We start from the raw sequence: 144,179 nt of genomic DNA on the forward strand, positions 1-144,179 counted from the left end.
TATTCAATCCCCCTCGCTATGAAGGTTTTGATGCCGTCTCAGCAAAACTGCATCTCAAAACGTGGGTTCAGTCCAGGCCTTGGGTCACTGGAGTTTGCATGTTCTCCTCGTGTCTGGGTGGGTTTCCTCCGGGTGCTCTGGTTTCCTCCCACAGTCCAAAGATGTGCGGGTTAGGTTGATTGGCCATGATGAATTGTCCCCTAGTGCTAACCACCCATTGGTGAGAGTCGTGGCGGACATGCCAAATTTCCCCAGTCTCCTGAGAAAGTAGAGGCGTTGGTGGGACTTTCTTAACTATAGTGTCAGTGTGGAGGGACCAGAACAGATTGTTGGTGATCTGGACACCTAAAAATGTGAAGCTCTCGACCATTTGTACTTCATCCCCGTTGCGAAACGCAACACAGTACACATGATTTTTACACTGTCTATCCTTTTAAAATCCCCTGCACCCTGAGGTGTGTCACCAATCTGCTTTCAGCTTTTGAATTATTCAGAAGTTGTTCTGAAGTCAGCCTCGTGTAATGAAGCCCCTTCACCTGCCCACCTCAATAGACCCACAGACCACCCCCCCCCCACACCCGACTCCCTCCCCTGCCGCCCCCACCACCCCCTCCCCTCCTCCACCCTGGCACGGTAGCACAGTGGGTTAGCACTGCTGCTTCACAGCTCCAGGGTCCTGGGTTCGACCCCCGGCTCGGGTCACCGTCTGTGTGGCGTTTGCACATTCTCCTCGTGTCTGGGTGGGTTTCCTCCGGGTGCTCCGGTTTCCTCCCACAGTCCAAAGATGTGTGGGTTAGGGTTGATTGGCCGTGCTAAGAAATTGCCCCTTAGTGTCCAGGGATACGTGGGTTAGAGGGATTAGTGGGTATGATATGTAGGGATCTGGGGGTAGGGCCTGGGTGGGATTGTGTTTGGTGCAGACTTGATGGGCCGAAGGGCCTCTTTCTGCACTGTAGGGTTTCTATGAGTTCTATGAGTTCTACCCTCCCACCCCACCTCCACCCCTCCACTCCCCTCTCCTCACCTCCACCCACCACTCCCCCACACTCCCACCCCCTCCCTCTTTGCCCACTCACAAGCACTAACCCCACCCCCACCCTCCCCCTCCCTCTCCCCACCCCACCCTTCCTTTCCCCCACCCACCATCCCTTCTCCCCCCCCCATCCCCCACCTCCACTCACTCCCTTTCCCCCCACCCACATTCCCAGCCTCTTCACCCACCTCCACCCCTCCCTCTGCCCCCACCCCCTCTCTCCCCTCCACCCTCTCCTCTCATCCGCCCCCACCCCCTCCCTCTCCCCCCACCTCCACCCCTCCCTCTGCCTCCACCTACACTCCCTCCTTTCCCTCTCCCCCCACCCCTTCCCCTCCCACTACTTTTACCCCCCTCCCCCCCCACCTCCACTCACTCCCTCTCCCCCCACCCCCTCCTCTCCCCCACTTCCACCCCCCCCCATCCACCCCTCCCCCACCTCCACCCCCTTCCCCTCCCCCATCTCCAGCCCCTCTCCTCCCCCTCCACCCCCTTCCCCTCCCCCTCCCACCACCCATTAACCCAGGAGCTTGAAATCCCAGGGAAATATTTGAATTTGCGTTGCCTCGTTGAAGTTAATTAGTTGGCAATGCTCTTTAATTGCTGGAGGGAAAACAAGGAGAAGCTGAATACGGAAATGATTGCAGGTCCCCGAGGCTGTCCCAAACACAAAGGACCATTCATTCTCTGTTAGCTCACCTAACCAGTAACGAGCTCATTGCTGCTCCTAAATGATTCCAGGAATAGTTAGAATCACCAAATAGAATCCCGAGCATGCAGAAGGAGGCCATTCGGCCCATCGCGGTGGTACAGCTGTTAGCACAGCTACCTCAGTGCCAGGGACTCGGGTTCAATTCCGATCTCGGGTCACTGTCTGTGCGGAGTCTGCACATTCTCCCCGTGTCTGCTTGGGTTTCCTCTCGGTGCTCCGGTTTCCTCCCACAGTCTGGTTCGGTTTATTGACCCAAACAGGTGCCAGACTGTGGCGACTAGGGGAATTTCACAGTAACTTCATTGCAGTGTTAATGTAAGCCTTATTTGTGACATGAATAAATAAACTTTACTTTTTAGACCTGCTGAGATTTTCCAGCATTTCCTGCTTCTGTTTCGGATTCCAGCATCCGCAGTATTTTGCTTTTACTGGACGATTCATAATCTGGGTGGCTTATTTGACTTGACTTGAGTTTCCAATCACACACCAACACCAAGATTGGCTGCTTCCACTTCTGTAACATCACCTGTCACGGCCGCTGCCTCCGCTCACCTGTGACTGAAACCTTTATCCATGCCTTTATCTAAATGCACTCCTGCCCCCCCCCCCACCCCCTCATCTTCCACTCTCCAAACAACTTAAACTCACGCAAAGCTCCGCTGCCTGTATCCGAATTAATACTGAGTGTCCTTTCCCTATCACCCCTCTCCTTGCTGACCTACACTGGCTCCCTGTCCACTAACAGCTCCATTTCCAAGTTCTCATTCCCCCCATGGCCTCGCTCCTCCCTGTCTCTGTCATCTCCTCCAGCCCCGTAAACCTCCGAGATCTCTGAGCTCCTCCAGTCCGAGCCTCCAGAGTAACTCTGATTTTGTTCACTCATTGGCTACACCTTCAGATGTCTGGGTTAAAGTTCCCAGTGTCAACCTCTCCGGTTCTCTAACTTTCTCTCCCCCTTTAGAACGGAGTTGAGGAGGAACTTCTTCACTCAAAGGGTGGTGAATCTCTGGAATTCTCTGCCCGTTGAGGTGGTGGAGGCTGCCTCGCTAAATATTTTTAAGACGCGGGTTGATGGGTTTTTGATAAGCGAGGGGATTAAGGGTTATGGGGAGAGGGCGGGAATGTGGAACTGAGCCACGACAGATCAGCCATGATCTTATTGAATGGCGGGGCAGGCTCGAAGGGCTAGATGGCCGACTCCTGCTCCTACTTCTTATGTTCTTAAGACATTTATTCAAAGGTGATATGGTAGCACAGTGGTTAGCGCTGCTACTTCACATTCCCACTGCTCCGCACATAGACCTTAGTTCTGAACTCTCTGATTTATTAGCGACTATTGTGTATTTATGTTAGTTTCGGTCTTGCCCGTGAATGAAAACATCTTGTCTACATCCACCCCATCAAACCCTTTCAATATCTCAAAAGATGCGCTCATTCACCTTTTCACTTTTGGCCGGTTCAGCTTTTGCCGTCTTTCGTTCCAATTTTGTGGCTTTCCTCCGGGTGCCCCAGTTTCCTCCCGCAGCCCAAAAGATGTGCGGGTTAGGTGGATTGGCCATCTGACCCGCACATCTTCAGCAGGGCAAATATGTGGGATTAGGGGGATAGGTGGGATTGTGGTCGGTGCAGCCTCGATGGGCTGAATGGCCTCCTGCTGTACCGTAGGGATTCTATGAAGTGGCCTGTTTTTGTGCTGTAGACCCCATGTCATAGAGTTTTACAGCACGGAAAGAGCCCACCATGGCCTCCCGTAGGGATTCTGAGATTCTGATAGGGTCCAACTGTGGCACCATCCCTGTAAATCTGTGCTTTGGTCTCTGTCCGTGTAGTCCTGGTGAAACGAATAAAGTGGCTCGTCCCGTTCTGCCAGAGGACAAAATAATAAAAGCAACCAAGTCTCATGAGAATCGGTCACTTGCATGTAGGAAAATTCCACGCGACCAAAAACTTTCGACAGTGTTTGCATATTGCACATAGGGGAGATGATTTGCAAAAGCTTGTTAAGCAAAGACCAATATTTTTTATAAACAAGCTGATTAGGAGCCAGTCTGATAGGGCTGGAATGTAGCAAGACTTGGTGAATTGTTACATTCTGGAGGCAAAGGTCACAGAGTTGCAACAAAAAAAAACTCCATAAGGTCCAAGCGCTTAAATGGGCAGTCCACTCTGCAGGGTCAGTTTTGTAGAGAAGCCGCAGACGCCAGGAGGATTAGTTGCGGAGACAGGGGGGATTGGATAGTGTGCCTCGTCGCCTAGCGGGGGCTGAGACCATGTCCAGGCTCGCCCAGGCGGGGGTCCAGTCAATGGTCAGAGTTTCACCTGACGCAATTTTTCAAAGCATCAGATCAAATCCAGGAATGGGTGCAATGCCTAATCTCAGCCTAGAATCCCTACCGTGTAGAAGGAGGCCATTCGGCCCATCGAGCCTGCACCGACCACAGCCCCACCCAGGTCCTTGCCCCGTAACCCCGTGCATTTACTCTGCTAATCCACCTGACACTAGGGTCAATTCAGCACGGCCAATCCGCCTAACCCGCACATCTTTGAACTGAAACCCACGCAGACACGGGGAGAATGTGCAGACCCCACACAGGCAGTGACCCGAGGCTGGAATTGAACCCATTACTGTTACTAGAGAGGTGGTGCGCGACAGACTGGAGGGGCTGATTGTGGACAAGTCCCCAGGACCGGATGGAATGCATCCGAGGGTTCTGAAAGAAATGGCGGAGGTGATAGTGGATGCCTTGGTGGTTATTTTCCAGACGTCGCTGGATTCCGGGGAAGTGCCGGAGGATTGGAAAACGGCTAATGTTACGCCGTTGTTTAAGAAGGGTGCCAGGCAAAAGGCGGGGAATTACAGGCCGGTTAGTTTAACGTCTGTGGTAGGTAAAATGTTAGAATCCGTCATTAAGGAGGAAATTGCGAGGCATCTTGAAGGGAATTGCTTGATAGGGCAGACGCAACACGGTTTCATTAAAGGGAAGTCGTGTCTGACAAATTTACTGGAGTTCTATGAGGATGTGTCTAGGGCGGTGGATAGAGGAGAGCCGGTGGATGTGGTCTTTCTGGATTTTCAGAAGGCGTTTGATAAGGTACCTCACAAGAGGTTACTGCAGAAGGTCAGAGGACATGGAGTTGGGGGTAGGGTGTTAGCGTGGATAGAGGATTGGTTGTCAAATAGGAGGCAGAGAGTGGGGGTCAATGGGTGCTATTCGGATTGGCGGTTGGTGACTAGTGGGGTGCCCCAGGGGTCGGTGCTGGGGCCTCAGCTATTTACCATTTATATAGATGATCTGGAGGAGGGAACCGAGTGTAGGGTGTCGAAATTTGCTGATGACACCAAGATTGGGGGAAAGGCAAATTGTGCGGAGGGTGTGGAGAGTCTGCAGAAGGATCTAGATAGGCTGGGCGAATGGGCCAGGAAATGGCAAATGGAATTTAATGTTGGCAAGTGTGAGGTGGTCCACTTTGGTAGGAAGAATGGTAGGAAGGACTATTACTTACGGGGCGAAAAACTGCAGCAGGCGACGGTGCAGAGGGACCTCGGGGTCCTTGTGCATGAGTTGCAAAAACCCAGCCTGCAGGTGCAGCAGGTGGTCAGGAAGGCGAATGGGATGCTGGCCTTCATAGCGAGGGGGATTGAATATAAAAGTAGGGAGGTCTTGCTGCAGCTGTATAGGGCATTGGTGAGGCCGCAGCTGGAGTACTGTGTGCAGTTTTGGGCGCCGCACCTGCGCAAGGATATTTTGGCCTTGGAGGGAGTGCAGAGGAGGTTTACTAGGCTGATACCGGAGTTGAGGGGGTTGAGCTATGAGGAGAGGCTGAATAAACTAGGCTTGTACTCGTTAGAGTTTAGAAGAATGAGGGGAGATCTCATTGAGACGTATAAGATGATGAATGGGATGGATAGGATAGAGGTGGAAAGACTCTTCCCGCTCAAAAAAGACAGTAGGACTAGGGGGCACAGCCTCAAGATAAAGGGGGGGCGGTTCAGAACGGAGTTGAGGAGGAACTTCTTCACTCAAAGGGTGGTGAATCTCTGGAATTCTCTGCCCGTTGAAGTGGTGGAGGCTGCCTCGCTAAATATTTTTAAGAAGCGGGTTGATGGGTTTTTGATAAGAGAGGGGATTAAGGGTTATGGGGAGAGGGCGGGAAAGTGGAACTGAGCCACGACAGATCAGCCATGATCTTATTGAATGGCGGGGCAGGCTCGAAGGGCCAGGTGGCCTACTCCTGCTCCTATTTCTTATGTTCTTATGTTCTTATGTCCCTGGCGCTGTGAGGCAGCAGTGCTAAACACTGTGCCACCGCGCTACCCCTTGTCAGCTTGGATCTTGTCTGTCTCTCTTGTGGGGGCCATGAATTGGATTTATTTTATAGAATAAAAATGATTTATAAAAGTGCACTTCTTTATGGCGAGACCCTTCAGCCCCAATTTGTGTGCTTTCAATAACACCGTTCAAAGACAAACAGGAGCAGATTTGTGCTCTCCCCTTCCCCCCTTTTAAAAGAATCTCAAGTCACATGAAAGAAAATACTTGCATTTATATAGCACCTTCTTTTATTCATTCATGGATAAGGGTGTCACTGGCTGGGCCAGCATTTATTGCCAATGTTTAGTTGCCCAAGGACAGTTGAGAGTCAACCACATTGCTGAGCTCTGGAATTACATGTGGGCCAGATCAGATAAGGTCAGCAGATTTCCTTCCCTAAAGGCCATCAGTCAATCGATTCACAGTCATCAGTAGATTCTTAATTCCAGATTTTTTTTTAAATTCAAATTGCACCATCTGCCATGGCAGGATTCGAACCCAGGTCTCCAGAATAATTAGTTGAGTTTCTGGATTAGTAGTCTAGCTATAATACCACTAGGCCATCACCTTCCTATTCACCACAGGATGACCCTGTATTTTTGAAGTGCGGTCACTGCTGTAATGCAGAAAAGGTGGGCAACAAATTTGATAGAATCCCTACAGTGCAGAAGAGGCCATTTGGTCCATCAAGTCTGCACTGACCACAACCCCACCCAGGCCCCATTCCTGTAACCCCTCATATTTACCCTGCTAATCCCGAGGACATTAGAGTTAATTTAGCATGGCCAATCAACCTAACCCGCACATCTTTGAACTGTGGGAGGAAACCCATGCAGACACGGAGAGTAAACAGACAGTGAGTTAAACACTGGATAACACTGGAGCTTTGACCAAGGGCCATCTGGACTCGAAACATCAGCTCTCTTCTCTCATAGAGTCATAGAGGTTTACAGCATGGAAACAGGCCCTTCGGCCCAACTTGCCCACGCCGCCTTTTTTTTAAGCCACTAAACTAATCCCAATTGCCCGCATTTGGCCCATGTCCCTCTATATCCATCTTACCCATGTAACTGTCTAAATGCTTTTTAAAAGACAAAATTGTACCCACCTCTACTACTACCTCTGGCAGCTCGTTCCAGACACTCACCACCCTCTGTGTGAAAAAACTGCCCCTCTGAACACTTCTGAATCTCTCCCCTCTCACCTTAAACCTATGCCCTCTAGTTTTAGACTGCCCTGTCTTTGGAAAAGATATTGACTATCTAACTGATCTGTGCCCCTCATTATTTTATAGACCTCTGTAGGATCACCCCTCAGCCTCCTACGCTCCAGAGAAAAAAGTCCCAGTCTATCCAGCCTCTCATAGCTCAATCCCAGTAGCATCCTAGTAAATCTCTTCTGCGCTCTTTCTAGTTTAATAATATTCTTTCTATAATAGGGTGACCAGAATGTGCACAGTATTCCAAGTGTGGCCTTACCAATGTCTTGTACAACTTCAACAAGACGTCCCAACTCCTGTATTCAGTGTTCTGACCGATGAAACCAAGCATGCCGAATGCCTTCTCCACCACTTTGTCCACTTTCAAGGAGCTATGAACATCGTATCCCTAGATCTCTTTGTACTCCTTACAGAGGCTGCCAGACCAGCTGAGATTTTCCAGTGTTTTCTCTATTGGTTCCACAGACAGTGACTCTGGCACTGTGAGGCAACAGTGCTACCCACTGTGCCACCATGCTGCCCTTCCACTTTACATTCCCCAAAAAGCAGCAACATAAGACCCTTTATAAGACCCTTGTCAGGCCTCATTTGGAGTATTGTGCGCAGTTCTGGTCGCCTCACTATAGGAAAGATGTAGAAGCTATTGAAAGGGTGCAGAGGAGATTTACAAGGATGTTGCCTGGACTGGGAGGCATGCCTTATGAAGTTAGGTTGAGGGAGCTGGGACTCTTTTCCCTGGAGAGACGAAGGTTGAGAGGCGACCTGATAGAAGTTTACAAAATGTTGAGAGGAATAGATAGGGTGGACTCTCAGAGGCTATTTCCCCGGTTTGAAATGGTCGCTACGAGAGGACACAGATTTAAGGTGCGGGGAGGGAGGTTCAGAAGTGATGTTAGGGGTAAGTTTTTCACTCAGAGGGTGGTGAGTGAATGGAATCGGCTGCCGTCAGTGGTGGTGGAGGCGAACTCGCTGGGGTCTTTTAAAAGTCTTCTGGATGAGTATATGGGGTTTAATGAGATTGAGGGTTATAGATAGGTCTGTAGGTTGGTAGGTGATGTGGTCGGCGCAACTTGTGGGCCGAAGGGCCTGTTTGTGCTGTAGTGTTCTATGTTCTATGTTCTATGTTCTATAACAAAAGCCAGATAATGTGGTTGAGTGATGTTGCGTGGGGGATTAACACTGGCCAGAACTCCAGGGATTTCTCTTCTGAGAGCGATTGGATCTTTTACATCATGAGGGCTGACAGGGCATTGGTTTATCAATTCATCCAGATGACCCCACCTCTGACAGAGCAGCACCTCCTCAGTACTGCACTGGAGGGTCAGCCTGTCCAGGTCTCTGGAGTCAGACTTGAATGCTACCCAGCTGAGCTGATGGGGGAGCGGGGTTAATGCTAGATTTGTATTGAATATTAGACCACGCTTAGAATACTTCAAACAGTTCAGCTCTCCCTGTAATAAGGGAGATACAGAAGCATTGGAGAGCGCGCAAGAAATGTTTTACAAAAATTATATCAGAAGTGAGAGTTGGAGTTATCAGGAAAGACTGAACAGGTTGCAGCTCTTGTCTGTAAAGACTAGAAGATTTTGATTTGGTTTGATTTGATTTATTATTGTCACATGTATCAGTATACGGTGAAAAGTATTGTTTCTTGCGTGCTATACAGACAAAGCATACCGTTCATAGAGAAGGAAAGGAGAGAGTGCAGAATGTAGTGTTACAGTCATAGCTAGGGTGTAGAGAAAGATCAACTTAATGCATGGTAAGTCCATTCAGAAGTCTGATGGCAGCAGGGAAGAAGCTGTTTTTGAGTCAATTAATATATGACCTCGGACTTTTGTATCTTTTTCTCAACTGAAGAAGGTGGAAGAGAGAATGTCCGGGGTGCGTGGGGTCCTTAATTATGTTGGCTGCTTTGCTGAGACAGCAGGAAGTGTTGACAGAGTCAATGGATGGGAGGTTGGTTTGCGTGATGGATAGGGCTACATTCGTAATCTTTTGTAGTTCCTTGCGATCTTGGGCAGAGCAGGAACCCATACCAAGCTGTGACATAACCAGAAAGAATGCTTTCTATGGCGCATCTGTAAAAGTTGGTGAGAGTCGTAGTGGACATGCCAAATTTCCTTAGTCTCCTGAGAAAGACAGAGGTCTGAACTAATAAAATTATACAGTGCTCGACAGGAGTACTGTGTACAGTTTTGGTCTCCTTACTTGAGAAAGGATGCACTGGCACTGGAGGGGGTGCAGAGGAGATTCACTAGGTTGATTCTGGAGTTGGGAGGGTTGGCTTAGGAGGAGAGACTGAGTAGACTGGGGCTATACTCATTGGAACTTAGAAGAATGAGGGGAGATCTTATAGAAACATATAAGATTATGAAGGACTAGATAAGATTGAAGCAGGGGGATTGTTTCCACTGATGGGTGAAAATAGAACTAGGGGGAATAGCCTCAAAGTAAGGGGGGAGCAGATTTAGGACTGAGTTGAGGAGGAACCTCTTCACCCAAAGGGTTGTGAATCTGTGGAATTCTCTGCCCAGTGAAGCAGTTGAGGTTCCTTCATTGAATGTTTTTAAGGCAAGGATAGTTAAATTCTTGAACAGTAAAGGAATTAAGAGTTATAGTGAGTTGGTGGGTAAGTGGAGCTGAGTCCATGAAAAGATCAGCCATGATCTCATTGAATGGGGGAGCAGACTCGAGGGGCCAGATGGCCCACTCCTGCTCCTAGTTTTACATTCTTGTAACAGGGTAAATGTAGAGACAATGATTTCACTCACAGGGGAGGCTAGAATGAGGAGTCATAATTTTTAGATAGTGACTAGTAATTCCTATAAGAATTTCAGGAGAAACCTTTTGACCCAGAGAGTTGTTGGAATGTGGAACTCACTCCCACAAGGAATAGTTGAAGTGGGCAGCGTTGAAGCGTTTAAGAGTTCCGAAGAAGACTCAAACCATTAACCTTGAACCTTTTGCCTCTTCCCAGATATGTTGAGTTTTTCCAGCACTTTCTGTTTTTTATTTCAGATCTCTGTCACCCGCAGCACTTTGCTTTCATTTTGGGTTTAAGGGGAAGTTAGATGAACACACAAGGGAGAGAGAAATAGAATGGTATGTTGATGAGATTCAAGGGGGTAGAGTGGAGAATTGGCATAGACCAGCGAGAGTGCTTTGGGAAATTGTGAAAGGCGCTATTGAAATGTAAATCTTTTCTTTCTTTTAGCTCAGGGAAATTGAAACTTCTTTTTCCATCTGCGCTCCAGGATTTGATTCTTTCCCCCACAACTTTGGGCTTTCAGCAACCTGTAAGAGTCTAGTTCCTGTTTGTTGCCTCTGGCTATACACTTAGTTTCCCCTCGCGTCTCTTCGAAGCAACTTACTTTCTCCACATTATTGTTAGCTGTGTGGATCAGGTGGGAACAACAAAGGCATGATGTGGAGATGCCGGCGTTGGACTGGGGTAAACACAGTAAAAAGTCTGACAACACCAGGTTTAAGTCCAACCGATTTATTTGATAGTAAACTCACTAGCTTTCGAGGTTTCCCTCTTCATCAGGTGAATGGCCATAGACCTTTATTGATTTGATTTGATTTATTATTGTCGCCTGTATTAGTAGAACATAAAACATTACAGCGCAGTACAGGCCCTTTGGCCCTCAATGTTACGCCGACCAGTGGAACCAATCTAATGACCCTCTAACCTAAACCAATCCAATGTTATCCATATGCCTATCCACTGACCATTTGAACGCCCTTAAAGTTGGCGAGTCCACAACTGCGGCAGGCAGGGCATTCCACGCCCTTACTACCCTCTGAGTACAGGAATTGTTTCTTGCACGCTATATAGACAAAGCATACCATTCATAGAAAAGGAAAGGAGACAGTGCAGAATGTAGTGTTAAAGTCATGATGTGGAGTTGCCTCTGATTCAACCTCTGATCTTTGGGTAAGGGTCGTTCTCCAAGGCGGCCTTCACGAATCACAAAACACAGAATTGCTGAGCAGAAACTGATAGCCAAATTCCGCATAGATGAGGACGACCTCAACCAGGATCCTGGGTTCATGTCACACTATCTGTAACCCCCATGACTTGCCTGGGTTTGCAAAATCTCATTAACTGTCCTGTCTGGAAACAATTCACACCCTTTAACCTGTGCTTAACCCTCTCTCCACTCCCATTGTCTGCACCTGTAAAGACTTGATTACCTGTTAAGAGTCACATTCCAACCATTATCTTGCAATTGATTTTCGTGTATGCCCTGTTTGTGAATAAAACTCTTCACTCACCTGATGAAGGGACAGTGCTCTGAGAGCTCATGCTACCAAATTAACCTGTTGGACTTTAACCTGTTACAGTCATAGCTTGGCTGCAGAGAAGGATCAACTTAATGCAAGATAGGTATATTCAAAAGTCTGATGGCAGCAGGGGAGAGTTCTTGAGTCGGTTGGTATGTGACCTCAGACTTTTGTATCTTTTTCCTGTCACAAGAAGGTGGAAGAGAGAATGTCCGGGGTGTGTGATGTCCTTAATTATGCTGGCTGCTTTGCCAAGGCAGCAGGAAGTGTAGACAGAGTCAATGGATGGGAGGCTGGTTTGTGTTAGATTGGGCTACATTCACGACCCTTTGCGGTTTCTTGCCATCTTGGACAGAGCAGGAGCCCAGACCAAGCTGTGATACAACCAGAAAGAATGCTTTCTATGGGGCATCTGTAAAAGTTGGTGAGAGTCGTAGCTGACATGCCAAATTTCCTTAGTCTTCTGAGAAAGTAGAGGCATTGGTGGGGCTTTCTTAACTATAGTGTCGGCATGGCGGGGGGGGACCAGGACAGGTTGTTGGTGATCTGGACACCTAAAAACCTGAAGCTCTCAACCCTTTCTACTTTATCCCCGTTGATGTAGACAGGGATATGTTCTCCTCTACGCTTCCAGAAGTCGATGGCAACCTCTTTCGTTTTGTTGACGTTGAGGGAGAGATTATTGTCGCCACACCAGTTCACCAGATTCTCTCTCTCATCCCTGTACTCTGTCTCGTCATTGTTTGAGATCCGACCCGCTATGTTGGCCTCGCCAGCAAACTTGAAGATCGAGTTGGAGGGGAATTTGGCCGCACGGTCATAGATCTAAAACATTGGGCGGGATTTTTCTGGCTGCGCTCGCCCTGAAACCGGAAAATCCCGCCCGAGCCCAATGGACCTTCCCAATGGTCTGCCCCTCACCCGCTACGCTTCCCTCGGCAGGCGGAAGGGGAAGGTTTGTCCCGTTAACTCTGTTTCTCTCCCCGAGGACGCTGCCAGACCCTCTGAGTATTTTCTGTTTGTATTTTGACAGCCTGTGTAGCCTGAGACGCAACTTTGTAACCCAGCAAAGCGAAATAGGACACGCAGTGTCTACAAGAGGATTAACCCAGCCGCAAATCTATTTCTGCTAATCTATTTCTGAACTAGTCCCCAACGAGAGCTCTGCCACGAGGAACTTAACTTTATCCTTTTGCTGCTTAAGGGCTCCAAATAGGTACCACAAGAGGGACATTGACAACAGGCAGCTCAACCTCAGGAGCTGTGTATCACTATTACCCCTGGCCAGCTTGCTGGTGTCACATGCATGTATGAGTTTGAAAGGTTATAATTCAAGGGATTCTCCGTGCCAGTAAAATATAGTACTGAATGTTTTGGGGGGGGCGGTCAGTTTGCAATAAAGTAATTTATCGCTGAACGTTTTAGTGGCTTTGAACTTTACATCACCAGCACCTCAGCTGAGCTAAACTTTACATTAAAGTACTAAGCTAACACTGCATTCTTAAAGTTTGTGGACAGCAAACACGGCCCCTAATGCACAGCAAACATCCTTGTTCTTTTTTAAATACTTTACTGAAGGCACCCGGCAGGTTGCAAAAGAGAAAGGAAAAGAAATATCAACAACGATAACAATTGCTGAGCTCTGGGCTTTTGGAACTGAATTGTCTTTAGCTTAGCTTGCGTTACAAAGTGCGCAAAACAAAGATAATGTGTACTGGACACACAGGCGGTCGTGAGGCAGAACCCTTTGTCAACCACTTTTGTGGTTCTCTATTTCAAACACAACCTGCCACTGCTGTGCATGTACGGACTTGAGACTGGGCTCGGTTTATACGGTTCAGTGCCATTGTCTGGTTAAATGGAGGGACCCACTGCATGGCAAATATCATTCCTGCCTCTACGTGTTTCCCTTCCATTCACACGCCAAGAACACAATGTCCAACAAAGATCCGAAAAGACGGGAACCCAGGCCTCTGGAGGAGGCCCCTCGGAGATCTCCGCCGTCTGATAAGCTCATGCCTGATCTGATTGCTCTCAACTCCACTTTCCTGTCAGCTCCCCATAACCAGTTGATTTCCCCACCCGTCAAAAGTCTGCATATCTCGGCCTTGAGTAAATTCAATGACCCACGGCCCCCACTGATCCCTGGGGAAGAGGATCCCAAAGAGAAAACAATTCTCCTCATCTCCATCTTAACACTGGATGGCAGCTACGTCCGCAAGGGCGTTTCACCTCACTCATTTAACAGACATCTCAGCATCGACCTAGACACCGGAAATGAGAACAGCAAACCCAAAAAGGACGGAGGATGCTGGAAAATCACAGCGGGTCTTCCAGCGTCTCTTAGTAGAGAAACAGAATTAACGTTTCGGGTCCTCAGAGTATTTGTCAGAACATCAAACCCAACCCTGTTGACCCTGCAAAGTCCTCCTTACTAACATGTGGGGGCTTCTGCTGTCTCACAGACCAGTCAAGCAACAGCCTGACATAGTCAAAATCACCTTACTGATAATGTACTAACACCACCATCACCATTCCTTGGTATGTCCTGTGCCACCAGTGGTGGCCAGAGTGGTATCAGTGGAGAGGGAGTTGGCCTGGGAATTAATCATTTTTGGCAGAACAATTAAACTAAATGAAATTAACAGAGGGATAAACCAAAAAGAGGCAGTCCCCAAAAAGGAAAGTGCCCAAAACAAAAAGCAAAGTAGAAAGGAAACTTACAACATCAAATTAAAATGTGATTAAGGGAGTCGATAATGCATCTCAGCCCCTGCGGTGCCCAGTGGGCACGGAAGGCAATCACAGTGCCCACAGACACCCTATCTTCAGGGACACCCAGCCATGAACGTAGCTGCATTAGAGGGGCAAACAGTTGGGTCATTTTGCCAGGCCCAGGAGTAGGTCCTCTGTCCCTTCCGTCAGCCCCTGGAGTCATAGCATCATAGAATCCCTACAGCACAGAAAGAGGCCAGTCAGCCCATCAAGTCTGCACCAACCACAATCCCACCCAGGCCCTACCCCCATATCCACCCACTAATCTACACATCTCAGGGCACTAAGGGGCAAATTTTAGCACGGCCAATCAACCTAACCTGCACATCTTTGGACTGTGGGAGGAAACTGGTGTACCTGGAGGAAATCCACACAGACACGAGGAGAATGTGCAAACTCCACACAGACAGTGACCCGAGCCGGGAATCGAACCCAGACTCCTGGAGCTGTGAAGCGGCAGTGCTAACCACTGTGCCACCGTGCCGCCACGCGTCCTCAGCATCGACTCTGGACTCCAAGTCTCATGCTGCCAAGTCAAGCATGGGTGTCAATATACTACTAATCACAGCCTGTGGCAATTATCTTTTTAAGAGAATTGCTAATTAAACATGTGACATTGATTGTACTATAAATACAGATTGCATCCCTTGAAGGCTGGGAGCTTCTTGTTGGACAGTAACACTGAGGGAGTGTTGTACAAGAGCCAGCTTCAACCTGAAAGACCTGACTGTGTTGATTCTTCCACCGTCGCCCTTTATACTGGGTAATAATGGTAACAGTGGATGAGCTTTAAGATAAGTGACTGACTGCTGTATGTGAAGTCTATTGTCTCAGTCCTCTGAGCAAAACAAGTGCACTGTTGCTGACAAATTAAGTTGTGGAATGGAAGAAGAATGGTGCAACGTTGCAAGTTTTAACCGTTCACTCTCTGGCTCTGAATCACATCAGAATTGGAAAGCTGAAGGTGAAATATGAACCTGGTTACTTCCATACCCCGAAAGAAACAAGGTGTGGCATTATCGGAACCACCCAAAAGTGAAATTAAGAGTAAGGTCTCTACAGAGTGGAAAGTGGTTGATTTGGATTGACAAAGCAGCCGGCATAATCAAGGAGCCTGGACATTCTCTCTTCCATCTTCTTCCTTCGGGAAAAAGATACAAAAGTCTGAGATCATGTACCAACCGACTTGAGAACAGCTTCTTACATAAGAACATAAGGAATAGGAGCAGGAGTAGGCCATCTAGCCCTTTGAGCCTGCCCCGCCATTCAATAAGATCATGGCTGATCTGTCGTGGCTCAGTTCCACTTTCCCGCCCTCTCCCCATAACCCTTAATCCCCTCTCTTATCAAGAACCCATCAACCCGCTTCTTAAAAATATTTAGCGAGGCAGCCTCCACCACTTCAACGGGCAGAGAATTCCAGAGATTCACCACCCTTTGAGTGAAGAAATTCCTTCTCAACTCCGTTCTAAACTGCACCCCCCTTATCTTGAGGCTGTGTCCTCTAGTCCTGCTGTCCTTTCTAAGCGGGAAGAATCTCTCTACCTCTACCCTATCCATCCCCTTCATTATCTTATACGTCTCTATAAGATCCCCCCTCATCCTTCTAAACTCCAACGAGTACAGATCCAGTCTATTTAGTCTCTCTTCTTCCCTGCTGCCATCAGACTTTTGAATGGATCTACCTCGCATTAAGTTGATCTTTCTCTATACCCTAGCTACGACTGTAACACTACATTCTGCACTATCTCCTTTCCTTCTGTATGAGCGGTATGCTATAGCATTCAAGAAACAATATTTTTCACTGTATGTTAATACATGTGAATAATAAATCAAATCAAATCAAAGAAAGGGGTTTGGACCTTCTGTTACAACTTTGGGATAATTTTTACAAGAAGGATGAGTTATTGGAAGCGTTTGAAGGTTGAGCAATCTTTAATAGGTTTAGAAAATCAGACGGTCAGTCCATATATCATGGACTGCAATAGGCAAAGGAGGTTTGCACTTGAAATTCCAGAACGCGTATTGGTGTTGATGTTCCTCGTCTGTGTTGGTATTTCCCATGACGATGGTCTTTTGGTAATTACAGGGGTTCAATTCCAGGAGAAAGATTCTCCTGGGTTAATTGGCTGCACTCTGTAAAAGATTTCTGGGAAAACTGTCATTCTCAGCCAAACTTTTGGCACATGCACACACTATGCCAAAAGATAGAGGATTCAATGGTGACTCAGTTTCAAGGGCCACCAAACATTAGATGAAAATTCCAATACAGAAATGGGGTAAATGACAGGAGCTCTGTAAATGGCCCTAGCCAGTGTGAAAGTTGGGACAACAGGTGTGGCTGGGGACAGTGTACCTGTAACCAAAAGAGAAAATGCTGGAAAATCCCAGCAGGTCTGGCAGTATGTGTGAGAAAGGAACAGAGCTGATGTTTCAGATGACTCTTTGTCAAAGCTAAAAGGTGCAGAAAGTGGGAGATATTTATACTGCAGGGGGAGGGAATGAAAGATGAGTCACAGCCACAAAAACAAGGTGAAGAGGCTGCTAAGAGGCAGTCCTTAGCAAGAATAAAAGGTGTGAATGGCTAAACGGCAGAGAAGCTGGAATCAGAGAGTAAGTTCTGACAGTTGAAGACGGGGGGGGGGGGGGGGGGGTGCAGGGTGAGGGGATGGGTGGGACAGAGGTAGAATTGAGAAAAAGGGGGAGAAAAGGTTAAAAAAGGGGTATAAAATAGGGGGGAAAGAGTGGGGGAGGGAAAGAAAAATAAAGAAAGGCAATAAAGAAATGTTTAAACTCAAAAAATGTACAGGGCATGGTTAATCAGTGTTTCCGTGATGATTCCCAGTATCATTATGGGATGAAGTTTTACAGTGAAGGAATAGTGCTTTCGAATTAATCCATAAGATGGATTTATCTGAGACTAAAAATGAAAATGGTGTCTGCACGATGGGATTGTATTAGTGACTGAGAGTTTGAATCCAGTGATGAGCATAGTAATGGGTTGGTGATTCCTTCAACTGTGCCGTTTTGATAGTGGGTAGGCTTCAATGAGGCAGCGTGTGGCGTGGGCTGGCTTAACTGTTATCTGGGGGTCTCTCGATGAGACAGACTGGCAGAGGGTCAGGGATTATAAAAACAACACCGGCGGCACAGTAGCACAGTGGTTAGCACTGCTGCTTCACAGCTCCAGGGACCCGGGTTCGATTCCTGGCTCGGGTCACTGTCTGTGTGGAGTTTGCACATTCTCCTCGTGTCTGCGTGGGTTTCCTCCGGGTGCTCGGGTTTCCTCCCACAATCCAAAGATGTGTGGGTTAGGTTGATTAGCCATGCTAAAATTGCCCCTTAGTGTCCCGGGATTCGTAGGTTAGAGGGATTAGCAGGTAAAATATGTCGAGACATGGGGGTAGGGCCTGGATGGGATTGTGGTCGGTGCAGACTCGATGGGCCGAAGGGCCTCTTTCTGCACTGTAGGGCTCTATGTTCTATGTTAACACCTGCTTGGGTTCAGAGATGACTATACATTAACATCCTCCAAACAGGCTGGAAGGTTGCACGGATATCTCTTTTTTTTGTTTATTTAACAGCGTCACAAATAGGCTTACATTCACACTGCAATGAAGTTACTGTGAAAATCCCCTAGTCGCCACACTCCGGCACCTGTTCGGGTACACTGAGGGAGAATTTAGCATGGCCAGTGCACCCTAACAGCACGTCTTTCAGACTCTGGGAGGAAACCCACACAGACCGAGGAGAATGTGCAGACTCCACACAGACAGTGTGTGTAACCCAAGTCGGGAGTCGAATCTGCATCCCTGGTGCTGTGGAGCAGCAGTGCTGACCAATGTGCCACTGTGCCACCTGATACGGTTTCTAGCGAAATACAGCAATTAAGTTGGTCTGCGATGAAGAAGGCTCAGCTGACACTCGACATAAAGAACTATCAAGCTATTGTGTTTGGAAAACATGTGGATCTGTATTTTACTCAATCTGGCCATGAGTGTTTAATCACAAATGGAACCAGAGATTTCTCATCCAAAATTCATTTATCCTTGTTAACCCCGGAGTATAAGAATTTGGTGGACAAAAAGAAGATAATTTGGAAGTTGTGCAGACAATTTGCACATCCACACCACAGAAACTGAAGGCTCTGCTTTGAGATGCAGGAGTGCTTGATAAAGAATATGAGGACCTTATTGAACAAGTCGCTGCTCAGAGCAAAATCTGTATTATATATTACAAGACACCACTGTGTCCTGTCACGAGCTTGTCTCCAACCAGGGAGTTTAACAATGCAGTAGTAATGGATTTGCAAATTTGGGATAAGTGCAGGGCTATTTATATACAACATTTCATAGATACAGCAACCAGAATTAGCTTATCCACTGTGATACATAATAAGGAACGATGATATGATCATGGGGAAACGGGTAGGAACAGGATTGGGAACACCAACCAAGTTTCTGACAGATCATGATGAGGAATTTGCCAATGAGGAGTTTCAAGATATGTGATAAAATCTAACCATTGCAGACATGCACTCTGCAGCTGAGAGACCGCCTTTGTAAAAGAAACCATACAGTAATAGACAACATATTACATAAAGTATTGGCTGACCCACTGGATTATAAATCATAAACAGCATTGGCATGGACAGTGTACATAAATAACTCTTCGCAAATGGTTGGGAGGAGAGGACACAGTCCATACCAGTTGGTGTACAGAAGAATCCAAAGCTGCCTTCCAGCTGTCAGATGCTCCACCTGCTCGAGGGGGACTAGCATTAGCTCTGCTTTTGCTGCTCGTCTGCATACAAACAGAAAGGCTTCCATCAAAGTTGAGGTTTCAGAGATTTCGGTGGGCACTGCATAAGGCTTTTGGGGAGACAATTTTGGCAAGGAGATATGGTATATTGTATAAGGGATGGCTGAAAAGAATGGGAAGGGCCTGGCAAGGTAATGCAAAAGTAGTAATTATACAACATGGAAATCAAATTGTTTGGATACATTTGTTGTGGTTGATTAGGACTGACTTTACATTCACAGATCCGGACAGCACGTAGAGAGTGAGGACGCACTGCACTTCACACACGCACACATTCACAAACACACACATGCATGCACACACACACACACACACACACACAGGATAGCTATGAGGTGCAGATGATGGGGGATGGACTATGAACTAAGTAATACTATGGCACAAGATGATTCTATTTGTTCAAAAGTGGCACAGTGGGTTAGCACGGCTGCCTCCAGGGACCCGGGTTCAATTCCTGGCTTGGGTCACTGTCTGTGCGCAGTCTACATGTTCTCCCCGTGACTGCATGGGTTTCCCCCGAGTGCTCCAGTTTCCTTCTACAGTCCGAAAGATGTGCTACTTAGGTGCATTGGCAATGCTAAATTTTCCCTCAGTGTACCCGAACAGGTGCTGGAGTGTGATGACTGAGGGATTTTCACAATAACTTCATTGCAGTGTTAATGTAAACCTACATGTGACACTAATAAATAAATAAGCTTTTGGACTGTGGGAGGAAACCGGAACTTCCGGAGGAAACCCACGCAGACACGGAGAGAATCCACACGGACAGCGATCCAAAGCCAGGACTGAACCTGGGTCCCTGCCGCTGTGAGACAGCAGTACTAACCACTGTGCCGCCCCAAATAACATGGGGCTACAGGGAGAGGACCTGGGTAAGATACTCTCTCAGTGAGTGGATGCAGACTAGATGGGCTGAATGGTCTCTTCTGCCCTGTAGGGATTCTGTGATCCCATATGTAAAGTGGGCACAAGGGTAACATAGATGCTGGAGGAGGAGTGGTGGCAGAGTGTGCGGTGGGAGGGGGGGAGGCAGGATGTGCAGGGGAGCAGGGTCTGGGGGGGCAGGATGTGGAAGGGGGATAGGGTGTGGTGTGGGGTGGGGGGCAGGGTGTGGAGGGGGGAGAGGGTGTAGGTGGCAGGGTGCGGGGTGGGGGCAGGGTGTGGAGGTGGATAGGGGCAGGGTGTGGAGGGGGAATAGGGTGTGGGGTGGGAGGCAGGGTGTGGAGGGGGATAGGGTGTGGGTGGCAGTGTGGGGTGGGGGCAGGGTGTGGGGTGGAGGGCAGGGTGTGGAGGGGGATAGGGTGTGGGGTGGGGGGCAGGGTGTGGAGGGGGAATAGGGTGTGGAGGGGGATAGGGTGTGGGTGGCAGAGTGTGGGGTGGGGGGCAGGGTGTGGGGTGGAGGGCAGGGTGTGGAGGGGGATAGGGTGTGGGGTGGGAATAGGGTGTGGAGGGGGATAGGGTGTGGGTGGCAGAGTGTGGGGTGGAGGGGGATAGGCTGTGGAAGGGGGGGCAGGGTATGGAGGGGGAATAGGGTGTGGGGTGTGGGGTGGGGGGCAGGGTGTGGAGGGGGATGGGGCAGGGTGTGGAAGGGGAATAGGGTGTGGGGTGGGAGGCAGGGTGTGGAGGGGGATAGGCTGTGGAAGGGGGGGCAGGGTATGGAGGGGGATAGGGTGTGGGGTGTGGGGTGGGGGGCAGGGTGTGGAGGGGGATAGGGTGTGGGGTGTGGGGCAGGGTGTGGAGGGGGATAGGGTGTGGGGTGTGGGGGGCAGGGTGTGGAGGGGGATAGGGTGTGGGTGGCAGAGTGTGGGGTGGGGGCAGGGTGTGGAGGGGGATAGGCTGTGGAAGGGGGGGCAGGGTTTGGAGGGGGGAGACCACTGCACTGGGCAAAGCAGGAAAGGGATGTTGGGCGGCCACGTCATTCATTCATTCTCTTCTCCGCTCCCTTCGCTTCCCTGTGATCTGATAGGCCAGTTTCCCTGACCAACCCCTCCACAGCGTGAACCCTATTGGTGAGTGTTGCTGGCAATCTCGCTCCCTCGTCCGCGTCCCACAGTTTACTGCACTATTATTGGCTGAGCCATTGCACACGCCCACCACGGTCTGCAATGTGATTGGTGAATTGCCCTGTCATTCAGAACCTCGCCCACGCCCCGCCCTCCGGCCCGCCGACTGGGAGATGTCATTGGTTGAATCTCCCGAGCACGAGCGCGCGCCGCCACCACGAGGCGGGCTGCTGCTGTCAATCAACACTACCCCGCTCCCGCCCTCTGGTTGGGTGTAATACCAGTGGCTGAACACGCTGTCAATCTACATCAACCCGCCCACCTCCTCTCACTGCGTGCGAAGTTATTGGCTGGTTGGGCGCACACGAGCCGCAGTCGATTGGTGAACGTTACCGTCAATCTGGGCTTCTCCCGCCTACTCTCCCCAGGTGAGTGGCTGTCCTTACTGTCAATCAGTATTACCCCGCTCAAGCCTCTGGCTGATTGTGATACCATTGGCTGTACAGACTGTCAATCAGCACTACCCCGCCCACGCCCGCTGGCGATGTGTGAAACCACGGGCAGCCGCAGCGATCTGAAGTTTGATTGGTGAATGCCGTTGTCAATCTGGGTACCTCCACCCGCCCTCCCATAAGTACTAATATGATTGGCTAAAACTGCCGCCAATCAAACCACTGACGTCACGCACCTGGCCCGCCCTCTTGAGCGTCGGATATTATTGGCTGACGGGCCGCGAGCGGCCGCAGAGCTCTCCGTTCCGATTGGTGGATGGAGCTGTCAATCTGAGTCCCGGGCCTGCCTCGCGCTACCTCAGGAGAGTGGACAACCCGGCTCGAGCGCGCTTCCCGCTCGAGTGTCGGCTCGGTCCCCTCAGCATCCCCGGCGGTCCATCAGCATCCCCGCTCCGCCCGGTCCGGCTCTGCCCGGCCCGGCGGCCCCTCAGCATCTTTCGCCTCGCCAACTCCCCGGGCATGAAAGCAGCACCTGGCGACCTGTGGTGCGAGTGCGAGCCGGCCGGCAGCCCAGGCCAGCAGCAGCAGCAGGCGGCGGGCCGGATGGAGCAGGAGCAGCGGTTGCACCTCCTGTTCCAGCAGCTGGATGTGAACCAGGACGGTGGGCTGTGCGTGGACGACTTGGCAGCCGGACTGGAGCGGCTCGGGGTCTACCGGACACGCTCCGAGCTGAGGGTGAGTGTCCCCGGGGGCTGAGGGTGAGGAGGATGGAGGGTTCGAGGATGGATGATCAGAGACTGCAGGATGGAGGGTCTGAGGATGGAGGATGGAGGGTCTGAGGATGGAGGATCTGAGGCTGCAGGATGGAGGGTCTGAGGATGGAGGATCTGAGGCTGCAGGTTGGAGGGTCTGAGGATGGAGGATCTGAGGCTGCAGGTTGGAGGGTCTGAGGCTGCAGGATGGAGGGTCTGAGGCTGCAGGATGGAGGGTCTGAGGATGGAGGATCTGAGGCTGCAGGATGGAGGGTCTGAGGATGGAGGGTCTGAGGCTGCAGGATGGAGGGTCTGAGGCTGCAGGATGGAGGGTCTGAGGCTGCAGGATGGAGGGTCTGAGGCTGCAGGATGGAGGGTCTGAGACTGCAGGATGGAGGGTCTGAGACTGCAGGATGGAGGGTCTGAGACTGCAGGATGGAGGGTCTGAGGATGGAGGATGGAGGGTCTGAGGATGGAGGATGGAGGGTCTGAGGCTGCAGGTTGGAGGGTCTGAGGATGGAGGATCTGAGGCTGCAGGATGGAGGGTCTGAGGATGGAGGATCTGAGGCTGCAGGATGGAGGGTCTGAGGATGGAGGATCTGAGGCTGCAGGATGGAGGGTCTGAGGATGGAGGATCTGAGGCTGCAGGATGGAGGGTCTGAGGATGGAGGATCTGAGGCTGCAGGATGGAGGGTCTGAATCTGAGGCTGGAGGATGGAGGGTCTGAGGCTGGAGGATGGATGTTCCGAGGACGGAGGATTGGAGGCTGGAGGATGGGGGTCTGAGGATGGAGGATTGGAGGTTGGAGGATCTGAGGACGGCGGTACTGATGCTGGAGGGGGCTCTGAGGACGGAGACTCGGAGGCTCTGAGGCTGGAGGGGGCTCTGAGGCTAGAGGTTGTGGAAAGGGGTGGCTCTGAGTCTGGAGTGTGCAGAAGGTGGGGGCTCTGAGGCTGGAGGGTGCGGAAGGGGTGGATGTGAGGCTGGAGAGTGTGGAAGGGATTAATTTATTACCGTTACATGTATTAGTATATGGTGAAATGTATTGTTTCTTGTGCGCTACCCAGACAAAGCATACCATTCATAGAAGGAAATGATAGAGTGCAGAATGTAGTGTTACAGTCGTAGCTCGGGTGCAGAGAAAGATCAACTTAGTGCGAAATAGTTCCATTCAATATGAAGCAGCAGGGAAGAAGCTGTTCTTGAGTTAATTGGTACCTGACCTCAGACTTTTGTATCTTTTTTCCAATGGAAGAAGGTGGAAGAGAGAATGTCCAGGGTGCGTGGCGTTCTTGATTGTGCTGGCTGCTTTTCTGAGGCAGCAGGATGTGTTTACAGAGTCAATGGATGGGAGGCAGGAGACTGAGGGGGGGAGGGCGCTGGGCGTCAGGGGAGTGTGCTGGGCAGGCAGAAGTGCTGAGGCGGGGGTGCGGGGGGAGGATGCTGAGGCAGGGGTTGGGCGGGAAGGTGCTGAGGCGGGGGGGTGAGGGGAAGGTGCTGGGGCGGGGGGGAGTGTGCTGAGGCAGGGGCGTGGGGGTGCTGAGGTGTGGGGGAGGGAAGGGGTTGTTGAGGTGGGGGGTGTTGAGGCAGGAGGGGAGGGTTGTTGAGGTGGGGGTGTTAAGGCAGGAGTGGAGGGAGTGTTGAGGTGGGAGGGGCTGTGGGTGCAGGGAGGCTTGAGGATATCGGGGGTGGTTTGAGGTTGGAAGATACAGGAGGATGGTTTGAGGGCGTGGGGGTGTTTGAGGCTGGAGGGTGCAGAGGAAGTTGAGGCTGGAGGGTGATATTGAGGCAGGAGGGTGTGGGGGGGGTACTGGAGGGTGCGGGGGTTGGTTGACAGAGCGGGAGGGATTGAGACTAGAGGGTGTGGGAGGGATTAAAGCTGGAGGGTGCAGGAGGATTGAAGCTGGAGGTTAGGGTGGCAGGTTTTAAAACTTCACCAGATTGATTCCTTGGATGAGAGACTTCGGTTATGATAAATTGGAGAAGTTTGGGCTGGTCTCGTTGAAGAAGAGGAGGGTGTAGGAGATTTTACGGAGCTATTCAAAACCAACTGTGGTCTGGGCAGAGTGGTTAAAGAGAAACCGTTCCCATTGACGGGAAGTTCACAAACTAGATTGAGAGGAAATTTGTTGGAGGTGCCTTTCTTCAAAATTGTGCAGGGGCTTGCCTGGGTCGAATCTTTACCCATTGGCAGAATGATTAAAAGCGAGTTGAGGAAAAGCATTTTCCATGCAGTCAGTGGCTGGGTTGTGGAATGTGCTGCCTGATTGTGTGGTGGAGACAATTTGAATTGAGGCTTTTAAACAAGAATTGGATAGTTATTGGGAAAGGCAGTAGGTGGCTTCTTCAGGGGCCAGCACAGATACGACAGGTCAAATGGCATCCTGTGTGTTGTAACTATAGTTATGACTGAACTACACAAGATGATGTTGACCAAAAACTTAGCTTCTTTTGCAGACAGTTTAAAGCTGGAGATTTAACTCTTTCGGCAGAAAATTTCAGAATTGACACCAGAAAGCAGCGAACTTCTGGGATTTCCTTCCGAAATCTTCTCCCTCCTTTTCTGAAGATGTTCCTTAAGTTGAGTTGCCCATCCAAATAAGTGACTCAGATACAATTGGCTAACCTTACATCTAAATTTTAAATGTAAAACAAAATGGGTCAGTTTGCTTCATAATGCTTCAGTGAAGCAGTGTAGGATATTATCCTGCATTAAGGATGCCGTATAAATGCTGTCTATTGCCCTGAGTTCCTCAGCTCTTTGGATCTGCTGCATCTGCCCAAGAGGCTTTAATGTCTCATCCGAGAGATGGCACTCATGACGGTGCAGTACACCTTGGGGTAACGTCAGCAATTTTAGGCAGTACACCTTTGGCAAAATACTGAGAATCGGAAATATAAATAAGAATTGCTGCAAGTACTTAGCAGGTCAGGCAGCAGTTCGGCCAGAACTGAAAAGTACACACTCTGCTGGAACTGAAGGTTCAAGTCCCTGTGACTTAGGCACATAGTTCAGTTTAATAGCACTGTTAAGAAGAGAGTGAAACATTGGAACAGTAATTGACTGTTCAGCCCTTGAACCTGTTCCACCACTCGAGTTCATGGCTGATCTGAGACCTAACTTTATATATAAAAACGAGAAGCAGGAGTAGGCCATCTGGCCCTTCAAGCCTTCTCTGCCATTCATTTTGATCATGGCTGATCATAGAATTCAATATCCTGATCCCTCTCTTCCCCCATATCCCTTTAGCCTCAAGAGCTATATTTAATTTCTTCTTGAAATCACACAATGTTCTAGCCTCAACTACATCCTGTGGTACTGCATTCCACAGATTCAGCGCTCTCTGAGTGAAGAAATTTCTCCTCATCTCAGGTCTAAAGGTTTACCCTTATCCTCAAATATGAACCATAGTTCTCGACTCCCCCACCATTGGGAACATTCTTTCTGAATCTACCCTTTCTAGCCCTGTTAGAATTTTATAAGTTTCTATGAAATCTACCCATACTGTTCTAAACTCCAGTGAATATAATTTTAAATGACTTAATTTATTCTCATGATAGACCAGCCATCTCAGCAATCAGCCTGGTAAACGTTCTCTGTACTCCCTGTACAGCAAGGACATTCTTGCTCAGCTAAGGACACCAAAACTGCACATGCTACTCTAGATGTGGCCTCACTAACACCCTATAAAATTGCAGCAAAACATCTCTATCCCTACACTCAAATCCTCTTGCTATGAAGGCCAACATACCAGTTGCTGCCTTTATTGCCTACTGAACCTGCACACTTACTTTTAGTGACTGATGCACGAGAACTCCAAAGTGTCGTTGAGTATCCACCACTCTCAGTTTACACCCATTCAACTAATTTGTCTTCCTATTATTTCTACCAAAGTGGATAACCTCACATTTATCCTCATTATACTGTATCTGCCATGCAAATGCTCACACACACACTCAGCCTGTCCAAATCATGCTGAACATCTCTGCATTCTCCTCACAGCTCACCCTCCTATCCAACTTCGTATCATCTGCAAATTTGGAGATAATACATTCAGTTCCCTCTTCCAAGTCATTAATATATAATGTGAGCAGTTGAGGTCCTAGCACTGATCTCTGTGGAACCCCACCAGTCACTGACTGCCAATCAGAAAAAGACCTATTGTGCTAACTCTTTGCTTCCTGTCTGCTAACCAGCTTTCCATCCATCTTGAGATATTACGTGCAATTTCATGTACTTAGACTTTCAGAAGCTTTTGACAAGTCTCAGATAACAGACTACCATGTAAAGTTTAAGTAAACCACATCCAGTGATACTCCTCAGTCAACTCTACTAGTTACATCCTCAAAAAATTCCAGTAGATTGATCAAGCATGATTTCCTGCTCTGAATCCTTGTAAAGGTTCCTATTTCCCTGTCTTATTTGTTTAAACCCTCCCCAACCACTCTAGCAAGTACCCCATCCTCTTCCCAAGCACATCAGCCCCGATCCTGCCCAGGTGTAACCTGTCCAGTTTGTACAGGTCCCACCTCCACCAGAACTGGTCCCAATGCCCTAGGGATCTGAAGACGACGACCGACACACACACACACACACACACACACACACACACACACCGACACCATCTTTTTAGCCATGTGTCCATCCTTTATATCCTGCTACTCTGGGACCTTGCTTCATGTCCCTTAATACCGTTCATAGGCACAAATCTCTCAACCTCATATTTAAAATTAACATCTGAGCATCAATTGCCCTTTGTGTGTGAAAGTGTTTCCTAATTTCACGCTTGAAAGGTCTAGCTTTAATTTTAGCCTGTTGCTCTCTGTTTATCCTATTTGTTCCCCTTAATATCTTGAAAAGTGATCAGATCACCTCTTAACAGTCCCACTTTATTTAATCTTTCTTCGCTGCTTAAATCTTGTAATTTAGGTATGATTCTGGTAAATGTATGTTCCTTCAAACCCAATATACCCTTTGTAGGTCAGGTAGCATCTGTGGCAGGCAAGAGTTAACACTGTAAATCTGAAGGGTCATGGACCTGAAGGGTTAACTCTGTTTATCTCGCTGTGAATGTTGTTTGACCTGTTGAATCTTTCCAGTATTTTCTGCCTTTATTTCTGATTTTCAACATCGGCAGTATTTTGCTTTTGTACCAGTATGTCCCTGCTAAGAAGCGGTGCCCATACTGCTTGAAGTATTCCATGGTTTAATGCATTGTCATTTTTGGACACGATGTTAATGCCAACACTCCCCTGTGAACGATCCTGAAGTACCACTGCAGAAGAACTGGGATGTTAATGACAATAGATTGCATTTATATAGCATCGCCTTTTTATTATAGGATGATGTGTAGCGGCATTTTGCAGGAGCATTACCAAATATCTAACCACATATGGTTATTAGAATGTGTGAGGCAAAGTTTGGCTAACCAGGGGGATTTTAAGGAGCATCTTAAAATGAGAGGGAGAGATTGAGAGGAAATTCAGAGTCCGGCCTGGAATTTCCTCCTAAATCTTTAGGGTGCTCCTTAAAATAAACCCCTTTGTTCACACTTTGTTGGATTTGACATTAATATGAAATGTTCAGAACGTATTGTCCTAATGATGGTGCTTGATTTTTCAACAGTTGTGGTGTTACAATTGTTTGCCATGTACAATTTTTAATGGATACTGAATGTACTGTTAACTTGTGATTAGCAGGTAATCACGTGCATCTATTTTGTCTGCATTGGTGGAAAGGCATTGGTACTCAATGCCACAAACCAACTCCTAATTCTTAACAAGCAGCCCTTCAATTTCCAGGAGATCAAATAAATGGGTAGCCATTTAGCATCTCAAGCCTGTTCTAGTATTCAAATAGATTGTGACTTATCTGTGCCTCAACCTCGTTTACTCACTGTTGATGTATAATCACAGAATTGTTACAGCACAGAAAGAGGTCCTTCATGTGTGCACTGGCTCTGCAATTGGGCAGTTCATTAGTGACGTTCCTTGTCTTTTTGTAACCGTGACCAACCTTCCTTTTCAGATATGTCTCTTGCCAATGCAAGATGACCATTGACATGTGTTTATAAATATATAAAAAGGAAGAGGCTGGCTAGGGTGAACGTTGGTCCCTTAGCGGATGAGAAAGGGGACCTAGTGGTAGGGGATGGGGATATGGCTAAGGTCTTGAATAACTTTTTTGTTTCTGTCTTCACGGAGGAGGACGTGAATAATTTGCCGGGTGTTAGCGATGGAAAGGTGGTAGGACTGGAGGGTCTTAATGACATTACTGTTACTAGAGAGGTGGTGCGCGACAGACTGGAGGGGCTGATTGTGGACAAGTCCCCAGGACCGGATGGAATGCATCCGAGGGTTCTGAAAGAAATGGCGGAGGTGATAGTGGATGCCTTGGTGGTTATTTTCCAGACGTCGCTGGATTCCGGGGAAGTGCCGGAGGATTGGAAAACGGCTAATGTTACGCCGTTGTTTAAGAAGGGTGCCAGGCAAAAGGCGGGGAATTACAGGCCGGTTAGTTTAACGTCTGTGGTAGGTAAAATGTTAGAATCCGTCATTAAGGAGGAAATTGCGAGGCATCTTGAAGGGAATTGCTTGATAGGGCAGACGCAACACGGTTTCATTAAAGGGAAGTCGTGTCTGACAAATTTACTGGAATTCTATGAGGATGTGTCTAGGGCGGTGGATAGAGGAGAGCCGGTGGATGTGGTCTTTCTGGATTTTCAGAAGGCGTTTGATAAGGTACCTCACAAGAGGTTACTGCAGAAGGTCAGAGGACATGGAGTTGGGGGTAGGGTGTTAGCGTGGATAGAGGATTGATTGTCAAATAGGAGGCAGAGAGTGGGGGTCAATGGGTGCTATTCGGATTGGCGGTTGGTGACTAGTGGGGTGCCCCAGGGGTCGGTGCTGGGGCCTCAGCTATTTACCATTTATATAGATGATCTGGAGGAGGGAACCGAGTGTAGGGTGTCGAAATTTGCTGATGACACCAAGATTGGGGGAAAGGCAAATTGTGCGGAGGGTGTGGAGAGTCTGCAGAAGGATCTAGATAGGCTGGGTGAATGGGCCAGGAAATGGCAAATGGAATTTAATGTTGGCAAGTGTGAGGTGGTCCACTTTGGTAGGAAGAATGGTAGGAAGGACTATTACTTACGTGGCGAAAAACTGCAGCAGGCGACGGTGCAGAGGGACCTCGGGGTCCTTGTGCATGAGTCGCAAAAACCCAGCCTGCAGGTGCAGCAGGTGGTCAGGAAGGCGAATGGGATGCTGGCCTTCATAGCGAGGGGGATTGAATATAAAAGTAGGGAGGTCTTGCTGCAGCTGTATAGGGCATTGGTGAGGCCGCAGCTGGAGTACTGTGTGCAGTTTTGGGCGCCGCACCTGCGCAAGGATATTTTGGCCTTGGAGGGAGTGCAGAGGAGGTTTACTAGGCTGATACCGGAGTTGAGGGGGTTGAGCTATGAGGAGAGGCTGAATAAACTAGGCTTGTACTCGTTGGAGTTTAGAAGAATGAGGGGAGATCTCATTGAGACGTATAAGATGATGAATGGGATGGATAGGATAGAGGTGGAAAGACTCTTCCCGCTCAAAAAAGACAGTAGGACTAGGGGGCACAGCCTCAAGATAAAGGGGGGGCAGTTCAGAACGGAGTTGAGGAGGAACTTCTTCACTCAAAGGGTGGTGAATCTCTGGAATTCTCTGCCCGTTGAAGTGGTGGAGGCTGCCTCGCTAAATATTTTTAAGAAGCGGGTTGATGGGTTTTTGATAAGAGAGGGGATTAAGGGTTATGGGGAGAGGGCGGGAAAGTGGAACTGAGCCACGACAGATCAGCCATGATCTTATTGAATGGCGGGGCAGGCTCGAAGGGCCAGATGGCCTACTCCTGCTCCTATTTCTTATGTTCTTATGTTCTTATGTGTCTACACATGCACAGAAAACCAATGGTGTTGTTTCATAGAATCATGCAGTGCAGAAGAGGCCTTTGGCCCATCTGCACTGACACATGAGAAACACCGCCCCCCCCCCCCGCTTTAATCCCATTTACCAGTGTTATACAGCTTTAATTTAAACAGCTTCCAAGCATTCCAGTTTAATGAGACAAACAAGGACAGTAATTCAATTATTTCTTTATTTTAAACTTCTGATACCAACTCAAACGTAAACAGTTGTAACTTATTAACTTTAACTATTTAACTGAAAACAGATATTACCGAGTTGAGGGAAACCTTAGCCAAAAATATCTCTGGTGTAGAATCTATCTTTTTGTTCTCTGAAACATCCTTCAAGGCACAAGCCTTCTTGTGATGGTTAGTCTCTTCAAGTGCTAGACAAAGGATTGCAGTGTCCTTTTAGCCAACTGTATCACCAAAAAACAATCACATGGCTCGAACAGCCAGTGAAATTACTTTTGAACGACGCCCTGATGCTTAGTTCATTTGACATGTACCATACGTAGCAGCCATATAAGTCAAAGCCATGGTGTTTCAGTTAATGTAAACAACTTCCCTTATCTGGGAAGCTTCAGATCACAGCTCCCAGACCAGAGCCTCTTTATGACCTGCATTGGGTTTTAATCTATAAATTGACCAAAAATCCCAGCATGCTTAGCTCTCAGCCAGAATAGTCATTTTAAAGTTACTATTGCCATTATTGTTGCAGCTGTTCTTTCTCTGTCTACACCAGTCCTTGGCCCATAGCCTTGAATGTTATGACGTACCTTGTGTTCATCCAAATACTTTTTAAAGAATGTGAGGGAACCCACTTCTACCATCCTCCCAGCCAGCGCATTCCAGACTCTCACCACCCTCTGGATAAGAATGTTTTTTTCTCACCCTGTCCCAAGCCTCCTACCCCTCACCTTGAATATTGCATGAGTTGCACTTCTAGTTTGAACTTGCTTTGATACTGAAGCTGTTGACTTGGTTTCTGAGCCCCACTGTGAATGGGCAGCCAGGACACCACATTCCCGCACTTTCCAGGGTGAGGTCTTCTGATAAAACCTCTATATCCCATATTTGCAGCTCCAAGGATTCTTCCCCGCCACAGGCCAGGGTCCAGGAGATTCAGGAATTGAGGGAGGCTGTGGGGCAGCTTCAGAATCCAAATTATGTCGAACAAGAAGAATCCTTGGAATTGCAAAGACCAGATATGGAAAGAAATGTTCCTGTTGATGACTTATTTTCAATTCTTCTCATTTACAACTCTTCCTTATGACTCATCCTCCCTACAGGCTACTGACAGCTTAATTAAACAACCCTCGAACTTGTGCAAGTTCACACGCAATAAGTACTTGTAAACAGAATAGAACAAAGAAAAATGCAGCGCGCACAGGAACAGGCCCTTTTACCCTCTAAGCCTGTGTCGATCACGATGTCTGCCTAAAAACCATGTGCACTCTTTACTTACAGAATCCATTTCCTTCCATTCCCATCCTATTCATGTCTTTGTCTAGTTGCCCCTTAAATGCTGCTGTCGTACCTGTTTTCAATATACTTTTGCACGTTGCATAAATGTTATTTACAAAACTCAAATGAAGCCATTTGAAATTTCCTCTTTAAAAGAGTGTCCTCGATCTCTGCAATCTGTAGGGAAAGATGCAAAAACTTGAATTAGATCAGGTTGGCGCTCATGAAAAAAAATACTGGGGGCAGGGTAATCAACACAGCAAATATATATGGACACCAGAAATAAGATACCAAAAATAAACGCCAGGCAGGTCTGAACATTGAAGTCATTTTAAATCTGCTGGATTCTGGAGAGTTCACCAAATCAGACAAGATGAAACTTTTAAAATCACTGGTTCTAACAACCGTCTGAGAGACATCTTTGTTTCTGGTTGCCGTTTACTCTACTTCTCATATCACTTTTTTTTGCTTCTTTAACTAATTCATTTAAATCTGTGCCCTCTTGTTCTTGATCCTTTTACAAACAGGAATAGTTTTTCCACTTCCATGCTGTCCAGCCTTCTAATGGTCTTGAATACCTTTATTAAATCTCCCTTTATTAAAGCAGCCTTCTTGACTCCAAGGAAGACAGTCCCAACTTCTCCACTCTATCTTCATGACCGAAGTTCCTCATTCCTGGAACCATCCTCATGAATCTTTGCTGCTTTTGTATCCTTACTTAAACAAATTTTCAGTTGACCCGGGAAAAGACTTCCACGGGCTCCGACAAAGGGTCATCCAGACTCGAAACATCTCTTTCCACAGATGCTGTCAAACCTGCTGAGATTTTCCATCATTTTCTGTTTTTGTTCCAGATTTACGCTGCTCTTTGTATGGGAAAGGTGTTTAATTTTATTTTGACAGCATGTCTCATGATATTTGTCTTACGATCGGTGTTTTTGTTCCAGTTTCCATTGCCCTTTGTGTGAAAAAGGTGTTTAATTTCACCCCGAATAGCTAGCTTTAATTTTAAGACATTGCCCCCTTGTTCTGGATTAAATGTCAGTCTGTTTGCCTGGATAGAAATGGGCTTGCAGTAGTGAATTTATTTCAGCTGGTACTTGTCATTCTTGCCTTTTCTTTGCTCTGAGTTGATGTCAGTACCACTTTACATTGGGGTGGCATGGTAATACGGTGGTTAGCACTGCTGCTTCACAGTGCCAGGGACCCGGGTTCAATTTCCCAGCTTGGGTCACTGTCTGTGTGGAGTCTGCACATTCTCCTTGTGTCTGTATGGGTTTCCTCCGTGTGCTCCAGTTTCCTCCCATAGTCTGAAAGATGTGCTAGTTAGATGCATTGACCCAAATAGGTGCTGGCCTGTGGCGACTACGTGAATTTCACAGTAACTTCATTGTAGTGTTAATGTAAGCCTTACTTGTAATAAATAAACTTTACTTTATACTCTAACATAAAATTGTACAGCAGTTTTAAAGTGCATCAAAGTGTTTTGTTTTCTCGCTCAAAGCCCTACAGTGACACATTTCAGTTGGTTGGTAAGGGCTCCATAATTAAATGAGAAATGACTATTCATCAGGCCCAAAAACAGAGCCTAAGTACCATGGGATAGGTGGTATCATTTACAGTAAAATGACTTAAAATTATTGTAAACTTGAAACCTTAAAATGTGTAACCTTTATTAAGTTTTCTTTTGTAACATTAAGGCGACTGTAACCTTTTCTGTCCTCTGCGGGTTATAAGATAGCCCATGTCCCCAAATGTTTTAGTGGAAGGTGTCATGATTTCATCCCAGCTTTTGTTTCGACAGCAGGTTTCATGATTTTTCTCTTGTGATTGGTGGTTTTTTTGTTTAGTTGTGGCACTTTGGTTTTGGCAGGGAAGTTCCTAAAATGAAACACAACCACCTTGGAATGCGATCGTTGGATATAATTTCAAGTATGTAATTTCATTCCGGGAATCAAATGTTGGTTATGAAATGCTTCAGCTTTGCTCCATTGTTGTGCTGAACAATTGGATAAGATTACTTCGGTAGTGACTAACACACGTTTATACTTTATATGGAGTACTTGGAACAAGACTGAAGCTTTGTGCTGTTCATAGCTTATCTAAATACAGTCATCTTTCTCAATCTGCACATGTAAAGAGGAGTCCTGCTCTTTGCAAGGATGGTAGAAAGCACAATAAGCAGAATTCCTGTGGTTTGACTTGCAAACCACAAAGTCAGTTGGCTCATTTCGTTGTATGCTATGAAAAGTTGTATATAGCATTGCGTGATGCTCAGTTCATCACACTATTGATGCTTTGAATCATAGAATTCCTACAGTGCAGAAGGAGGCCATTCGGCCCACTGAGTCTTCACCGACCACAATCCCACCCAGGCCCTATTCTTGTAGCCCCACATGTTTAGCCTGACATTAAGGGGGAATTTAGCGTGGCCAGTCAACCTAACCCGCACATCTTTGGTTAGTGGGAGGAAACTGGAGCACCTGGAGAAAACCCATACAGACTCAGGGAGAATGTACAAACTCCACACAGACAGTGATCCTGGAATTGAACCTGGGTCCTTGGCGCTGTAAGGCAACAGTGCTAACTACTTTTCCACCTTACTACCAATACTTCACCCTAATATTCTCTACAAATGCAACTGAGGTTTTGTCCTTCCTAACTTGGCCTTTTGGCTAAGATCAAGTGTAGTATCAATATGCTGTGCTTGGTTGAAGTCATTAGGTTATGTCTCAGCTTCATTTGAAGCAGTTTTTTTAAAAGAGGCATCTCGGCCTTTTGGCTAAGATGCAAATGAGATCAAGCCTTGGAGGAGGAGCTATACCTACTCCAATCAGCTTGGATCATGTAGATCAAGCCCAAGACAGGAGGTCAAAGCCCTGTCTTGTCAGCTTGGTGTGGACAGTAGTCATGATGTGGAGATGCTGGCGTTGGACTGGGGTAAACACAGTAAGAAGTCTGACAACACCAGGTTAAGTCCAACCGACTTAAATTGGTTGGACTTCTTACGTTGTCAGCTTGGATCAGGAATGTCTCAACTTGTTGAGACTCTGAATTGAACTTGATTGGATTGAATTGGAATAAAAACAAAAAAAAACATGGTATTGTTGGATCAAGTTGTTCAAGTAGTCACAGGATGAAATTTACTCCTTGGAGAGATCTGAATTATACATGAACAACATTTGTGGTCATAGTGGATTTTACAAAATATAGGTTTAGATTCGTATAATTCAAAAGTTTAAAGAAAAACAAAACTGCTCACAAAATGAATATTAAAGAAAAAATAGCTGTGTGGCAGGACACATTGGCTGGGTTTATTTTGCTTCAGTCAGGTTGTTAATTTACCAATTGATGAACAGAGGCAATAATTTTGCATAAATCTTGTTATCCTAAGGTGTATGTCTTCCTAAATAACTCTTTGTATACGGTGCCTTGCTTTCTTCACTGAACTTGATAAGTTGTAAACCTGAATGTGATTAGTTTTGAAGTAACTTGTGACTTGGCACTTGCGATCTAGTGTCTCGTGTGCTTCTTATTAACTGCTGTACTTTTGTGTGGTCAGCTATTTTGTCGAAGGTGTTATTTCTGCTGCTGTTTATTAATTAATAAGGCTGTTTGTGTCAGCACTTGACTTGAATCGGCAGTGTTGATTTGTGCTATTTGTCCCAGTTCCAAGACTCCTTGCTATTTACACCTATTTTAAATTATAAAAAAAAGCTGAAGGAGAATGATACGGGGAGCGATGGTGGTACAGTGGTATTGTCACTGGACTAGTAATCCAGAGACCCAGTGTAAAGCTCCAGGGATCTGGGTTTGAAACCCACCATGCCCAATGGTGAAATCTAAATTTAATAATCTAAAATTAAAAGTCTAATGAGGACCATGAAGCAATTTGCTGTAAAAGAAAAAAAATCTGGCTCACTAATGTCCTTGAGGGAAGGAAATCTACCCCCATACCATGTCTTGTCTCCAGACCCACAGCAATGTCATTGACTCTGAATGATCTAGCAAACCACTTAGTTCAAGGGAAATTAGGGATGGCCAATAAATGTTGGCCCAACCAACGATGCCCACAACCCTTGAACAAATTTAAAAAAAAATGCATCTTCCTCTAGGTGCCCTGGGTTCCTTCCATTGTCCAAAGATATGTAGGTGGATTGGCCATGGTAAATTGTCTCTGGGCATTGCAGGATGTGTAGATTAAGGAAATTTTCGGGATAAATATGTGGGATTAAGAGGATGGGGCCTGGGTAGGATGCTCGTTCAGAGAGTCGGTGTGCACTTGATGGGCCAAATGGTCTCCTTCTGCACTGTAAGGATTTTATTCTAAGGCCACACTTGGAATACTGTGTGCAATTCTGGTCACCCTATTATAGAAAGGATATTATTAAACTAGAAAGAGTGCAGAAAAGATTTACTAAGATGCTACTGGGACTTGATGGATTGAGTTATAAGGAGAGGCTGGATAGACTGGGACTTTTTTTCTTGGAATGTAGAAGGCTGAGGGCTGATCTTATAGAGGTCTGTAAGATAATAACGGGCACAGATCAGCTAGATAGTCAATATCTTTTCCCAAAGGTAGGGGAGTATAAGACTAGAGGCCATAGGTTTAAGATGAGAGGGGAGAGATACAAACGTGTCCAGAGGGGCAATTTTTTCACACAGGGTGGTGAGTGTCTGAAACAAGTAGTAGTAGAGGTGGGTACAATTTTATCCTTTGAAAAGCATTTGGATAGTTACATGGGTAAGATAGGTATAGAGGGATATGGACCAAATGCGGGCAATTAGGATTAGCTTAGCGGCCTTAAAAAAAAGGGTGGCTTGGGCAAGTTGGACTGAAGGGCCTGTTTCCATGCTGTAAACATCTATGACTCTAAGTGAGCCATAGGAGTTTTTAATGCTAACTGCTGCATGTACACTGAAGAATAGAATAATAAGCATGCTTTGTAAAAGTTGTCTAACCTTGCAAATGCTACTGTTGCTATTATGGTTTTTAATTTATTCCTATGGCTCAAGCAGAGCTATGCTCCAGAAATGATGTAATAGACCTCGCGTAGGAGACGGAGAGAGAAGAAGCAGCCATGAAGAGATGGCACATCATCAGTAAAGTCCTGTCTGTTTTTACTCAAATTCTGCCCTGTGTATCACACCTCTAATGCAGAACAAAAACTGGCAACGAGGACTATAAACGTGAGCTTGCTAGCCACTCGGAAAGAAGAAATTAACTGAGGAAAAATCAGAATAAGAAAATAAAGAAAATTTTCACGTGCTACAGAGATGAATGGGCTTGGTGGATGTGAGTAAACAATACCAGCAAGCACATTATAGAGATGCTGTGATAAATAAGAGGCTGAAGCTCAGTTAAATACCTTGTGTGTAAGGAAATGGAGGGAGCTGCTGGAAATGCATTTGCAAAGCAGGCATGTGGGAAACCTGCCTGTGAAAAATGACAGGAGTTCAGCATCATTGGAGCTTTTAATGAAAATGTGGATGATGGAGCTCTTATACCATCATTTTCACTATTTTACACAAGCAAACAGAATAACTGAAGATATTATATACCCACTTCCCTGAGCGTGATGGGGAGGAAAACTTTTTTAACCTCTTCCACAGTCTAGTTCAACTTGATAAAACCAGGCTGTACAAACAAAATGTGGATATTTTGTCAAGCAAAGTTTTCACTGAAACACTTGGTGATTGCAGATCCCTTTAGATTCCATTGAAAGAAACAGAGGGTGGGGAGTCAATTATACAATTTGTGGCAGCGCTTAAAAGACATGCAGAATATTGAGTTTGGAGAAATATCCACTGAACTGAAACCCCATGTTGCTGGTGTGCAAAACCAGGGCATTCTGCTGCTGAATGTATACTGCAGAAAGAAGAAACAGGCTATAAGTAAAAATAAGAAACAAGGACAAACCAAGATGGCATTTAAACAAAATAAAAAGAAGAAACGTCCATGCTGTACAACAGGGTCAGAAAGAGTGAAGAGACCCACAGTCAGAGGAGGAGCTATCACTACATTGCTGGCACTATACACAGATACTGGATGGGTAGCCAGTAAGAAGTTGACGCTGGCAGCAGTGTAGCTGTTGCCAGAGACTACAATGAGAAACTCCAACATGTTTCCTTAAGGATAGTGCTGAAGACATACACAGGTGAAATGGTTCTTCTGAAGGCTTGCATTGAAGTGGCTGTGCAGCTCAATGGGCAGACGTAGTGAAGGGAACCTATCCAGTGTTGATGGGTTGTACGTGACTGGAGGAGCTTTGACTGAACTAGGCTGAAGTCAGCATGATGACCAATGGAGAATCTGGCCTCATGAAAATTTTGAAGAAACATTCCGTTTTTCATGGAGAATTAGGGAACATGAAGGACATTTACAATTCAAGTGGAAATATAAGAAGGAAGCCAAGTGAAATGCTTGAAGGCAAAGTGTCACTAAATGCCACTTGGCTGAAGATGGAGGCTGACTTGAAGTGACTGGTGAAGACTGAAGTTTTGGAACCTGCTAACATCAGTGAACGGGCCACGTCTATTGTTCCAGTCATTAGGAAAGATAGTTCTGTAAGGATTTGTGGCAAATACAAGGTCATGGTAAATCCAGTGTTATTTGCTGAACATTATCCATTACCTCGCATTGAAGACAGTTTGCAAGATTGGCAGGAGGCCAAAATTTTAGCAGAATGAATCGGTGTCAGGTCTACTTGCAGATGAATGTGGATAAGAAGTCACAGGAAGCTCTAACAAATGTGACACACAGGCCTGTCCTGATATTGAAGATTGCCATTTTGCCATCACATCTGCTCCCACATTGTTTCGAAGGGCAATGAATCAGATCCTGACTGAATTGAGCAGAGTCCAGTGCTATCTGCATTACCTCCTCATCACTGGAAGAGATGAAGAGGAAGACTTTCAAAACTTGGATGCCACTCTCCAGTGTTTGGAGGACAATGGTCTGAGAGTCTGCAAGGACAAATGTGAACTTTTCCTCCCTCAAGTAGCATTCTTGAAAATCCATCAGTCCCTGTACGGGAAAGAGTTGACAGACTATTTTCCAATTACTACCATTTTTGGACCACAAATGCAAATTCCAACACTTGCAGCAAAAAAAGTTGGGTGTTGATTTATCTGCACATACTTATACCATTAAGTACCGACAGTCAAGTTTAAAGTTTATTTATTCGTGTCACAAGAAAACTTACATTAACACTGCAATGAAGTTACTATGAAATCCCCTAGTCACCACACTCCAGCGCCTGTTTGGGTACACTGAGGGAGAATTTAGCATGGCCAATGCATCTAATCAGCACATCTTTCAGACTGTGGGAGGAAACCGGAGGAAGCCCACGCAGACACAAGGAGAATGTGTGGACTCTGCACAGACAGTGATCCAAGCTGGGAATTGAACCCAGGTCCCTGGCGCTGTAAGGCAGCAGTGCTAACCATTGTGCCATTTCTCATTGGGAATATTGTATTGTGTCTATATTGTAATGCAGATGGACTTTCAAGATTCTCACGACCAGGCAGCTTGTCAGACTGCTCGAAGGGGAATATCTTGTACTTTGAACAAGTAGACAGCATGCCTGTCACATTGAGGCAAGTGAGAAAATGTACTCAGAGCAATCCTGTGCTCTGAGGTGATGGATATGGCTTTACAATGAAAGACTTTGGAACTAACATCTTACCTGAAACTCTACTACTGCAGGAGGTTGGAGCTGTCAATACAGTCAGGACGTATTCTGTGGGGGCTCAGAGTGATTATTCCATCACCATTAAGGAAACATGTTGGAGAAAGCTACACAAGGGCAATTCAGAGTTTTACAGATGAAGGAAATAGCAAGATGTTTTTTCTAGTGGCTTGGACTGGATTGAGGAGAAAGCTAGAACATGTTCTTTTTGTGAAAAGATAAGAAACTTGCCACCCTTAACATGATTGTATCCATGGGAATGACCTGAAGAGGCTTGGCAACGTGCACATATGGATTTTGGAGTTGTCACTGCTTCTGCTGCTTTAGCTGGCCTTGGTGGCCCAGCACTCCCATGCTATCACCCTTCCCGGCCAGAACAATTGCCTCCCTCTTCCCACTGATCGCAGTACAGTGTGCACTGGTGCCTAGTGGCTACTGCCAGGGTGCCAGCTTGGCAGTGTGCAGGGGACATCCTTTCTTTGTCCCCCCGACCTCCTTGGGGGGGGTGTCTCAGTGGCCTGCGGCTCTACCGGCGAGGCCATCACATCTGCTCCTTGTTGAGGGACCAGCTGTGTTTCTCTCTGGAGAGAACTTTGCCTGGCGAGGCCACGTCGGCAAGTGAGCCTGGATAATTCAGTCCCGGCTCACTCATTCCATTTAAATAAGCATCAGAATAGATTTAAATACATTCAGCCTTGCTCCAGATATCCGGTGCTGGAAAGTTCGCAGAGGTGAGAAATCGGGCACGAACCTGATTTCTTGGCCCTTGTGATCTTACTGGCTCGCTCTGCCCATTGGCTGGTGAGTTGCATTGGTAAGATCACCCCCAAGGAGTTTTGGCTCGGAACTATTCCACCAGGAGAAATGGGTTCCAGCCACTGTCCCTGCACAGACTGGACCTGTCTCTTACACTGCACAGACCAGAGATGACATCGGAAGGAGACGTGCAGACCAGTTATTGGCTGGAAAAACAGATCCTGCCAAATCTGAAAATTCTGGATCACACAATGCCCTGACTGGAACCCTCCTACAACACCTACACCATTGAGAAAAGCAACACCTCACATTTTGCTTAGACAGAGTCAACCTGTAGGTCCAACGTCAATGCTGGTTAAACCAACCAACCACCAATGACGTCAGTGCAAAGACGAAGGCGCCAGAAGTTCCCATCAATATGAAGAAGATGCCAGAGGTTTGTTGTCAACTGTTCCAAGAACAACGACCTCCAGACCATCACTGACTGTTGTTCACATTAAACTTGTTTGGGGGAACAATCAATTTAATGGGGGAGGAAGTGTTATGTAATTGTGTTTGTTCTTACTGGCTCATGCAGAGTTGTGCTGTATTAATGTTGCATCGGAAATGATGTAATAGATCACAGTGCAGGAAACGGAGAGGAAGCAGCCGTGGAAAAGGTCACACTTCATCAATAAAGCTCCATAAGACATGGGAGTAGAATTAGGCCCATCGAGTCTGCTCTGCCATTCAATCATGGCTGATGTTATTCTCACCCCCATTCTCCTGCCTTTTCCCCATAATCCTGATCCCCTTATTAATCAAGAGCCAATCTGTCTCTGTCTTAGAGACACTCAGTGACCTGACCTCCACAACCTTCTGTGGCAAAGAGTTCCACAGATTCACCACTCTCTCTGGCTGAAGAAATTCCTCTTCATTTCTGGTTTAAAGGATCATTCCTTTAGCCTGAGGTTGTGCCCTCCGTTCATTTGTAATCAAAGCCTGTCCTGTGTGTTGTCTCCAAATCACAACTGTTGCAAAATCAGATGAACGGTACTGTTTATAGGCCGGTATGATTGCTCCTCATTTAAATTTTCCTCCCTTGTCACAAATTTTGGTTCGCGCAATTTGAGCATGTCATTTGTTCCTGCTGCATGGTGAGGCTACTCTCTTACACCAGGTCTAGCAGCTTGCATCTCGATCACTATGCTAATTCTGACTCCCTCCAATACACTCCTACTTATTGGAAGAATATAAGAACATAAGAAATAGGAGCAGGAGTAGGCCATCTAGCCCTTCGAGCCTGCCCCGCCCTTCAATAAGATCATGGCTGATCAAGGCAAGTCTTGCTATGCACAGTGACACACTGGTTAGCACTGCTGACTCACAGCTTTAGGGACCGAGTTCAATTCCTGGGTCACTGTCTGTGTGGAATTTGTACATTCTCTCCCGTTTCTGCGTTGGTTTCCTCTGGGTGCTCCGATTTCCTCCCACTCTCCAAAGATGTATGAGTTAGGTGGATTGACCATGCTAAATTGTCTCTTAGTGTCAGGGTGGTTAGCTAGACTAAATGCATGAGGTTATGGGGGTAGGGCCTGGGCAGGATTGTAGGCGATGCAGACTCAATGGACCAAATGGCCCCTTCTGTGCTGTAGGGATTGTATGATTCTAACTGATAAATGAAAAATAGTTTGATGCCTTTCAAATCGTGAACAAATAAGTTTAACATTTATGGCAAGATTTTTTTCTTAATAATCATGACACAGTTTGAGAGGTGATCCCATTCTATACATAGTTGTGGTTACTTTGCAGTGATACAGATTGTTAAAATGTGAAATACTGGATTCCAAATATAATCTTCCGTTTCCTCGTGATTGAAAAGGATTAATCTTGGTGAAGGTTAGAAATTACAGCTTCTTCCTGGATATCAGTGCTGTAACATGTTGTTTCCCCACAGTTGTTATTCTCAGATATCAGTTTTGGATATATACTAATTTATTTAAATTAATCCAATAATTTTTAAAATAACGACGGCAGCAGGTACACGGCAGCAACACCACCTCTAGTCAGGTGTTACTTCAATTTAAATGTTTATGGTGGAACATGGAACACGTTCAGTCAAAACCCTGGAATTCCGTATCTATCAGCATTATGGGAGAACCTTCCAATATTGATTGCAAGTGTTCAAAAAGGTAACTCACCACTAGTACCTCAAGGATGTCAGAGATGTGCAGTAAAGACTGGCTTTGTCAGTGATGCCCTCATTGCACAGTGATTTTAATACCTCAACCATAGTTACTCTCTTTTGATTTGATTTATTATTGTCACCTGTATTAGTATATAGTGAAAAGTATTGTATGCAGACAAAGCACAGAGAAGGAAACGAGGGTCAGAATGCAGTGCTACTGTAATAGCTAGGGTGTAGAGAAAGATCAATTCAAAAGTCTGACAGCAGCAGGGAAGAAGCTGTTCTTGAGTTGGTTAGTACAGGACCTCAGACTTTTGTATCTTTTATCTGATGGAAGAAGGTGGAAAAGAATGTCTGGGGTGCGTGGGACTCTTAATTATGCTGGCTGCTTTGCTGAGGCAGCGGGAAGTGTAGACAGTCAGTGGGGGGGGAGGCTGGTTTGCACAATGGATTGGGCTTTTAACACTTTGCTAGAAATATTTCCCCCTAATTGATGGGGCATTTCATTTTTTCATGATTTCTATTGCTTAATCTTGTTCAGCCTGAAATACTTGGATTGGGAATCCTAACATGTCTTGTATTGCTAATTTTTCATTTGTTCTATACAAAGTGAATTGCATTTTGATGCTGCTTTTACTGGAATGCACTGCAGTTGCCTACATAATATTTTGATTATCTTGGGTTTGATTTTATTAAAGAACTGTCTTTGATTTGTCCCAGTTTAAAGTGTTGAGTCAAATTATCCGGAAATGGACATTTGTGACAATATTTGTTTTTATGTTAATGTTACATAATTGCAGCCTGGTTATCTACATGTTCAAAGCAGAGGCAATTAAACTTGGATCTAGGGTAGGGGAGAGTGATGCTAAATGCCTCCTCCCAATTACTACTTTTGTACAGTTATGGGCTGAAAGGAGTGAACTCAGTCTACATATCCTGAATGGATCCCATTTAAACAAATGGTTCACATTATCTCCAGTGAGCCTGTGCGTATGTAAAGCGTAATATTCTGGTGTGACGTGAGAAATTGATGGATCAATGTGAACTGCTCAGCAGCTTTTCATCAACGGTGACCCCAAAGGTGCTTCAGCGTCCGATTCTATTATGTGATTGGCTGTAGGGTAGTACTCAGATAAAGCATGTTAGTATCTTGTTCTGTGAGTGGTTAGGAAAATACTGCATTGAGTCTGCAAGCTTTGCGACACTGCAGGGAGAATGAGGCTCCTCTGCATTACTTTCACATACCTTTTTGGCCTGTGGTTCAGTATATATACAGCAGAGTGTAGGGTGCTGCTGCATCTTCCCAATAGAAGTCATACAAATTTCTAGCTTTAGACTATTAAGATACAGGATGCTAACAGCTTTATATGAGTATTTATGTAAAATATTTCTGAAAGTGGCGTGTCAGGATGCAGGAATGGGGAGGGAACAAACCAATTGCTTGGACAATGCAACTAAAAGACAGGGGAACCCCAGTGACACAGAGGATGGGAGTGATGCTGACGGAAAGCAAGATGGGCAGAGAGAGAAATCTGTGCAAGAACCAGTAAAGGTAGTGTGTAAAGTGCCGTACGTACAGCATGACAGATGTTGCTTTAAAGTTTTTGTCAAGATCCCATTTTAGTTTCTTTAGGAAGTAACATTTTTGTGAAACAATCACAAAACTAATGTGTTCAAACATGTTAATAATAAAGGAATTAAAATGAGGGCTTTCAGAGTTTGTTCTATAGAAGAATGTCCTTGTTATTAATCCATTACTGCAGTTTGCAAAATGATGCCACCACACTTTTGTGTGGAAAAGGTTTAATTTAAGAGTAAATTTCAATTTATGGTTTTTGGAGCAAATTGTATACATGAGGCAATTAGCCTCATCCCTTTCCATAATAGATTGTCCCATCAAATACCTAGAGTGGGTTAATTTTTTCTGGTGAGGTGAACAAAGAATCTATTCATTTGATTGGTCAGGTAATGAGAAATGCTTGCTGGAAAACATTTTCCCTGGAACAGTGGACATAAAGTACTTGAGTAAAACAAAGGAGTTTGTCCCAGTGTAGTAGTCTTCTGTTTTACCCTTGGATACGTCTCCATTGCCGTTGGCTCGCAGTTTGAAACCTGCGTTATCTTGGAACAATTTCTGCATTATAGGGTTTTATTTTCATTGTCAGCAGTCCTCTTTATTCAGGGTGTAAGGTTTGATTTTTTTTTGCAGAATAGATAATATTGTGAACAGATTTCAGTGTTGAATGGAGGGTGCTCACTTTGCCTAAGACACCATTCAAAGATTCTTTGCGTAACTGGAAAAAGCTTAACCACCTCAGTGACATCAAAAGCTACCGTGTTGTATTTTAGTGGAAAGTGAGCCTCATTACCCATCCAGCTCTGTGATTTTGCTCTGGAGGATTTTTGGAAGATCTGGAAATTGAAGCAACTAGTCACCCTGCCTCAGCGATTGGTTGCTTCAACTGCTGAATATCTTATGAATCTCTGTATCTATATGTCTTGATTGGTGTATTCTGTTTATATTTAAGAGGAATGTGATGGCAATGATGAAAACTGGTTTGAACACAGCTGAATATAGAGAAATATTGTACCAACTGGTTTAATCAAAGAAAATCCAAAATATTCTGAAAGTGCAGCTTTTTCCTGCTGGTCTGACTAAAGTGCATAGAATCCCTTAAATTACTTTTAACCTTAATAGTGCACTTTAGAAATAATTGAAGTTCCAAAATATAAATTTAATTAAGATAATTGTGTAATTGTCATTTATAGCTGTCGCCCTTTATCTTTAAAGTTGGTTGCACAAATCTCAAAGCTAGTGTTTATATAATGCTGTATTTTTCCAGAATGTTTTATATTCACTTACCTAAATTTGGATGGGAATGAGTCTTTGCATGATTATGCAATTAGATAATCTCTTAATGCAAGTGGCTAGGTGGCATAGTGACACAGTGGTTAGCACTGCTGCCTCTCAGCGCCAGGGATCTGGGTTCAGTTCCTGGCTTGGGTGACTCTGTGTGGAGTTTGCACATTCTCCCCATATCTGTGTGGGTTTCCTCCAGGTGCTCTGATTTCTTCCCACAGATGTGCTGGTTAGGTGCGTTGGCCATGCTAAATTCTCCCTCAGTGTATCCGAACAGTCAGAGTATGGTGACTGGGGGATTTTCACAGTAACTTCATTGCAGTATCAATATAAACCTACATCTGACAAACAAATTCTTTTTAAAGTTTATTTATTAAAACAAGTTAACATCAAAATGTACCTTTTTTGGCAATTGTAAACAGCATTTCCATCTAAAATGTAGCTAGTTCCTTGTGAGCGTAATGAAATATTACTATTATTTTAATTCTGAGAGATCTGGAGTTACGGGATGCAAACATTCTCCAAATAACAATCCTTCAAATATTGAATCTGTGTAAATTGATCTGTAAACTACCCCTTATCTTGAATAGATAAGTACTGTGGCTTTTGATAATGTTACTATGGGTTTGCTTAGCCTGTTACTGTACTGTTTCACTGCAATACTGGAATTACTTAGATGGTTTGTTTTAATCTTTTGGATTGAGGGAGTTCTCAGATTGAGTAAAATCCAATTGAACTAAACACACCAAAATTGATTTTTTTTGTTGCACTTTTTTTTGAAGAAACATTTAATGTAACAAGTGGGGTAGAATTTTGTGTGGAGCACATGTGTTTCTAAACTATGATATGAAAATTGTAGTTATATTCTTCAGTAAAAGATTATGAGTTAGGCTTAAATTCTTCCACACAATCATTTTGTCTCAGTATTATGGTGTGGGGAAGCTAACTGTGCAATTTTTAAAAATAATATTTCCTACAGTGAAATTGTATTAAAAGCACACCCAAAAGTGATGGATTTTTGTTAGTAATGCAAATCCTCAATGAAATTTCCATCATAATAAACAGCTAATGAGATTGCATCCTCAAAAATTAAATGTTTCAAAGCTGAATTGTTCATGGTCTATTAATTGTAGAGAACATCATCACTTTCGAGAATTTGGGTCTCTGGTTGGGAAGCAGCTAAGACTTGTAAAGGAACATGAAAATTTTGAACGTTTTGCAGTTATGTTGCATTCATAAAGTGGACTACTACTGTATTGACAGTAAATGGAAAATGAGGCCCAGTTTTCATAAGTTCATAAGGAATAGGGGCAGAATTAGGCCATTCGGCCCATTGAGCCCACTCGGTCATGGCTGACATGCTCCTCTTCCCCATTTTCTTGCCATCTCCCCATAACCCCTCAACAGTCAAAAATCTGTCATCCTCAAATTTACTTACTGTACCAGCATCCACTGCACTTTGGGGTAGTGAATGCCACAGATTCACAACACTTTGGGAGAAATGGTTTCTCCTCAACTCCTGCCAGCCCTTATCCTAAGATTATGACTTCTCATCCTAAATGCCCCACAAGAGGAAGTATCCGCTCCATGTCTACTTTATTCATACTTTTTAATCATCATGTATACCCCAATTTGATCTCCCCTCATTCTTCTAAATTCCAGACAGTGTCGGCCTAAGCTGTTCAATCTCTCTTCATATGACAAACCCCTCTTCTCTGGAATCAATCTGTTGAGTTTTCTGGTTGTAAATTGGTAACCCATTCAGAGTGAAACGGTTACCACTGACATGGTTGAAAAAAATGAGAGTCCTATCTTAAGGCTGCTGTTTGTCCAAATCAAAAGCAATTCATCAATAAAAACTGAGAAATTACTTTTTACCTTTTGATGTCTACAGTAATTTGCAATGTCATGTAGTGCCAGTTGTTGAAGGATCCAGTATTGTTCCCTGCATAAAGTAGCTTGCCTTCTTTCAACTCACAGCCAGAACGGAAGGAGATGTATGTGAAGAGCAGGCTGAGGCCCAGGGCTAGTTTGACCCCAAGCCTCGTTTAAACATTCTGGGCAAGATTTCCATAAAGCCCAGCAGGACATGTTATCAAATTAGTGGGGGAATTCAGATTTTAAGAGGCCATTGCTAGGACCTGGTGCAAATAGTGAGAGGCAATGACCCAGTGGTGTTATTGCTGGATTATTAATCCAGAAACTCAGGTAGCATTTTTGGAACCTGGGTTTGAGTCCTGCCACAGCAGATGGTGGAATTTGAATTCAATAAAAAATTTTGGAATGAAGAATCTAATGATCATTGCCAATTTGTCAGAAAAACCCATCTGCTTTGCTTTCGCTTGCCCTTTAGGGAAGGAAATCTGCCGTCCTTGCCTGGTCTGGCTAACATGTGACTCCAGAGCCACAGCAATGTGGTTTGACTCTCAACTATCCTCTAAAATGGCCTAGCAAGCCACTCCATTTCAAGGGCACTAGGGATTGGCAATAAATGCTGGTGAGTCAGCAACACCCATGTCTCACAAATGAGTAAAACAAACATAGCCCATGGAAATTGCATAAGGGGTGTTGGGAGGGTAGTGGTGGCGGGGTAGAGGATGCCCAGGCATAGAAGGCCCAGGTTTTCCGTGAGGTTTGGAGGAGTTGGAGTATTCTTGGCCCAAGGCAGCTTTAAGAAAAAGGCATTTAAAGTTATCACATCAGGTCTGTTGCCCATAATTCATTATCTGGCAGATTTTGTGTGCTCAGTTGGCTACCATTGTTTCATGGCTGTAATCTCCAATTGCATTTATGAATTCAATGAAGATGACACACCTGGGTTGGTTAAGCTGCAACAACACTTGAGAAACTCAAAACCATCCAGAACAAAACAGTACTCTTGACTGGTACCCCGATCATTGGACTCTGCATTTACTCCCAGCACTGACTTACTAGCTGTGGCTGCAGAATGCATTATAACAAGTCACCAAGTTTACTATGTTTGTACTTCCCAAACCTGACAAAAGAGTATTAACGTCATTGTAGCAGCATCATTTTCAAGTAATGACTTGATGTGCTCAGGTACAATGCTATTCCATGAAATTGCTTTCCAAGAAACCATTAATAAGTACGAAAACAAGTGAAAATGATCAATAAATACTGCACTTTACTACGTCACCTCTGTACTGAAACACACAGGTTTGATCCTTGACCTGTACAAAACTCATTGGTCTCAGTTTGAGACAGTGAGGACACTGCATCATTAAATTTATTTATTCACAGGATGTGGATGTCACTGGCTCGGCCAGCATTTAATGCCCATCCCTAATTGATCTTAAGAAGGTGGTAGTGAATGTTGCTGATGAGGCCAACATTTGTTGCCCATGCCAAATTGCCTTGAATTGAGTGGTTTTCTGGGTTATTCCTGAGAGCAGTTACAAGCCAGCTGTACTGCTGTGGTCTGGAGTCACATATAGACTAGACCAAGTAAGGGTGGCAGAGTTAGTTCCCTAAAGCTCATTAGAATAGACAATTGATGGTAGTTTCATGATCGTGAGACTAGCTTTCCATTCCAGTTTGTGAAATTGAAATTCAATTCCACCAGCTGATATGGTGGGATTTGAACCTGTCTCTCCAGGCAGGTCATTAGCCTAGGTCTCAGGATTACTAGTCCAGTGACAAGACCACTATGCCCTATTCTCTCCTTAAGATATAGAATCATAGAATCCCTACAATGCAGAAGGAGGCCACTTGGCTTATTGAGCCTGCACCGACAATCGCACCCCCAGGCTCCATCCCTGTAACCCAGGTATTTACCCTCCTAGACCCCTGACACTAAGGGGCAATTTAGATGAGCTAATCAACCTAACCCACATATCTTTGGACTGTGGGAGGAAACTGGAGCACCTGGAGGAAACCCACGCAGACAGTGGGAGAATGTGCAAACTCCACTCAGACAATGCCCGAGGCCGGAATTGAACCCAAATTCTGGGAGTTGTGAAGCAGCAGTGCTAATCACTGTGCCTAATCAGGATGGTGTGTTGCTTGACTGGAAGCTTACAGATGGTGGTATTCCTATGCATCTGCTGCCTACCTAGGTGGTAGAGATTGCTGGTTTGGAAGGTGCTGTTGAAAGAGCCATGGTGAGTTGCTCCAGTGTATATTGTAGATGTTACCATTGTGCACCTGTGGTGGAAGGAATCAATGTTGAAGGTTGTGCATTGGGTGCCAATCAAGCAGGATGCTTTGCTCTAGGTGGGTGCCGAACTTCTTGAGTGTTGTTGGAGTTGCACTAATCTAGGCAGGTGAAGAGTATTCCATCACACTCCTGACTTCTACCTTTTGACTCCTGACTCTACCTGTCTGACTTTTACCAGGATGTTGCCTGGTATGGAGGGAAGGTCCTATGAGGAGAGACTGAGGGATTTGGGGTTGTTTTTGTTAGAAAGAAGGTGGCTAAGAGGGGACCTTATTGAAACATATAAGATGATTAGAGGTTTAGATAGGGTGGACAGTGATAGCCTTTTTCCTCGGATGGAGAAAGCTAGCACGAGGGGGCATAGCTTTAAATTAAGGGGTGGTAGATATAGGACGGATGTCAGAGGTAGTTCTTTACCCAGAGGGTGGTGAGGGATTGGAATGCCCTGCCTGCTGCAGTTGTAGATGCGCCTAGTTTGGGGGCGTTTAAGAGATCCGTGGATAGGTTTATGGATGGAAAGGGATTGGTTTAGGTTAGAGGGTCATTGCTTTTTTAACTGGTCGGCGCAACATCGTGGGCCGAAGGGCCTGTTCTGCGCTGTAATGTTCTATGTTCTATGTTCTGTCTTGTAGATGGTGGACCGGCTTTGGGGAGTCGGGAGATGGATTAGTCTCCGCAGAATTCACTGCTTACGACATGGTGTGCCTCAGGGATCTGTTTTGGGGCCACTGTTGTTTGTAATCTTTATTAATGATCTGGATGAGGGTATAGTTGGGTGGATTAGTAAATTTGCTGATGACACCAAAGTCGGAGGTGTGGTAGATTGTGAGGAAGGGTGTCATAGTCTGCAGGGAGACTTAGGTTGCAGAGCTGGGCCGAGAGGTGGCGGATGGAATTTAATGCGGAGAAGTGTGAGGTAATTCACTTTGGTAGGAGCAACAGATGTGTTGAGTATAGGGCTAACGGGAGGACTTTGAATAGTGTGGATGAACAGAGGGATCTAGGTGTATGTGTACATAGATCCCTGAAAGTTGGGAATCAAGTAGATAAGGTTGTTAAGAAGGCGTACGGTGTCTTGGCGTTTATTGGTAGGGGGATTGAATTTAGGAGTCGCAGCGTCATGTTGCAACTGTACACTACTCTGGTGCGGCCGCACTTGGAGTGTGTGCAGTTCTGGTCCCCACATTACAAGAAGGATGTGGAGGCTTTGGAGAGGGTGCAGAGGAGGTTTACTAGGATGTTGCCTGGTATGGTGGGGAGGTCCTATGAGGAGAGACTGAGGGATTTAGGGTTGTTTTCGTTGGAAAGAAGGCGGCTAAGAGGGGATCTTATTGAAACATATAAGATGATTAGAGGTTTAGATAGGGTGGATAGTGATAGCCTTTTTCCTCGGATGGAGAAAGCTAGCACAAGGGGGCATGGCTTTAAATTAAGGGGGGGTAGCTACAGGACGGATGTCAGGGGTAGGTTCTTTACCCAGCGGGTGGTGAGGGATTGGAATGCCCTGCCTGCTGCAGTTGTAAATGCGCCTAGTTTGGGGGCGTTTAAGAGACCTCTGGATAGGTTTATGGACGAAAAGGGATTGGTATAGGCTAGTGGGTCATTGTTTTTGTAACTGGTCGGCGCAACATCGTGGGCCGAAGGGCCTGTTCTGCGCTGTAATGTTCTATGTTCTATGTTCTATGACCGTATAGATTCATAGAGGTTTGCAGCACCGAAATTGTATCCACAGTATTTATATGGCTAGTCCTGTTCAGTTTCTGGCCCTAGATAACCCCCAGGCTGTCGATTGTCCTCACCCTCAGAGCATGAGGATTTCCTGATTTCTGCAATGTTCACCTACCTGGAAACTCCCAACGTGTCCAAGTCTTAGTGCTTAGCAATATATAAGCAGCTAACCTCTCATGGGCCCAGTTTAAAGATCCCTGTCTTTGCCTTAATCATTCCATAGCCTCACTACATCTTTTTTCAAATCTTCTCCAGTATACTTTGATCTCTTTGTACCCCCTCCTTCAGCTGTCCCCGACTCACCTTCTCAGAAGTCTTTTACACTTCGCTGCTTGTCTCTACTTCCTTGTCCGAACCTTTTTTGTTTTTAAAATGAAATATTTTCGATATCCAGTTTTTGAACCAAACTTTTAGCTTTCACAGTTTAATATTTGCGTATTTCTCCCAGCCTCCTCCAACAAGGAAATGTCCCTAATTCCGTTGTAACCATCAATGTGCGCCACTCATGAGGCGTTTCAATATGTTTAGTTTTCTGACAAAGCTTGTCTCAACAAATAAGCGTGAATAAGGTGAACAAATATAATGTGAAATATGACGATTCAATTTTAAATTTGTATAAAACACCTGTGCCACTTTGTGCTCTCATAGAATCATAAAATTATTGAATCCCTCCAATAGGGTACTAGATTTTGTGCTGAAGTCTCTTGTTAGAATCAAGGGAAATTGAGGGAGCTGGCCTGTGGATTAGGTCATAAAGTATGAGATGTCTGAGTAAATTAAATATAATTTTCTTCCTTATTTTATCTCGCTTTCTTTCTTCTGAAATGCTCCTTAAAGTCTTCCTCTTTGGTCATCTGACCTAAAGTCTCCTTATTTGGCATGTGTCCTGTTTTGTTTTAACATGCTCCTGTGAATTACCTTGGGATTTTATTTTACTTTAAAGGCATCACATAAATAAATGTTGTTGCAGCATGTGTTATAGATACAGTGAAATGGAAAATAACTGATTAATCTCTAGTGTCTTTTTATGGCCAGGTAGACAGTGACTGACACAAGATTGCTCTTTTTGCTAACATGTTAAAATAGTTTGGGGAGTTATAGTGAGGTAACCCCTCCTACTGAGGCATTACTTCAGGACAGAGGGTGGCTTGCTTCTACTGTAATTCAGTGGGTTCTGGGATGTCTGCGTATTGGATTTAATCAGTCTGCAAACCTGTTATGTGACAGACAGGTGGTGCATGAAGTTCGGGTAAATGAGCTGTTTGTAGGTTTCTTCAGTAGGTTTTTGCACTCTCTTCAACACCTTGACTTCTTCTCTGCGTGTTCCTGACCTAAGTCTTTCGATGTGTCTAGTATCTTCTTGAATGAAACAGCTCCAGTTTTGGTCAGTCACAAACCAGGGGCTCCAGTGAGCTGGTGGGGACATTTGGTCTCTTCAGGGGTGCAGTGGGGATATCCCTAAAGAGTTTCTGCTGTCTTTCTGGAAGACTGTTGCTGTAACCAAGTTCCAAGCAGGACAGTTGCTTTGGGATACAAAAGTGTCAGGTCTACAAAGAATATGTCAATTTGAGCAGAGCTGGTTTTGAATGATTAGTGCCTCTGTTGGACATGTTGGCTTGGAGGTTGTAGAACATGGTTCTTTGGAAGTTGAAATGATTTTGAAGTAGTTTCCCCTTCAGCTAACCTTTGCTGAACATAAGGATCCTTTTTGTAATTTAGTTCATGTGAAAATCACCTGAACCAATGGCAACACCATTGATTAAAATATCCTCATTGAACCATTGATTTTTAGCTGTAAAGGAAGAGCTTGTGCTGTGTAAATACCCTTTTACAGTCTCAGGATGTCGCAAAACACACTACAGCCATTGAAGTCTTTTCGGTGTGTGGTCACTGTTGTAATGGAGTGAAGTGTTGCTAATTAGCAGTCATGGTGGTGTGTCTCAGCAATTTGCTAGTACAGACTGACAAAGATGAAGTCCTGAATTCTACATCTTTAATCCATGTAAGTAGTATTGCAGAATATCTGGGTCGCTGCTGAGTTATTTTAAACTGTTTGGATCAACTCATTGTGTTCCTGATTTATGTCTTCCATTGAAACCAAGGTAGAAAATGGCCTTTGTTCAAAATTGGAATGCCTGCAGCTTATTTTGGAGTGAAAAAGAATTCTGTTCCTGGGATAGAATGGACTAATCAGCAAACTGAGTGATTCGTTAGTTGGCGCTGTCATTTTCCCTTGGTGCCTGACAAATTACAGAAGCATTTATGCTGTTAATTGATCCTGTTTCCCAAAAGGCTTCCCTGTGCTGCTCACTTCTCTTCCCCATCTTTCTGTCAATGTTCTGCCCTTGAAGCAACGATTTTGCGTTGATTGGGAGCAAGCTTTATTTAGGCTTGAACCTCTTTTTTTCAGTAAGGCATTATTGCGCAATCGTCAAAATATGCACTTTGATACAAATATTTAGCTTGTCTGCGAAACTGGTTGCTGCTATGTATAGACTGTCCCATATGTAAAGTGAAAGATTCCATCATATTTTCTACATTGTAGCTCAGGGCATAAACAGTTTTTTAAATAAGTAATCATTTATTTAACATGAATAATCTTTTGGGTGGCATGGTAGCACAGTGGTTAGCACTGCTACCCCACAGTGCCAGGGACCCGGATTCAATTCCAGCCTTAGGTGACTGCATGTGTGGAGTCTCCACGTTTTCCCCATGTCTGTGTGGATTTCCTCCGGGTGCACCCGGCTTCCTCCCACACTCTAACCATATGCAGGTTAGATGGATTGGCAAGCTAAATTGGCATCCAAAGATGCATTGGTTAGCAGGGTAAATATATGGGGTTACAGCAATAGGGCAGGGGTAAGAAGCTCTATTGGAGTCAGTGCAGACTTGATGGGCCGAATGACCTCCTGCTGCACTGCAGGCAGTCTGTTGGTAAGAATACCAGTTTCTTAATTAAAAAAAAGTCAAAGATGTGTAAGTAAGTGAAAGAAGGAGAACTATTTGTTTTTCTAACTTGTATTAATTTAAACAAGTTCAGTGTCTACAGTGTCTAACCTGCATTTTCTATTGATTTGTATTTTTTATTTGTTCACTTTGAATGTAAGTGTCACTGGAAAGGCCAGCATTTATTGTCCATCCCTAATTGCCCTTTGGGAAGTTGGTGGTGAGCTGCCTTCTTGACTTTTGCAGGTCATGTGGTGTAGGTAGAACCTACAGGGATGGAGTTCCAGGATTTGGACCAAGTGTATTAATGAACAGTCAAATTTGGTTGAGGTAAAATATTTTAATTGTCCTCTGTATCCCATTGGTAAACCAGACAATTCATCTGGAAATAGTTTTGAATATCATATTTTTATTCAATACCTTGACTGATCATTTTAATCCCTTGAATTGGGTAAATTCTGTTCCTTCACATGTAACTTTTTTCATGCAAATTTCCACTATTACAGAGAATGCCTTTTTAACCATCTGGGTGCAATTCAGAGAATTTGTTACAGCACTGGCCTGTGCCAGTTCTATAGCCAGCCGTAGCCCCATTGTATCAATGGATTTCTGTTGGAAATTCAATTGAAGCTGGGGTGGGGGGTGGAATTCAACAGAGAAAAATCCAGAAGCCTGGAAAGTAGTTTTGAATATTAATGAATGACTGCCTAACTTACTCGCGACATTTAATTTTTGTGAATCCTTTTTGAAATAAGCAGGTTAATGCCTAGAGTGAAATATCCAGAGAGGAATGTCACCAGATAGCTGGGCAATATTTATCTCTCAATTAACAGCACGAACGGTTTATTTGGTCATTATCACATTACTCTTTGTGTTAGCTTTCCCAAGCTGACTCCATGCTTTCTTCGTTATAATGGTAACTACACCTCAGAAGCATTTCATTAGCTGTAAAGTGCTTTGAGATGTCCAGTGATCATGAAAGGTGAGTGTACGTCATCGTCGTCTTCATGAAGAGTTGATCTGTTGAAATTGCCAGCATTAATTTCGGGAATTATTTATAAGCCACGTACACTTTAGGACAAGGCAGATATGTCTGGTCTTGCTGGATATACCTTGATGTCAAAATAGCACTTGTGTGTGTCATCAAACAGTCTGAGTAAAACTGGTCATTAGGCCTTGACACGGCCTGTGAGGATTGAAGGAGAATTCTCCAGTGGCTACAGTTGTACTTATATGAGGGAAGATGACCATGGTCATTGGAAAATAATCTTCACAGTCTCAGACATCATTGTTACATTCTTCAGGGCATTGTCCTGGTCTCAACTATCTTCAGTTGTTCAATTAATAACCTTCTCTCCATCATAAAGTCTGAAGGTTTGTGGATGATTGCATGTTCCTTAAAGGAGGGAGCAGTTCATGCCTGCATGCCACAATTCTTGGATAACAGCCAGCCTTGGGTTAATAAATGCCAGATAACACGAGTGCCAGGTAATGACCATCTTCAGCAAGAGCATGACCGCCCCCACATGACATTTAGTGCTATTGCACAGCTGTGCAACATCTTGTGGGTCACCACTGAGTAGAAACTGAACTACAGCCACCTAAATGCTGTGGCTGGGTGTTCTTTAACAAACGGTTCATCTCCTGATTTCCCAAAGAGACTTCACCACCTACAATAAACAAGTCAGAAGTATGATCTAATGCATTCTGCTTGCCAGATGGATGCGCATCCATTCGTGCTCAAGAAAGCTGAATACCGTCTAGGACAAAGCAGTCCACTTGATTGACACCTCTGCTGGCACGCACATCATTCCCTCCACCAACACCAAAACATGCCTACTATTTTACATGATCTTCTCCTCTATCCAGCACAACCCACACCCATGACCTCCGCTGCCTAGAAGGATAAGGTCAGCAGGTACATGGAAATACCGTTACCACTTACTTCAAGCCTAAGTCACATACACATATATATACACGCATTGCCATTCATTCATTGTTGTTAGATTCAAAAATTGCATTTTTGGAGTGTCTTCATCACATGGACTGCAGACGTTCAATAAGTCCAGAACTGCCACCTTGAGGGCAACTTGAAATGGATACAAACCGCCAAACCTGTCGGCATTCCACCAAAAAGGCTTTCAAAAAAAAAGAGAAGTGAACCTCCTCTTAATACTACGCTGGGAAGTGATTTCAAGTTAACATCAATAAAACTTTGCATTTTGTTTTGAAAAATAAGCTATAATGGGCCAAATTTTCCCAAAAAAATGACAAGTCCCATTTCTGGTGCGAAAATCGGTGTGAATCCTAAAGGGCCCAGCAGCATGATCCAGATTGTAATTTATTTTTCCTCAACTTGGAAAAATGCTACGCCAGAGACTCAGCGTCTGATTCACCTGCCCAGAATCATCTGAACACTTCAATTTAAATGGCTCCACAGCACTTGGCTCTCATTCAAGTCAGGAAGATGGCAGCAAGGAGACCAGCTCCCCAATTCACAGAGGGGGTCCTCATCCATATGCTGGATGGCATGAAAGAGCAGCAAGCAACAACATACCCTTAGATTGACAGGAGGCCCTCCAACAAGGTAATGAATTCTGCTGGGAAATGGCAGCACTAGTCAGTGCTGCTGTTTCCCAGGCAACTGACCAAGAGTGCCATATCAGAAGAAGAATGACCTCTATGATCAGCAAGGGTAAGTGTCCTCGTCTCCTTTTAGCACTTTACCCTTGCGTCACCGTTGGAATGTCATCTGGAACCCATAATCCGCCACCTCACAGGTTCCCAGCATCCACTGACATTCCAGCATCACCCTCAAACACCCTGGCGCTCCTCATCAGAACTGTTCCTGCTTAGGCCCAGTACCCACACATACCAGTTGTCATTGATCTCTGACCTGCCATATGTCCAGCTCACATTATCCCCTTTTGTGCCCCTGTAGAAGAAGATAGCCCACAATCAGAGAGAGAGAAAATGGGCAGAGGAATTCTTGAACTGAGGATCCTAACTCCATATCAGCAGAGAACCATGAGCTTGCAAGGGAGAAGCAGGAGGGTCCTGCACTGAGAGCAAGGTTGAAAAAGTGAGAAATCACTGCTCCTCCATCTTCATGATCAGTCTCAAGTGGTTTCTGTGTAGTCTAAATCCTTGACCAGACCACGTACTAAAACCATGTCCCATGCCTTGCAGGGACATCAACCAAAGAACCTGGCCCGTCATCTAGCACCTGTAAAGATGGAGGAGGACATGGATAAAGTGCCCCAGCTTGCACCCACATTATCCACCTTTACAAAGAGAGACAGCTTGATGGGCAAAGTTGGCAGGCTTCTGTGTCACTTTCTGTGAGCACTACACAGTTTGTGATGCACATCAGGTTGAGGCAGCAACGTTCAAAGGATTGGATTCTCGGAGGTCTGCTGGATCTCAGGGCTCAGCTGTGCCCCAACCAGGTGCCATGACTGTGGGCACATTTGTACCTCTGCTGCTTGAGATGCAAAAGCAGAGCTGGAAGTACCAAAAGGGGTCATCAGCAACACTCCTGCAACTGCGAGACCAAATGAAGGAATCCCAAAGCCTTCTGTCACAGGAAATGTTGCCAGTGATCAGCGACAGCCAGACCAACAACATAAGGATGGTGGTTGTGCTGGAAGGCCTGAGGCAAGATGTTAGATCAATGACTGCTGAACTCCAGGACATGGCTCAGTCCCTGAGGACCATAGCTGAGGGGTCCAAACATTGGCAGGCCTCCAGGACCAGTAGCACCAGATAATGAGGAGGCTTCCGGTGCTCATCCCAGCTGCCCCTCTGTCTCATGGAGTACTCATGAACACCCAGAATGAGGAGAGATTGCTGGAGCACCCCTTGGGTCCTACCCAGTAAAGCCTGGGAGTGAACCGACTCTCTTGAATCCTGATAGTGGCTCGGGGAAGTGCGCGGAATGGAGTGACATGGCCACGCCACTGCCACCCGAGTGTAGTCCGGGGCCCTCCAGGTCCTGGCCCTCCAGCGGACGCCAGCCAAGGGCATATCTGGCAACAGGGCGCAGAAGGCGATAGGCCACCTCCACTCCTGAAATGTATCCTGAGAGTACACCGAGACATAATGACAGGGTTTGCAAGCCGAAGGAGTTGTAGGGACACAGTGGGCACAGGTGGAATTGGTTGCAGAGAGCTGGGGGTCTTTATCAAATGTCATAAGTGCACACGTAACCATTATAAAATCTCCAGTTCTTTGCAACCTTAACTTTTGTTAATCCTTCTTCCAGTGGGATAGCATTTCACCCCATATGGACCTCACAGGCAAACTGTTAGGCCCACTCAAAGTGACAACAATATAATTCCTAAAATGAGTTGGGTGTTAATTAATAAGCCCTAGACCCCCCCTCCCAAAACTCCCTCTAGTGCTAATCACCAAAGACCTCTAGGACTGAAACTTACTTGCACATGAGCTGGGGGGTTAGCGTGCTTGCAATAGATGCAGAGGAGTCAGACATAAGCATTAGCTGAGGTGTATCACAGAGCTTTCTTCAATGCAAGTCGTCATCATCTCCTGCAGTTTTCCAATCAGCAAGCACAAGGACTGCCCAGGCATGCACTCTGATAACTTAAGGTTCACTGTGACTCTCCTCCCATAGTTATAGAGGGGTTAGCAAGGTCTTGGTGGGGGTGGGGGCTTCTTTAGCTGTTGGAAAACATGATGTTCCCACTGTGTGAAGCCGGATGCGACGAGGGTAGCCCTGGTGGTCCTGCCCATGCCAACCCACCTCACTGCCTGTCCACCATCCCCCTGCTCCTCTCTGGTCTCTTCCTCCTCATCCAAGGAGACACTCTACTCCTCTAGGTCTTCATCAGTAGATGCTGTGCCAAGCTATATAGAACACAGCAGACCACCACTTTGCAGGAGACATTCTCCCGAGCCTGCTAAATTCCACCCAATGGCTAACTAACTTCTCACAGCTTGTATGAGGTTTTTTACAATCACGTTGAGTAGGAAAGTGAGTTATGTACTTATTCATGATTTTTTTGTGTTGTTCATTGTTGCAGTTAAATGTTTTGCACACGGGAAAGGTCTCTGGAGTAACACTGGGCATTCAGTTACACCATGGAATTCTGGCTGGCTGATCATGAGAACCACTTAATAACATTGAGCAGTTGAGTAAACAGCTGGTGCTGTCACTTTGGTGCATTGGAAAGCTTTCCCTTGGGTTAAAATATTAATTTCCGTTAATAGGGAAGTTTTCCCTCTGGATCTGTTTAGGTGGTTAGTCAGTAGATGATTCTGGGCATGCTTAAATTTTAAGCAAACAGAAAAATTAAAGCTGAAAAGAGACCTATCAGTGATCTAATTGAAGCATTCAAGGATTTGGTGGTGTTCGTGCAGTAAAGTTCATGTTCAAGAAGACACAGATTCAGAGTGGAGATCAAATGGATTTTATTTTCAGTTGGAAAAGTCAAAAGTACTTATGGGGAGGGGGAATAAGGTACTAGGGAAGACTATTTAAGTTGTATAAAGCTCAAGGGCCTAATCTTACCTTTGCGCCTCGCCAGCCAATGGGCTAGGATTGCGAGAGAGCTGAAAAATCTGTTCATGCCTGATTTTTCTCACCTTGTGATCTTACCGGCGTCGGATACCAGCGCGATTGCCTCATGCCTATTTCCAGGGCGAGGCTGAATAAATTATAAATTAGCGTGCTCGAGACTCAATCCGGACTCACTTGCCCCTGCAGCCTCACCATGGGAGGTTCTCTCTGCTGAGAATCACAGCTGGTCCCCAGCAATGGGGACTAGATGTGATGGCTTTGCCAGTAGAACTGGAGGGCACACACACACACACACACACACACACACACACACACACACACACACACACACACACACACACCCCCCCCCCCCCCCCCCCCCCCCCCCAAGAGATTAGGGCAAAGGTGATAGTGCTCCTTGGGCAGTGCACCCTGGGCTGTGCCAGCCTGGCACCCTGACATTGCCACCCATCACCACCAGGGGGCACGGTGTCGATTAGTTCAGCTGCGCACCCTGCAGTTGCACGTGCATGGGGAAGGAATTGCTGGGTTTAGGCTATGGAGACCAACTAAAAGTAGCAGAGGCTGAGAGACAGCTCTCATTGCAGACCGACCTGCACATGCACAATTGTGCATTCTACTATCACGTGGCTTTCTGGCTATTTAAGCCCCACCCACTCCCCCAACAGGCAGGAATCCAGGCTGCCATTTTCCCAAAAAAGTTCCACTTGTCAAATTCACAGGAAAACTGGTGCAAATCAGGTCAATTTTTTTCAGCGCAACTTCACACTTGAATCGCCCACAGTTTGTGCAATGCGAAGGTCACAATCGTGAATATAATTAAAAGCTGTGGGGAGCGGAGCCTTTTCACGCTAGGGGCGGACAGTCCCGGGCCTCTACATGTGCAGTGCCGCCCCCGAACCCTGCAGGGCTGCCGCTTCCAACACCCCCGTGGCCATGGCCCGACCGTGATCCCCCACGAGCATTCCCAGGCTGGCCCTGACCCCCGCCTCCCCATGCCCCCTGCCCCAGAGTGCCTCATCTCCAGCCCTCTGCGCTTCAGCAGTGACCCCCCCCATCCCCCACCTCCCACACACAAGCGCACACACACATGAGTTTGGGTGTATTTCTGAACTGAAAATTGAGGGATATAATGTGGAAATGTAATTGATCACTTAAAAATGGCCATGCTGTAATGTTCTATGTTCTATGTCAGGCAAAATGGGTTTTCTTTGCTCTTTTTCCTGTCGTGCTGATGAGTTTGGTATGGTTTAATATGGTATTATTAGTCAATGGGGTGGGTCCTGGAAACTAGAAATTCCATGGTGAACCTGACTGTTTCACCAGCATTGTTTTTTTTTCCTTCCTGATCCCTACTGGAGTTTGCAGGATTAAGAGGGAACGTGTTACTTAAGCTGTATGTTTCGGTGCCAGCGTATCCTATGACAGCTGACATTCAATCACCTGTGCACCCAGCCCATTACTTGTCTTGCATGGACCAGACAGAACATTCCATCTGCTCAAGCCACCAAGAAATGTATAGAAACTTGAGGCAACTGGCCCTCATTGGCTTCTTGGGGATTTCTGATGGTCTCTTGAAGTTATGAGTGGAGAACAGTGGAACACTCCCACCCCCAAAGGAATCTCAGGGCTACCATTTTGTTCTTTTTAAACATTCTCAGTTTCTGCCATCTAAAATAGTAGAGGATTGACCCAGGATTTAGTCTCGTGGACATTGCTATCCCTCTGATATTTCACTGAGGCAACCATTATTCTTGTTGAGCTGAAAGTGTCAGCTCAGAGCTGCTTTTGGATGGATTTTGGGAGACTGAAGTTTGTGAGCTGGCTCCTTGAGTTCACAGTTTTGATCACTTTATCCTAGCAGCATAGTCATAGGTGCTGCATTTCGACTTTGATTTTGCTACCAACTGCATTAAACTCAAAGTGGCGGTTTATGACACCCAAATTAAAACAGTGCCAATTTAAAACCAGTTCCATTTTACTGGAACCACCTTTGGATATACATTTTAGAGCAACAATTGCTAAATAGTTGATTAAAAGTGAACACTGTCATTGTCTTACTTTTTCCCTCTACAGCTGAAAACCCCCAACTTTGTTTAAGCAAGGATTTGAGACAGGGTGTGTCCTGGTCTGTATGGCTGTTACAAATTTCCTCCGAGTCCACCGGGACTCTTTGGTTTGTGCTAACTTTTACGGTTATTGCTGTTTTCACCATAGCCTTAATGGGCCCGTTAGCCTCATCTTGATTCTTCTTTGGTTTGCTTCAAGCCTCACTTCCACATCAGTCCACATCTCAGTGTTCTCTACCCATCTGCTTTCTCTTCCTCTTCTGTTACCTTCAATTTCTCCTTTAGCTATTGCCAGGACAAGGCTGTGGGGTCTTCATTTACAATGTTCTATGATGTAAATATAAAATAAAGTTTGTGTTTCTAAAATTGATGATGTTAAAGGCTGTTCTATTTGGAAGCTCTAGCACTGAGAGAATGTTTGCAACTTGATCGGTGTCTAGATCTCACGTAACAGTCACTCGCCTATGGGAAGGAGTGAAATGAACATGCCTCCATTCTGCCCTCTCGACTAGTTATGATAAAGATGTTCTTGCAGTCTAGGGCCAATGCTGATCCATTTGGTCCCAAGGCACAGTTATTGCTGCTATGGAATGGCCTCATCTGTGCTATTCCACATTGGTGTTCAGTGCACAGTGCTGTTGCATCACTTCTATAGTCAAACTTGACCTTAGTGGAGTCAAGTTTACATTTTGAAATAGTGTACCTATCCTCAGTTATATGAAAGTTCATGGCATCTTTTAAAGTATAAGATCTTGAACTATTTGAACTTGCTGATGAACTTTTTTCATTTGCGTATGTATGAACGTCAATTTGCTCTGGAGGATTGCCAGACAAATTAATGATCAGTTAGCAATCAATAACTTACTGGCCAGCGCGCACACTGAATCAGGTAATATAAAACAAAGCACAGGTATTACATTTTGCATTGACCAGTACATTTTGAGTTGAAAATCCTTGGTTACCAAATCCTCAGCAAGGCTTAACTAATATAGGTGGCTATATTAAGTATGTCGATCTGTGCTTGAGGCTGGTGAGAATGCAGGGTGTCATGAGACTACGTAGACAGGAAGGGGAGAGGAAACTGATCGCTGCTATAAGAATGACGTAGATGACTTCCAGTAATGTGATACTCAGACAGCCGGCATTTCAGCAGTGCCTCAGTTGTGGCTGCCTCAGAGTAGTAATTTTAACTTATTTAGGTTATTTATTTTATACACCTGAATCATACTTTTGACGGAAACACAAGTCAGTATGCTGTGCCTATGTTTAACTGTACCAGTACGGGATAATTTGGAAAGAGAGTTTGAATACTTTGAATCAGGACGACTGCCTGCTGAGCTGAAATCTTTGTTCCGGCTCAGTCTTTTCATCCCTTCACAAGAGTTATCGACCTACCGTCAGTGGAGACAGGTAAGTTGCAGTGCGGTCTGAAGTATTTCAAGTTTGATAGAGCTTATAATTATCGGTATTTTGGAGGATTTTAAGCTTTGGGGGTCCTGTGCTTTTTTGATGGCTGCTGTGAAAATACTTCCCGATTTTTCTCCACACTTTAACTGTTCGACAAAGCTTGGCTGACTTCCTTCTGAATGACTCACCCTCTGTGTGCTAGCAGTGGGAGTGGGATTGCCTAAAAGTTTCCCACTTACAAATTCCTGTGAATGTCATCAGTTTTATGCCGGTTGGTCAGCTGGCTGATGATATCTCAGCAAAATCTCTTCCCAAAACTGCACAGCTCAGGAAAAGAAAAGAATTCGGAGTGGCTGGTTAGCCTGCGCAATGTAGTGCATTATTCTCTTCTTATCTTATATTTTCTTTTGTGCCTGTAAGAGATTGGGGGTTATTGTTAAAATGCTAATGCTGCAATATTGCAAACTTGCTTGTTGTTAAGGATTGCTTCATGGCCAAGGCAGTGCTGGAAATTTGAAAAATATAAAAATTGAGAAGGCACAGCAGGTGTTCTATCTACTGCAAGTTAACTTTGCAGCCGGACCCTTATCTCAGCAGTACCGTAATATCTAAGATGAAACTTTCAAAAATTCTTTAATTACTGAGGATTTCTGTGTGACCAAGACATGACTTTTAGGATTGCTCTTGCATGAAGAGGGTTCCTATTAGGTTATCATCTTTAACAAGACCTTTTAACAAACGATTAGTATTTTGAATTTTTGCTTTGCTAAACGAAGGTAGATGATGGCACAGTGGTTAGCCCTGCTGCCTCACAGCACCAGGAACCAGGATTCGATTTCCAGTTTGGGTGACTGTGCAGAGTCTGCATATTCTCCCCGAGTCAGCATGGGTTTCCTCCGGGTGCTCTGGTTTCTCCCCTCAGGCTAAAGATGTGCAGGTTAGGTGGATTGGCTATGCTAAATTGCCCCTTAGTGTCCTAAGGTGTCTAGGTTAGATGGATTAGCCATGACAAATGTGCGGGGTTACACGGATAGAACGGGGGAGAGGGCCTGGGTAAGATACTCTGGGAGTTGATGCAGACTTAATGGGCTGAATGGCCTCTTTTTGCACTGTAGGGATTCTATGATTCAGTACAGATGTTTTACAATGCATGCTGTAGTCCAGGCTTCCTACAACCATCACATATTACTTCCTCAGCAGTCTAGCAATGAACCACCTTATAGAAACTTCATGAAAGAACTTGCTGTACAGGTTGCAGGGCTCTATTTGGCAACACGAGTGGATTTTGCAGACCGTTACATCAGTAACTTAATGAAAAATATTTTAGCGAAATGGTCCTCTTTTTCTGGTGTTGTTTCCTGATCAAGGGGATAGTCAAACATCTCCTGCAGGGCATGTCTCATTTGCTCTAATGTCATACTTAGAGGTTTGTCTAAACCACATAGCCTCAGTGGTTGAAATTTGAGTTTGCTGTTCAGAATAGATTGAGGAATTGCTTCCCACTAGTCCCCTGCACATCGAATATGAGACGGCACAATTTTGGAGTACTGGGTGACTTAAAGGGATCATATTGGCAGTGGTTATCAGAGCCAGCTTTGTACCTGTACATTTGCTTTGAAATGAGGGACTACAAAATCTTAGTTAAAATGGGCTGGGTTCTCCGACCTCACCTGCAGCCGGGATTCTCCAATCCCCCTGCAGTGAATGGAGATTTGGTTGAATGCCATGTCCTGTGTTCTTGCTGACGGCAGGGTGTGAACGGCTGTGGAATTCCAGCCAGTATATCTCCCATTAGTCATCCTGGCTGCCACGATTACTGACTGCTGCTGAGAGTTCTGCTTACTATCAGCTGACATTGCTCTCAGCTTATTGAGAAACTTGATCCCTGCATACAGAATTTTTGTTGAAGCCTGACCTTTGGTATCAGGTGTAAGTACAACCCTAACTCTATTTAAAAGTCATGCTCCAAAGTGCATCTTGATAAAATGTACATTTTCAAAGGTGGGAAGGAAATAAAATCTCTGCTGTAATTATTGGATTTTTAAAGATACAAAGAGAGGCTGTTTAGCTTCTTGCTGTGTCAACTGTGGAAGAATCATTAAGTTAATCATAGAAACATAGAGAATAGGGGCAGGAGGAGGCCATTCTGCCCTTCAAGCCTGTTCCACCACCATTCATTATGATCATGGCTGATCATCCAGTTCAATAGCCTGATTCCGCCCTTCCCCCTCCCAAATCCTTCTATCTCCTTTTGCATCAAGTGCTATATCTAACTGCTTCTTGAAAACATTCAATAGCTTCAGCTACTTTTTGTGGTAGCGAATTCCGCAGGCTGTGAGCACACTCTGGGTGGAGAAGGTTCTTCTCATCTCTGTTCTAAATGTATCCTCAGACTGACCCCTAGATCTGAACACCCACCATTGGGAACATCATTCTTGTATCTACCCTGCCTACTCCTGTTAGAATTTTATTGATTTCTATGAGATCCCCCCCACCAGTTTTTCTGAACTCCAGTGAATACAATCCTAATGACTCAACCTCTCCCCATATGTCAGTCTCGCCTTCCCAGAAATCAGTCTAGTAAATCGTCTTTGCACCCCCTCTAGAGCAGATAAGGAGACCAAAACTGCACACGATATCATATGCCTTTGGTTCACTGTACTACCAGGCAATCATATATATGTAGTGTGACAAAACTTAAAAGTATCAATGGAATGCTTCGCATTTCGGTATCTTTCTTTTAAGAAAAATAAAATGTACGAATGTATGTTATATTCAGTGCATGTGTGGATGGTTTGAGCCCAAGGTAGCCAAATTCTATTAATGATGGTCTTAGTTACGTTGGAAAAGGTCAGCTTGTTGCCCTTTATGTATTAAAAAAAAGTTCAGGTTACCAACATGAAATGTTTTAAACGATAGTCTGTTGTTCAGGTATGGGTTGAGTTTGCTTTTAATGAATAAGACACACAATATTAATCTGTGCTAAGAATGTAATTTTTATAGTCGTATGATGGACCGGGAGTTTTAATTTGCCTAAGCTGTTGTCGAGATGAATCCTAGAAAAGCCTGTAATATCTAATATTTCTGGATTAACGCTTCACAAATCTGCTTGTACGAAAGGAAAATCCTTTTTACTACAGGACCTTCAGGCAAATCTGTAAAATGGGCATTGAACAAAATTATAATAATGAAAATTATCACGATAAGTGCTCTAAAATGGCAGATATATCTTCCCCACCACCCCCCTTTCAAGATTAAATTGTCCACACAAAAGGCATGGAGATGCGATGGGGTTTTGATTGAAAAACATCCCTTTTTTAATTGTCTGTAAAATCTTTCTTTTTGTTCTTTTGAAACAGAAAGTTGTAAAAGCTGGTGACAAAGACCGAGATGGCCAACTGGATTTTGAAGAATTTGTTCATTATTTAAAAGATCATGAAAAGAAACTCCAACTGGTTTTCAAAAGCCTGGATAAGAAAAACGATGGTAAGAATTAAATTGTTAACCCTGCCACTGCATACAAAACAGTAATCTCAAAAAATTACACACAGTAAAGTAAATTCCAAAAGCCCTAACACTGCAATGTTAACATTACCGTGTAAAGCTTGTGGTGTGACTTGGATGTCTTTATAGCCCAGGAAGAAATATAACTGCACAATTTCATCTTGTTAAGTAGAGAGCTCAATCAGTATTTTTTTCTTAACCTTTCAGGTAAGATTGACGCACAAGAAATCATGCAGTCGCTGCGAGACCTTGGAGTTCACATTTCAGAACAACAGGCAGAAAAGATCCTGAAACGGTGAGTTATGTTACCTAGGTAAACTGTCACTGTTTTTAGTCACTCATTATAAATGCCCTGCACTATTATTACCAATTTGTCAAGTTTTCCTTTTGAAACTCTCTGTTTAGGAATTTCTATGCAATTAACATTTATTTCTTCCCTTTTCCATACTCTGACTGTACACCTGATCTCACTTGGATAGAGATGCATGAGTATTGTCTCACATCCTTCCATTTTTCACTCATCTGGCATAAGGCCTTTACTTTGTCCCTCCCAATGCATTAAGGCTAAAAATGGAACTTTGTAAAATTAGGATCAACCTTCAATCCACCCACTCGGTTGCTGATAGATGTTGACAAAGTGCTGTGGCGCAGCCTCCAATTTAACGTGTGCTCCAATATCTTCCACCCCTTAGCCTTGGAAATCTTTAACCTTGCAATTATCCTGTGGCATATTAACGTACAGATACTGATACATAATAATAGCAAAATATTGGAATATGAAACAAAAGCAGAAAATGACAAAGGGTCATCTAGAGTCAACGTTGGCTCTGTTCCCCCTGCACAGATGCTGCCAGACCTGCTGAGATTTTCCAGCTTTTTCTGCAAATGCTGAAGCATGTGTCTGAAACTCTTTTGCTGTATTTACTTTAGAAATGACAGTAGAATTTCAAACAAAAACATTTTCTTGAATCCCATGATGTTGCTTTTTAAAACCCTTTTTAGCAAGATTGACTAGCATGTGAATATTCTGAGCTCCATTTGGTGCTCACTTGTGTCACTTAGCCTAATGACAAAGCCTGTAATAGTCATTTTTCCAAAGTAGAGATAACCCACAATCCCATCACTTGCCCCTGAGGTGGTATCCTCTGCAGGGTCCTATAGTGGAATTATATCTCTACAGTGGCTTATGAGAAAATGATCTAGTAAGACTGCAAATTACATGTTGAGGTGATATTGGGGAAGGTGACAAAAATAACTTTTAAAGCTGAATTTGTGTGTGTCCTTACACAGTATTGGGGGATTATAGCTTTACCTAGGAAAGATTGTGCTGTTTTGTAGTAACAAGGGCGAGGTGGTGCAGCAAAGTGTGTTTGTTCTTTGTCTTCTGTTAAATGTACAAAATGCTTTATCTGTGCTGTTTTCTGCATCTTTTGCTTTCTGTCTTCAGAATTTGGAGAGGGCACCTCTGGGGCCCTATTGTATAGTAAGTATCAGTGTATGCCTGTCTACTCTAAATGTGCTTCCCTTCATAGAAATTAATAAAAACACATTTTGTTTCCATCTTGTGCGGCTTCACCCTTCCCTGATTTGTAAAATGGATTTGAATAACTGTCCTTGCACAAACTCATGAGCCTATAATGCTAGTCAATTCATGCTGGTAAACCTTCCCCTCCCCTTCCTGCAGCAATAGTTTCTACTGTTTTAAGATACTGGATCCCTCTAGCACATGTATACGCAGATTAATTTGCATTAAACGGTAGAGCTTAAACATGTGGCAACCACAGTTTAACTTTATGCTCTTGTTGTCTTGCTCTGTTTTTTTAATAGCATGGATAAAAATGGAACGATGACAATTGACTGGAATGAGTGGCGAGATTATCACCTTCTACATCCAGCGGACAACATTCCTGAAATAATCCTGTACTGGAAGCACTCCACGGTAAGTTCAACGCACAGTGTATTGAGGATGACAGCCTAAAGTTAGAAAATTGCGGTTTAATGTTTTGTCAGCGCACACACCCTTAATCCAATGTCTTTTTCTTGACCCTGCACTTGTATGCCAAGTGAGCATGGCACAAGTCTCCAATAAAATCAATAGTGGTGAATAACAAACACTTGAGAAAAGTCCATTAATGTTTAGGACTAACTCATTCTCTGTCATCAGTTGTCCTTGGGTGGCACAGCTCTGCTGCCCGACAGTGCCAGGGACCTGGGTTTGATTCCCCGCTTGGCTCACTGCTTGTGCTGTGTCTGCACGTTCTCCCTGTGTCTGCATGGGTTTCCTCTGGGTGCTCCAGCTTCCTCCCACAGCCCAAATGGCATGCTAGTTAGGCGCATTGGCCGTGCTAAGTTCTCCCTCGGTGTACCAGAACAGATGCAAAAGTGTGGTGACTAGGGGATTTTCACAGTAACTTCATTGCAGTGTTAATGTAAGCCTAATTGTGATACTAATAAATAAACTTTAAAACTTTTCCTGTATTACGTTGTGTTGGCACACAAACTTGTGCCTTGTGAATTTCACATTTGTACCCATTTAAGAAGAAAATTCTGAAAAATCTTTGGAATGATGTTAAACCTATATAAATCCTTGGTTGGGCCAAAGTCAGAATAGTTCACCTTTATTTTTGGAAAAACATTGATGTAGAAAGGGTGCAGATGAGATTCACTGAGATAATCCAAAGGATGAGCTTTGAAACAGGATTAAAGAAACTGGGCTCTTCATTGGAACAAATATAATTGAGATCTAATACAAGTGTTCGAAATTTAAATTTTTGATGTTAAATAAGGGGAAATTATCTGTGATGATCATTAATTTGATAACTAGCAGGTGTAAATTCAAAGGCATCAACCACCAAAGTAATGAAAGGAGAGTGTGGGAGGTTTTTTTTTGGACATGCAGAAGATTGAAAGAGAAAGGAATGCCTCTGCAAGTATGTTTGCACAAGTGGAAGCAAAATGTTCAATAGCTTACAATGTGGGAATGGACAATATTTGATTGAAAATAATATGATATGTGGGCTAAAGGCAAGGGAATGAGACTAAGGGAAAATGTATTTCAAATAGCCAGCACAGCTGCAATGGACAAAATGCCTGCTTGTGTGCTGTTAAATTCTGCGATGGGTTTCATTTGCCTTTCCTACTCTGGTTTCATGCCCTTGCATAGCTTTATCTAGCCCAGTTGAGCTTTTTCCTCTTTCAGTCCAAGTAAGCTGGACCGAGCTGGCAGATTGCTCTGGTTTTTCGCTGGAGTAAGCTGGTGACTCGATTGAGTGGAATTTTTGGCTTTGACTTTTGCATTGATTACATCACTTGCTCATGCAACCTTTGAGTCCATAAACTAACGCTTAACGACATGCCAATGTCAGATGTCCCAATTTTGACATGTAGAGTTCTTTGCATTTTGTTTGCAAAAAGCAACCTCCACAGATAGAAGCCAAAGGGAAGGTAACTGTTGGCACATACAAATTGGCACTGTAACTCAGCAATGATTTAGCATGTTTAAGGTAACATTGGTAAGATCAATGTTCACACATTTTTTCATTAATAAACAGATGGGGGCAGCATGGCAGCACAGTGGTTAGCACTGCTGCCTCACAGTGCCAGGGACCTGGGGTCAATTCCAGGCTCAGGTCACTGTCTGTGTGGAGTTTGCACATTTTCCCTTTGTCTGTGTGGGTTTCCTCCGGGTGTTTCCGTTTCCTCCCACAGTCCAAAGATGTGCAGGTTAGGTGGATTGGCCATGCTAAATTCTCCCTAGTGTCAGGGGATTAACAGGGTATATATGTGGGTTACAGGAATAAGGCCTGGGTGGGATTGTGGCCAGTGCAGACTTGATGGGACAAATTCCATGATTCTAAGATCCTCGAACCCAGTGCCTCGTGCAAATTTTATATTGGGTAGTATAAACTTGTTTCTCACTGGCTACAATATGTAGTCTTGCTTTTGTGAAAGATTCCAATTCTTTTCTTGCACCCTTTTCAGAAAGATACTAGTGGGATTTTTCCTCCCTTGTTGGCATGTTTTGAGGTGGCAGGAGGTGGTGCGCTGCTTGGTGGCAGCAAGATCTTATAGTCCAGCCATTGTCAATGGTGATTCCAATGAAAGCACCCCTTACTGCCGGGAAACCCACAGTGGGGTATGCCTTCGGTGAGATTGTAAGACTCTGCAGGTGTGAGTGGCAGCAAGATTTCACCAGCCCTTACTTAATTCAGGTGATGGTGGTGCCCTGAATGTTACTGTGTATTGATTCAGCCAAGGGTGGGTTGAGTGAAAATTGAGAGAAAAACATAGGTCTTTGAGCATGTTTTAAGTGAGTGAACTGCATCACAATATTACAAGGGAATTAGGTTACAGGCTATAGTTACCATAGTACTAACATACTGTAACACACCTAGACAGTATGCTATTTTTGATGAGAATGTGAGGGGAGTGCTTACTATATCCAAGCCACTCTTGTTCAAATTCAAGTAACTAGCATTATGTAACAAATCTATTTGCTGTTTAATAGAGTTTGTTTGAAGTTGTAATTTCCAGATCCAAATTTAATTAATTACTGGCATTTTGCACTTGTAATCATGCGGAGATGATCTGTATATTACACATTAGTTCTTGTTTCTTAATAGAGGGGGTGTTTGAAATGTAAAATTCCATTGTAGTCTTGTTTAAATATTAATTATTTAGAATGAAATACTGGTAAACGTACCCTGAATCATTAATTAGTGTGGAGCAACAATTTCCATTGCTCAGCAGTTGAATTGAGCAACAGATCTGAGTTCAAATAACCTTTGGACATCAGCAGATGGATTTATAGTTTGTATCAGAAAACCTTTTGAGAATACTTCCATCTTACTAGAAATAAAACTCTCTCAAAAATCAGTAAAGTCAGTTTGGGTGCAGGTATTTTCCATTCCATTAACTGAAAAAGATTGTTGCATCGATTGCTGCTGTATCTATACATTGTTTTTATAAGTGCCAAGCTCTGTGAAGTAATAAAGCCTCAACTTGTGTTTCAGATCTTTGACGTAGGTGAGAGTTTAACGATTCCGGATGAATTCACAGAGGAGGAAAAGCAAACTGGGATGTGGTGGCGACAGTTGGTAGCGGGAGGAGGTGCAGGTGCTGTGTCCAGAACATGCACTGCTCCACTTGACCGGCTCAAGGTACTCATGCAGGTGAGTTTCCCAAATTTTCTGTCTTCACTAGAGCGGGAGCATGGCATGAAGGGATGGTAAGATAGCACCCAGAATCACTTTATTTCATTAAAATAAAACCAGGGCCATAGACACAGGTTTTTCCAATAACTGATACTTGGTGCATCAGTAGGATTGCTAAAGCTTAATTTGCAATATTCATCCAATGGGTTTGAAATTTTGGAGACTTATCCTTCCAGATTAGTTCAGGTGATCATTTGATTACTCTTGGCCCTATGGGTGGTACAGTGGTTAGCACTGCTGCCTCTCAGGGACCCAGGTTCAATTCCTGGCTTGGGTCATGCCTGTGTGGAGCTTGTACGTTCCCTCCACATCTGCGTGGGCTTTCTCCGAGTGCTCCGGTTTCCCATCTCAGCCCAAAGATGCACGAGTTAGGTGGATTGGCCATGCTAAATTGCCCCTTAGTGTCAGGGGGACGAGCTACGGTAAATGCCTGTGGTTATGGGGATAGGGCCTGTGGTTGGTGCTGACTCAACGGGCCAAATGGACTCCTCTTGCACTGTCGGGATTCTATGATTTTGCACATTACGTACACTTCCAACTTGCACATGATGGGTACCAATTAGGACCCGTGACTCTTTGTTCTCTTACTTGAAACATGGGTGTTGAGGTTGATTCTTGCCCCCTTCACTTGTACCCTATGTGCAAAACATGGCACGGGCTGGGATCAGGCTTCACACCCTTTTTGGTCTATGTGGCTCAGGTGATCACACTGGATAAAATGTCCCAATGGAGGGGTAATGCCTAAAGAAGATGTGGAAATTTCAATGCAAGATTTGCAATGTTGATATATCTGGTTATGTGGTGGTGGGGGGAAGGCAGAGAGAGGTAGTGTTCTTGAAGCTACGACTGGACCATTTCATCCATGGCACTTGAACAAAAAAAAATTCAAATCCTTACTCTGTATTTCCAGTAGCTTGGAGTGTATACAAAGTTTGTTTATTAGTGTCACAAGTAGACTTACTTTAACACTGCAATGACGTTACTGTGAAATTCCCCGCTCACATAGGGCATGATAGCCGGTAATTAAAGACAATGTTCGTATGTTTTTACTAAACAGGTTCATGCTTCCAAATCAAACAATATGTGCATCGCAGGAGGATTTAGCCACATGATTAAAGAAGGAGGATTCCGGTCTTTGTGGAGAGGAAATGGAATCAATGCAATCAAAATTGCACCGGAATCTGCACTCAAATTTATGGCATATGAGCAGGTGAGAGAATGGAGTAGGTGGCAAAGATCCAAGTCAGAAATATATTAATCACTAGTTTTACTGACTGACTTTTTTTGACTTTGCCACGTTAAACATAATCTTGCTATAAAAGCTGGTGATAAACCCAGTCAGATTAACAAGAGAATTCTTTTTTTAAAAATGGCGCTCGTAAAATTTGAGTTTGAGCATGATTTTTCCATTCATACAGTTCAATGTGGCCATTACTTTAATTGCAAACATTCTCTTGCAGATAAAGAGATTAATTGGTAGCGACCAGCAGCCTTTGGGAATTCAGGAGAGACTGATTGCCGGATCACTAGCTGGACTAATTGCACAGAGTACAATCTACCCAATGGAGGTAATGGGACTTTGGAGTTATAATCCCCATTGCAATTTACACTTCTATACTTAAAATACATTTTCTATTTGTGCTTCTGGCTATAATCCTGGGTATTGCTCACTTTAGGTGTTAAAGACAAGGTTGGCATTGCGGAAAACTGGACAGTATTCAGGAATGCTTGACTGCGCGAAGCACATATTTAAGAAGGAGGGAGTTAAAGCGTTTTACAAAGGCTACGTTCCTAACATGCTGGGCATCATCCCTTATGCTGGAATAGACTTGGCTATTTACGAGGTGAGTTTTCCAACCTGCAGGATTTCTTTTTAATAAAAACTAGCTTTGTAGGACTTGGTTTTGTCACTGCATTTGCATTTCCGTTTTTGTTACAAGGCAGCTCTTTCCTTGCACTGCAGTTGAGGCTCATTCTCATTATGTCAAGTTGATGGGAAATGTTTTTGTTTTTCTTTTAGACTTTGAAGAATTCCTGGTTGCAGCGCTACGCCACTGACAGTGTGGATCCTGGGGTCTTTGTTCTCTTGGCTTGTGGCACCGTTTCAAGCACATGCGGGCAGTTAGCTAGTTACCCATTGGCCCTTGTCAGGACGCGAATGCAGGCACAAGGTAACTATCTACAATGGCAAAATCCACTATGATTCCTCCTCATGGAGGGCGGGGAGAAATTCAGTTTAATTAATTTATTATACTGATCAATTAATAGATTCCTTTTCAGTGAGAAAGTGACAAAAACAAATCGCGTATCGAATAGATTTAATCCATAAAGTCAGTAATAAAAGCAGAAAATGCCGAAAAATCTCAGGTCTGGCAGCATCTGTAGGGAGAAACATATTTAACATTTTGAGTCAGAATGGCTCTTCAGAGTGTGTAACTGGTTTGCTGTTTGCAGCAAGAATTAAAAGAGCATTTGTTTGATCAGTTCCCAAAGAGACTTCTGTGTTTTCTGCCTAAACTCCAATATGCTGAATCCCATTACAAGTCACCACGAATTTAACCAAAATCGACACTTGAATGGAACTGATTTTTGCAAAGATGTTTTGCCCTTGCCTTTTCTTCTACTCTGAAGACATTATTTTGTGATGGGGTATATTTTTGAAGAATGCATCGAGCATGTTACAGGACGGAATTTTACCGGCACGTCCACCTGAGGTTCGTACGATCCCACTCGAGGCCAACGAAGAATGCCGTTATCTGAGCCTCGCCCGCCCCTGGAATTGGGGTGGATGTGCTAGTGAAATTCCGGCCTCACTCTCAAGTGGCAATTCATGGGGGAGCCTACAAAATCGGCATTTTCTTTTAAACCCATGGGTTGATTCATGGCCAAGCCCAGCCCTGCTCCTGTGCACATTGGTACAGGGAAATGGCCAGCATTCACAGCTCTGACTGGTTGCTTCTTAAATGGTATTTTTACTTTATTTATTAAAGTTATAAAACCAGTGCGCAGAGTGGACCAGGCAAACCCAAATTCATCACCTTGCTTACTCCAAAAACCAATTCAAATTGATTTCAATTCAGGAGAGACATGCAAGATCCAACCCTTTGCTCCTGATCTTGGGCTTGACCTGACCCTTGCCCTTAGCTCTGATTGTTAGCATGCAATCTCTGAACTGAAGGCTGATTGTTGCAGTCCCAAACTGTTGTCCCATCTGATATCAGCTAGTTGTGCTCAGAGCAGGATTTGCACCTGGGACCCTCTTGCTCATTTGTTTACTAGTTCATAATACAGCGTGTTTACCTACTCAGCAATTGGGAAAGATTCTTGGCAGACCTTTAATTAGTATTTCCAGTCACACTGCATAGTACAATGATTGGAAACATTTCACAACGTTAGACCTAAAACGAAACGCTGGAAAATCTCAGCAGGCCTGACAGCATCTGTGGAGAGAATAGAGTCAAAGTTCCAGAGCTCTGATGAAGGGTCATCCTGATTCTCAACATTGGCTCAATTCTCTTTCCACACATGCCGTATTAGAAGTCATAGAATCCTACAGTGCAGAAGGAGGCAATTAGGCCTATCATGTCTGCACCAACCACAATCCCACGAGGCCCTATCTCCATTGCCCCATGCATTTACGCTAGCTAGTCCTTCTGACATTAAGGGGCAATTTTGGCATGGCCAATTCACTAACCAGCACGTCTTTCGGACTGTAGGAGGAAACCAGAGCACTCGGAGGAAACCTGCGCAGACATGGGGAGAATATGCAAACTCCACACAGACAGTGACCCAAGCTGGGAATCAAACTGGGTCCCTGGCGCTGAGAGGCAGCAGTGCTAACCACTGTGCCACCCTGTCAGACCTGCTGAGATTTTCTAGCATTTCCTGTTTTTATTTCAGATTTCAACATCCGAAGTATTTTGCTTTTATCTGCCTTCTGATGTGTTGAGTTTTATGTTTCTTGAATTAATCTATAATTCTTGTCTCAAATGAATGAATATCCATTTATTTTCCCCTTTCTTTTCCCCCTTTTAAGCTACCACCGTAGGAGCACCTCAGCACACAATGCTTGGACTCTTCAGGCACATTCTGAGCACAGAAGGAGCAATTGGACTGTATCGAGGTTTAGCACCAAATTTCATGAAGGTTATTCCTGCTGTCAGCATTAGCTACGTGGTGTACGAAAACCTGAAGATGACTCTTGGCGTCACTTCGCGATGAGACTTAGAAAAGTGACTTGAAGCTGTTTAATCTTGGGTGATCATCCTGGGATTTTAACCATCTCATTCTGTGAATGTCATAAAACACTAGTTAAGCAAGGACACATCGGGGGAGAGGGTTAAAGGGACCATTCCCCAACACATGTTAGCAGATTTATTTTCTGATTAGCCTTTCTTTTTTTTGTGAGAAGCTGTAAAGTGAAGTCTGAGTCCTCACTGGAGCCATTTTGTGCAGCGTTTGTCAATATCTCAGCTTATCAGTTGTATTATCAATCATCCAAAGGCCACTTGAAGCTTCTTAATTGTTACATGGCAAATATCCATGTTGAAATTGCTGTTGGCAGTATTGGAGTGAATGCTTACACAGCTATATGATATTCTACCTGTTGATTTAACAGTGGTACTGCCCTAATTTTCAAATAAGTGGGTTAATGATTGCTGTTAAAATAGCAAATTGAGGAATATTGTGGGATTGCTCTGACGTATTCACTGGTATTGCCAACCATCATTGCTAACTTGAAGCCGAGAAACCAATTTATTTCTTTCATGAGCAAGTTTGCGTCTGAAGAAATCTGATTTCCACAAATGTAGCATGGCCTTGGGATTCCCACTGAGTTGTAGCTGACATGTAAACCCCGAAAAGCTCCAGAAAAGATTCCGATTTCCTTGTTCATTTTGGAGACAGAAGCAAAGCCCGTTCTTTTGTCTCATTTGCACATTTCCTGAAGTTCATTACCAGCCGGGTTAATTTTATTACAATGTTTTGGTTTTATCGTGTAGTTCAGGTGTAAACTGGGTATTTATGTTATTTATTGTTTACAAAAGTTTTCAGAAAGGCTTATATAATCTGTGATAGCGGAGGCTTAATCTCCCGGTGAAGGAACCAAATATTAGGTCCATATAAGATTCTGTTAGACCATCATGAGTGAAGTCAAAAACCAGTGATGGCTATTGAAGTTTGTAAGAAGTCTCCTTCACAATATATTGTGCGGGTGATCAGCTATTGTCTTATAGAAACCTTAAATGATTGTCTTACATTTAGAAAGGGGGTTAAATTATTTATTTTTATACATCTTGCAGTGCTAACCAGATATTTATTAATAAATGTGATCTAAATGAGCTCAGTGTGCGCGCACGCGCGCGCATGTGTGTGTGTGTGTTGCTGTCATTTGCACGTCCTATAAACTAGCTGTTTGTTTTATATGGGTTTCAAAGCTTTTCAAAGCCCTTTCTAATGTGTGGAGGCAATGATTAACTCTAGAATCAGTCATTAGGCCCTTTCTGTTTTGTTTCTACCAGACAGTTTTCTTTTCTTTTTGTTCAGATACGCACGTACTGCACAGGCCAGTTTACTCCTTTTGAGGGCATAACTTTTCCCAGTGTAGCACATCTCTGGATGTCTGGGTAAAGTAGTTGAAAAGGTGCAAGTTGCAAGGCCTTAACCTCAGTTCGACTGTCACAAAGATGAGCCACATTTTTAGTATTGTTACAGCAACTTAAAAATGATTTAATATTCTGACAATGGGAGCAGGGAATCTGAGCAGGCAAGCGTTGCTATTTTAAAACAGTCTGAGATTCCTCTGGGTTTTCATGCAAACTGGGAATGACTGTCGATCACCCAGTAACTAGCAGAAAGGTCTGAGAGTTCTTGTGGACCGGCACTGCGAATATATTATCCCACAGTGGCACAGTGGTTTAGCGCTGCTGCCTCACAGTGCCAGGGATCCGGGTTTGATTCTCAGCTTGGGTCACTGTCTGGATGGAATTCACATGTTCTCCCCGTGTCTGCGTGGGTTTCCTCCAGGTGCTGTGGTTTCCTCCCACTGTTCGAAAGATGTGCTGGATGGGTGCATTGGCCATGCTAAATTCTCCCTCAATGTATCCGAACAGGTGCCAGAGAGTGGCGACTGGGGGAGTTTCACAGTAACTTCATTGCAGTGTTAATGTAAGCCTACTTGTGACAAATAAATAAATAAGCATGAAAATTCTACATTCTGTTAGGCCTGATCTGTCTGCTTTGAGTAGAAAAGTTTTTATTTAAGAGAGAGGTGGCAGTGGGTTGGGTGGGGGCATCTGAAGGAGTGGTAGAAGAAGGCAAAATGATATGAAAGTGTCGAAGGATGTTGCAGACTTTGAAGAGAGGGTGTTGGGGTGGGTACGGACCTGTGACTCCTGTTGAATGGGAGAGGTTTGTGAAGTTTCATGGTGCGGTGGGTCCTGCAGGACTTTTGGGGACCAGATACTGTATCTCTGTCTGATGAAGTAGAACTTCCAGCAGTTATCCTGAGCTTCTTTAGCAAGATTGGTCCTTGTGTGTTTGTGTGAGATGAGAACAGTGAGGGTGGGGGAGTGTCTGGTTTGTGCTGTACTTGAGCAAAAGGTTCTGTATGGTTCAAGCTGTTTAGTGTTATTTTAGCAGTAATGTGGTCTTTGTAGCAGGTCAAAATTCTTGTGCTGATTCTGCTTTTTAAAAGGAACGGGTTGCTCTTTGCTGACTGAACAGTTTTTTTTTACAAGTGATCATTTTAGTGACTCATTGGCCCAAAGTGATTCGGCCTAGAGATATGATTCTTGCTTTAGGTATTGTTATTTGGAAAGTCTGCAAAAGGTCCTGGGTTCACGTCCTGTACGAGTCCTTTGCAGCTATTCCTTATTAGGGGTGGCACGGTGGCACAGTGGTTAGCACTGCTGCCTCACAGCGCCAGGGACCCTGGTTCGATTCCTGGCTTGGGTCACTATCTGTCTGGAGTTTGCACGTTCTCCCCATGTCTGCATGGGTTTCCTCTGGGTGCTCCGGCTTCCTCCCACGATCCAAAAATGTGCAGGTTAGGTTGATTGACTGCTAAATTTCTCTTTAGGGCGATGTCAGGGGGATTAGTAGGGTAAATATGTGGGATCACGGGGATAGGATAGGATTGTTGTCGATGCAGGCTTGATGGGCCAAAAGGCCTCCTTCAGCACTGTAGGTATTCTATGATTCTATGAACTGCAAACTGAAAACCTTATTCATGTGTCTATATTGGCTATAATGTGTTGCAAACTGAGTTTCGAGGTGTCTTCTCCCCCCCCCCCCCCCCCCCCCCCCACCTAATTTATCTATTTATTTTGGAAGCTTGTGGAAAAGTAAATTGTGTGTAACCTTAGTTGTAAAATGGTTTTCTAATTATTAAACTCAAAAAAAGATCTGACCTACAGCATGGCTTGGTCTCTGTCTGGTCCAGCGTGTTTCTGTTCTGGCTGTTTATGCACAGACGTCTAACAGGGCCTGGAACTGCTGCCCTGAAACATTCTGGGAGTAAACAGGACACTTGACCCATTTATTTTTGTAAGAAATGCTTCCTACTGGTATGGACCTGCACTCTGGAAGTGGGCTATAGATTGTTTGCATAAAACCTGCAGACAGTCTTCCTGATCTGACACACAGCCCGGGACTCTGCAGTGTTCACACTTTTTTTGGAAGAGGGGTTGCAAGGGTGTTTAAATGGCTTTCTGTTTTACATGGGTGACTTCCTTCGTGAGCATGTAGTCCGATTTAATGAAATGTTATTTTACTGGGACCATAAGATGGTTTTCCTGTTGGGGAGGATTATTTTCCTGTTGTGAATCAGGTGATCATGTGAACAGTTTTTTTTAAACGTATGAACGCTTTTTTTTATTAAAAAAAAACATTTCTTGAACGCAAGATGTGCTGATCGATGGAAGTGGATTGAAAATACATCGCCCTGTGCCCCAGGATCAGTAAACTCTGATAATTGGTTTGTTTTCAAAGCCATGCAGCGTTAAAGTGCCTCTGCAGATCCTGATGTGTGTGTTTCCCTGTCTGAGGACTGTGCTGTGAGCCCTCTTCTGTTGGTGCGGTATCTCCAGAGAACAAGTCCAAATGTTCTGTAATGCTGCCGATTTTGCTCAAGCCTTTACTTTGTAATTGAATTAAGGTCACTATTTATTTTGGGATTTTTGCAGTGGAACCTGATTCGCCAAAGGCAGCCTGTATTTAGTTTCTTAAATTATGAAATGCAAGTTGTGCAGAATCAATGCAAGCAATGTCCTGTGTGTACTTGTTTGTGTTGTAGATCAAGACTGATGATCAACCCTTTATGTACTTATGTTCAAATAGGGAGCAGTCTTCTAATAAAGTTAATTCTATGGAAATAAACTTTGCTGGCGTCTTTCTGCTATATTTATATAAAGTGTCCACCAGACCGTACTATAATGTGAAAAACCAAGTCCTATAGACCGGACCAGACCAAAATGTCCCAGCTTTGATCTCCAATCAGATGAGTTTGAGTCATAGAAGCCTACAGTGCAGAAGAAAGCCATTTGGCCCATCAAGTCTGCAGCAACCACAACCTCAGCCAGGTCATATTCCCAATACACCATTTACCTTCTAGTCCCCCTGACACTAAGCGTCAATTTAGCATGCCAATCAACCTAGCCTACACATCTTTCAGACTGTGAAAGGAAATCGGAGGAAACCCATGCAGAGACGGAGAACGTGAAACTCCACACAGACAGTGACCCGAACTGGGAATCAAACCCTGGCCTCTGGCACTGTGCTAACTACTGTGCCACCATGCTGAGTTTGCTAAATTGCCTTTGATAGAGGGGTGGTAATAACTGACAAGGGTTTCTGCTCTTGAGGTAACCACCAGAGTGGGGAGTAGATCATAAGAGTTATTAAAGTGCAGAAGAAGACCATGTGGCTCATTGTGCTCTCCAATGAGCAACTCACCTGGTGCCATTCCCCCACCATCCCCCCAATATCCTCACATTGTTCTTTTCCAAATACAGCAAGAAGTCTCACGACACCAGGTTAAAGTCCAACAGGTTTATTTGGTAGCACGAGCTTTCAGGGCGCTGTTCCTTCAACAGGTGAGTGTCCACCATGCAGGAGCAGCCTGGTGTTGTGAGACTTCTTACTGTGCCTACCCCATTCCAATGCCGATAACTCCACATCATCCTTTCCAGATAACCGTTTAACTCCTGGTTAAGTGCCTCAGTTGAAGCTGCCTCCCCACACACTCAGGCAGTACATTCCAAGCCTCAACCACTCAGTGTGTTAGAAAAATAAATCTCCTTGTATCACTTCTGCTTCTTTGACTAATTACTGTAAATCTGCCTTCCCATTCTCGATCCTTTCACTTGTGGGAGCAGCTTCTTCCTATATATGCTATCCAGAGACCACCTGATTTTGAATATTTCTATCAACTTTCCTCTCTATCTATTTAATCTATCTTGACTAAAGTTCTATTCTCATGAAGCATTTCAGCAACCTCTTTCATGGCTTCACATCGTTTGTAAAATCCTGGAACTGGATGCAATACTCCAGCTGAGGAGGATTAGCAGGGTAAATAAATGGAGTTACAGGGATAGGCCTGGGTGGGATTGTTATCAGTGCAGACTCAGTGGGCTAAATGGTCTCCTGCATTGTAGGGATCCTGTGAAATAGTGACTCAAGTTCAGCATATCCTTGCTCCTACACTCTGCCCCTACTAATAAAGCCCAGCATGCTGTATGCTTTAATAGCTGCTGTCTTAATCTGTCCTACCCCCTTCAATGATATACGTGCATATACACCCAGCTACCTCTGCATCTGCATCCTTTTTAAAGCTATAAACTTATATATCCCTCCCTCATGTTCTTCCTCCCAAAATGAATCACCTCATACTTTCCACATTGACTTCATCTGCCGCTCATTCGACCAACTTGGCTATGTCCAGTTGAAGTTTTGCAGAATATTGTCCTCCATTCACAATGCTTTGAGGTTTTTGCATTGTCTGCAAACTTGGAAATTGTGCCCTTAATACCAAGGTTTAGGTCATTATGTATATATATTATCGAAAGATAGGAGGCCATTCAGCCGTACAAGCCTGCTCCACCACTCATCATCATGGCTAATCCAACTTAATAGCCTAATCCCACTTTCTCCCCGTAACCTTTGATCCTGTTCGCCTAAAGTGTGAGATCCAGCAACCTCTTGAATACATTGTGTTTTGGCATCAACCACTTACTGTGTAGTGAATTCCACAGGCTCACCACTCCTTGGGTGAAGAAATGTCTCCTCATCTCTGTCCTAAATGGTCTACCTCAGACCCTCAGATTGTAACTCCTGGTTCTGGACACCACCACCATCGGGAATATCCTCCCTGCATCTACCCTGTCTATTCCTGTTAGAATGTTATAAGAGTCTGAGATTCACCCCTCATCTGTCTGAAGTCCAGCAAAAACAGCCCTAACCTCGTCAATCTCTCCTCATAGATCAGCCCCGCCATCCCTGGAATCAGCCTGGCAAATCTTCGCAGCACCCACTCGAGAGCGAGAACATCCTTCCTCAGAAAAGGAGACCAAAACTGCACACAATATTCTGGGTACATAATTGCAACAATACAATATCTATTAAAAAAACCAAGGGTCTCAACACTGACGCCAGGGGGACTCTCTGCCTCCACATGAAAAGCATCCATTAACCAACTGCTGTGTTTCAGCCAATTTCATAATCATGCTGCTACTGTCCTTTTATTCCATGAGCTATAACTTTGATTACAAACCTGTTGTATGGCGCTATATCAAATGCATTTTGAAAGTCACCAAATCAACAGCATTCCCCTCACTAACCTTGTCATCTCTTCAAAAAATTTCAAGTCCGTTAAACGTAATCTTCCCTTAAGAAATTCATGCTGACTTTCCTTTAGTTAACCCACGTTTGTCCACGTGGCTTTTGCTTTTGTCCTGAATTATTCTTACCAATGGTTCCCCCACCACCAGTTAAGTTAAACTGACTTAAGTTAGTTTAAGTTAAACAGCCAGTGGCTGAGCTTGGGTGTGGGGTATGGACAGAGTGGATAAAAGATTTTTTTTCCAGGTCAGAAGAGTCAATTACTAAGGGGCATAGGGTTAAAGGAGATGTGCAAGGCAAGTTTCTTACACAGAGGGTGGTGGGTGCCTAGAACTCATTGCCAGGGGAGGTAGTGGAAGCAGATACAGTAATGAGTTATAAGGGGCGACTGGACAAATACATGAATGGGATGGGAATAGAGGGATACAGCCCCTGGAAGAGTAGGGGGTTTTAGTTCAGACGGGCAGCATGGTTGGCGCAGGCTTGGAAGGGCTGAAGGGCCTGTTCCTGTGCTGTAATTTTCTTTGTTCTTTGTCTTTACATCCTTTTGAACAGCGATGTAACATTTGTGTATCTCTAGTCCTCTGTACTACCCTGAGTCTACAGAAAACTGAAAAATTATTGCCAGTGGCTCTGCAATTTCCATTCTCCTTTCCCTCACTGCCCTTGGGATACTCATCCTCATCTGATCCCATGACTTATCAAGTATTTTAAGTACAGATTTACTATCTAATAGTAATTTTAGATGCATGAATTACCTCATTTTTTACCATGGCCTGGGTAGCATCTTTTTTTAAAGTTTATTAATGTCACGAGTAAGCTCACATTAACGTTTGTAAAGATGCACAAAACATTAATTTAGCTAGCCCTCTGTCTCAATGTGTGTAAATCCCCTTTTTGTTCCCTTTTATATATAGAACATAATATAGAACATAACAGCGCAGAACAGGCCCTTCGGCCCACGATGTTGCGCCGACCAGTTAAAAAGCAATGACCCTCTAACCTAAACCAAACCCTTTCCATCCATAAACCTATCCACGGATCTCTTAAACACCCCCAAACTAGGCGCATTTACAACTGCAGCAGGCAGGGCATTCCAATCCCTCACCACCCTCTGGGTAAAGAACCTACCCCTGACATCCGTCCTATAACTACCACCCCTTAATTTAAAGCTATGCCCCCTCGTGCTAGCTTTCTCCATCCGAGGAAAAAGGCTATCACTGTCCACCCTATCTAAACCTCTAATCATCTTAGAACCTCTAATCATTTTAGAGCCTACTTCTCATACCACCATTCACTGTTTAGATGCTTGCAGAAGATTTTTGGATTTTCTTCTCTATTAGCTGCCGGTCTCTATTCATACTCCCTCTTTGCTTCTTATATTTGCTTCTTCACCTCTGCTGTGAACCTTCTTTATTCAGTTTGGTTCTCAATTCTATTTTCTGCCTGTCGCTTGTCATAAGCACACTTTTTCTTCTTTGTCTTACTTTCTCTCTCTTTTGTCATCCAGGGAAATCTAGATTTGTTGTCCTACCTTTTCTTTGAGGGAATTTACCTTCACTGTGCCCGGGTCATAAGAACTAGGAGCAGGAGTAGGCCATTCAGCACCTCGAGCCTGCCCTGCCATTCAATAAGATCATGGCTGATCTTTTTGTGGACTCAGCTCCACTTACCCGCCCGCTCACCGTAACCGTTAATTCCTTTAAAGTTCAAAAATCTATCCTTGTCTTAAAAACATTCAATGAGGCAGCCTCAACTGCTTCACTGGGCAGGGAATTCCACAGATTCACAACACTTTGGGTGAAGAGGTTCCTCCTTAGCTCAGTCCTAATCTGCTCCCCCATATTTTGAGGCCATACCCCCCAGTTCTAGTTTCACTTGCCAGTGGAAACAACCTTAGAGTCATAGAATCCTACAGTGCAGAAGGAGACCATTTGACCCATCGAATCTGCACCGATCACAATCCCACCCAGGCCTTATCCCATACATTGATCCTAGCTAGTCCCCCTGACACTAAGGGGCAAGTTAGCACAGCCAATGAACGTAACCTGCGCATCTTTGGACTGAGAGAGGAAACTGGATCATCTGGAGGTAACCCACACAGACGTGCGGAGAACATGCAAACTTCACACAGACAGTGACTGAGGCCGGGAATCGAACATGGGTCCCTGCGCTGTGAGGCGGCAGCGCTAATCATTGTTCCACCGTTCTGGCCCAGCTCTCTGCTTCTAGCTTATCTATCCCTTCATAATTTGATATGTTTTGATAAGATCTCCCCTAATTCTTCTGTATCATACCTCTTTGAAGATAGCCCTTTATCAGCTACTGTTTCTCCTGCCAACCTTTGACACCAATTTATTCAGCTCGGATCTATTCTTACCCTATTGAAGCTGGCTTTCTCCCAGTTAATTATTCTTACTCAAGATCGTCCTTTGTTCTGTGCCAAAGTCAGCCTAAATCTTATGGTACAATGATCACTCCTCTAAATATTCTAAACTAGAGGGCACAGTTTTAAGGTGAGAGAGGTAAGATTTAAAAGGGACCTGAGCAAATTCTTCATGCAGAGAGTAGTGTCTACATGGAATGAGCTGCCAGAGAAAGTGGTTAAGGCAGGTCAAGAGCAACATTTAAGAAGCATTTGGATAAGTACATGGATGGGAAAGGATTAGAGGGATATGGGCCAAATGAGGGAATTGGGACTAGCTGGGAGGGCACTGTGGTTGACATGGACTGGTTGGGCCGTAGGGCTGTTCCAGTGCTGTATTGCTTTACAACTCTGACCCTACTGATGCTTGATCTGCTAGGCACACCTCATTTCCAAGAGCCAGGCCCAGCAGTGCCTGCTTTGTCATTGGACTTGGAAACACTCCATTGTAGGAAATTTTCCTGAACACAGGATCCAGAGATATTTAACACACAGTCCCGCCCTTCTTTGAACCAAGTCTCTGTTTTAGCCGCAACATTGTTATTTCCACAGGGCAATCTGCGTAAATCACAGAGGCACCATAGGAAGCATTCTTTCTGGTTATACCACAGCTTGGTATGGGCTCCTGCGCTGCCCAAGACTGCAAAAAAACTACAAAGGGTCATGAATGTAGCCCAATCCATCACGCAAACCAGCCCCCCCCGTCCATTGACTCTGTCTACACTTCCCACTGTCTCGGAAAAGCAGCCAGCATAATCAAGGACCCCACTCACCCCGGACATTCTCTCTTCCACCTTCTTCCGTCAGGAAAAAAGATACAAAAGTCTGAGGTCACGTACCAACCGAGAACAGCTTCTTCCCTGCTGCTGTCAGACTTTTGAATGAACCTACCCCGCACTGAGTTGATCTTTCTCTACACCCCAGCTATGACTGTAACACTACAATCTGCACTCTCTCCTTTCCTTCTCTATGAACGGTATGCTCTGTCTGTACAGCGCGCAAGAAACAATACCTCTCACTGTATGTTAATGCATGTGACAATAATAAATCAACTCAAAAATTGCCGCACTCTGGTGCTAACTATCTTCAAGTACCCTTGGTATTCTTCTCTAATATTATCTCCTGGTTCCCACACCCCTGCTGTGTTGGTTTAAACTGTCCCCAGTAACATTAGCAAAGCCCCCTTTAACAAACTCTGGCCTGCTTCCCTTCAAGGTGCAACCTGTCTGATCTGTACAGGCCACTATATTTCCCAGAGTTACTGTCCCTATTACTGTACTCGCTTGTGTGCGTGCCACTGGGGGTAACCCGAGATTAGTACTTTTGAAGTCCTGCCTGCCTACCTCCCCAAACTCCAACTGCAGCCCTACATCCCCCTTCTCACCTAGACTGCTGCCCAGGGGATTTCGGACTGCGTCCGGTGACTTCACCACCAGGCCGCTGCCTCTCTCCCCAACTCGCTCGGACGTGGAGAAGTCCTGGGGTTTCCCACTGTCCATGCTGAAATTTACCCAGCAAGCAGCACCGATCCAGGGGAGGGATTTTCCGGCTGCCCTCTCCCTGAAACTGGAAAATCCCGCCCGAGGTCTTTCCACGGCCCGCTCCTCGCTTGCCCCGATTCCTGCGGCGGACAGCGCTGGGAAATTCGCCCCAACGTACTTTCCTGCTATTTGTGGGATCTTGCTGTGCACAGATTTGATCCTGCAGTTTCCACAGCGCAGCAGTGACTACACTTCAAAAATAGTATCTCAGCGGCTGGAATGATCTCCGAACCTCCTGAGGTTGTGGAAGATGCCAAAGAGATTCAAGTCTCTTTTAGCCTGTTGCCTGTTTTACTCCTAATTGCATTAGTTTATCCACCTTTCCAACTCCTTGCCTCCTGTAAAAACATATGAACATCAAACTTAGGTGCCAGGGGCCCAGGTTCAGTTCTTGGCTTGGGTCACTGTCTGTGCGGAGTCTGCACATTCTCTCCGTGTCTGTGTGGGTTTCCTCCGAGTGCTCCAGTTTCCTCCCACAGTCCAAAATGTGCAAGTTAGGTGGATTGGCCATGCTAAAATTGCCTGTTAATGTCAGGAGGACGAGCTAGGGTAAGTGCATGGGGTTGCGGGGATAGTGCATGGGTGAAACTGTGATCAGTGCAGCCTTGATGGGCTGAATGGCCTCCTTCTGCACTGTCTATGATCTAATGAACACTGGATTGGGTTTGCACTGAGATTTTCCATTGAGTCCAGGTACATTGCGAGGACTGCCATAAACAAAGATAGCATTAAAAGGAGGCGCCTCGGACTAGATAAACTTATATTGTTTCAAGCAATAAAAAGCAGTAAAGGTGTGTGGGTTAGCTGGATTGGCTGTGCTAAGTTTCCCTTTAGTGTCTCAGTGTGTGTAGGTTGTGGGGATTTGTGGGCTAAATTCGTTATATGGAACATAGAACATTACAGCGCAGTACAGGCCCTTCAGCCCTCGATGTTGCGCTGACCAGTGGAACCAATCTAATGACCCACTAACCTAAACTGTTCCAATGTTATCCATATGCCTATCCACTGACCATTTGAACGCCCTTAAAGTTGGCGAGTCCACAACTGCTGCAGGCAGGGCATTCCACACCCTTACTACCCTCTGAGTAAAGAGTGCATGGATACAGTGGGGGGATTGGGCCTGGATAAGATGCTCTGTCGGGGAGTCAGTGAAGAAGCAATGGGTCAACTGGCCCCATCCCACACTGTAGGGATTCTATGAACAGGAGTAGGCCAAGCTGCTCCTTGAACCTGCTCTGCCATTCAATAAGATCTGATTGTGGTCTCAATTTCACTCTCATCTCTGCTCCCCAATAATTGACTCCCTAGACTATTAGAAATCTGTCTATCTCAATCGTGAATATAGCGAATGACTCAGTCTCCAGTGGAGAATTCCAAAGACTGATGACCACCTGAGAGAAAAGAAATCTTATCTCCGTTTTAAAAGGGAAATGTCTTATTCTTAAACTATGTCCCCTAGCTCTAACCCATTGCCCCCTACAAGGAGAAACACCCTCCCACTGTCCATCCTGTCAAGTCCCCCCAGAATCTTGCATGTCTCGGTAAGATCACCTCATCGCCCTAACCTCCACTGGGTATAGTTCCAAGTTACACAACATTTCTTCATAGAATAAACCTCTAATCCCAGGAATGAGTCATGTGAACCTTCTCGGAACAGCTTCTAAGATATTTGTTTTTCGAATAGCGAGACCACAACTGCACACACGACTCCAGATGTGGTCTCACCAAGGCCTTGTGCATTTATTGTATAACTCTCCTGCTTTTATATTCCATTCCCTTTGCAATGAACGCCAACATATAACTTGAGCTTTGCCCTCCAAGATACGCTCAGCTCTGAACTCCATCCCTGAATTCCACAGCTTCCAGTTTAGTATCATCTACAATTCTGAGCAGGTCTATCTCATACCTGCCATTGTGATGTGTCTATGGTCAAACAATACTGGAGTTGTTGCTTAATCGCAGCAATCAATCTACCATTTTTCATGTCCCAGCCAATAAAACTTGGCCACTCTATAATATAAATTATTGTAAGTGGACCAAGGATTTGCTTTGACTAACTATGAGTCGTACTTTAGTCATATGGACTCAAAATGTTAACTCTATGTTCTTTCTGCACAGATGCTGCCAGACCTGCTGAGTTTTTCCAGCACTTTCTGACATTATTAAAGGAGTTGAGATGGGATTCTCAATACAAGTCTGTTTGTTTTACAAGAGATAAATGCTTGAGGGGGTTTAAAAGTTTTGAATGGGCTTTCATAAATGGTTTTTGTTTGATATAGCAAAAGTTAGATTTTTAGTTGAATCTCAACATGGCTCCTGAGGTCTGCCTCTGGTGGATACTAGGCGAGTTAGCATGGCGGGTGTAAGAGCAAATGGTGATTGGGGGTGGGGGGGGCGAGAGTAGTTATGATTTTTCACAAGGCAGGGGTAGGTTAATAAGGAGACATGGGGCAGCATGAGCTGGCACAGAAGTATGGAGGTGGAATGGGGTATATGTGCAATGGGGTGGGGTTGGTCCAGAGGCCAGTGGTGGGTCTTCTAACCAGCCTGCCCTCAGATGGCACTCGGCAGCCCATGTGTCTGCCTTTGATCTGTGATTGAGGGGGATCTAATTCCATCTCAGATTCCACCATGAAGCAAAAATTGGGTTTGAAGGGCACATCCTTTCAAGGCAGATATATTGGCCTTGGAGGGAGTACAGAGAAGGTTCACCAGGCTGATACCGGAGATGAGGGGGTTAGCCTATGAGGAGAGATTGAATAGACTGGGTCTGTACTCATTGGAGTTTAGAAGGCTGAGGGGGGATCTTATAGAGACATATAAGTTAATGAAGGGGATGGATAGGGTAGAGGTAGAGAGATTCTTCCCGCTTAGAAAGGATAGCAGGACTAGAGGGCACAGCCTCAGGATAAGGGGGGGCGCAGTTTAGAACGGAGTTGAGGAGGAACTTCTTCACTCAAAGGGTGGTGAATCTCTGGAATTCTCTGCCTGTTGAAATGGTGGAGGCTGCCTCGCTGAATATATTTAAGTCACGGGTAGATAGGTTTTTGGTAGGCAGGGGAATTAAGGGTTATGGGGAGAAGGCGGGAAAGTGGAACTGATCCACTTCAGATCAGCCATGATCTTATTGAATGGCGGGGCAGCCTCGAAGGGCTAGATGGCCTACTCCTGCTCCTATTTCTTATGTTCTTATGTTCAGACGCAGTAAGTCAAGAACTCAACATCTAAATATCCATCTAGAAGGACAAGGGCAGCAGACACATGGGGAACACCATTACCTGTGAGTTCCCCTCCAAGCCACTCACCATCCTGACTTGGAAATATATTCCTTTGTGGGTCAAAATCCTGGAATTCCCTCCCTAACGGCATTGTGGGTCAACCCACAGCACGTGGACTGCAGTGATTCAAGAAGGCAGCTCACCACCACCTTCTCGAGGGCAACTAGGGATGGGCAGTAAATGCTGGACCAACCAGCGATGCCAATGTCCCACGGCTGAAAAAATACTTTCCCAGCTAGCACTAACCACAGAGCAAACCCCTGCCCCATGTATCGATCACATATTGCATCGTTAAATGTTACGTTGTGAAATGAATTGAACCTTCTGAAGAAATCGGTGCTAACTGCTTTCCAACAGCTGCCTGAGGAAGCTTTCCCCATACCTTGCCCGCTGCCCCACTGCGGCAGTGCCTGTACAAGTTGCTGTCAACTTCCCCTACATGGGCTGTGCCCTCAACTTCTAAGTAAACACCCAAAGAAAGAAACATTTCTCTCCAAGCAGACGAAGCATGATTGATAAGTGGGTCAACACATAACAGCAATTCTCATAATCACGGGTTATACTGAGATTGCAAATCAGTGGAATGGGATCATCACCAGACCTTGCAGAGCCAGGAGTTGGAACTTAGACAAAATATAAGATCTGTTTTCAGAGATAAAGCCGGCTGTATCTACACGGAGAGTCTGAGAGGGTGTGAGAAAGTAGCCTGCTACAGAAACCTTTCATTTGGGAGATGGGGGGCACTGGGCAGTGATTCTGACAAACCCCCATCAAAGTTAAAGTTAAATTTGATTCGACTTACTATTGTCACATGTATTGAAAGCTTTATTTATTATGTTCTTATGTTCTTCATTAGTCACCAGTAAGGCTTATATTAACACTGCGATGAAGTTACTGTGAAATCCCCCTAGCCGCCACAGTCCAGCACCCGTTTGGGTCAATGTACCCTAACCAGCGCGTCTTTCAGAATGTGGGAGGAATCCGGAGCACCCGGAGGAAACCCACGCAGACACGGGGAGAATGTGCAAGCTCCACACAGACAGTGACCCAGGCCGGGAATCAAACCCGGGTACCTGGCACTGTGAAGCAGCAGTGCTAACCACTGTGCTAGCATACAGTGAAAAGTATTGTTTTTTGCATGCTTTACAGATAAAGCATACCGTTCACAGAGAAGGAAAGGAGAGAGTGCAGAATGTAGTGTTACAGTCATAGCTAGGGTGTAGAGAAAGATCAATTTAATGCACAATAAGTCCATTCAAAAGTCTGACGGCAGCAGGGAAGAAACCGTTCTTGAGTCGGTTAGTACATGACCTCAGAGTTTTTATCTTTTTCCTGATGGAAGAAGGTGGAAGAGAGAATGTCCGAGGTGCGTGGGGTCCTTAATTATACTTTTTTATACTTATACTTACCTTAATTATGCTTTTCTGAGGCATCGGGAATTATAGGCAGAGTCAATGGATGGGGTGCTGGTTTGGGCTACATAAACTTTATTTATTAGTCACAAGTAGGTTTACAGTAACACTGCAATGAAGTTACTGTGAGAATCCTCTGGTTGCCACACTCTGGCGCCTGTTTGGCTTGATGTACCTAACCAGCGCATCTTTCAGAAAGTGGGAGGAAACCGGAGCACCCAGAGGAAACCCACGCAGACACGGGGAGAATGTGCAGACTCCGCACAGACAGTGACCGAAGCTGGGAATCGAACCTGGGTCCCTGGCGCTGTGAGACAGCAGTGCTAACCACTGTGTCACCACGCCACCCTAAAATGTTAACCCTGTATTTTCCTTCTGATTTTCCCTTCCTGTGCAGCCGGGCTCAATCTCCCCCCCCCACCCCACACACACACACACACACACACACACATCCCATTTCACTTTGAGTTTCTGGCTTTAACTGTTCTCCTTTCCATCTTGGGTCAGGTTTCATCTGGAGAAAGAGAACAACACTCATGATATTGAGAACTCAGTGTACAATGTTTTGAAATAACTTCTCCTTTCGCAGAGATAAAGCTGGTATTTTTCCGTTGGAAAGTTTTGTGAGATTGTTCTGACTCCTGGCAAGAGTCCTTTCCTAGCAACAAATCAATTAATCAGCCTGGGTTTTTGAACATAGAACATCCCAGCGCAGTACAGGCCCTTTGGCCCTCGATGTTGCGCCGAGCAGTGGAACCGATCTAATGAGCCTCTAACCTAAACTGTTCCAATATTATCCATATGCCTATCCACTGACCATTTGAACGCCCTCAAAAATAGAACATAGAACTTGGTTCGATTTATTCTGGTGGGCACAGGTTGGGCATATCCCATCCACTCAATCATTCTCAAATCGGTCCAGTTTTTGAGTAAGACTAAAGGATACATTTTTTAAAAAAAGTTGCAGAAAGTTTTGAGCAAAACAGAAAGAAAGGCCATTCGACCCATTGTGGCTAAACCAGCCCTTTAAAAAGTAATCTAATTTTTCCCGCCACCCTCTCCCCACAGCCCTGCAAATCGTCGCCACAGATATTTATCTTGTCCCCCTTTCAAAGAAACTGCCACTGCCATCCATTCAGGCAACACCTTCCAGATCTTCGTGACATTTCTTTTATTCATTTGGGGGACACGGGCATCGCTGGCTGGGCCAACATTTATTGCCCATTCCTAGTTGCCCCTTGAGAAGGTGGTGGTGAGCTGCCTTCTCGAATCGCGATGTGGAGATGCCAGCGTTGGACTGGGGTAAACACAGTCAGAAGTCTCACAACAGCAGGTTAAAGTCCAACAGGTTTATTTGGTAGCAAACGGTGCTGGCTTTCGGGGCTCGGCCACTCACTCACCTGACGAAGGAGCAGAGCCCTGAAAGCTTGTGGATTTTGCTACCAAATAAACCTTTTGGACTTTAACCTGGTGTTGTGAGACTTCTGACTGTGTTCTGGAATCGCTGCGGTCCACGTGCTGTGGGTTGACCCACAAAGCCGTCAAGGAGGGAATTCCAGGACTTTGACCCAGTGAAGGAATGGCCGATATATTTCCAAGTCAGGATGGTGAGTGGTTTGGAGGGGAACTTGCAGGTGGTGGTGTTCCCCATGTATCTGCTGCCCTTGACCTTCCAGATGGAAGTAGTTGTGGGTTTGGAAGGTGCTGTCTCAGGAACTTTGGGGAATTTCTGCAGTGCATCTTGTAAATAGTACACACTGCTACTACTGAGCATCAGTGGAGGGAGTGAGAGTCTGCGGATTGTGTCAGATCTGCTGAGAATGTCCAGCATTTTCTGTTTTCGTTTCAGATTCCAGCATTTGGAGTATTTTGCTTTTACCTCTGAGCCTGAGTAAGACGCTCTTTGACTTAATTTGATTTATTGTTGTCACATGTATTAACATACAGTGAAAAGTATTCTTTCTCGCACGCTATACAGGCAAAGTAAACTGTGCATAGAGAAGGAAAGGAGAGGGTGCAGAATGTAGTGTTACAGTCATAGCTAGGCATGATGTGGAGTTGCCATCGTTGGACTCGGGTGGGCACAGGAAGTAGTCTCACAAAACCAGGTTAAAGTCCAACAGGTTTATTTGGTAGCACGAGCTTTGGGAGCACTGCCCCTTCATCAGCTGAGACCAAATAAATCTGCTGAACTTTAAACTGGTTTTATGAGGCTACTTCCTGAGTCATAGCTAGTGTGTAGAGAAAGATCAACTTAATATGAGGTAGGTCCATTCAAAAGTCTGACAGCAGCAGGAAAGAAACTGTTCTTGAGTTGGCTGGTACGTGGGTTCAGACTTTCGTATCCTTCTCTGTTGGAGAGTAGGTGTCGACTCGATGGGCTGAATGGCCACTGTCGAGATTCTATGACTCTTTTCAAGTTCTGCATGACCAAGTAACTATTACATTGTGGTTTACAATGTTGCCTGGATTAGGTGGCATGAAGATAGGTTGAGAGAGCTCGGTCCTTTCTCCTTAGAAGGATGAGAGGTGACCTGATAGAGATGTATGAGATGTTGAGAGGTATTGATCGAGTGGATTCTCAGAGGCTATTTCCCCAGGGCTGAAATGGTCGCTACGAGAGGACACAGGTTTAGGGTGCTGGGGAGTAGGTACAGAGGAGATGTCAGGGATAAGTTTTTCATTCAGAGGGTGGTGAGTGCGTGGATTGGGCTGCTGGCAGTGGTGGTGGAGGTGGATTCGATAGGGTCTTTTAAGAGACTGTTGGATAAGTACATGGGGCTTAGTAAGATAGAGGGTTATAGGTAAGCCTAGTAGGTAGGGGCATGTTCGGTGCAACCTGTGGGCCGAGGGGTCTGTTTGTGCTGTAGTTTTTCTATGTTCTATGACATACATCTAATCCCATTAAGCTAATGTATGATTTGCTGCACGGTGCTTTCAGGATTAAGTTAGAACTTTGTTGTGTCGCGTTGGAAGGTTAGAGCAGGTTTCAAGGTTGAACCAATTTACTCTTGGGGTTCACAGGGGTCACGGAGACACGTTTCAGCAAACTGTTTTTTTTAGCGTAAACTGGGGAAGTCCAGAAAACAAGTTGTGTTATTCTGGCAGCGTGGTCTGGACCACTAATCAGGCATTGATTTATCCTCTGACAAACAGCAGCAGCTCAAAACATTTCCAGTGACCTTTGATACATTCCCATCCTTATTCTTATTTTAAAATTCAATCTTGGGGCAGAATTGGCAACACTCAGCTGTCCTATCAGAATGAGTTTCAGGGACGGGCCAACAGTGGCCGTGCTTTTGGAGACGTTTTGGTTGGAATTTTACCGGCACGCCCGTCCCGATTCACAGAATGTAGAAGATTCCAGGGCAGTACAGGCCCTTTGGCCCTTGATATTGCACCAACCAGTGGAACCAATCTAATGACCCTCTAACCTAAACTATTCCAATGTTATCCATATGCCTATCCACTGACCATTTGAATGCCCTTAAAGTTGGCGAGTCCACAACTGCTGCAGGCAGGGCATTCCATGCCCTTACTACCCTCTGAATAAAGAACCCACCTCTGACATCCGTCCTATAATTACCACCCCTCAATTTAAAGCTACGTCCCCTCGTGTTAGCCATCACCATCCGAGGAAAAAGGCTCTCACTATCTACACTATCTAACCCTCTGATCATCTTATATGCCTCAATCAGGTCACCTCTCAACCTTCTTCTCTCTAACCAGAACAACCTCAAGTCCCTCAGCCTTTCCTCATAAGACCTTCCCACCATACCAGGCAACATCCTGGTAAACCTCCTCTGCACCCTTTCCAATGCCTCCACATCTTTCTTATAATGCGGCGACCAGAACTGCACGCAGTACTCCAAGTGCGGCCGCACCGGAGTTTTGTACAGTTGTAACATGAACATTCCAGGAAGGCGAGCGAGGCTCGGAGAACAGCATTCTCCGTGTGCGGAATCATACGAACCTCAGGCTGATGTGCCAGTAAAATTCCACCCTCTGTGTTCCCATTTTCATTCGTATATATTTCGTACAAACAATCTTAGAGACGGTGGAGAGATTTATCTGACGGGGACTGGGCTTCATGAGGAGATTGAAAAGCTGGGCTTCTCTATAGAGTGTACGATCATGTCTATATACAAATTAGGAGCAGGAATAGATCACTCAGCCTCTTCAAGCCTGCGCTACTATTTAATAAGATCAAAGCTGGTCTGATAGCAACATCCCGCCTATTTTTAAAAATTCATTTGTGGGACATGGGCATCGCTGGTTGGTCCAGCATTTATTGCCCATCCCCAGTTGCCCTCGGAGGGCAGTTGAGAGTCAACCACATTGCTGTGGCTCTGGAGTCACATGTAGGCCAGACCAGGTAAGGACGGCAGATTTCCTTCCCTAAAGGGCATTAGTGAACCAGATGGGTTTTTCTGACAATGGTCATCAGTAGATTCTTAATTCCAGATTTTTTTTATTGAATTCAAATTCCACCATCTGCCGTGGTGGGATTCGAACCCGGGTCCCCAGAACATTAGCTGAGTTTCTGGATTAATAGTCTAGTGATAATACCACTATGTCTCCCCTAGTTGACTGGTTGTGGTAACTTGCCCCTAGTGTCAGGGGGACTAGCTGGGTAAATGTGCAGGGTTATGGGAATAAGGCCTGAGTGGGATTGTGGTCAGTATGGACACAATGGGCTGAATGGCCTTCTGCACCGTAGGGATTCTATGATCCCACCTCCTCACAATAACACCCCCCTTGTTCATCAGGAATCTATCTCGCTCTGCCTTAAAAACGTTTGAAGATTCTACCACCAAAGACTCACAGCTCTCTGAGAGAGAAAGTTCTCCTCATCTCCGACTTAAATGGGCAATCCCCTATTTTTAAACAGAGGAGGTTAAACGGAAATCTGATCAGGGTTTTCAAAATAGTTTGAGGTTGCTGATGGGTCAATAACTAAAAGAAGTAGATATAATCAACAAAAGGACCGAGGCACTTGTTTTTTAACACAAATAAGAGATAATCTAACCATCGCCCTTGATATTTAATGGTGTCTGCACATTCTCCCTGTGTCTGTGTGGGTTTCCTCCAGTTTCCTCCCACAGTCCACAGATGTGCATGTTTGGAGGATTGGCCATGGTAATTGTATGGGGTTACAGGGATAGGGTAGAGGGTGAGATGCTCTTTTAAGGAGTCAGTACAGACTTGATGAGCCGAATGGCCTCCTTCTTCACTGTAGGGATTCCATGGATGCTCCTCACACTGTGAGCCAACTGCTCTCACTGGAACTTTGTCTTCCGCACAGGAGTTTCCAAACTCCACTCTCAAAAAAAATTACTTTTAAATCTTTTCCCGAACATTGCATTCTCTTGAATGCCTTCACCAAGGATCCACAACCAGATTTCAGCCTCTCTTTTTGGAATTCCTCTGCCTGGGGCCACCATGTGCATTTAAGCTTCCGCACAATCTCTCAGTTACCCAGCCATGCCAGCAGAACACCACCACCTCACAGCCTGTCCTAATGTGTCACCAACCCTAGGATCACAAAGGATGTCAGCCTTCTTGTTAATCTGGCATCCTTACGTGGCCTACTTGTGACTCCAGAGCCACAGCAATGCGGTTGACTCTCAACTGCCCTCTATGGGCAACTAGGGATGGGCAATAAATGCTGGCCAGCCAGCGATGCCCATGTCCCATGAATGAATAAAAAAAAGAACAACCATTTAAGCTTAACCTTAAATGTATATCTTATTACTAATACCCACAAACAAATATAACTAACTTAAACTATCTTCATTTTCTAACTGTTAGGCATGATTCTACATTTGGGCAACACTTGTTGAACAATCCTGAGTGCAATAACAGTTACAACAATAACCAATTAAAGATAATCAGATAAGCTCGTAACTTGGTTCACTAAATGTTTATTTAATTTTAAATAACAAAGTAAATTTGATTATTGTCACAAGTAAGGCTTATATTAACACTGCAATGAAGTTACTGTGAAAATCCCCGAGTCGCCACACTCCGGTGCCTATTCGGGTACACTGGGGGAGAATTTAGCACGGCCAATTCACCTAACCAGCATGTCTTTCAGACTGTGGGAGGAAACTGGAGCACTTGGAGGAAACCCACGCAGACATGGGGAGAATATGTAGACTCTGCACAGTGACTCAAACCAGGAATTGAGCCCAGGTCCCTGATGCCATGAGGCAGCAGTGCTAACCACTGTGCCAACCACTGTGCCACGGTGCTGCCTATTGTTAAATGCGACGTACATTCACACCCAGGTTCCTCTTCACTGCAAACAGAAGGAATATGTTCAAGCCTACAGTTTGCTTTCTCCATGGTAACACCTTGACCAATCAGAGTCAGCCTGCCAACCAATTGGCACTCCTTTCAATTGTAGGTGTAAGTTGTTGTGATCCTTTGAAATTTGGAATTCTTGTGTTTGTCCTGATGAGCGTAAAGGCAAAATCTTCAGTAACATGCCTCTCTTTTCAGCAAGATATGTTACCAAAGTCATGGAAAGGCTGGGTTTCCAAATGTCCAATAATGGACCTGAGTGCATGCTGCACTCCTCCAATTCTGCCCCCTTGAGGATTCCTGATTTAATGACTCCACCTTTGGTTGCCGTGCCTCCAGCTGCCTCAGCCCTAAGCCCTGGAATTCCCTCCCTAAACTTCCAACATTACACATCCTCGATTAAAGACAGGAATCCAAAAACTGCTGACTGATCTACCCAATTTAGCTGTGAATTCTGACAATATCTCATTGACATACTTGAACTCAAAGTAAGGGCATTGAGTTGTTGTACTTATCCATTAGTTACCTCTTCAACTCACCTGTAATGACTTCAATCAGACCATTGAGATTGGCCAATTGGAATATGAACTTCCTGATTAAGGAGTCAATTGACGGGCCAATCAGGGAGTCTTTTCCTTGTATTTAACTGGGAGTGTCAGTTCCTCTGGCACCCCCAGTGATAGACTGCTGACTGTGAGCACTCTGTGTAGATTTGATTTGATTTGATTTGATTTGATTTGATTTGATTCAGTGAAAAGTTTCTTGTGTGCTATACAGACAAAACACACCATTCATAGAGAAGGAAAGGAGAGAGTGCAGAATGTAGTGTTACAGTCAGAGCGAGGGTGGAGAGAAAGATCAGCTTCATGTGAGGTAAGTCCATACAAAAGTCTGACAGCAGCAGGGAAGAAGCTGTTCTTGAGTTGGTTGGTACGTGACCTTAGACATTTGTATCTTTTTCCTGAAGGAAGAAGGTGGAAGAGAGAATGTCCGGGGTGTGTGGGGTCCTTTATTACGCTGGCTGCTTTACCTGAGGCAGTGGGAAGTGTAGACAGAGTCAATGGATGGGAGGCTGGTTTGTGTGATGGATTAAACAGGGATTTGGTTTCTCTCTCTCAGAACATAGAACACTACGGCACAAACAGGCCCTTCGGCCCACAAGTTGTACCAATCATATCCCTACCTACCAGGCCTATCTATAACCCTCAATCCCATTAAATCCCATGTACTCATCCAGAAGTCTCTTAAAAGACCCCAGCGAATTTGCCTCCACCAACACTGACGGCAGCCGATTCCATTCACTCACCACCCTCTGAGTGAAAAACTTACCCCTGACATCTCCTCTGTACCTGCTCCCCAGCACCTTAAACCTGTGTCCTCTCGTAGCGACCATTTCAGCCCTGGGAAATAGCCTCCGAGAATCCACCCTATCTATTCCCCTCAACATCTTATAAACCTCTATCAGGTCGCCTCTCAACCTTCGTCTCTCCAGGGAGAAGAGACCGAGCTCCCTCAACCTGTCCTCATAAGGCATGCCACCCAATCCAGGCAACATCTTGGTAAATCTCCTCTCCGCCCTTTCAATAACTTCCAGATCCTTGTAGTGAGGCGACCAGAACTGTGCACAATACTCCAAGTGGGGCCTGACAAGGATCTCATAAAGTTGCAGCGTTATCTCCTGACTCCTAAACTCAATCCCTTGTGTGCTATGTGTTGGTTTTAAGTTTGCATGACAACAGGGTGACATAATTGTTATGGGGCAGAGGCCCTGGCTAATACTCTGGGTCATGATGTGGGTATGCTGGTGTTGGACTGGCGTAAACACAGTAAAAAGTCTGACAACACCAGGTTTTAGTCCAACCTATTTATTTGATAATATACCCACAAGCTTTCGGGGTTAGCCCCTTCGTCAGGTGAATGGAGAGTTCTGGCCTCAGACAGAGCATATAAAGCACAGACAGTTTACAGATTACTGATTAGAATGCGAATCGCATTCGCCAGAACTCTCCATTCACCTGACGAAGGGGCTAACCCCGAAAGCTTGTGAGTATATTATCAAATAAATAGGTTGGACTAAAACCTGGTGTTGTCAGACTTTTTACTGTGTAATACTCTGGGAACAAGGGTTCAAATCCCATCTTGGCAGCTGGTGGAATTTAAACTCAGTCAATAAATCTGGAATATAAAACCAGTCTCAGTAATGGTGACTGTAAAACTCGCATCGATTATTGTAAAAACCACCAAGCGGTTCACTAATGTCCTTTAGGGAAGGAAATTTGTCTCCCTCACCCAGCCTGGCCTACGTGTGATTCCAGAGCCACGGCAGCTGCCCTCACCAGCGGTGCCCATGTCCCATGAAAGAAAAATAAACAGAGCGGCGCGTCACTGCACCATGATGTCGACATGCTCTAGACTACTCGAGCAGAATCTTGCTAAGGTATCTGACAAACTTGTTCCTGCTTGAATGCTTGAGACCTCAACGTGCTTGGACTGGATTCTGTCGGTTCGAAACTCTCAGCACGAACCGAGAATGTGCGTTGCCGGAATCATTGAGTATTGCAGTACACTCGGTCCTTTGTGTCTGACCGAGCCTAGCCCCATTCTCCCGTCCTTTCCACGTAGCCCTCGCTCCGTGACTAAGCGGGACCTGTTTATAAACCCTCACAGCCGCCAAGGACTCTGTAATTTGAACGATTCACAAGGTTATTGAACAGGATTCTTTACAGCGAGTGTATTGATTGGTGATGGCAAGGGTCTGATTAACATTCAGTGTTTAAACTGATCATGTCCAGTACAGGTGAGATTAAATATCAGATTGCTTTTTAAAATTTGTTACCGGGTTGTGGGTCACTGGCAAGGCCAGTTTACCCATCCCTAATGGCCCTCGGGAACGTTAGAATCTGTTACGGCTCTCGGAAGTGATGGGCCTTTCATCAGATGACAGTGAAGGAAGGACAATACAGATAAGGTCCATAGCCTTGAATGTTACGACTCGCCAAATGCTCATCCAGATAACCTGTGCAAATTAATTCCTCTTAATATCTTCATTTCATAGAGTCCTTACGGTGCAGAAGGAGGCCATTCAGCCCGTTGACTCTGCACCAACAACAATCCCACCGAGGCCCAATCCCCATAACTCCACAGAGTCATTGAGCTCTACAGCATGGAAACAGGCCCTTCGGCCCAACTTGTCCATGCTGCCCCTTTTTTTTAAAAACCCTTAAGCTAAACCCAATTACCCACATTTGGCCCATATCCCTCTATACCCATCCTACCCATGTAATGGTCTAAATGCTTTTTAAAAGACAAAATTGTACCTGCCTCTACTACTACCTCTGGCAGCTTGTTCCAGACACTCACCACACTCTGTGTGGGGAAAAAAAATTGCCCCTCTGGATACTTTGGTATCTCTCCCCCCTCACCTTAAACCTATACCCTCTAGTTTTAGACTCCCCTACCTTTGGGAAAAGATATTGGCTACCTAGCTGATCTATGCCCCTCATTATTTTATAGATCTCTACAAGATCACCAAAAATGATGGTTAGAATGCAAGCCTCAACCAGGATCTTGGGTTCATGTCACACTATCTGTAACCCCCACAACTTGCATGGGCTTGCAACATCTCACTAACTATCCTGTCTGGAGACAATACACATCTCTTTAACCTGTGCTTAACCCTCTCTCCACTCACATTGCCTGACAACTTGATTACCTGTAAAGACTCGCACTCCAACCATTATTTTGTAAATTGAGTTTGTGTCTTTATATGCCCTGTTTGTGAACAGAACTCCCACTTATCTGACGAAGGGGCAGCGCTCCGAAAGCTAGTGGCTTTCGCTACCAAATAAACTTGTCGGACTTTAACCTGGTGTTGTGAGACTTCTTACTGTGTTTACCCCAATCCAACGCCGGCACATCCACATCAAATATCTCTGCCAGGGGATCCACAAATTCCTCCCTAGCCTCCCATAATATCCTGGGATACACGTCATCAGATCCTGGGAATTTATCTATCTTAATGCACTTTAAGACTTCCAGCACCTGCTTCTCTGTAATATGTACACTCCTCAGGATATCACTATTTATTTCCCCAAGTTCCCTAACATCCATGTTTTTCTCAGCAGTAAATACTGATGAGAAATATTCATTTAGGATCTCACCTATCTCTTGTGGATCTGCACATAGATGAGATTGTTGGTCGTTAAGAGGCCCTACTCTCTCCCTTTTGCCCTTTATGTATTTGTAGAAGTTCTTTGGATTCTCCTTTGCCTTACCTGCCAAAACAATCTCATGTCCCCTTTTTACCCTCCTGATTTCTCTCTTAACTCTACCCCTACACTCTTCAAGGGATTCACTTGACCCCAGCTGCCTATACATGTGATGTGTCTCCAGATATTTACCCCATTATGGGTCAATTTATCATGGCCAATCAACCTAATCCGCACATTTTTGGATTGTGGGAGGAAACTGGAGCACCCAGAGGGAAACCCACGCAGACATGGGGAGAACATACAAACTCTGCACAGCCAGTGACCCAAGCCAGGAATCGAACTCAGGTCCCTAGTGTTGTGAGGCAGCAGTGCTAACCACTGCATTGGTGTCTATATCCCCATGCTCAGGACTATCCACAAGTGGGAAACCTTTTCTCCACATCCTGCCTCAGTGACTCCTGTCATTAAAGAACTCCGCCCGATTGCCCTCAGTCTTCGTTGTCCTCCTCAGCTGGGACAAACCTGCAGCCGACTCGATCCTCCCCGATAGAGGCACTCTCTCAGTTCCAGGACCAGGTTTGTGAATGGCGGAGAGGATGGTGCAGGTGCTGGTGTTACTGCACGTCTGTGGCCCCTGTCCCTCGAGTTCAAGATCATGCGATTGGAACTGTTGATGTTGCAGAGGATGAGAGGTGGGTTGTGAAGGGACTCGACAAGTTGGGCTGTTTCACCTCTCTGGGAAACCTAGAACACGCAGTCAAAGTTTAGAAGGATGAGGAGTGGAATCTGAAACTTAGAAGCACAGATCAGCTAGATAGTCAATATCTTTTCCCAAAGATAGGGGAGCCTAAAACCAGAGGGTGTAGGTTTAAGGTGAGATGGGAGAGATACAAAGATGTGCTGAGGGGCAATTTTTTCTCTGAGGGTGGTGAGAGTCTGGAACGAGCTGCCGGAGGTGGTAGTAGAGGAAGGAACAATTTTGTCTTTTAAAAAGCATGGGTAGGATGGGTCTAGAGGGATATGGGCCAAATGCGGGCAATTGGGACAAGCTTAGGGGCTTAAAAAAAAGGGCAGCATGGACAAGTTGGGCTGAAGGGCCTGTTTCCATGCTGCAAACCTCTATGACTCTCTGATTTACAGAATTCTGAGACGCCTGGATAGGGTGGACTTGGAGAGGATGTTTCCACCAGTGGGAGAGACTAGAACCAGAGGGCACAACCTCAGAGTGAAGGGATACTCCTTTAAAACTGAGATGGGGAGGAATTTCTTCAGCCAGAGGGTGGGGAATCTGAGGAACTCTTTGCCGCAGAGGAGGCCGGGTCACTGAGTGTCTTTAAGACAGAGATAGATAGGTTCTTCATCAATAAGGGGATTGAGGTTTACGGAGAGGAGGCAGGAGAATGGGGATGAGAATCATATCAGCCATGATTGATTGGCGGAGCAGACTCGATGGGCCGAGTGGTCTCATTCTGCTCCTATATCTCATGGCCTTAGTATCACAATAAGGGACATTGGGACTCTGGTAGGGAGAATTTCCTCACTCAGAGGGTTGTGGATTTTTGGAAGTGTTTACTCAGGGTGTTGTGGTTAATCCATCTCTAACAATGTTCCAATAGATATTATCTTTGATCTCTTAGGGAATTTTGGGATGAAGGGAGAGGGAGGGAAAGGCAGGAGCTTAGCCAGGATGGCATTGAATGATGGAGCAGTATTGAGGGGCCGAACTGCCTACTCTTACTCCCATTTCTTGTGTCTATGGATTGAATTCCCAGCTATCTCAGTGTGGTGGAACGATGCAGCTATAACCCTCAACGCAAGTTTCAATTACAACACAGTTGTCAGGAAATGCTAATCACCGCAATCCACATCTAGAAATCATAGAATCCCTACAGTGCAGAAAGAGGCCCTTCGACCCATCGAGTCTGCACTGACCACAATCCCACCCAGACCCTACCCCTACATATTTTACCCTCTAACCTATGCATCTCAGGACACTAGGGGACAATTTAGCATGGCCAATTAACCTAACCCACACATCTTTGGACTGTGGGAGGAAACCGGCAGAAGCCCACGCAGACACGGGGAGAATGTGCAAACTCCACGCAGACAGTGACCCGAGCCGGGAATCGAACCCAGGTCCCTGGAGCTGTGAAGTAGCAGTGCTAACCACTGTGCCACTGAGCCACCATCAGGTTACATTCTGCAAATGGTTCTGATTTGACTTATTCGAAACAGAAATTCTTTATGCACACCTCTAGCTTGATAGATTATTGTAAATGATAAATGATAAGGGAAGTGGTGACATAGTGGTGTTGTCACTAGATTAGAAATCCAGAGACCCAGGGTAACGTTCTGGAGACCCAGGTTCGAATCCCACCATGGCAGATGGTGAAATTCAAATTCAATAAAAATCCCGAACTGATGACCACGAAAATATTGTAGATTGTCAAAAAAAACCACCTGGTTCAGTGGCACAGTGGGTTAGCACTGCTGTCTCACAGCATCAGGGACCCAGGTTCGATTCCCGGCTTGGTCTGTGCGGAGTCTGCACATTCTCCCCATGTCTGTGTGGGTTTCCTCCAGGTGCTCCAGTTTCCTCCCACAGTCCAAAAGACGTGCTGGTTAGGGTGCATTGGCCGTGCTAAATTCTCCCTCAGTGTACCTGAACAGGTGCCAGGGTGTGGTGACTAGGAGATTTTCACAGTAACTTCATTGCAGTGTTAATGTAAGCCTACTTGGGACAAAAACAAATAAATGTTAATGTCCTTCAGGGAAGGAAATCTGCTGTCCTTACCCGCATTAAAACAAATTACTGCAGATACTGGAATCTGAAACTAAAAGAGAAAATGCTGGAAAATCTCAGCGGGTCTGGCACCATCTGTAAGGAGAGGGAAGAGCTGACGTTTTGAGTCCAGGTGACCCTTTGTCAAAGCTAAAAGGCAGAGAACGTGGGAGGTATTTATACTGCAGGGGGAGAGAATGAAAGATGAGTCATAGCCACAAAACCATAGCCACAAACTTGCTCTCCATGTTACAGGAAAGGAAAGCTTGCCCTGAAACTGGAAAACCCCACCCGAGGTTAACAGACCTTTCCGTGATCCGCTCCCGTCGCTCACTCCGATTCCCAGGCCAGGCGGATGGGAAAATTTGCCCGATTGAAACATTGGAGAAAGAGCAGGGAATATTTAGAAGTTTGTTCCAGGAGCTGAGAGGGTGCCTCTACTGGGAAAGATCGAGTCAGCTGGAGGTTTGGTCCAGCTGGGGAGGAGAGTGAAGGCTGAGGATGATTGGATTTGACTTGATTTATTATTGTCTCATGTTTTGGGATACAGTGAAAAGTGTTGTTTCTGACACGCTGTATGGACAAAGCATACCGTTCATAGAGAAGGAAAGGAGAGAGCGCAGAATGTAGCGTTACCATCACAGCGAGGGTGTAGAGAAAGATCAACATAGTGCGAGACAGGTCCATTCAAAAGTCTGACAGCCGCGGGGAAGAAGCTGTTCTTGAGTCGGTTGATACGTGACCTCAGAGTTTTGTATCTTTTTCCCGATGGCTGGAGATCTTCAGTGACAGAATCGCTGAGACAAGGTGCGGGGAAAATGTTCCCACTTGTGGGTAGTCCAGAGCATAGGAAGATAAGATAGCCACCAACCCATCACGGCAGCACGGTGACACAGTGGTTAGCGCTGCTGCCTCACAGTGCCAGGGACCCGGGTTCGATTCCCGGCTCGGGTCACTGTCTGCGTGGAGCCTGCACACTCTCCCCGTGTCTGCGTGGGTTTCCTCCCACAGTCCAAAGATGTGCGGGTTAGGCTGATTGGCCGTGCTAAATTGTGCCTTCATGTCAGGGGAATTAGCAGGGTAAATGAGTGGGGATTGGGACTGGGTGGGATTGTAGACAGTGCAAGCGTGATGGGCTGAATGGCCTCTTTCTATGCTGTAGGATTCTATGAAATGAAGACATTAGGAGGAATTAACTCGCACAGGTTACAAAGTACCTGCATAAGCACTTGGCACATCTTTACATTCAAGGCTATGGACCAAGTGCTGGTAAACGGGATTAGGTGGGAGGTCAAGTGTTTCTCTCATGTCAGCACAGACTCGATGGGCCGAAGGGTCTCTTCTGCACTGTACGATTTTATGATGAGAATGTACCCATGGCCGTAGCTGATATGTTGATGCATTTAAGGGGAGGCTTGACGCAGATGCGAGGAAAGCGAATGGAGGAGGGGAGGAGTGGGGTTGGGGGTGGGCAGAGGTGGGGATCGGGGATAAGCGTGAGTTATATCGGAATTCAATTATTCCCAGGCTGTGGATTGGAGGGGATTGTCATGCTGCATTGTGGGCCTTGTGCACCACCTGGTGGCACCATTGTGGAATTGCAAACAGTTCTAAACTCAATCCATCTCGCAAAATATGTAAAGAAATATTTGGATTTTTTTTAAAGCTCTTTTTTTCACAGGCCATTCCAAAAGGCAGTGGGGCGCTTTAGTCACTGTGCTAACACAGTAGTCGCAAAAGCCAGTATGGAGACAACAAGCTCCCAGATATACACTGCTATTTGATACTGAGTGAGAAGTCTCACAACACCAGGTTAAAGTCCAACAGGTTTATTTGGAATCACGAGCTTTCGGAGCGCTGCTCCTTCATCAGGTGAGCGGAGAGGTAGGTTTCACAAACACGGCAGATATAGACAACGAGGGAGGGATAATCACCAGTGATTATCCCTCTCTCCCTCTGTCTGTACCTGTAAAGACTTGATTACCTGTAAAGACTCATAATCCAATTATTATCTTGCAATCGTGTCTCTGTCTGTATATGCCGTGTTTGTAAAACCTACCTGTCGCTCACCTGATGAAGGAGCGGTGCTCTGAAAGCTTGTGATTCTAAATAAACCTGTTGGACTTTAACCTGGTGTTGAGACTTTTTAACTGTACCCAACCCAGTCCGATGTTGGCACCTCCACATCATTTGATAATGACTTACTTTGATTTGATTTATTATTGTCCCATGTATTAGTATACAGTGAAAAATATTGTTTCTTGTGTGCTATACAGACAAACATACTGTTCATAGAGTATATAGGGAAGAAGGAAAGGAGAGGGTACAGTGTTGCAGTCATTCTACACTTCCTGATGCTCGGGAAAGCAGTCAGCATAATTAAGGACCCCCTCACACACCCTGGACATTCTCTCTTCCACCTTCTTCCATCAGGAAAAAGATACGAAAGTCTGGGGTCATGTACCAACCGACTCAAGAACAGCTTCTTCCCTGCTGCTGTCAGACTTTTGAATAGACCTACCTTGCATTAAGTTGATCTTTTTCTACACCCCAACTCTTACTGTAACACTACCTTCTACACCCTCTCCTTTCCTTCTCTCTCATGATCAGGGTGATGGCGGTGAAGTGATTGCATCATGAGACTAATAATCCAGAAACCCAAGCTCTGGAAACATGGGTTCAAATCCCACCCTTACATTCAATTAATAATTCTGGAATCGAGAGTTAGTCTCAGTAAACTTCTGTAGTAGGGGGAAATGCTTGAATCTATCATCAAGGAAGAAATAGTGAGACATCTAGATACAAATTGTCCCATTGATAAGACGCAGCATGGGTTCATGTAGGGCAGGATATGTTTGACTAATTTGGTGGAATTGTTTGAGAACATTACATGTGCAGTGAACAATGGGGAACCTGTGGATGTGGTGTATCTGGATTTCCAGAAGGCATTTGACAAGGTGCTGCACCAAAGACTGCTACATAAGATGAAGATACACAATGTTACAGGTAATGTATTAGCACGGATAGAGGACTGGTTAACTAACAGAAAACAAAGGCTGAGGGTAAATGGGTGTTTTTCTGGTTGGCAATCAGTGACTAGTGGTGTGCCTCAGGGATCAGTACTGGGACCGCAATTGTTTACGATTTATGTAGATGATTTGGAGTTGGGGACCAAGTTTTAAATTAAGGGGTGGTAATTATAGGACGGATGTCAGAGGTAGGTTCTTTACTCAGAGGGTAGTAAGGGCATGGAATGCCCTGCCTGCAGCAGTTGTGGACTCGCCAACTTTAAGGGCGTTCAAATGGTCAGTGGATTGGCATATGGATAACATGGGAATAGTTTAGGTTAGAGGGTCATTAGATTGGTTCCACTGGTCAGCGCAACATCGAGGGCCGAATGGTCTGTACTGCGCTGTAATGTTCTATGTTCTAAGTGTAATGTGTCAAAATTCGCAGATGACACTAAGATGAGTGGCAGAGCAAAGTGTACAGAGGACGCTGAAACTCTGCAAAGGTATATACATAGTCTCAGTGAGTGGGTGAGTGTACTTCATCTGACAGACAATGTGGTAAATGTGAAGTCATCCATTTTGGTAGGAATAACAGCAAAATGTACTATTATTTAAAAATTGCAGCATGCTGCTGTGCAGAGGGACCTGGGTGTCCTTGTGCAGGAATCTCAAGGAGTTGGTTTGCAGATGCAGCAGGTGATTAAGAAGGCAAATGGAATTTTGTCCTTCATTGCTAGAGGGATGGAGTTTAAAAACAGCAAGGTTATGTTTTGGTGAGGCCACACCTGGAGTATTGTGTATAGTTTTGGTCTCCTTACTTGAGAAAGGATATACTGGCACTGGAGGGGGTGCAGAGGAGATTCACTAGGTTGATTCCGGAGTTGAGAGGTTTGGCTTATGAGGAGAGATTGAATAGACTGGGACTATACTCATTAGAGTTCAGAAAAATGAGGGGAGATCTTATAGAAACATGTAAGATTATGAAGGGAATAGATAAGATAGAAGCAGGGAAGTTGTTTCCACTGGCTGGTGAAACTAGAACTAGGGGGCATAGCCTCAAAATAAGGGGGAGCAGATTTAGGACTGAGTTGAGGAGGAATTTCTTCACACAAAGGGCTGTGAATCTGTGGAATTCCCTGCCCAGTTGAGGCTCCCTCACTCAATGTTTTTAAGGCAAGGATAGATACATTTTTGAACAGTAAAGGAATTAAGGGTTATGGTGAGCGGGTGGGTAAGTGGAGCTGAGTCCACGAAAAGACCAGCCATGATCTTATTGAATGATGGAACAGGCTCGAGGGGCCAGATGGCCGACTCCTGCTCCCAGTTCTTACATTCTTATGATGACTGCGGAACCTATCTTCGATTGTCTAATGTCCTTTAGGGAAGGAAATCTGCCGTCCTTACCCGGTCTGGCCTACACGTGACTCCAGAGCCACAGCATTGTGGTTGATTCTTAAATGCCCTCGGAAATGACCGAGCAAATAATTCCATTCAAGGGGCAATTAGGGATGTGCAACAAATCTCTACCCAAAGGTAGGGGAGTCTAAAACTAGAGGGCATAGGTTTAAGGTGAGAGGGGAGAGATACAAAAGTGTCCAGAAGGACAATTTTTTCACACAGAGGGTGGTGAGTGTCTGGAACGAGCTGCCAGAGGTAGTAGTAGAGGGGGGGGTACAATTTTGTCTTTTAAAAAGCATTTAGACAGTTACATGGGTAAGATGGGTATAGAGGGATATGGGCCAAACGCAGGCAATTGGGGCTAGCTTAGTGATAAAAACTGGGCAGCATGGACAAGTTGGGCCGAAGGGCCTGTTTCCATGCTAAAAAATAGAAAAATATACAATTCCAGCCAGCGACGCCAATACCCCAGAAAATAATTTTTACAAAACAGTTTTGTATGAAATCATTTTACTTCCCCATCTGGTCACAGAATCCGTTCAGTGCAGAAGGAGACCATTCGGCCCATTGGGTGGGACTTTACAACCTCGCTCGACCTGAGACTGGAAAGTCCCACCCGAGGTTAACAGACCTTCCCATGGTCCACCCCTCGCTCCAGTTCCCGTGGCGGGCAGTGCAGTAGAACCGTGGCAGTTGAGGCTGTACTGACTCTCTGAAATAGCATCCTAACCAGGAGCATTCACTGCACAATCCCTCAACCCAATGCATTTACCCTGCCCATCCACCTCACCTACTCATCCTGGGGTACTAAGGGGCAATTTAGCATGGCCAATCCACCCAACCTACACATCTTTGGACACTAAGGGTCAATTTAGCATGGCCAATCCACCCAACCTACACATCTTTGGACACTAAGGGTCAATTTAACATGGCCAATCCACCCAACATGCACATTCTGGGACACTAAGGGTTAATTTAGCATGGCCAATCCACCCAACATACACATTCTGGGACACTAAGGGTTAATTTAACATGGCCAATCCACCTAACCTGCCCATCCTGGGACACTAAGGGTCAATTTAACATGGCCAATCCACCCAACCTACACGTTTGCAGACATTAAGGAGTTATCCAGAATGGCCAATCAACCTAACTTACACATCTTCGGACACTAAGGGGCAATTTAGCATGGCCAATCCACCTAACAAGCACATCTTTGGACTGCGGGAGGAAACCGGACCAACTGGAGGAAACCCACGCAGACATGGCGAGAATGTGCAAACTCCACACAGACAGTGACCCAAGCTGGGAATCGAACCTGGGTCCTTGGTGCTGTGAGGCAGCAGTGCGAACCATTGTGCCACCGTGCCTGATGGGGTCTGTGTGACCTATCTGTTCAGCAATCTGAACAACAACTCAGAGAAAAATATTGTCTGTGATACAAGGCTCTTACTCTGTGCCTAGTTAGATAAACACAGATGTTTAAACAGTGGAGATCTTTGAGATGAGACGTTGACAGTTGGCTGTGAGAGCTGGTTGGAGTAAAGGTTGTTTGGTGTTTTCTCGGTTCCTTGGGGAGTAGATGGCAGGACTGCCTCTAATCCCAGTGTTTTCCCATTTGGTTGTTGTCCTTACTCTGTTGTGGGACAAGGTCAGTCCAGTTAATGTTTGGACAGCTTTGTGACTGGGACTTGGACCTCAGCTCAAGGGAACACTTTCATCTTGTGATGTTCTGTTTGTGAGTTTGGAAAGAAACAACACTGATCTCATTTTCCTCGCGCTTTTACTGATCAATGGGCAGGTCATTCACGCTGTTGAGGGATTTCATTGCCATGGAATCACTATTATAAACAACAAATGCTTTGATTTTGATTTTGATTTGATTTATTATTGTCATTTGTATTAACATACAACGAAAAGTATTGTTTCCTGCGCGCTGTACAGACAAAGCATACTGTTCATAGAGAAGGAAAGGAGAGGTGGAGAACATAGTGTTACAGTCAAATCTAGGGTGTAGAGAAAGATCAACTTAATGTGAGGTAGGTCCATTCAAAAGTCTGACGGCAGCAGGGAAGAAGTTGTTCTTGGGTTGGTTGGTACGTGACCTCAGAGTTTTTGTATCTTTTTCCTGATGGAAGAAGGTGGAAGAGAGAATGTCCGGGGTGCGTGTGGGGTCCTTAATTATGTTGGCTACTTTGCTGAGGTAGTGGGAAGTGTAGACAGAGTCAGTGGATGGGAGGCTGGTTTGCGTGATGGATTGGGTTACATTCATGACCTTTTGTAGTTCCTTGCAGCCTCGGGCAGAGCAGGAGCCCAGACCAAGCTGTGATACAACCAGAAAGAATGCTTTCTATGGTGCATCTGTAAAAGTTGGTGGGAGGCATTGGTGAGAGACAGCAGCTGATTCTTGCATTGCGGGATCCCAGTAAGAAGTCTGACAACACCAGGCTTAAGTCCAACTAATTTATTTGATAGTAAACTCACAAGCTTTCGAGGTTCCCCTCTTCGTCAGGTGACTGGAGAGTTCTGGCCTCAGACAGAGCATATAACAGCATAGACAGTTTACAGATTACTGATTAGAATGCGAATCTTTACACCTAACCTGCTGTTCAAGACCTGAAGTGGCCGACAATGTGAGTGGAAGGAGCGCTGACCACAGGTTAAAGAGATGTGTATTGTCTCCAGACAGTACAGTAAGTGAGGTTTTGCAAACCCAGGCAAGTCACGGGGGTTACAGATAGTGCGACATGAACCCAAGATCCCTGTTGAGACCGTCCTCATGTGTGCGGAACTGTGCTGTGCGGGATCTCGCACAGCAATGTGAGGGTGATCACATGATTTGTTTTAATGGCGCTGATTGGGGGATAAATATTGGCCTCAGGACACTGGGAAGAACTCCCAGCTCCTCCTCAGTAGAGCCATGGGATCTTTTACACCTACCTGAGCAAGGAGATTGGGTTACATCTAGAGCGATGTTACATACACATATATTACAATGTCACATGTACATGGGTCATGATGTTATGTGTACATGTCACAATGTTACATGTTCATGTGTTAAATGTTACATGTTCATGTGTTAAATGTTACATGTACATGGTTTATGATGTTATATCTAGAATGTTGCATGCACGTAATGTTACACATAGATAGGTCATAATGTTACATGTACATGTTACAATGTTACATGTAGATGGGTTAAAATGTTGCATGCACATGGGTTGTGATGTATATGTACATGGAGTAAAGTGTTACATGTACATGTATATGAATGTTAAATGCATGTGTGTTAAAATGTGACATGTACATAGGCTGAAATGTTGTACATACATGTATATGAATGTTACATACACGTGGGTTAAAATGTGACATGTACATGTGTCATTCTCACAATGATCAGGGCTGAGAAACTCAGCCAAGTGTTACCCTCTCTTCCTCTCTCCCTTCTCCTACTCTCCATGCCCCCAGTCTCCTTCTAGGCCATTAGCTCTCAACTCAGGGAAAACCATAGGTGGCATTTAACCCAACCCTGGAGCGGGATTGGGATCTGGAAATCACCCTGTGGTCACAGTCCTGATGCCCCCCCCCTGCTCAACAGCTGAAAGCCTGCCCATTGGTCACCCAGGTTAGGTGTGAATTCTCCCTCTCCAAGCTCAGGTTGCGACCTCCAATGAGACAGCTGGTGATCTTGACATTATCCAATCCCTTTTCAACCCTAAATGCACTGAACCAATCACCTCACAACTTTCTCTTGTCCAATGAGAATGTGTCCAATTTACATCATTGCTTTCACAATCCGATCCCCTCCATCATTCTGTATCTTTTTCAGTAACTGTGATATCCTCCGCGTAGTGAGGCGACCAGAGCAGTTGTGGTCACCCCAATGATTTAGAAAGTGACAGAGTGACTGCGCTATTCTGGCTCAATATTAAATTTTTTAATAAACACTAGCACTGGATCTATAGATATAGTGATGATACTGTGCCTTTAAGAAATGTGTTTATGCCATGTTTCTGGTGCAGGATTTTTTTTAGCATTCCCTTCTATTCATCACTTTGTCTGTACCCAGCAGCCCCCGTTGTTACTGCAGCAGCATAATTGATCTTACTTGCTGGAATGTTTGTTTTAATCTGGACGAATTCAGGGTTGTTGTTTTATTGTTTTCCCCTGGGGCTTTTCAGAGTGGGGCTTGATTAGGGTTTTGACAGGAAAAGCCATTTGACTGGGTGGGGCTAGGCTCACAGAGAGAAATTGACTATGTTCATTTGGCTTTGGGCCAAGGGCTGGCAGATTGGATTAGGTGGGAGTTCAAGTGTTTCTAATGTATCATTGGGGACTCAATGGGCCAAAGGGCCTTTTCTGCACTGTGTGATTCTGTGATTTTCTGCTTGGAAGCTGTAGAAAGAAGTAACGCTTTCTTTCTTGAAGATTGGAGACTGAGATCTGCCAGAAGGGAGATCTCTTTCTCTGAACCTCTGCTTGAATGTGGATATCTCTCTGGAAACTGCTGTATGGGAGTCAGGAGACAGGTGTCTTTTTGTATCTGTTCAAAGAGGATAAACATGACATCTAGCATCCACTTCAGCATTTCTGTTTTTGGTACTAATTGGTTCTGAAGAAGGATTATGTCTATGGGGATATTGCTTAAGTTGGAACCTTAAGTTGGAAGGATGGGAAGGGTAGGATTAGAGAGCCGTGGGTAACTAGGGATATTGAGGACCTGGTCAGGAGGAAGAGGGAGGCGTACATTAGATCTAGGCATTTGAGGACAGAGATAGCGTTAGAAGAATACAGAGAATGTAGGAGAGAACTTAAAAGGGGCATCAGAAAGGCAAAAAGGGGCCACGAAATGGCTTTGGCGGGTAGGATTAAAGAAAATCCTAAGGCATTTTACTCTTATGTTAGAAATAAAAGGATGGTTAGAGGGAAGATTGGTCCTCTCAGGGACAGAGGAGGGGAACTATGCTTGGAGCCTGGGGGAATGGGGGAGATCCTGAATGAATACTTTGCGTCGGTATTCACGCAGGAGAGGGGCCTGGTGTCTGGTGCTGTGCTTGAGGAGTTTGAGGATCCGTTGAGGGAAATAGTCATCACGAGGGAAGAGGTGTCGGGACTTTTAGACAGTATAAAGACGGATAAATCTCCGGGGCCTGACGGCATCTATCCCAGGCTGCTAAGGGAGGTGAGGGATGAAATTGCTGGGCCTCTGACGCAAATCTTTGTCTCTTCTTTGGACACAGGTGAGGTCCCAGAGGATTGGCGCATTGCAAATGTAGTACCGTTGTTTAAGAAGGGTCAGAGGGATAACCCAGGGAATTATAGGCCGGTGAGCTTGACTTCAGTTATAGGCAAGCTAATGGAGAGGATCATCAAGGATAGGATGTATGAACATCTGGAGCGCTGCAATCTGATCAGGGATACGCAGCATGGCTTCGTTACAGGGAGGTCGTGCCTTACGAATCTAGTGGAATTTTTTGAAGAGGTGACAAAAACGGTTGACGAAGGACAAGCCGTTGATGTCGTCTATATGGATTTCAGTAAGGCGTTTGACAAGGTCCCTCATGGTAGGCTGATAGAAAAGGTGAAGGCTCATGGGATACAAGGCCAGGTATGTAGATGGGTGGAGAACTGGCTTGGGAGGAGGAGACAGCGAGTAGTAGTGGATGGCTCCTTTTCCAATTGGAGGTCTGTCACCAGTGGTGTGCCGCAGGGCTCGGTACTAGGACCTCTTCTGTTTGTGGTATATATTAATGACTTGGAAGAGGGGGTAGGTGGTGTGATCAGCAAATTTGCTGATGACACTAAGATGGTTGGATTGGCGGGTACTGAGGAGCAGTGCCTGGCAATGCAACAGGACATAGACAGGCTGGTAGATTGGGCAGATAGATGGCAAATGGAATTTAATCCGGAGAAATGCGAGGTGATGCACTTTGGCCGGAATAATGTGGAGGGGAGTTATACAATAAAAGGTAGAACTATCCGGAGTATAGATACGCAGAGAGACCTGGGGGTGCAAGTGCACAAGTCCCTGAAGGTGTCGGTGCAGGTGCAGAATGTGATGAGGAAAGCGTATGGTATGTTAGCCTTCATAGGAAGAGGTATAAAATATAAGAGTAGGAGTCTGATGTTGCAGTTGTATAGAACGTTGGTTAGGCCTCACTTGGAGTACTGCGTCCAGTTCTGGTCGCCGTACTACCGGAAGGATGTAGAGATCCTGGAGAGAGTGCAGAGGAGATTTACCAGGATGCTGCCTGGTATGGAAGGGCTGTCTTACGAGGAAAGATTGAATGAACTTGGGCTGTTTTCCCTTGAGAGACGTCGGCTGAGGGGGGATCTAATAGAGGTTTATAAGATTATGAAGGGGATAGATAGAGTAAATGGTGGTAAGCTTTTTCCGTTATTAGAAATAGATAGAACGAGGGGTCACGGGCTTAGGGTGAGGGGGGCTAGGTATAAGACAAATATTAGAGGGCAGTTTTTCACGCAAAGGGTAGTGGGGGTGTGGAATGCACTGCCGAGTAAGGTGGTGGAAGCAGGCACGCTAGGGTTGTTTAAGAGTCACTTAGACAGCCACATGAGCGGGCTACATATAGGGGGATATAGTAGGCCTTACTAAACATTGTAGGCTTGGGAATACGTTTTGCCTCAGGGATGTTACAGTCTTTGTCTGTTTAATAATGAATTTTTTGTCTCCACAGGCATTTAAGTCCAGCAAGGGGCATGCATGCGGCAGGTTGTAGTGGGCTGCTCTTGGACGTTGCTTCGGGAGTTGCCTATTGCTTCATGTCGTTAGTGTGCTTAAACTGGACCGTCTCGAGGGCAACATGACAGCTCAGAGACTATCTCTGTTGCTGTGCGGACACATGGATTTGGGCCTGTGTCTGTGGGAATTTGCACGTTCTCCCCGTGGTTGCGTGGGTTTCCTCCGGGTGCTCCGGTTTCCTCCCACATCCCCAAAGATGTGCTTTTAGGCTGATTGATTGGGTACTAAATTGTCCCTAAATTGGACCTCCCTGATCCTGGCACATTAGGCGTAGACTAAAATCATGAATAGGACACTGAGACAGTGGGACGGCGGCGCGGGCTTGTTGGGCCGAAGGGCCTGTTACCCGTGCTGTGTTGTTCTTTGTTCTTTGTTCTTAGAGATAGAAAGCTGTTAAAAATGATGCTTTATTATGTTTAAGTATTTTAATTTGCAAAAGTTATACTATTTGTTATATTCTAACTCTGTTCTTAAGTAAAGTTTGTTTTGATAGAAGCTTCCTAGTGGGTCAATAGAATCATATCTGGAGTGAAAATTCTAACAGGACAAGACAGGGTAGATGCAGGAAGACTACAAGACATCAGAGATAGGAACAGAATTAGGCCACTCAAACGTTGAGTCTGCTCCGCCAAGGAAGGATGTTCCTGATGGAGGGAGGATGTCCAGGCCCAGGAGTCACAGTCTGAGGATTCGGGGTAGACCATTTAGGACAAGGATGAGGAGACATTTTTTCACCCAAAGAGCGGTGAGCCTGTGGAATTCATTACCACAGGAAGTAGTTGATGCCAAAACATTGAATGTATTGAAGAGGCGGTTGGAAATAGCACTTGGGGCGAATGGGTTCAAAGGTTATGGGGAGAGAGCAGGATTAGGCTATTGAGTTGGACAATCAGCCATGATCATGATGAATGGTGAAGCAGGCTCGAAGGGCTGGATGGCCACCTCCTGCTCCTATCTTCTATGTTCCTAATGCTCGCACTAATGCCAAAATCAGAAACAGTCTTGGAGCGTTGAAGGAGCAGCGCTCCGAAAGTTCATGCTACCAAATAAACCCGTTGGACTTTAACCTGGCGTTGTGAGGCTTCTTACTGTGTGTTTACCCCAGTCCAATGCCGGCATCTCCGCATCATTTATAATGTACCATGGAGTTTCTAATCGGGTCCCTAACAATACGTGTAGGAATAACCAGCCAGTGCAGTGTAATGCTAATGCAGGTCAAAGCTTTATTATGATATTGACAGACATGGAACGGTGAATATCGTTCTACTACATTGTGATCTGAAAGAGGAACAGAATCCAAGCTAGGAAAGCAATTGCATCTTGTCCAGAATTACATCATCACGTGTCTCCTACATTTTATTAAGATTCAATCAGTAATTGACTTGTATCTGTATATTAGTTTCCCAAGCTTGCCTCGTGTGTTCGATGGGGGAGATGGTTCAGTGATGATCACATCACTGGGTGTCACCGTTATTCTTTATTCAAAGTCTTGTCCGCCCTCGAAACCTCTGTCGCTGGGTCAGAATCCTGGATCTCCTTCCCTAACAGCACTGTGGGTGTACCTACACCACATAGACTGCAGCGGGTTCAAGAAGGCAGCTCACCACCACCTTCTCAAGGGGCAATTAGGGACGGGCAATAAATACCGGTCTACCCACTGATGTGCATAAGCCGGAATTTTACCGGGAATCGGAGTGGGCGAGGGGTGGAGCATGGGAAGGCCCGTTGACCTTGGATAGAATTTAATGGTTTTGGGACAAGCGAGGTCATAAAACCCCACCCATAACCCATGAAAGAGGTAAAAATTCACCCAACAGTAAACTGCCGAGTCACAGGGAGCGATGGGAAGATTTTTGTATAAACCCTTCCCCGAGCCGCTCCCATTTGTGCTCTCTCCCCCACCCCCTCACCATTGACTATTCCCTACCCTCACTGCTCCCTCCCCCACCCCCTCACCATTGACTATTCCCTACCCTCACTGCTCTCTCCCCCACCCCCTCCCCACTGACTATTCTCCACCCTCACTCCTCTCTCCCCCATTGACTATTCTCCATCCTCACTATCCTTTCTTTTGCTGCCGATCATTTATCTTTGTTTGCCGCCACTGAGGTAGAATTCACACCCTGACTTGCTCAAACCCGGAGCCATGATATAGAATCGCCGTAACACACAGCAGGAGGCCATTAGGTCCATCGTTTCTGTGCTAACCCTTTGAATGAGTTACCTATTGCATCCCAATCCTTCCATTCCCGAATGTCCAGTCCCCTTCCCGGATATTTGCCCCGTGTCTTCTGAAAGTTCTGGTTGAATCTGCTTTCACCGCCTTCCAGATCACCACAACTCGCTGCGCTAAAACATTCTCATTCCCCTCCCCCATCCTCTACTTCCTTCATAGAAGAAGGAAAAGAGGGGTAGAGGCTTAGACTATTTTCCAAATGGGAAAATGCTTTGGGAATCATTGTTCCAGATTCTCTTCAGGTTAACTTTCAGGTTCAGTTAGCAGTTAGCGTTCGTGTCGAGAGGGTTAGAATACAAGAGCAGGGATGTACTACTGAGGCTGATTGAAGCTCTGGTCAGACCCCATTTGGAGTATCGTGAGCAGTTTTGGGCCCCGTATCTAAGGAAGGATGTGCTGGAAGGGTCCAGAGGAGATTCACAAGAATGATCCCTAGAGCTTGTCGTATGAGGAATGGTTGAGGACTCTGGCTCTGTACTCGTTGGAGTTTAGAAGGATGAGGGGGGAATCTCATTGAAACTTACAGGATACTGTGAGGCCTGGATAGAGTGGATGTGGAGAGGATGTTTCCACTAGTGGGAGAAACTAGAACCAGAGGGCACAACCTCAGGCTAAAGGGACGATCCTTTAAAACAGAGATGAGGGGGAATTTCTTCAGCCAGAGAGTGGGGAATCTGTGGAACTCTTTGCCACAGAGGAGGCCGGGTCACTGAGTGTCTTTAAGACAGAGATAGATGGGTTCCTGATTAATAAGGAGATCAGCGGTTATGGGGAATGGGGATGAGAGAAATATCAGCCATGATTGAATGGCGGGGCAGACTTGATGGGCCGAGTGGCCTAATTCTGCTCCTATGTCTTATGGTCTTAACCAAAAATCTCTCACCGTGCCGAACCCATCGCTCTCAATAACACTCCATACTCTGTACCCCTTACACAGAATCACAGGGAGGTGTTGTGATCCAATACTCAGAGATATCTCACGGGTATCGCACCTGTTCTCCCTACAGAACAATGACTCTGGATTAAATATCAAATATCTGGGGGGATATTCGGAACCCAACTCTGGGAATCCTACGGGATTGGGTGGATGTTACTATTACGTTCCCTGGATCTGCTGACAGTGTGGTGCAAAATCAGACAGATTGGAAAAGCAAAGCAGCGAGCAACGCCATTGGCTTCTGGATGGGTCGGTGATGGGAGATTTGCCCCCTTGCCCCCTCCCCACCCCCCCCTGGTATGAAGACGGATGAGACACTCGATGTGAATCAGTTGTGGGTCTCCCTCTATCACACACTTTGCACAGTATTCTAGCTGCGAGGTGTGGGCCCCTCTGCCTCGCTGCAGCGTCAACACTTTATCAACAGGGTCATGCCAGCTTACCGGCCAACCCTCCCTCCCCCTGACAGAGCTCTCCATCTACTGCCAATCTTCAACTTTCACAGATCTCAGATCAATCACCATCTCCATCTTTCTTCTCAGCTCTTTCAGTGCTAACGGCTACAGCAGCTTTCAATGCTCATTCCAGGGTTGGCACGGTGGCACAGTGGGTTAGCACTGCTGCCTCACGGCGCCAGGGACCCGGGCTCGATTCCCAGCTTGGGTCACTGTGTGTGCACATTCTCCCTGTGTCTGCGTGGGTTTCCTCCGGGCGCTCTGGTTTCCTCCCACAGTCCGAAAGACGTAATGGTGAGAGTGGATTGGCTGTGCTAAATTCTCCCTCAGTGTACCCGAGCAGGCACTGGAGTGTGGCGACTAGGGGATTTTCACAGTGACTTCATTGCAGTGTTAATGTAAGCCTACTTGTGACTAATAAATAAACTTTAAATAATTGCCCTTTAGAAGGTGGTGCTGAGCTGCTTTCTCGAACAATTGCAGTTCCTGCGGTGTAGGTACACCCACAGCGCTGTTAGGGAGAGATGTTCCAGAATTGTTATCAAACATCCATCAGTCTGTGTGGTGTAGGTACACCCACAGTGCTGTTAGGGAGGGATATTCCAGAATTGTTATTGGACAAGTCAATCTGTGTGGTGTGGACACATCCACAGTGTTTTAGGGAGGGATGTTCCAGGACTGATATTGGACATCAGTCGGTCCTTGTGGTGTAGGTACACCCACAGAGCTGTTAGGAGGAACGTTCCATGATGGTTATCGGACAGCAGTCAGTCTGTGTGGTGTAGGTACACCCGCAATGCTGTTAGGAACGATGTTCCAGGATTGTCATTGGATAGCAATCAGTCTGTATGGTGTAGGTACACCCACAGTGCTGTTAGGAATGATGTTCCAGGATTGTTATTGGATAGCAATCAGTCTGTATGGTGTAGGTACACCCACAGTGCTGTTAGGAAGTTCCAGGATTTTGCCCCAGCGACAGTGAAGGAACGGCCAACATATTTCCAAGTCAGGATGATGAATGACTTGGAGGGGTACCTCCAGAGTGGTGGTATTCCCAGGTATCTGCTGCCCTTGTCCTTCTAGCTGGGAGAGGTCATGGGTAGTCATGGAACCCCTACAGTGCAAGACGGAGGCCATTTGGCCCATTGAGCTTACACTGACAATAATGCCACCCAGCCCACACCCACGTAACCCCACGTATTTACCTTGCTAATAACTGTAATCGACACATCTTGGGACATGAAGGGGCAATTGAGCGTGGCTAATCCACATCTTTGGAGTGTTCTATTGGAAGGTGTTTGCTGAGGGAACCTTGGTGAGCGGCTGCAGTGCATCTTGTAGATGGTACACGCTGTCTGTCGGTGCTTGGGGGGGTGGCGGCGATGGAAAGCTAAGGCTAGTTGTCCAGTCAGATACCCAGTGAACCATTCTGCGGATTGGCTGTGAGAAGACCGTTTATTTTCTGGAAAATAAGATGAGGAGGCGATGCTGGAAGATTCCTCCGGCTTGTTGTCTGCTTTCTTAGAATTTAGAATCTTGAAATTGGAAATGCGTTGCTGGACAGGGTTTGCCAAAGCTCCCGGTGGCTGCAGAGTCGATACTCTTACTTCCCTGCGCCGTCCATCTCCGTCTCCTGTACCTCACATTCATTCTGAAGAGGAGAAAAATAAATAATCAAACACAGACAAACATCAGGCAACACAAACTTCTGCCAGTCTCTCAGAGTGAGGGATTAAAACTTGTCCCACGCTGGGATGCCTTTGGGATTTTAGTCTGTTTTCACTCAGGAATATGGTGGAGGATTTAAAGATTCACCCTTCCTTATCATCATAGAATCCCTAGGGTACAGAAGGAGGCCATTCAGCCCATCGAGTCTTCACCAACTCTCCAACAGAGCATATTACCCAGGGCTCTATCCCCACACATTTAGTCCCCTTGACACTAAAGGGCAATTTAGCACGGCCAGTCAACCTAACCTAATTTAGAGTTTATTTATTAATGTCGCAAGCAAGCTTACGTTAACATTGAACATAATAAGAACATAAGAAATAGGAGCAGGAGTAGGCCATCTAGCCCTTCGAGCCTGCCCCGCCATTCAATAAGATCATGGCTGATCTGAAGTGGATCAGTTCCACTTTCCCGCTCTCTCCCTTAATTCCCCTCTCTATCAGAAACCCATCTACCCGTGACTTAAATATATTTAGCGAGGCAGCCTCCACCACTTCAACGGGCAGAGAATTCCAGAGATTCACCACCCTTTGAGTAAAGAAGTTCCTCCTCAACTCTGATCTAAACTGTCCTCCCCTTTATTTTGAGGCTGTGCCCTCTAGTCCTGCTGTCCTTTCTAAGCGGGAAGAATCTCTCTACCTCTACCCTATCCATCCCCTTCATTATCTTATACGTCTCTATAAGATCCCCCCTCATCCTTCTAAACTCCAACGAGTACAGACCCAGTCTATTGCAGCAAAGTTACTGTGAAAATCTTTGGAAGGGAACCGGAGCATCCGGAGGAAACCCACGCAGACACGGGGAGGATGTGCAAACTCCACACAGACAGTGACCCAAGCCGGGAATCGAACCCGGGTCGCCGGCACCGTGAGGCAGCAGGGCTAACCACTGTGCTTTAGGGCGAGGGGCAGGTGATTCAGAGGGGATTTGAGGAAAGACGTTCACTCGGAGGGTGGTAAGAATCTGGAATGCGCTGCCTGGGAAGACAGTGGAGGCCAGAAACGTTACAACTTTTAAAAAATATTGGGATGAGCACTTGAACTGTCAAGATGTGGAGATTCCGGTGTTGGACTGGGGTAAACACAGTAAGGAGTCTCACAACACCAGGTTCAAGTCCAACAGGTTTATTTGGAATCACGAGCTTTCGGAGCGCCGCACCTTCATCAGGTGAGTGAGGATGGAGCTCCAAAAGCTCGTGATTCCAAACAAACCTGTTGGACTTGAACCTTGAAATATTATAACATCCAAAGATAAAGGACAAATGCTGGAAAATGGGATTGGTGCGCCTTTAGTGGTCGGTATTGTGGGGGCAGACTCGATGGGCCTCAACGGCATTTCCCCGCGGTCGGCAGGTTCAGACACTGGAGGTCTTTTTGCGGAGTGAGATGTTCCGATCAATTCTTACAGGCCTGCAGCCGGAGGCTAGAATCCTGCGCAGAGCAGCGACTCTGCAAAAAGGGGGCAGAGACACAGTAAACACCCAGAGACGCTGGCACCACCTCGCACTGCTCCACGTGCCAGCTCAAAATGGACATTTGACAGTCACACCAAAAAAAAGACACAGCGTGGAAACTCTGGAGTGGACGGTGGCACAGTGGTTAGCACTGCTGCCTCACAGCGCCAGGGAACCAGGTTCGATTCCTGGCTCGGGTCACTGTCTGCGTGGAGTTTGCACATTCTCCCCGTGTCTGCGTGGGTTTCCTCCGGGTGCTCCAGTTTCCTCCCACAGTCTAAACATGTGCGGGTTAGATGGATTGGCTGTGCTAAATTGCCCCTTATTTCGGCGGGATTAGGTAGGGTAGGTGAAAGTTATGGGAATAGGGCCTGGGTGGGATTGTGGGCTGAATGGCCTCTGTCTGTACTGTAGGGATTCTATAATTTTATGACTCTAAGTTCATGGAGGGGTTTGAAAAGAAGCGTGAGGTTTTTAAATGGAGGCATTGGATTGGGAGCTTGGGGTGAGGGGTCAGGGGTGAGGGGTGAGTGGGATTTGGTGTTAGTTTGGACATAGGTAACAAAATTTTGGATGAAATCAAATTGTGGGAAGATGTGAAAATAGGAAAAGCAATGAAACTTGATTCTTGAGGTAACAGAGGAGAATACAGATCTATCCTTATAGAAAGGATATTATTAAACTAGAAAGAGTGCAGAAAAGATTTACTAGGATGCTACTGGGACTTGATAGTTTGAGTTATAAGGAGGCTGGATAGACTGGGAGTTTTTTCCCTGGAGCGTAGGAGGCTGAGGGTTGATCTTATCGAGGTCTATAAAATAATGAGGGGCACAGATCAGCTGGATAGTCAATATCTTTTCCCAAAGATAGGGGAGTCTAAAACTAGAGGGCAGAGGTTTAAGGTGAGAGGGGAGAGATACAGAAGGGTTCAGAGGGGCAATTTTTTCACACAGAGGGTGATGAGAGTCTGGAACGAGCTGCCAGAGGTAGTGGTAGAGGGGGGTACAGTTTTGTCTTTTAAAAAGCATTTAAACAGTTGCGTGGGTGAGATGGGCATAGAGTGGGTGCGATGGGTATAGAGGGAGATGGGCCAATACGGGCAATTGGGACTAGCTTAGTGGTAAAAACTGGGCAGCATGGATAAGTTGGGCCGAAGGGCCTGTTTCCATGCTGTAAACCTCCGTGACTCTGAGATGAGGAGACTTCAGGGAGGAACTCTGTCCTGTGAGTTTCTGAGAGAAAGTGAACAAGAATCCAACCTTCTTGCGAGGCGGGATCACGACCTTATCCTTCTTCATTCCCGCACATTGGATCTGCTCTTCAAAGGTCTTCAGCATGTTGTCCAACCCAGATGGATTTCGACCTGTTTTTGTTCAGAAATGAAAGTGATGCCTGGTTATGATCGTTTCCCATGAGCCATTCCCTTCCCCCTCCATCAGCACCCCTGGGAGAACGCGCAGGGTTACCGGCAGAACGGCAAGAGGTGAATGGCTCATTCGGAGATTCAGTGCAGATGATGGGCCAAATGGTTGCATTCGCCATTGTAACAACTCTGTGACTCTTTCCACTGACCCTCTGACAATGCGGCACTCCCTCAGCACTGAGCCTCTGACAATGCGGCGCTCCCTCAGCACTGACCCTCTGACAGTGTGGCACTCCCTCAGCACTGAGCCTCTGACAGTGCGACACTCCCTCAGCACTGACCCTCTGACAGTGCAGCACTCCCTCAGCACTGACCCTCTGACAGTGCGGCACTCCCTCAGCACCGACCCTCTGACAGTATGGCACTCCCTCAGCACTGACCCTCTGACAGTGCGGCACTCCCTCAGCACTGACCCTCTGACAGTGCGGCGCTCCCTCAGCACTGACCCTCTGACAGTGTGGCACTCCCTCAGCACTGACCCTCTGACAGTGCGGCGCTCCCTCAGCACTGACCCTCTGACAGTGCGGCGCTCCCTCAGCACTGACCCTCTGACAGTGCGGCATTCCCTCAGCACTGACCCTCTGACAGTGTGGCACTCCCTCAGCACTGACCCTCTGACAGTGCGGCATTCCCTCAGCACTGACCCTCTGACAGTGCAGCACTCCCTCAGCACTGACCCTCTGACAGTGCGGCACTCCCTCAGCACTGACCCTCTGACAGTGCGGCGCTCCCTCAGCACTGACCCTCTGACAGTGCGGCGCTCCCTCAGCACTGAGCCTCTGACAGTGCGGCGCTCCCTCAGCACTGACCCTCTGACAGTGCGGCACTCCCTCAGCACTGACCCTCTGACAGTGCGGCACTCCCTCAGCACTGACCCTCTGACAGTGCGGCACTCCCTCAGCACTGAGCCTCTGACAGTGCGGCGCTCCCTCAGCACTGAGCCTCTGACAGTGCGGCGCTCCCTCAGCACTGACCCTCTGACAGTGCGGCACTCCCTCAGCACTGACCCTCTGACAGTGCGGCACTCCCTCAGCACTGACCCTCTGACAGTGTGGCACTCCCTCAGCACTGACCCTCTGACAGTGCGGCACTCCCTCAGCACTGACCCTCTGACAGTGCGGCGCTCCCTCAGCACTGACCCTCTGACAGTGCGGCACACGTTGCTGTGGCTCTGGAGTCACATGTAGGCCAGACCGGGTAAGGACGGCAGATTTCCTTTCCTAAAGGATGTTGAACCAGATGGGTTTTTCCAACAATCGACAATGGTTTCATGGTCATCAGTGGATTCTTAATTCCAGATATTTTTTACTGAATCAGATTTCACAGTGACGGGGTTCGAACCCGGGTCCCCAGAACATTAGCTGAGTTTCTGGATTAATAGTCAAGTCAAAATGGCACTGGGATTGGGGTGGGGTGGGGAGGGGAGAGGATAGGTTTGGGTTGGGGAAGGGGAGGGGATAGATTTGGGGTGGGGAGGGGGAGGGGAGGGGAGGGGGAAAGGTGGGAGAGGGGAGGGGATAGGTTGAGGAGGGGGAGGGGAGGGAAGGGGGACGGGGAGGGGGAGGAAGGAGGGTTAGATTTGGGGTGGGGAAGGGGAGTGGGATGGGGAAGGGATAGGTTTGGGGGGGGTAGTGGGGACAGGTTTGGTGAGGAGACGGATTGGGGATAACTTTGGGGAGGGGAGGGGAGGGGAGGGGACAGGTTTGGGATGTTTGGGGGAGGGGGAGGGGGATAGATTTGGGGTGGGCAGGGGGAGGGGGAGGGGGATAGCTTTGGGGAGGGGGACGGGGTGGAGGTGGTTACAGAAAGCCTGGGCCTGTTAACGTTCTCCTAAAGCTTGGTTGAGCGTTCCCTCTGAATGGACGGGTTTGTGAAGGGTCGGTGTCACTCACCGTACAGCGAGACTGTGTTGTACATTTTGCCTTCTTTCTTCTCCTGGATGTGGAAGAGCAGGAAGTTTGGGTTCTTAATGTTGAGAACTCGGAGAACCATGTAAGGCCTCGCTGCAAATAGAACAAAACAATCGCTTCATCAAATCTCCTGAGTGCTGAATAACGCCCAGGGAGAGGGTCTTACCCAAACCCACCCCCAGCCCTCGCACCCCCTCCCCTCGCACTCCCTCCCCTCGCGCCCCCTCCCCTCGCACCCCCTCCCCTCGCACTCCCTCCCCCTCACCCCCTCCCCTCGCACCCCCTCCCCTCGCACCCCCTCCCCTCGCACCCCCTCCCCTCGCACCCCGTCCCCTCGCGCCCCCCTCCCCTCGCGCCCCCTCCCCTCGCACCCCCTCCCCTCTCCTTGCATCCATTCCCCTCGCACCCCCTCCCCTCGCACCCCCTCCCCTCGCACCCCCTCCCCTCTCACCTCTCCCCTCTCACCCCCTCCCTTCGCACCCCCTCCCCTCGTGCCCCCTCCCCTCGCACCCCCTCCCCTCTCCTTGCATCCATTCCCCTCGCACCCCCTCCCCTCGCACCCCCTCCCCTCGCACCTCTCCCCTCTCACCCCCTCCCCTCTCACCTCTCCCCTCTCACCCCCTCCCCTCGCACCCCCTCCCCTCACACCCCCTCCCTTCGCACCCCCTCCCCTCGCGCCCCCTCCTCTCGCGCCCCCTCCCCTCGCACCCCCTCCCCTCGCACCCCCTCCCCTCTCCTTGCATCCATTCCCCTCGCACCCCCTCCCCTCGCACCCCCTCCCCTCGCACCCCCTCCCCTCTCCTTGCATCCATTCCCCTCACACACACCCTCCCCCATACCCCCCTCACACCCTCTCTCATCACACTCCCTCCTCCCACCCCCCCCTTCGCACCCCTTCTCCTCACATGCCCACTCCCTCAGACATCCTCCCCTCCCCTCGCACCTCCTCCCCTCATACCCCTTTTGCGCCTCCTGTCCTCACACACCCTCTCCCCTCCCTTCACTGTGCTATTGCTGTTAAGCCTATCAGTAGCTGTGTGTAAGTTGCAGAAACAGACATCAATTAGTTTTGATTTATAATTAAATCTGGTACTTACATTCACAGGTAAACTCCAGTTCATTGTTTGATAATTGGTAAGCCTCCATCTCCGAGATGCAGTCATTTCCCCTGGGTAAGTGAAAAAGGGATTGTTATCAGCGTAAACCTCATTGTCCCAATATTCCAATAAACAGTTCATTATTAATGTGTTAATGATTCCATCATTCGGCTTACTGATGTCCATATTCATTCTGTGCAAGAGCAGTTTAGCTTTTTCCACTCCGCTGCCCTTTCCAGTTCTCCGTACAAATGTATCTCTTTAGATAATTTCCCATTCCCTTTTGGCAGCCACATCGCCTCCACCACACTCCCGGGCAGAATATTCCAGCTCCTAACCACTCTCTCCCAAAGAAAGTTCCTCTGCTTGATGCCTTGCATTCAATTGCAAATCGGAATGGGTGCAGCTCCAACAACACTCAAGGCGCTTGGTACCATCCAGGGCAAAGCAGCCCCATCTGACTGGCACCCCATTCACCACCTTCAATATTTAACCCCTCCACCACTGGCACAGGTGGCAGTTATGTGTACCATCTACAAGATACACCGCGGCAACTCACCAAGGCTCCTTAAGGAACGCCTTCCAAACCTGTGATTGCTTCATCCCATTGTACGGATTCTATCGTAGCTTCCAAAAGTGAGCTGGATAAATGCTTGAAATGGATAGAAATTAAACAAGGCCATGGGGAAAGTCTGGGATGTTGGAATCAATTACAATGGTCTATCAGAGAGCTGGCACAGACATAATGGGCTGAAGGGCCTTCTATCAATCTGCCTGATTACAAAGACTGGGAGGCCCTTGGCTAAGCTTGCAGTGAACACGGCTTGGAGATCTCCGTGTCGGTGTGAGCTGGAGATCTCAGTGTGGGTGAGGGGGATCTCTGTGTGGGTGAGGGCGACCTCCGTGTCAGTATGAGATGGAGATCTCTGTTGGTGGGAGATCTCCCAGTCAGTGTGGTTTGTAGACCTCTGATTTTCATCTTTACATTTGATCTGAAATTCAAGTTTTTAAAAATCCAGATATTGGAATATTTCTGAAAAAAAGCTGTACTGTTGAAGTTTTTTTGCCTTGCATTCATCAGGACAAATGCAAGAATGCTAAATTTCAAAGTTTATTTACTATTGTCACAAGTAAGCTTACATTCACACTGCAATGAAGTTACTGAGAAAATCCCCTAGTCGCCACACCAGCCCAGGTACCCCGAGGGAGAATTTAGCACGGCCAATGTACGTAACCAGCACGTCTTTCAGACTGTGGGAGGAAACTGGACCACCTGGAGGAAACCCATGCAGACACGGGGAGAATGTGCAAATTCTGCACAGACAGTGGCCCAAGCCAGGAATTGAACCCAGGACCCCTGACACTGTGAGGCAGCGGTGCTAACCACTGTGCCACCATGCTGTCTCCTTGTTCCCAGGTTGTCAAAGGTCTCAGCTGCCTTTGCCAAGTTTGTAACACCAAAACAGCAGAACAGTAAGAGAAAGTGGAATATCAGATGGCGCGCTGATGGTCTGTACTTACAGTCTCATGTAGGCGTTTATCAGTGTCTTGTTCATCTGGGGAACGGGGTGTTTATGATGAATGCGTTGTCCACCTTTCCGAATTCTCTGCGGTAGGGTTCATACTGGGTTGCCCAGCGCTGCAGGTACCACTTACCAATGAACTGTTGGGACAAAGAAGATTAAAGACCATCATTGCCAACGGTGTTGAGAGTCTTTCAAAGTTTCTCCTGACAAGCGCGTGACCTAAAATTCCCGCGGCACAACGAGCCAACAAAGACTGGACACTGCATTCCTGTAGTGCCTTTCCACTTCATAGAAGTTTAAGGAAGCCATCTAGCCCATTGAATTTGCAACAATCACAATCCTACCCAGGCCCTATCCCTATAATCCATACATTTAGCCTAGCTACTCCCCCTGATATTAAGGGGCAACTTTAACATGGCCAATCCAGCTAACCTGTACATCTTTGGACTGTGGGAGAGAACCAGAGTACCCGAAGGATTGAACCCAGGTCCCTGGAGATGTGAGACAGCAGAGCTAACTATTGTGCCACCGTGCCACCCTATGAGGTCCTTTCCTGACTTCAGGATGCCCCAAAGGCTTTGCAGTCAAAGAAGAACTTTTGGGGTAGCCTGGTAGTTTGAGTGTAGTTGAAAAGACAGACGTATTGCTGAAGTTTTTCATCTTGCACTCAGCAGGACAAGCAGAAGAATACCAAATTTCAAACCATCACGGTGGCACAGCAGTTAGCACTGCTGCCTCACAGTGTCAGGGAGCTGGGTTCAACTCCTGGCTTGGATTACTGTGTGGAGTCCGCATGTTCTCCCCGTGCTTGCGTGGGTTTCTTCCGGGTGCTCCGGTTTCCTCCCACACTCTGAGAGATGTGCAGGTTAGATGGATTGGCCTTGCTAAATTAACGCCAGGGGCATTAGCAGGGTAAATGTGAGGGGTTACAGGGATGGGGCCTGGGGGTGGGATTGTGGTCGGTGCAGATCCGATGGGCCGAATGGCCTCCTTCTGCACTGCAGGGATTCTATGATCGTAACAATTTACATGGCAGGAAAAGAGGGATGCTGATTGGTTGACCAGTTGACTCTGTATCACTGGGAAACTTTGCCCAGTCATGTTGCCCTGGAGGTTATGTCACATGACCTCCGATCTTCAACCCGTCCCGCCTTCATACTCCCTCCATTGGTTGCTCAATGCCTCATTTTAATGGCATCCCATCTTCCCCACAGCCAATGGGAGGGCAGAATAGCCAATATGAATGTAAGACATGGGATCCGCAGTAGGCCATTCGGCCCGTTGAACCCACTCAATGAATGAGCTTTGATGGTGCACTGTGATTAGGGTTAGTGCCCCTGGGTTTGGTGGGTTGAGGGGTGTAGGAAAAGGGTGGGGTGAGGGTAGGAGTGGGCGGGAGTGAGCAGGGTTGTGCTAAAGGGGGAACAGCGACCAAAGATCCCTCTGCCAATTGCTATCCTGCGGTAGTCAATGGACTTTGGTCTAATAACTCCATCAAGGCCAAGAATTATTTCCCATCGGCTTCTCCCTAAGCTCAGGGTCTCCCTGGACCATCTGTAGTGTAGGGGGATGGTGGGAGGAGTGGTGGGGGCGGTTTGGGGGGTGGTTAAGAGCTAACCATGACGCTGTGGGACTTATTGGCTGGAACCAGACAATGATGTCAGGTTTTACCCAATGGCAGAAGACATCGTGGACCAGATGGGTTTTTCCAACAATATGATGGCTGCTTTGTCACTTTCATATTTCCAGATTTTTTTTCATGGATTATCGGTCTCCATGTATTTGGGAGCTTGGATAGGGCCAGGACCCCAGCTTGATTTCGGAAACCATTCACAGTCAAATAACCGGCCAATACTCGTAGGAATGGGAGGGCCATTCAGCCCCTCAACCTGTCCCACCATTCATATTGGATGAAGGGTGGCACAGTGGTTGGCACTGCTGCCTCACAGCACCCGTGACCTGAGTTTAATTCCCGGCTTGGGTCACTGTCTGTGCAGTTTACACATTCTCCCCGTGTCTGCGTGGTTTCCTCCAGGTGCTCCGGTTTCCTCCCACAGTCCGAAAATGTGCTAAATTCTCCCTCAGTGTACCCGAACAGGCGCCGGAGTGTGGCAACTCGGGGATTTCCACAGCAACTTCATTGCGGTGTTAATGTAAGCCTTACTTGTGACGATAAATAAGTAAACTTTAGTGAACCAGATGAGTTTTTCTGACAATCAAACAATGGATTCATGGTCATCCGTTAGGGTTTTCATTCCAGATTTTTAAAATTGAATTCAAATTTCCCCATCTGCCATAGTGGGATTCGAACCCAGGTCCCTAAGGCATTTCTCTGGGTCTCAGGCCCCTCCGCATTCTGCAATCTCGCACTAAGATGTTTTACTTGAACAATATTCTGCTTTTCTACTCTTCCTGCCAAAGTGGGCAACCTCACATTTTTCTGATTATATTCCAGCAACTAATCTGTTGCCCGCTCACTCGGTTCCTCACTCGGTTCCTCACTCGGTTCCTCAGTGCCCCGTTGCCCAATCTTTGTATCCCCCTCACAACTTGTATTCCCACCTATCGCCAACATGTTTGGCTACAGCACGGGCTGTCCCTGCATCCAAATCATTCAGATAAACTGCGAACGTTTGAGGCCCAGTGAGCATTGCATCATTCTGCTCGTCACAGTTCACCATCCTGAAAATGGCACATTTATCCCACCTGGAATGAGTGACAGAGCGTCCTGCCCTGCCCTGGAATCTCATCAAGTTACCCACCGTGGCTCTATGAGCGGCTCACTCTCCCTTGATTCAGTCACTTCAAATCCCACACCAGAGACTTGACCATAGAATCCTGACACTGCAGAAGGAGGCCCATCAATTCTATACCGATAACGATCCCACCCAGGCTCTAACCCAACACGTTTACCGTTGTCAATCCCCCTGACACCAAGGGGTAATTTAAACTGACAAATCCATCTAACCACCTTGTCTTTCGGACTGTGGGAAGAAACCGGAGCACCCGGAGGAAACCCATGCAGACACGGGGAGAATGTGCAAACTCCACACAGACAGTGACCCAAGCTAGGAATCGAACCCAGGTCCCTGGCGCTGCCAAGGCAGCAGTGCTAACCGCTGTGCCACCATGCCCACTAACACTCCAGTCCAATATGAGGGAGTACCGCACTTTCGGAGGGTTAGTGGGAGTGTTGGACTGTCAGAGGGTCAGTGCTGAGGGAGTGCCGCACTGTCAGAGGGTCAGTGCTGAGGGAGTGCCGCACTGTCAGAGGGTCAGTGCCGAGGGAGTGCCGCACTGTCAGAGGGTCAGTGCCGAGGGATGAGACATTAAATAGGGAGTCCGTCTGCTACCCGAACTAAACGTAAAAGATCCAGTCGTCACTATTTTGGAGATCTCCGTTGTTCTGAGCAATATTTATCCCTGAGAAACATTGAGTAGAAAATATTATTTGCTGGATTATCAGATTGCTGTCACTGGGATCTTGCTGTGCGCAAACTGGCAGCTGTGCGTTCCTGTATCCAAGAGTCACCCTGCTTCAAAAGTAACCCTGTTGTCCCAAAGTGGCGCAAGGCACTATATAAATGCAGAGTTCTCCCTGTCTATTCAAGTTGGAACTCCATCCCATTCGTCCCAGTCTTACCGTGGAAGCGTTCATGTCGACCTTTCTGGGTTTGAGCATCTTGCAGGCTGGTGGCCGAGCCCCCAGGGACCCAGGCAGGCAGGTGGCGAGGAGGAGGAGGGCAGTCAGAGCAGTCATGGTGTTCACTGCTGTGTGTCTCTCGCTGCTGTAATGAAAACTCAGGGCAGCGGCAGGAACATTTATAGTATTGTTGGAGTCTGTAGCAATCCGAGCGAGTACTGGCTGTTCCATTGCCCAATGACAAGACAACCCTTTCCTGTCTAATCAGAATGAAACGTCTCCACTTGAACCTATGCCCAGAGTAATTGCTACATCCAGGAACACACACACTCGCTCACATACACACACACACACACATACACATACACACACATACACATACACACACTACACAAACACACACTACACATACACACACAATCACTCACACTCACTCATTCACTCACTCACATACAGACACACACACACACACACACACATACACACACATACACATACACACACACACATACACACACACTCACTCACACTCACTCATTCACTCACTCACATACAGACACACACACACACTCACTCACATACACACTCACACACATACACATACACACACTACACAAACACACACACTCACTCACTCACATACTCACTCATTCACTCACTCACTCACATACAGACACACACACACACTCACTCACATACACACACACACATACACATACACACACACATACATACGCACGCACATATACACACTCATGCACACACACACACACACATACACACACATGCATATACACACTCACACACATACACACACATGCATATACACACACACACATACACACACATGCATATACACACTCACACACACATACACACACGCACACACACACACACACTCAGACACACACACACACACTCAGACACACACACACAGACATACACACTTACACACACACACACAGACCCACGCACACATATACACACACACACATGTATACACACACACGTACACATACACACACCACACACACACACACACACACGGAGACACACGCAGTGACACCCAAGATCAGCCGACTCATAAGTTCTTTTTGTGAAGATTCAGGCAGAATGCCATCTTCCATTGACCTTGCAAATCACATTCTGAGGCTGGGATATTCCTGCTGGCAGGGTCTTCCAGTCCCGCTGAAAGCAACCCCCCTCTGACCCCCTTCCAGCCCAACTCCACCCACCCACCACCCCCCCTTCCCCCTCAATGCTGGGTGAGCCACACCAGATGCCATGGATCTCAGCGGGGCTGGAAAGCCCTGCCCTTCGGCCCTCCAAGCCTGCACCGGCCATGCCGTCCGACTGAACTAAAACCCCCTACCCTTCCAGGGACCGTCTCCCTCCGTTCCCATCCTATTCAGGTATTTGTCTGGACGCCTCTTAACCGTCAGTATCGTATCCGCTTCCACTCCCTCCCCCGGCAGTGAGTTCCAGGCACCCACCACCCTCTGGGTAAACACTTGCCACGTAACACCTCCTTTGAACATCGCCCCTCACGGCCAATAACGGATTGCCTGTGCTACTGGAAAACATGCTGCGGGACAGGATGTGGGGGGGAGGGAAGGGGCTGGAAAATCCCAAGCTCAATCTCTGCAGTGGCTGCACCCTCAAAGCCAATGGTTAGAGGTGGCACGGTGGTTAGCACTGCTGCCTCACTGCACCAGGGAGCCTGGTTCGATTCCCAACTCGGGTCACCGTCTGTGTGTGGGGACTGCACGTTCTCCCCGTGTCTGAGTGGGTTTTTCCCCCGTGTTGACCGAAAGATGTGCTGGTTAGGGTGCATTGGCCATGCTAAATTCTCCCTCAATGTATCCGAACGGGCGTTGGAGTGTGGCGACTGGGGGATTTTCACAGTAACTTCATTGCAGTGTTAATGTCATCCTACATGTGGCTCTCATCAATAAATACTGGAATGTCAGAGGTTGAGGGGAGACCTGCTAGAAGTCTACAAGATTATGAGGGGCATGGACAGAGTGGATAGTCAGAAGCTATTTCCCAGGGTGGAAGAGTCAAATACTAGGGGCACAGGTTTAAGGTGCGAGGGGCAAGGTTTAAAGGAGATTATTAGAATTATTAGAATCAAAGAGACAAAGGATGAGAGGTGACCCGATAGAGGTGTATAAGACGTTGAGAGATATAGAGAGGGTGGATTCTCAGAGGCTATTTCCCAGGGCTGAAATGGTCGCTACGAGAGGACACAGGTTTAAGGTGCTGGGGAGTGGGTAGAGAGGAGATGTCAGGGATATGTTTTTCACTCAGAGGGTGGTGGATGAGTGGAATCGGCTGCCGTCGGTGGTGGTGGAGGCAAATTCGATAGGGCCTTTCAAGAGTCTTCTGGATGAGCACATGGGATTTAATAGAATTGAGATAAGCCTATTACGTAGGGATATCATCTGTGCAACTTGTGGGCCGAAGGGCCTGTTTGTGCTGTAGTTTTTCTACGTTCTATAGAATCCCTACAGTGCAGAAGGAGGCCATTCGGCCCATCGAGTCTACACCGACCAAGGCAAGGTTTTTACACAGGGAATGTGGATACCTGGAACTCGCTGCGAGGGGAGGTGGTGGAAGCAGATATGATAGTGACTTTTAAGGGGCCTCTGGGCAAGTATATAAATAGGATGGGAATGGTGGGATAGGGTCCCCGGAAGGGTAGTTCAGACAGGCAGCATGGTCGGTGCAGGCTTGGAGGGCCGAAGGGCCTGTTCCTGTGCTGTTATTTTCTTTGTTCTTTGTAGATAAATAAATTACTCAGAGGGCCAATGCTGACACTGTGCTGAGGGGGTGCTGCCTGATCTAAGAGGCTAAAGGCGCTCCCTAATTGCCCCCTCAGGGGGATCAGAACGATCCTGGGGCCACTATCTCAAAGAAGGCCAAGGGCAGTTATCCCCAGGAGACCTTTGCAGTATCTACCCCTCAATAAATGTCACAAATGCAGCAATATCAGTCACTTATAGACTCATAGAATCCCTACAGTGCAGAAGGAGGCCATTCGGCCCATCAAGTGTACCAACCACAATCCCACCCAGGCCCTATTCCCATAACCCCGCATAGTAACGCTGCTAGTCCCCCCCGACACTACGGTCAATTCAGCACGGCCAATCCACGTAACCCGCACATCTTTGGAACGTGGGAGGAAACCGGAGTACCCGGAGGAAACCCATGCAGACACGGGGAGAACATGCAAACTGCGCACAGACAGTGACCCAAGTCGAGGACGGAATCCGGGTCCCTGGCACCGTGAGGCAGCAGTGCTCACCGCTGTGCTGCCCGCTGAGCCTCACTGCTGCTTGTGGGATCTTGCTGTGTACAAACAGGCTGTTGCATTTCCTACGTTGCAGCGGCGGTGACCACGCTTCCAGGGTATTTGATTGGCTGTAAAGGCACTCAGAGGGTGTGGGAGGGAGGTAGTGACGGACTTGGTCAGATTGGGACGGAAGGGAATGTGAGGGAGAGGGTGGGGGGGGGGGCTGAGGGAGAAGGATGGATGAGCAGGGTTAGGGAGTGAGATGGAGTGAATGGTGGGGGTGGGGAGGAGGCGAACGTAGAGCGTAGATGTGCACAGCAAGATCCCAAACAGTGATAACGAGAAGATTTTTTTTTAACATGATGATGATTGAGGGGGTGAGTGTTGTCCCAGGACACTGGGGAGATCTGTCCAGCGCTTCCACAGGATAGTTTACACCCACCTACGAGAGCACGAGGGGTGGGCCCCGCTGTAGCATGTCATGTCACTCTCCTTTCCAGTAGAAACGTTAAGTTTATTTATCAGTCACAAGTCGGCTTACATTAACACTGCAATGAAGTTACTGAGAAAACCCCCCCCAAGCCGCCACCACACTCCGGCGCCTGTTCGGGTTACACTGAGAGGAGAGAATTTAGCACGGCCAATGTACCCGAACCAGCACAGTCTTTCGAACCGTGGGAGGAAACCCACGCAGACACGGGGAGAATGTGCGGACTCTGCACAGACAGTGACCCGAGCCGGGAATCGAACCCGGCTCCCTGGCGCTGTGAGGCAGCAGCGCTAACCCACTGTGCCACCCAAGGTTAGAGGTTTGGAACTTTTTGTGTGGGCCATGAACCTTTGAAGATTGTGTCTCACCCAACCCAACCTCGCAGAGAGGGATCGATGTCGTAACCTCAGGTTTTCCCAAACAGCCGACTGACTGCGCAATGGTTCTGCCTCCCGTTACGTTCCTGTTTCTTGAGTGTTGTTTTGGGCAGGCTATTTCAAAGCGTGCGGTTGACAGATCGCCTTTATTATTGGCTAATTGGTTGTTCTGTAACAGCGGGACGGGAAGCGGGGGTTACAAGTTCAAACATTTCCCCCCCCCCACTTCCAGGAGAAACAGAGAGACTCAATTAAACAAACCTGAACTGACAGGAGGAAAACAACCATTAGACCAGAGCTGCTTTCTGATAAGAATCAAATTGGTTCATTAATGCCCACAGCTCAGGAAGTTACAGTCCCTGCCGGCAATGATTAAAGCTCGCGTCCCCTCCCCTCCGCTTTGTATGTGCCTCCCTGCACTCCACTACAGCATGGTGGCACAGTGGTTAGTTTCACAACGCCAGGGTCCTGGGTTCGATTCCCAGCTTGAGTCACTGTCTGTCTGGCGTCTGCACCTTCTCCCCATGTCTGCGTGAGTTTCCTCCGGGTGCTCCAGTTTCCTCCCACCGTCCAAAGATGTGTGGGTTAGGTGGATTGGCCACGCTTACAATTGCCCCTTAGTGTCAGGGCGGCCAGCTAGGGTAAATGCATGAGGTTATAGAGTCATAGAGGTTTACAGCATGGAAACAGGCCCTTTGGCCCAACTTGTCCATGCCACCAATTTTTTTTAAACCCCTAAGCTAATCCCAACTGCCCGCATGGGGATAGGGCTTGGGTGAGATTGTGGTCGGTGCCCGTAATATCAGCAAGAGGCCATTCAGCCCCTCGGGTCTGTTTTATCATTCAGTGATTCACCACCTGACGCTTTATCTGTCTCCTCCTCAGGTCCCTCAAAACCTTCAAATAACAAAACTCTTTCGATCGTAGATTTACAATTCACCATCAAACAAGCACCAGTTACTGATTTTGGGCAAGGGTCCCAAACCTCTAGCACCTTTAGCCATTAGGGGGTGGCACGGTGCCAGAGCCCCGGGTTTGATTCCGGGCTTGGAACACCATCTACGTGGAGTCTGCACCTTCTCCCTGTGTCTGCGTGGGTTTTCCTCCCACAGTCCGAAAGATGTGCAGGTTAGGTGGGATGGCCATGCTAAATTGCCCCTTGGTGTCAGGGAGACCAGCTAGGGTAAATGTTTGGGATTACAACGATGGGGCCTGGGTTGGCTTGTTGTCGGTGCATACTCGATGGGCTGAATGGTCTCCTTCCGTATTGTGGGATCCTATGATATGGGGGGGATCAGCCATGATCATAATGAATGGCGGAGTAGATTCCAAGAGCTGAATGGCCTTCTCCTGCTTCTAGTTTCTATCTCCGTCTCTACGGATGATCATTCCAAGGCGGGAAGACGTTCCAATGTGAGATTCTCCGATTTTACTCCGAGTGCCAAAGAAAGAATCCCAGGATAATTCCGCACAGAATTCCAGCTATGTGATATCGGGCGGCACGGTGGCACAGTGGTTAGCACTGCTACCTCGCAGCTCTAGGGTCCTGGGTTCAATTCCTGGCTCGGGTCACTGTCTGTGTGGAGTTTGCACATTCTCCCCGTCTCTGTGTGGGTTTGCTCCGGTTTCCTCCCACAGCCCAAACATGTGCGGGGTTAGGTTGATTGGCCATGCTAAGAAATTGCCCCTTAGTGTCCCGGGATGTGTAGGTTAGAGGGATTAGTGGGTATAATATGTAGGGATATGGGGTAGGGTGGGATTGTGTTCGGTGCGGACTCGATGGGCCGAAGGGCCTCTTTCTGCACTGGACGGTTCTATGATATCCCATCAGACTCACACCAAATCTGTCTTACTGGTTACGTATTTACCCCTAAGTAAATGACTCAAATATGTTTATGCCCCCACTCCGTGTACGAATCTTCTACGATGGTGAAATCTGACTGGATAACTCCAGCAGTTTTAGCTCTCAGAAAGCTGGGTGTGTGTGTTAAAGAGCGATGGCGGCGGAGAGGGGGGAGTCTTTCTTCATCCTCTTGGCTTTTGCAGAGATATAACTGTTACGTTTTTGTCTCAATCTCGCACAGCTCAGGACAATTCCTGCCGTTTGGAGGAACTGGCTGTGAGAAGAGATCACATTGTTCCTTCCTGAGGACAGATAGCGTCTTCACTGTCCACTATTTGTTGCCATTATCTTGATACGGGAGCTCAGAGTCAGTCCCCCTACGTCCCCTGTGCTCGCTGGCCAACGCCGGCCTCCCCCCCCCAACCCCCCAATCAGGCAATGCCTCGATTTTAAAATTCTCATCTTTCTTTTCAAGTTCTTGGGTCTCGCCCCCACCCCCCCCAGGGTTGGAATGTTCTCCCCTGCAGGAAGCGAGGGGTGGGATAGACCTGAGAATTTAGCACGTTCTCCTCGGAAGCGATATCTGGCACCTTTGCTGAAGGTGCCGGGCAGGAGAGGCCTCTGGTCTTGGCCTATCTCCACGTGAGTCTCTTAACTCACAGTCATTGGTAGAAGGGTTGGACTGAGGCGTTCACTGAATGTTAGAATGGCGGCGTGGGCTTGTTGGGCCTGTTTCCTGTGTTGTTCTTTAACTGCCCAATTAACAACTGCTTAATGGCCTCTGGCCATCTCTGCTATGACCTACCCTGTTTCAGATGTCCTGGTAATACCAAGAGAGGGGGAAGGGGGGGGGTCTGCATGTCAGCTGTGGGGAGGGGAGGATGGGACGGGGGGGGTGGTGGGTGATGGCTGGTGTTTCTTCTTCCTAATCTGCACCAATCTGTGCATGATTGAGGGTGTAGTCATGGGGTGAGAGGGCATGGTGATGGCACGGCTACACAGAGACTAGCACTGCTGCCTCACAGCGCCAGGGACACGGGTTCGATTCCCGGCTTGGGTCACTGTCTGTGCAGAGTCTGCACGTTCCCCCCGTGTCTGCGTGGGTTTCCTCCGGGTGCTCCAGTTTCCTCCCACAGTCCAATGAAGTGTGGGTTGAGTTGATCGGCCATGCTAAATTGCCCCTTAGTGTCCTGGGATTTTTGCAGGGTAAATGCATGGGGTTACGGGAATAGGGCCTGATTGGGATGTGATTTGGTGCAGAATCGATGGGCCGAGCGATCTCCTTCTGCACTGTAGGATTCTATGAATGGCCATTGACAGGCACCAGACCCCCCTCTCTGCCTATGGGCCTCCTCTGTTTCCCCAAAACCCTCATGACACCCCACCCCCCAGCAGCACTCTGCGATGGGTTGGGCTTAAAGTTAAAGTTTATTTATTAGTCACAAGTAGGCTTACATTAACACTGCTGTGAAGTTATTGCTGCCTCACACTGCCAGGGACCTGGGTTCGATTCCTGACTTGGGTCACCGTCTGTGCGGAGTTTGCACGTTCTCCCTGTGTCTGAGTGGGTTTCCTCCAGATGCTCCGGTTTTCTCCCACATTTAGCATGGCCAATGCACCTAACCAGCTGGTTAGGTAGTTGATTCAATTTGTTTTATTATTGTCGCATGTATTAGTATACAGTGAAAAGTATTGTTTCTTGCGCGCGAGACAGACAAAACATACCTTTCACAGAGAAGAAAATGAGAGAGTGCAGAATGTAGTGTTACAGTCATAGCTTGGGTGTAGGGAAAGATCAACTTAATGCAAGGTAAATCCATTCAAAAGTCTGACAGCAGCAGGGAAGAAGCTGTTCTTGAGTCGGTTGGTACTGGACCTCAGACTTTTGTATCCTTTTCCCGAAGGAAGAAGGTGGGAGAGAGAATGTCCGGGATGCGAGGGGTCCTTGATTACACTGGCTGCTTTGCGGGGGCAGTGGGAAATGTAGACAGAGTCAATGGATGGGAGGCTGGTTTGTGTGATGAATTGGGCTACATTCACAACATTTTGGAGTTCGTTACGGTCTTGGGCAGAGTAGGAGCCCATACCAAGCTGTGATACAACCAGAAAGAATGCTTTCTATGGGGCATCTGTAAAAGTTGGTGAGAGTTGTAGCTGACATGCCAAATTTCCTTAGTCTCCTTAGAAAGTAGAGGCGTTGGTGGGGCTTTCTTAACTATAGTGTCGGCATGGGGGGGGGACCAGGACAGGCTGTTGGTGATCGGGACACCTAAAAACTTGAAGCTCTCGACCCTTTTGACTTCATGCTCATTGATGTAGACAGGGGTATGTTCTCCTTTACTCTTCCTGAAGTTGATGACACTCTCCTTCGTTGACCATGCTAAATTCTCCCTCAGTGTACCCAAACAGGTGCCGGAGTGTGGCAACTAGGGGAATTTTCACTGTAACTTCATTGCAGTGTTCATGTAAACCCACTTGTGACACTAATAAATAAGCCTTAGATGAAAGTCTGCTGTTAGTAGCAGTCACTGGGTATGGGAAGAGTAACTAGAATTGAAATTTAGACCATAAGACATAGGAGCTGAATTAGGCCACTCGGCCCATCGAGTGTGCTCTGCCATTCAATCATGGCTGCTATTTTTCTCATCCCCTTTCTCCTGCCTTTTCCCCATAACCCTTGATGCCCTGATTAATCAGGAATATATCTATCTCTGTCTTAAAGACACTCAATGACCTGGCCTCCACAGCCTTCTGCGGCAAAGAGTTCCACAGATTCACCACTCTCTGGCTGAAGAAATTCCTCCTTATCTCTGTTTTAGCTTGATTAGAGCCCTCAGATTCTAGTTTTTCCTACTAGTGGGAACACCCTCTCCAAGTCCAGGCCTCACGATATCCTTTAAGTTTCAATAAGATCCCCCCTCATCCTTCTAAACGTCCATGAGTATAGACCCAAAGTCCTCAACTGTTCCTTATACAACAAGTAGAAAGGACAGCAGGACTAGGGGGCACAGCCTCAAAATAAGTGGGGGGAGGTTTAGAACAGAGTTGAGGAGGAACTTCTTCTCTCAGAGGCTGGTGAATCTCTGGAATTCTCTGCCCATTGAAGTGGTGGAGGCTGCCTCGTTGAATATGTTTAAGTCACGGGTAGATGGATTTCTGATAAGGGAATTAAGGGTTATGGGGAGCGTTAGTGTACGCTTAAACTGGACCAGCTGACGGGCAACATGACAGCTCAGTGACTATCACTGTTTGCTGTGCAGATACATGGATTTGGGCCGGTGTCTGTGGGAGTTTGCACATTCTCCCCGTGCTTGCGTGGGTTTTCTCCGGGTGCTCCGGTTTCCTCCCACACCCCAAAAAACGTGCCCTTATGCTGATTAGTGTGAACAAATTGTCCCTAAATTAGTCGTCCCCTCAATCTGGTTGTGGTTCCTTTATTGTGGATTCCAATAGGCGTAGACAAAGGTGATAGGTACCGCTCACGGTTCCCCAAACGGGGTCTGACCAGAATTCCACCTGAAGAGTTGCACAGAAAACGTCGAGCCAGCGTTCGTTGCTTCAGTTTGAAATATTTATTTTGTCGAAAGTTTCAGAAACTTTTAAATTTCAAACAATGGAAGGGTCTAAGCGCCATTGAGTTCTAGCAAAGGCTGAGTAAGGTAATATACAGCTAAATAGTGAAATCTCCTGCCCAGGGCCTTCAAACATCAGTTCGTTGGCGATAAAGAGACTGATATTTGTGGATGGCCATTTCATGGCAACCCTGTTTCTTATAGCAACAGACACACACACACACACACACATACACACACACACACACACACACACACAGAAAAGCGAACGGAATGGAAAAACCCCCAAAAATAGAAACAAAAGTTAAAAAAGAAACCCCCCCTCCCCCAGAAATTTAAAAGAAAAAATAAAAAGTGTGCTCAGAATGGGTACCGGAATGTTATCTGAGGTATTCTGATTGCTGGATTTTTCAACTGTATAATCAGATTTCTTTAACAAAAAAAAGTCGAAATAAATTTAAAATAATGTATTAGAATTCTAGATTCTTCACATATCTTCTTCAAAAAGTATTAAAAAAAAACTTCAGGAATTAAAAAAGCGCTTAAAGCATTTTCCTATACAGTACGTTTAAACTCTGCATAATATTTTATAGATCTGAAACACTCTCCTTTTCAAAAGCACCAAATTTACACATCAGACAAGCAAAACAAAAAAGAACTCTACATAATTCTCCAAAACCAGTTGGCGCTGAAGCAGCATTTTTACAACGACTACTATATAAAAAAAAAGACAGTCTAATTCCAAACATAGACATCTGTTAACAGGGACAAGCATTCGATTTTTACCTTCAACCATATAGTCTCAGAAAAAAACATTTAAATAACATTAAATAGCAGATCTTCAAATATTCGGGATCCAATGTCTACAACATAGCCAGGCGACAGTCTGACCAGAAGGTCAGGAAACTAATCACCATTGCTTCAGGACTGATCTGGATTCCTCTAGTTTGTGTCTTAATTAACAATAAAGCTTCTCTACGTATTAATTACAGCTCTCGGGGGGGGGTCAAACTTTGTACAAGTAGAAGCAACGTCCCAAGGTGAAGAACTTCAGCGTGGGTTCCAGAAAGAAAAGGGCAAGAAAAAAGAAAACTCTCAGCAATTTCCCCAACTCCCTTCCTTTCCAAGAGAGAGAAAAAAAATATATATTTATCGGTCGGTCAGTCGATCAGGAACAGTAGGGTTTTAAACTTCTGCAAAGCACAATTAAAAACAATCCCTTCAAATATCAAAGGCACTTTCGAAATCATTAAGTTAACAATTATCGTTGCGGTTTTTGGCTCTCGTTGTGGGGGTGGGGAGGTGGGGTGACGGCGGGGGAGGTGGGGGGAGGAGAGGTGGGGGGTGGGTGTCAACATCCCCCACTCTCTAAATGTCGCCCCCCCCCCCTTCCACACACACACACACACTTGCCCAGGAACGTAGAAAGCGGGTGCAGGAGTAGGCCGTTCGGGCCTGCGCCGCCGTTCTATACGATTACGGCCGATCCCATACCCCTTGATTTAGCCGCATCTCATGCCCACCCCCCCCCACACCACCTCGCTCCCTCCCACCCACCCTGATACCCTATCCCCCCCCCACACCCCCCCGCTGTGTGGTAATTACATAGCACCATTGAGTCAAAGATATGACACGTGAATGAGAACAGAACGTCAAGCACCAATACCAGAGGTAGAAAAAAAAATCACCCCGTGAAGCTGGTTCCTTTAGCACCCTGTCATGACCCCACCTCCCCCCCCCCCTCTCCCCTTCACCAGGAGAATGGGAGGGGGATTGGGGGGGAGGGGGGAGAGGGAGGTGGGGCGGGGGGATGGGGGGGGGAGGGTGCTTCAAAACGCACCTCCTCATGACTCGGTTTCTCCTAGGCCGCACCTCATCAATAGGCCCGGGCTGAAGGCCGACGCTTTGAACAAAGTGTCACGGGTATTTTAGAGAATTTCCACAACTCTTACGGTCTCCCCCCCCCCCCAACCCCCAGCTCCCTGCTCCCCCCCCACCCCCCCCTCACTATTGCACATTGGAGTTGCTTAGCAGGCAGCCACCAGCTCTCTATCAGCTACGTATAGTCACTCCTCGGAGTACTCTAACCCGCCACTGTTGACCACAATGCTGGTTAACGTCTCACAGCCGCTGGAAATCACTTTCTTTTGTTCAGAATGGACCTTCACAACCCGCTTGGAGTCGGGCCCCTCTCCCTGCAATGGCTCAAAGAATCTTTGGCTAGAGGTGGAGATTTCCGATTCTAGTCGTTCCAGCTAAACAGTCTCCCACACACCCAAAACAAAAAAAAAACCCAGTCCTCTCAACATTCCTTTACAGATATAAAAAAAAGAACGATTTGTCCTTGAAATAAAGCCATTGCCCGACTTCGCTGAAGGGTAACGTGAAGCGTCGCTCACG

General features: G+C 46.2%; 2 protein-coding genes and 1 pseudogene across 6 annotated transcripts in view; 1 reads left to right on the top strand and 2 right to left on the bottom strand.

The window, feature by feature from the left end:
• The first annotated feature begins 21,976 nt into the window (after window positions 1–21,976).
• slc25a25b (solute carrier family 25 member 25b) lies at window positions 21,977–78,041 on the top strand. Of its 4 annotated transcripts, none has more exons than XM_080212408.1 (11): window positions 21,977–22,353; window positions 66,474–66,600; window positions 66,826–66,913; window positions 68,066–68,101; window positions 68,446–68,557; window positions 71,631–71,789; window positions 72,889–73,041; window positions 73,292–73,399; window positions 73,508–73,675; window positions 73,852–74,002; window positions 75,868–78,041. In XM_080212408.1, exons 1-11 carry the CDS (start codon window positions 22,138–22,140, stop codon window positions 76,050–76,052), a joined length of 1,503 nt encoding a protein of 500 aa, XP_080068534.1. In that variant the 5' UTR covers window positions 21,977–22,137; the 3' UTR covers window positions 76,053–78,041. The 4 variants fall into 4 exon arrangements, with proteins under 4 accessions (XP_080068534.1, XP_080068535.1, XP_080068536.1 ...); XM_080212410.1 differs by lacking the exon at window positions 21,977–22,353 and adding an exon at window positions 62,662–63,117; XM_080212409.1 differs by lacking the exon at window positions 68,066–68,101.
• A 41,876-nt stretch (window positions 78,042–119,917) lies between these two features.
• LOC145358361 (lipocalin-15-like) lies at window positions 119,918–132,331 on the bottom strand (annotated as a pseudogene). Its single transcript, XR_013889465.1, has 6 exons — window positions 132,203–132,331; window positions 128,555–128,696; window positions 127,034–127,104; window positions 125,919–126,029; window positions 123,863–123,966; window positions 119,918–121,073 (listed from the first exon to the last, which is right to left on the bottom strand). The product of XR_013889465.1 is annotated as a lipocalin-15-like (transcript).
• Window positions 132,332–144,098: 11,767 nt separating this feature from the next.
• col27a1b (collagen, type XXVII, alpha 1b) overlaps window positions 144,099–144,179 on the bottom strand; it is a 576,392-nt gene continuing 576,311 nt past the window's right edge. The window contains exon 61 of the mRNA XM_080211775.1: window positions 144,099–144,179. This exon is cut by the window's right edge and continues 225 nt beyond it. The gene's annotated coding sequence lies outside the window, so the exon portion shown is untranslated.

The sequence above is a fragment of the Carcharhinus amblyrhynchos genome, chromosome 25 (assembly GCF_965287045.1).
Source record: "Carcharhinus amblyrhynchos chromosome 25, sCarAmb.v2.hapA, whole genome shotgun sequence".
In the NCBI taxonomy this organism is placed as follows: Eukaryota; Metazoa; Chordata; class Chondrichthyes; order Carcharhiniformes; family Carcharhinidae; genus Carcharhinus; species Carcharhinus amblyrhynchos.

What these genes read in the sequence shown, in the direction of transcription:
- slc25a25b (XM_080212408.1), top strand. Translation starts at nt 22,138, where the DNA reads ATGAAAGCAGCACCTGGCGACCTGTGGTGCGAGTGCGAGCCGGCCGGC. An exon ending in GGACACGCTCCGAGCTGAGG is followed by an intron (nt 22,354 to 66,473) that starts GTGAGTGTCCCC and finishes CTTTTGAAACAG; the next exon opens with AAAGTTGTAAAAGCTGGTGA. An exon ending in GCAGAAAAGATCCTGAAACG is followed by an intron (nt 66,914 to 68,065) that starts GTGAGTTATGTT and finishes TTCTGTCTTCAG; the next exon opens with AATTTGGAGAGGGCACCTCT.